The sequence below is a fragment of the Carettochelys insculpta genome, chromosome 15 (genome assembly GCF_033958435.1).
Source record: "Carettochelys insculpta isolate YL-2023 chromosome 15, ASM3395843v1, whole genome shotgun sequence".
Lineage (NCBI taxonomy): Eukaryota > Metazoa > Chordata > Testudines > Carettochelyidae > Carettochelys > Carettochelys insculpta.
Window position 1 is genome coordinate 13,372,237 of NC_134151.1, and position 129,557 is coordinate 13,501,793.

Here is a 129,557-nt window from a genome sequence, read left to right on the forward strand (position 1 = left end):
AGAAAAAAGTAACCATGAAGGAAAGTAAGAAACTGTAGGGTGCCAAATCTCACAATGAGAATAGCGCCACACTTTGCAAGCAGTGTGTATACAATTCCTTTTTCGCAAAGCCTTCCTGCACAAGGTTCCTAAACCACAAACATACCCTTTGTTAATTCATCTTGGCTGTGTCTACACCAGGAACTGACTTTGAAGTTAGGCACTCCTTTGAAGGAGCCAGCAGAGAGGCTACACACATTTTCCCTTACTTGGAATACCAGAGAGAGGTAGCCGAGTTTGCATCTTCAAAAACGACAAGAAGTCCTGTGGCACCTTATATAGACTAAAAGATAATTTGGAGCATAAGCTTTCGCGGGAAAAGACCCGCTTTGTCAGATACAAGTTAATGTCAAAGTACAGAGCCCAACTTCAAAGTCCTTACTTTGTTCCCAGGAGTGGAGTAGTACTCTACTTTGAAGTTAAACTTCGAAGTAGGGTGTGTGTAGACGCTCAGCTTCAAAGTTGCTTACTTTGAAATAAGCAACTTCAAAGTTATTTTTGTAGTGCAGGCATAGCTCGTTTCCACTTTTATCAAGAGTGATTGTCTGTTGTGCCCGAGGAAGCAGTCAACAGTTATAACATCTATGTAGATATTTGTCCAAGGGATTACTTTTTGCAAGGTGGGGACCACAGTTCACTGGTCATCCTAGGAGAAAAATACTGTGAGAACATAGACAGTATTAACAAACAAGCATGTCATATACAGGTCTTTTGTTTATTAGACAACCTTCATCAAGCTAGCAAGGGTCACTAAAGAGTGACTGCAGTCTGACAAACACGAGACTTCATGTGACCTGTTCTACCATGGTTACAAAAAAAACAAAACAAAAAAAAAAACACACTGCTACTAGAGTCAGTAGTGCAAGAGTACCGCAATATTCCCCATACATTAAAGGGGTACTTTATAATCTGCTGAATGACTAGAACTATCATTAAGAAACACCAAAATCCTGTGGAAACAAGTTTCATATAAATATACAAACAGGAGAATAAAAAAGTGAACTAAAATCTCTAAGTGGCTCAGCTAATTTCTGTACGACATTGCCTCTTCAGTTTTGCTAGGATTTGTCGTTTAAAACAACAACAATAAAATGAAGCAAACTTTAAACTCTTCAAGATTGTTCTGCTGAGGACAGTGTCACCTTCAAGTGTGACAAAATTATAATACGCAATATTTTTAAGGGGATGCTCACTGACAAAAAGAAGTTAGGTTATTTTTGAGAGATCTGCCCCCCTCCTCCAATACACCCCTTAAAAACTAAATTATCTAAAAATATAAATCTTCAACAGCATTGTCTAACATGCTATTTAAAAAACCACAGCATTTGCCACAAGTCAAAGCATATTGCACATTGTCTATAGTCTGTCCTGAGAACTTTAAAAACCAATAATACTATCTTCCAGCAACTACGAAATGGTGGTTGCATCTGAAGTGAGTGTTTTGCACCGAAGCAAAAGTCTTCATGTTACATGTAACTATCTACACTGTTACACAAATCCGACATAGAATTTTAGCCAAATAGGAAGTTCCAGCTCAAATCAATTTTAAATACATAACATTTTCATGTCAGTTAACCCTGTTTTGCTATATTGAGCCACGATGTTTTTTAAAGACCAAAGTTCTGTGCAGCCCAACACTGCTCTCCTAGAACCTAACCATTTCTAGTTTCACGGAAGAATTCACTGGTTTCCTCCCCAGCCCCGCCGCTCCACCCCATCCCAATTTGTACAAGTTCTTCAGTCCTAAACTTCACTTTGACCACTTGACATTAAGCCCAGAAATACCAAACTGAAGGCAGTGAACCCCTTCAGTGTATCTATAAGAATGATCTTCCAAGGTGTTTTCTTCAAGTAACGTTAAGTCCCTGATATAGGTTGTAAACAAATTTACTAAACAAATTATATCCAGTCACGTAAGGCAGCATCATCTTAACAATCCTAAGGTGATTTAAGATTGTTTTTTTGTGTGAAGGTAGAGAGAGGTTTTGTTCAGTGGCACAGCACCAAAATCCAAGAGGATTTTTAAGGCAGGTCAGGGAAAGGGAAAGCAGCACGCTACATGGAGATTTTGCACAAACTCGGACAGTTCATGCTGACACCATTAACATGGTTCTTTATCATCTTTTTTTAGTGATAGTTTCCCGTGGGATAAGCTGCCATCAGAGAAGCCTTTGGATAAAACCCACTTTGAACAATATCCTCCAAAAAGAATATTACTTGACCAGAAGTTCTTCCAAGAATCTTGCTTGAAATAACCTTATCACAAACTTTAGCATGATTAATTGAAGCTTGGTATATAGAAGCTAGTAAGCCCTCACAGGGTACAACTTCTTACACAAGAAGCTTTTCAAAGTGACAGTATAAAATGATGGATAGTACCGCTTTTGTTTCTCTTAGTCTCATTAAAAGCACAAGCCCAGTCCTTGCAGGATTGGTGTCCACATTAAAAAGGGCCTCTAGATCAATTGCCTTTGGAATCAACTCATTGCCAAGGTTCTGAGTATTTTTGCATGTGGTTCACATGCCAAGGGACCCTTTGTTTAGGCTTTATTCATCACCACTTTTCTAGATAGTCATCTGTCAAAACACCTGGCTGGGTAAGAGTGATGTCCACTGAAATAACTGCTGCCATAGGCCATGGAGATGCAGTGTCTAGGTTCTGCTGCTATAGCCACCTGCATCGTTATAGGTGTTTGGATGGGCAGAGTCTGCGCAGAAGGTTGAAGACTGGCCTGCAGAGCAGAATAAGAATGCAGTGAGGTGCTGGCACTTCCAGAAAGCAGGTCGCTGGGCTTATGGGCCTGCAAGGAGTCACGGTAAGCAGAACACAAATCCTGCACTGGTGACTGGAACTGGGACAGGGTAGTTGAGTGCTGGGGTAGTGGGTGATAACTGGATTGCTGAAACAGGACCTGAGTAGTGGTTTGTTGGTTCACACTTCCCACTACTTGCTGCTGCAGTGTTACTTGCTTTTTCATCTTGCTGGCTTCTTTTACATCATTCTCATAATATCTAAAAATTAAAAAAAGACACCTTTGTCACGCAAATGATTTTAATGGACATAGGATATGATCGCTTGCTAGCATGCATTTCATCAGAGATAAAAAACTTACTGTTATCAATAATATTCATTTCTCATCTGTCTTGGTGCGACCCACAGGCACTTAGTAGATAGAAATGGTAAATCTATTCTAACGGCCTCTCTGCACCATGACAACATTTAGTTGGCTGGATACCTTGATAAATTTGGTTTACAGCATGAAGGGATCTATTTTTTGGAACATACAGCTGTGTGTGCATAAATGAATACTACCTGTAAAGGGAATCCTTTCCCATCTCTGCTAGCAGGACTCGCCTGTGTCCACAAAGACTGGGCAGCCATCATGATCTATCACTACAGTAGACCCTCAAGTTACGGGAAGGCTATGTTCCTGGGCAACCCTGCATAACTCAAATTTCATGCAAGTCACTGGTGCCACTGTCAGTTTCCTGGCTCCCAGAATCTCTCTGGGTTGCCCGCTGCTCACAGGAGAAGGGAAACTGACCAGTGCTGCTCCTGTCAGATGCTGACTCTCAGCTATTCCCACTGACAGGAGTTGTGAAACTGACCAACACAACAGCTGGTCAGTTTCCCCACTCCTGAGTGCAGGGAGAGCTGCCACCAGCTCCCTGTCACTCAGTTGCGTTTTAACCCGAGATACGCACAAATCAAGTGTGTGTATCTCAGGGTTCTACTGTACACAGAGGCCACAAGACGAGAATATACTCTACAAGAGAGAGAATAGTTGTGGAATGTCTTGGCTATAAGGAGAATATTGCTATCATTTTACAGCAATACTTCATACACTCACTATATCTTATAACCTCACAAAGGATGGATAACTACTTACATGAAGCTAAAGAGAAAAGCAAGTTTTCTGGGGAATACCTACTTAACTGTGAATAAATCACCATTCTGGCTGATGTCACAGATTCATATGCCATCAGTGCATCAATAGCTAGAAAGATTTCCTTAATCCCCAGCTTTGCTGATATGGACTGAGAAGTACTAATCTCATGTGACCTTGATTACTGCTAAACTAAATAGAGTCTTGGAGACGGAGTCTTTTCAGCTCTACTTTTTTTGAGAACAGAAAGTCTACTAAGGTTTGAGGAATAGGTTACTTGGGTCCAGCAGTCTTACATTAGCATCATTTCAATACATTGAGCAAGATGCTCCCAGGAATAACATGTCAGGAGCTGGAGCTGTGTGGTCCAGAAGGGAGAAACCTGCATACAGATGCGGGAGGCACACACACAAGCAGCAGCAATCAGAGATGGTCGAAAGTTGAGGAAAGCATAATCTAAAGAAATTAAAAACAAACAAAAAAAATGCTTTGACCGAGTTCCACTCACTCCGCCCGCATGCAGGAAATTGAACCAAGTTAAATTATAGGCAAATGATTTCCTAAAATTTCTCCAGCAGCCAGCTGTCGTTTTCTCACACCTATCCAATCTCTGTGCCACACACTGTCTCCACTTGACATGCATACAATTACTGTACATACATACACACAGTGTCACATATACTTTCCCAGTCTGTGTCACACAGACAACGTGTCACAGAATCTGTGTCACATACAACCCCCCAAGCCACCAGCTTGAGTCCTTCTGCCTGAGGCTCTCCTCCTTCCAGGTGGCCCAAAAATCCTCCCCCTCCCCAAACTGTCCATTCCATGCTTCTTTTAAAAGCCTTTATCTGCTATGGACTTTTCCTATTAGCCAGCTGGAAAAATCACACCCGAGTAAAGCTCTGCACACCCCACCTCTGACAGTAGGACTGAGGGATTACCTTGCACTGAAAAATCAAGGAAGTAGTAAGCATATTTCTCCATAAAAGCTTTGACTTTGGTCAGGGATGTGATAGGCCAGCCATTGTGAAGGTCATTCTCGCCCACAGAGGCGAAGAGGTAGTAGTCGATGTAGTGTGCTGGAGTCGGCAGGCAGAGATTCCAGTTGAAGCTTTCTAAAAGCAGGAGTTCCATCCTAAGCAGGTCTTTTTTGGTTAGCACCACATTCACATTGCACATGTAAGCCAAGTTATTTAACTGCTCCAGTTTTGGGACGCGATCCTCCTTTTCTTCAAATTTGCCTATAAAAAAAAAGTTAAAGATGGATGGCAAAATTCACTCAAATCTCAAGCCCAAGGTCACCAAGATTCGAAGGATCCTGGCACCATTTGTACACTAGGAAGCATGTAGACTTCACAGCTCTGTCTTGCATCATGGGGAACCTGCTGCTCAGTGATTAGCACACAGTTTTGTGTACTTAAACTCCAAATACTAGAGGGGTAGCCACGTTACACTGTATCCCCAAAAACAATGGAGAAGTCCTGCCACACTTTATAGACTAACAGATCTGTTATTATTGACAAAGAGTCAGTGTAAACACTGCTGTTTGTTTTGTTGACAGAACTGGCCTCCCACTCTATCCCACAAGGCCCTGCCCTGATGACTCCACTCAGTGTTTTGATCTCTACTGCCCTGCAGGCATGCGTCCCTCCCCTTTCAAAGCCCTGGGAACCATTTGGGGAAGAGAGAACAAATCATTGCAATGCTCCTTAGCCCAGGCAGATGGCTGCTGCAGGGGGAGGGGGACAGATGGCTATGCTTTGGCATTCCTAAGCAGGGAGAGCCCACAGAGCTACTCATGATATGGCTCCCAGCAGCAGAGGATGCTGTGGAAAAATTCAGCGGGAATCCAAAGAAACTGCGGGATCAGTTCTGCCTTCCCACAAAGGGATACAGAGCCCCGTGCATTAATCACATCATTGATGATGGTGCATCCAATGTGGATATGATCGGCCAACAAAAGGGAGCAAATGTGAATGCCCTCTGGTGATTTTTGTCAACTTTTGGGTGTCGTCAAAAGTTTTGTCAAAAAACTGGGTAGTGCAGACATTACTTTATAGGCTTAAGGTATGTCTACACTACACAGCTTTTAGCAACCGTATACTGTAGACACAACCATGTCCCAAAAAGTGAGGCAGCAAAAATGAAGTTGGGAAGAACAAAACCTTCCAAGAGCAAGCAGACTGCCAACATAGCACTGGTTACACTAGTAATTGCAACCACAAAGCTTTTGTTGTTCAGGGTCAGGGAAGGGGGTTTAAGCACTTATGAACAACAAGAGTTCAATTGCTAGTTTAGACAAAGCACAAACTTACTCAGCCAAAAGTACAGGAAATCTGAACACATCTCCCAAAGGCTAAGTCCACCTCACAATGATACTTACATCACATTCAAGGTTTTGGAATGGAGTCAGACAAAAAAAAAACAACCCTATGAATTTCATTAACAACTGAATAATATTTCTCCTTGGAAGATCGCAGATGGAACTTGTTTTCATACCAGGGAACATTTAAGATTTTTGTCTATGGCAGTAACATAAATCCATAAAATAAATTTTACAGATTTGTAATTAGCACATCTCAGTAAAATGCTCAGCACAATGGGACCCAAATTTCTGAGTGGAGTGCTGTAGGTGTTACTTCAGTAGAGAAGACTGTTGCAGATAAATAATAAAAGGGCTTTGAAAAGCAGCAAGAACTTAAAAGGGAGAGAGAGAAAAAAAAAAGAGTAAATTCCTCTCCCCAAAAATCCATTCAAGCAAATTTTATGCATATTTTTAGCTAGCCTTACGTACATTTGCTGCTGTTAACCCCATTCAGCAGTTCCCAGTGCTGACTGAGTGACTAGTGAGACAAGAACTACCACACTCATTGCTCCAAATGGCAAAAAGGAGGGAGAGGTGGGCCAAGGAGATGAAAGAACAAAACAAAACCACTGAACCACTGCTGAAGCTGATAAATAGCTCAGCATCTCTGACTGATCTTCCAACTAAGATGCAGAGGAAACTGAACTGCCAAAGGCTTCCCAGCCAGCACCTTCATCAGAACGCTTCACCCATTAACCCTCCCTCTACAACCTTTTAGAACCATCTCCGACAGCACATTCAAGCAGCACACTTCACTACCCAACACAGACGTGACTACAACAGCTGGACATTGACCCAACTGCAATGCTTTTCCCATATCCTCATGCTCCCTTATCAGCACTGATTCTTCCCCTCTGCTGTGTGAGCATGATGAATAAAGGAAAAAACAATGCAGTGTTCAATGACTATTGTGTGTTAAAACATCCATACCAATCGCTCTGGCCCCAGAGGAAGCTGGTAACATCCAGAGTGTAATGGGATAGCCTTGCTCAGGAGGAGCAGTGGGATGATGCAGGGAAGCAACCTCAAAACAGACGTGTCAGCACTCCTCATTGTCAGTTCCTCAGAGCCTCCCTGACGTTCATTAGCCACCGGTGGCCTCCTCTGACAGCACACGTGTTAGGCTGTTCAAACTGTGTGCCCAGGCACACTGCCTCAGCACTCCTCCCCTTAGCCAACACTTCCTTCTTACTCTCCCATAAATTATGGAGGCAACAGTATGTGACCAAAACCAGGGGGCTATGATACAGTCACCCTCACCTCCCCTTCAATCTGCCAAAGGCACATTCAAATCAGCTTACCTTGTCATTCAACTACTCTTTAATGCTGTCCAGGTGCCCTGTGTAAGTCTTCATGAGCCAGGGCTGCAAGGGGTAAGAATGGTCACCGAGGATCATTATGGGCATTTCCACTTTCTCCACTGTAATTCCGTGGTCTGCAAAGAAAGTCTCCACCTGCAGCTTTCTGTAGAGGCCATTATTCCTGAAGATGCGTGTCCTGCATCTTTCCAGACCACTCTGTATCAATGTCTGTGAAATGCCCATGGTGAGCCACTAGCACCTGAAGCACCAAGGAAAAGTACCTCTTCTGACTGACGCACTCTGTGACAAGGTAGAGTGGCACTACAACTGGAATACATTTGCCATCAATTGCCCCTCCACAGCTAGGAAAGCCCATTTCTGCAAAGCCAGCCACTAGGTCAACCACGTGTCCCAGAGTCATGGTCCTATGCAGCAAAATGAGATTTACTGCCCTGCACACTTGCAGAAGTGCTGCCCCAGAAGTGGGCCTCCCCACTTAAAACTGGTTTGCAACCGAGGTCACCAGCTTCTGCACACAATCTCCACACGCTTTCTCTACTGAGACAGCAACCCTCATTCAGGCATCTTTGTGCTGCAGGCCAATACACAAATACAGACAGGTAGCTCCACACATCCTAAAGTTCTGTAGCCATTGTTCTTCATCCCACACCTGCACGACAATGCAATCCCACCACTCAGTGCTGGTTTCCCTAGCCCAAAAGTGATGGTTTATACTGCACAGGTGTTCTGCACCAGCCACACACAATGCACAGTCGCTGCTGTTCATGTTATTCACACTGTTATCAAGTCCTCATCCATGGACACCAACTTCACTGCTTGACAGAGAACCACTCTGGGTTCATTCAACCATCCAAATGACAATCCAGAGTACCCTGGCTTCCAGCACCCAGCTTGAGTGATATCCCAGGTACAGTAGTAGGACTTAGTCTGAGGTGCAATTCAGAATCAATGGCATTAATACAAGCCTATAGCTATATTGTTCATCTCATGCCAACATCTTAATTATTAGTTCCAATTTCATTTACGTCTGTAATAAAATTAAAAAAAAATCACGCCTCACTTGCTTTCATACACCTATCTTTTCCCCTTTAAATACCATCTTTAAAAGGTATCAGAGAGGAAGCCGTGCTAGTCTACACACTATCAAAACAAAAACAGTCAAGTGGCACTTTAAAGACTAGCAAAATGGTTTATTAAGTGAGCTTTCATGGGGCAGACCGACTTCTTCAGACCATAGCCAGACCTGAACAGACTCCATATTTAAGGCACAGAGAACCAAAAACAGTAAGCAAGGAGGACAAATCAGAGAAACATAATCAAGGTGAGCAAATCAGAGAGTGGAGGGGTGGGGGGAAGGTCAAGAATTAGATTGAGCCAAGTATGCAGACAAGCCCCTATGACGACTCAAAGTTCCCATCACGATTTAAACCATGTGTTAATGTGCCGAATTTGAATATAAAAGCCAGCTCGGCCGTTTCTCTTTCCAAAACGGTGCAATAATTCCTTTTCAGTAACGCACATACCTTTAGGTCATTACCATGGTCATGACATGGCCATTTTGAAGTTTGGGGCTAGTGTAGACATAGCCAGTGTGAAAATCCATCCCCCCAAAATGACAATTAAAACTGACCAACGACTTCTCTCTCCAACCCCAGGTGTAAATAGCATTGAGGTCAGGTCTATACTATGTCAAAAAGTCAATTTAAGATACACAACTCCAGCTACAACAATTGCACAGCTGTAGTCTGATGTATCAGATTGATTTTTCTGGCCACCCCACAGTGGGAGGTTGATGTGAGGAGCCCTCCTGTTGATCTCCCTTACTCTTTGTGACAGTGAGGAGTACCAGGGTCAATGGCAGAGGACTGATGGTTTGATTTAGTGTGTCCTCACTAGGTACGCTAAATCGAACCCCAGAAGACAGACCACGATCAAGTCGACCTTCTGGTAAGTACAGATGTACCTTAAATCAATGGGAGAATTCTCCTGACTCAGCTACGACATTTCAGAGAGCTGGATTACCTATGCTGACGAGAGAAGTCCTCACAGTAGCACAGGCACTATCTACACTGAAATGCTGCAGCATTTTAGCCAGACAAGTCCTTAAATGCCTTTGAAAACCCCACTCTGAGATGGCTAAATGTTTGCTTAGAAGCCTGATTTTCAGCTCTCTTTTTGACGACTTTGGCCTTTCTGTAAAGAGTTCCCATTCCTTTGTTAATATACTGAAAAACCTAGATGTCTCATTAATACTGAGGCAGTTTTAAATTGACGTCTCTACTGGGGGGGCGGGAGGGGGGAAGAGACACACAAAAAAACAACCCCCAGAAATATACTAGCCTCTGATGCTGTGAACACTTATACGTATACTTATCTTTAAGTGCCTGAGCAGTCCTATTGAATTCAATAGAAACTACTTGAGCGAATAAAGTTACAATAACTACTTAGTGTAGTAACAGAGAGGTATCTGTGCTAGTCTGTATTCTAACAAAACACAACAGCACTCATGTAGCACTTCAAAGACTAACAAAATGATTTATTAGGTGATGTGAAAGCTCATAACCTGATAAATCATTTTGTTAGTCTTTAAAGTGCTACATGAGTGCTGTTTTGTTTTGCTTAAGTGTACATAGCATTTGGGCTTTACATTTCAATAATTTTTTTCTTTGCCTATAGTACTTTTGTAAAATATAAATAAGAAGCTCTACCCATGGGTTCTTCTTAAGCAGCACCATGTTTAAGTATATTTTAATCTAAAGCTACAACAACAAAAAATTGTCAACTAGGTGTATAAAGCAGGGATCTCATTAAATCAGAGTTAAATCACTCCACTTTGATCACAATAAAGGAGTTTTCCCAGTATGAAAAACTTGCTCTCTTTAAAAAGACAGAAATACATTAATCGAGTTGGAGTGAAAGCCCGCGAGTGTTGCCAAGAGGAACAGATATAAGTCAAAGAGAAAAGAACATTTCATTAGTTCATCCGTCCACCAGAAAGCATTGAAACTGCCTACCCGTGCTGGCTTTTAACTAGAGAAAAAAAGGCAGAGGTTTCAAAGGGGCACCAGAGCTGTCAAAAGGTACCCAAAGAAGCAGCAGTTGCTTTGCAATCCTAACTAGAGGAAGCAGTTCAGAGTGTTTCCTGGGGGACTTGCAGGGGCAGAGGCGAAGGAAGATCTTCCTGGGGTCTTGTACAGTGACCAAAATAAAAGAGGATGTACAATTAGTTTTATTAGTTTCAGAGTCCATCAGAAGAGTGGGGCAGAAAAAGGAACATTGATTGTCACTCTAAAGAGTCATTCCAATGGATGTGCTTTTCATCTCACAAACACCCAATTCAATCAAAACCAGATGGGGGATACAAAGATCAAGCACATCCAGCCAGGCCGGAAGGAAACGACCATGCAATGCTACAAAGGGCACTGCACTTGACAGGCTATTTCTCTACTTCTGGACCTGCTACAAGACAGACAAGCACCAGCAGCTTACAGTGAGATCTCGTTATTGTAAGACAACTGGCATTTCTCTCACTGCCTCTAACTGCACCTTGCCACAACCTAGAGGGAGAGCTCTTTAGGCAATGGGTTCCCTGCCTCTCCTAGCCTACAGCATATGCCACCGGGGTGCCCACAGGTCAGGGGTGAGCAATAAGCAGCCTAATGACTGCTGCGCCAGCTCTTCTTCTGGGTTAATGGCAGCGAGCAGCAGTGCCACCATGTGGAGCTGCTTTCTGCCCACCCGCCCCCTAGCAGAGCCAGGATGTGGATGCATCCCCAGCTTGCCTGATCCAGCTTGGGGCCCTGCTTCAACCTTACCCTGATTCAGGCTAGATGTTGGGAAGGGGAGCCCTGAGCCTGGGGGTCTGGACCCAGGCATCTGTACTGCAGGTTGTGGTTCCCTCTCCCTAGGCCTCGAACTTTCTGAGCCTGTGGCCAGACAGAAATTGCATCTTCTCTGACTAAAGGTGTTTGGGGTGGTGGAAGATAGGTTGTTCCCCTCCCCCAGAGAGATAAACATGCTATAGTTATCTCACTGTAAAATCTGAAGTGGAGACAAAATACCAGAAGTTTATACAATAGGGGTAGCTAGACCAAATCAGTGCTATTACTTCGCCCACCTCCAGCTCACCTACTTTACCTCATGGCAAGTCTAGTAGTGCCTTGCCTCCGCTGTGTTTTTACAACAGGATAGACAACATTGGTTAGTTATCCTGTACTGAACACATAATTTTTGGGTCAGTGAAGTCTTAACCAGAACGGTAGAGTTTGGAGTTATTTATATGAGAAAAATATACCAATGTTGCCATATCTGTAATGGTCTTATCTTTCAGCATAAAAGAAAATGGTTTAAGCTAAATCAACTCCCTCCCTCTTCCAACCCTACACTAAGTGACAAAGGAAACCAAAAGCCAACCCCTCATAAAAGAACCACATCGACAGTTCACATGTGGAGCAAGGGAAAGAGTGGGAGAGGTTATATACTGATAACTAAACTGGTTTAAAGTCACACTTTCGGTTACACAAAAAGCAACCACCCTATTAATTTTTAAAAATTCATCCAAACAACATTTAAGGGGCAGGGTGGAGGGGCAAGGAAGAAATTAAATTCACAGTAAAGTCTTATGTGTCATCCTACCTTAGTTTCCAACACTGATGAGATTCAAAGGGCAAGAAACAGTTTAGGAAACAATGAGGGATGTTGCAAAAGCACAGAATGCCACATTTAGGAGTTCCAACCTGTACATATTGTGCTTATAAATTTTCTAGCCATATTCTCAATTAAGTCTATATTGATGCATCTACAAAGTCATCACTGTGAACAAAGGCTCTCCAATGTACAAGCGTATGTGGTTTATTTAGAACTATTGGCTAGGAGCGCTGAACTATTTTGCCATGGAAAATATCCCATTCTTTAGGATAGCTTTTTAAAAACTTCCCAAAATGCAAGAGTTTAATGATTCAACTTGTTCTTTAGTTTGGTTAGCAAACAAAGCTACTTTAAAACTTTTAGTACTTATTCAGAGTTACAATGGCACGGGCATATAATTGCTGCTGAGTGCTTTAGTGAGTGCAGACCTATTCTCCAATGTCCTGAGTGCTTCCAGCTCTGCTTGGTCTCAACAGAAGCCAGGCATCGCACAGTTTCAGGCCCAATCTGATGAATTTTAGAAGAAGGTATATCTTACATTAAAACTATCCCCTGCTGAAATGGAGAACAGCAGCTTGCATGTTACATAAACAAAGCAACCATTGGCTTGATCAGGAAAAAACAAACAAGCAGCAGCTAACTTACTTGCTAGAAGAAGGCAGGCAATTGAAATGACATACAGTTGCTTGAAGGTAATATCGTAGTGATCCATAAAGAGGTCCAGTAAGTAGACAGCAAGGTGTCGTGCCGTAGTGCAGAGATTGCAGTGGCTGCTGAGGACACCCAAGAGATCAGTAAAGTAGCGGCGCATCCCAATCTGCGGTGAATGGGCCTTATAGACAGGCAGTTTCAGTTCCTACAGGCACACAAAAGGAGGGGGAGAGAGGTATTAAATGAATATTTGTTTCAGCACCTGCGATGCCCAAACCAGCAACCACTATGGTAAGTGCTTAGCAACTACAGCAATAAACTATTGACACAGAAAGAAGAGCTGACTTGGTGCCATCATGTTTTGAAAGTCAGTGAACTTCTAATGTTTGAGTCATTCACTCACAAGGTTGTACACCACAAGTTCTGGTTTAGCCCAGATATAACCTTATATTGATTTCCACACAGAGCTCCAATGCTATCCACACTTGGAGAAAAGTGACAAAGAAGAATAACTGAAAAAGGACATTGTCAGGTCAAATTTTGCACAAAAATCATGTTCTGTACTATGTTTCTCAAGATGTAGGGAGCAGAGGGAGTCTCTTATTTTTATGCACATTTATGCCATATAGAGCACCTAAACTTTGCTAAGTCCTTTGTAGAACAATGAAAGTTGTGTTTTTTAATGAAAAAAGCATTCACTTGTGTTTAAACCCAAATATTGCAGAGTAGTGGCAACATAAGAACATAAGAAAGGCCATACTGGGTCAGACCAAAGGTCCATCCAGCCCAGTATCCTGTCTACCGACAGTGGCCAATGCCAGGTGCCCCAGAGCAGGAGAACAGAAGACAATGATCAAGTGATTTATCTCCTGCCATCCATCTCCTGCCCTTGTACTGAAGGCTAGGGCACCATACATTACCCCTGGCTAATAGCCATTTATGGACCTAACCTCCAAAAATTTATCGAGCTCTTTTTTAAACCCTAATAGAGTCCTGGCCTTCAGAGCCTCCTCCGGTAAGGAGTTCCACAGGTTGACTGTGCGCTGTGTGAAGAAAAATTTCCTTTTTTTAGTTTTGAACCTACTACCCTTCAAATTTCATTTGGTGTCCCCTAGTTCTTGTATTATGGGAAAAGGTAAATAATTTTTCTATATTCACTTTCTCCACACCATTCATGATTTTATATACCTCTATCATATCGCCCCTCAATCGCCTCTTTTCCAGACTGAAAAGTCCCAGTCTCTCTAGCCTCTCCCCATATGGGACCCATTCCAAACCCCTAATCATCTTAGTCGCCCTTTTCTGAACCTTTTCTAATGCCAATATATCTTTTTTGAGGTGAGGAGACCACATCTGCACGCAGTACTCAAGATGTGGGCGTACCATAGTTTTATATAGGGGAAGTATGATATCTTTTGTCATATTATCTATCCCTTTTTTAATAACTCCTAACATCCTATTTGCTTTACTAACTGCCGCAGCACACTGCGTAGATGTCTTCAGAGAACTATCCACTATAACTCCAAGATCCATTTCCTGATCTGTCGTAGCTAAATTTGACCCCATCACGTTGTACGTGTAATTTGGGTTATTTTTTCCAATGTGCATTACCTTACACTTACCCACATTAAATTTCATTTGCCATTTTGCTGCCCAATCACTCAGTTTGATGAGATCTTTTTGTAGTTCTTCACAATCCCTTTTGGTTTTGACTGTCCTGAACAACTTGGTGTCATCTGCAAACTTTGCCACCTCACTGCTTACCTCATCTTCTAGATCATTGATGAACAAGTTGAACAGGATCGGTCCCAGGACTGACCCCTGGGGAACACCACTAGTTACACCCCTCCGTTGTGAAAATTTACTGTTTATTCCAACCCTTTGTTTTCTGTGTTTTAACCAATTCCCAATCCATTAAAGGATCTTTCCTCCTATCTGATGACCACCTAATTTACATAAAAGCCTTTGGTGTGGGACCGTGTCAAAGGCTTTCTGGAAATCTAGGTATATTATGTCCACTGGGTGCCCCTTGTCCGCATGTTTATTAACCCCTTCAACAAATTCTAATAAATTAGTTAGACACGACTTCCCTCTGCAGAAACCATGCTGCCTTTTGCCCAACAATCTGCGCTCTTCTACGTGCCTTGCAATTTTATTCTTTACTATTGTTTCTACTAATTTGCCTGGTACTGATGTTAGACTTATCGGTCTATAATTGCCAGGGTCTCCTCTAGAACCTTTTTTAAATATTGGCGTTATATTAGCCGTCTTCCAGTCATTGGGTACCGAAGCGGATTTAAAGGATAGGTTACAAACCACTGTTAATAACTCCGCAATTTCACATTTGAGTTCTTTCAGAACCCTTGGGTGAATACCGTCTGGTCCCGGAGACTTGTTACTATTCAGCTTATCAATTAACTCCAAAACCTCCTCTAATGTCACTTCAATCTGGGAGAGTTCCTCAGATTTGTCACCTAAGAAGGCTGGCTCAGATTTAGGAACATCTGTAACATCCTCAGCCGTGAAGACTGAAGCAAAGAAATCATTTAATCGCTCCACAATGGCACTGTCTTCCTTGATCGCTCCTTTTATATCTTTATCTTCCAAGGGGCCCACTGCTTTTTTAGCGGGCTTCCTGCTTCTAATGTATTTAAAAAACATTTTACTATCATTTTTTGAATTTTTGGCTAGCTGTTCCTCAAAGTCTTTTTTGGTTTTTCTTACTACATTATGACACTTAATTTGGGAGTGTTTGTGTTCCTTTCCATTTTCTTCACTAGGATTTGACTTCCACTTTTTAAAAGCTGCCCTTTTCTCTCACTGCCTTTTTAACCTGGCTGTTAAGCCATGGTGGCTCTTTGTTAGGTCTCTTACTGTGTTTTTTTATTTGGGGTATACATTTAAGTTGAGCCTCTAGTATGGTGTCTTTAAAAAGGAGAATAGCGATTATAAAATTAGTAATTTATTTCCAGTGTCCTATGGGAGAAAAATGTAGAGACAAGTCGCATAATGATGAGTGGCTAGAATTTAAATCTCCACAGTTTAATCATTTGGAGTATTTTTGTACAAGAGAAGTTTAATATTGAATTTTATTTCACTAATTGTGTGTGTCACATCTCATGTGTTTTCATACTACTCAAAGACCAAGGCCTCACCTGTGGCTGTCATTAACTGTGGAAGGGAAGGCCATACCACAGAGCAAGGTCACGTGCTTAGTCTACACTAGTAAAGCAGATCAAGATTGAACTAATACAATTTTAAATAGGATTCTGCTCCCCGAGTAGATGGGAAATGGGGTGAACCCCAAGGTTATCTATGGCCAAGCAAACATTTTTATGCATGACCTCCTTCCTAGGTGAGAGGTGGCCACAAGGTTAGGAGTAAGTTGCTTTGCTCAAATCAGAATGGAATACGTGTTCTATGGATGGGAAACTGCCATTTCAATACCATACATCCTGTAGCCTTAGCTTGCTTACCCTGCTAGTGCCACTTCACATCTCGTTAGAAACAGGTGTATTACCCCTTAGTGCAGATACAGCTGTACTGGTATAAAAAGATGCTTATAATGAGATAGCTTATTGCCCTAAATTGAAGTGTGTAAACTAGGTTGTGGAGAAGCGTTTTCAAGAAATAATCATGAGTGCGTAACTACACTAAACCCTCAATTTAATGGGCCTTGATATAACGAACGTTGGAAATAACGGACGCTGTTTGCCAGCCTTCCGCTCCCGCGCACATTAGTGCTGGCAACTCACCAGAGCTGCAAGAGCTGGAGTCACTGGAGCTGCTGGGGCTGGAAGAGCTGCCAGAGCAGCTGGGGCCACCGGGGCTGCCGCAGCCTAACTCCTTCTCCTGCTGCGTTCCTCCCAGGTCTCGGACAGAGCTCTCACTAGTGTGCCTTGCACGGTGCCTCCAGTCCTGCAGATTTGGATATAATGGACACCCCTCTCTCCCATTAGTCCGTTAAATCAACGGTTTACTATATTAACATCTAGGATGGGTCTGCACTAGAAATACTGCAGCCTTGTCGCACACATACACTTACTAAGGTGACAGAAGGCCCTTTCTATCACCGTGGTAAAATCCATCTCTAGGCCAACAGAAGATTTCTTCTGTGGTCCCGGTGTTGGCTGCCCTAGGGCTTAGGACAATTTAACTACATTACACAGGACGTGAAGATTTTCATAATCCTGAGAAGGGACACAGACTGTAGGGGCGGGGAGTGGCAAAGGTGACAGATGCCCCAGGCCAAGCAATTTAGAAGGGCCTGGGGCTGTTGTCTGCTGCCCTTGCTTCCTCAACAGCATCCAGATCCTTGGGCTCCGTGCACACTTCCAGTGGTGCGGAAGGAGGCTAGGCCCATAGCCTCTCGATGACTCCTGCCAGCCCTGGTCCCCAGTAATGTAATTATATCAATGTAAATTTGCAGCATAGACCATGCCTTAGTCATTGTACAAGCTTTCCTCACTTAATACTTAGTTCAACATGGGCTTCTAGGAACTGGCAGTTTGCTGAAAATGTGTAATGGAATTCTTTGGTGCTTGATTAAGCCCTGACGCCTAACTGCCTGCCAACATACACGCTCACCTGCCATAGGTATCCTACCCCTCTGAAATTGTTTTATGATCTTTATTTGATAGCTCTAAGAGAGGGGCTAAGACATCAACCTCCAAACCCAAGGCAGTGACTGCCGGTGTTCCCTGTAAGTTGAACTCTTGGGCATCTGCCCAGTGGAGTTTCAGGTACCGCCTAGGTGCTATTTGGAGTGTAGTATTTTATTTCCGGTTTCCCTCATTGTACGAGGGGTAGTGGAAAGTTTGAAATAGCTGCTTATTTCTAATGTCAGTGCCATGTGGATGGCACCAAAGTTAATTCAAAACAAACTATGTAATTTGCATTGCTCAAATTGCGTACATTATTTTGAATTACGGCTTCAGTGTAGTCATAGCTGCCGTGAGGAGGAGGAGAAGGAAGATACAGCAAGGGGTTTCAAACATATCACAAACCAGGAGCGTCCAAGACTCCACCACAATTTAGCCAGTCCTGCCAGGTGAGCACAGATAAGCCTGATGAAGAGGAAAGAATGTGTTCATGAGACGCACTTACTTACACTTGACTTTTTATTGTTTTGCTCATGTGAGAGGACACCGTAGTATAACAAAGAGAGGTACAGTTAACACATACTTTTAATTCCTTGATTGGGTTAGGCAAAGCAGTTTATGTGGACAGGGATGCCCTTTTTACCCTCTTGAGAGAGCCACGTAAAAATCTCTTTCCTGGAGATACTCTGCAATCCTCTCTTGCAGGTTTCTAAGGAGGACAGTCATTTATTTTCTCCACCTTTGCACACTCATGGCACTCTTCAAGGAGTCTTATTGGCAGCCCACAGCAAACAAGGTAGTGGCATGTGGACATGGGTAACTTTGGAGCAGCAGTATGAGTTGGGCTCTTTGTGCTTTTGTGACCCTTAGAAGTGAGATATCAGCTAATATAACAACTCTGGTGCTGCCAGCATTCATTACTGTTGTCCTGTATTCGTAGCCACAGAATGGGGACAGAATTTTACATCTTCAGGCAACAGACAGTCTTTCCCAGCAGCCCGTACTCACCCGGGTTGGAACTCTAAGTGATGCTCTCCAAAGCTGAAGTGTTAATAAGCACCTCTAATTAAACACCCTATGGGAGTAAGGAAATGGAGTTTTGAAACATTTCCCTTCCCAATGTGACTGTAAATCCAACGATACGTCTGTTTTTATTAGCAACTTCTGGATGGTGATTTTAAGGGATGCAAACTTTACACCTGACTTGCTGAGGAGAGAGAAGACACCACCACAGGAATTTTCTGAGTGATCTTGCAAGCCAGTGCTGCATCAGACTATAGCCAAACGCCTTGTAGGGACAATGTGACACAGCATGGGGAGGGGGGGAAAAAAAACCCCCAAAGAATTGGCAAAAAGGCCAGGAATTTTGGCACACAAAAGGGAACGGAATGCACCGGCACACAGTTTGTTTTTTCAGGTAGAGAACCCAAACACCAAAGACCTTAGTCAACTAAACATTCCAGCTTCAGCTACCTCTGGAGAACTACTTGTTCCTTACATCAGAGAGATAGCCGTGTTAATCTGTACCTTCAAGAACAACAAGAAGTCTTGTGGCACCTAATAGACTAACAGATATTTTGGAGCATAAGCTTTTGTAGGCAAAGACCCGCTTCATCAGCGGCATGTCGGGGGAGGGTTCCAGAGGGGTATTTAAAGAGTGGGGTCCCAGTAAAAGGGAGGGCCAGAGCTGACAAGGTCTATTTGGCAAGGTCCATTATCAGTAGTATGTATCAAAAGAGGAAAAAGCTAGTCTGATCAGACAGAGTCTAATGGGGAGGTATTAACACCCAGGGCAGAGAAGCTGCTTTTGTAAGGGGCAAGCCACTCCCAGTCTCTGTTTAAACCTTGGTTGATGGAGTCAAATTTGCAAATAAATTGCAGTGCAGAGATTTCTCTCTCCATCTGATTTTTGATATTTCTTTGTTTAGGACTGCTACTTTTAAATTTGTTACTCAGGCTGTGTCTACACGTGCCCCAAACTTCGAAATGGCCATGCAAATGGCCATTTCGAAGTTTACTAATGAAGCGCTGAAATGCATATTCAGCACTTCATTAGCAGGCGGGCGGCAGCGGCGCTTCGAAATTGACGAGCCTTGCCGCCGCGCGGCGCGTCCAGACGGGGCTCCTTTTCGAAAGGGCCCCGCCTACTTCGAAGTCCCCTTATTCCCATGAGCTCATGGGAATAAGGGGACTTCGAAGAAGGTGGCGTCCTTTCGAAAAGGAGCCCCGTCTGGACGCGCCGCGCGGCGGCAAGGCTCGTCAATTTCGAAGCGCCGCTGCCGCCCGCATGCTAATGAAGCGCTGAATATGCATTTCAGCGCTTCATTAGTAAACTTCAAAATGGCCATTTGCATGGCCATTTCAAAGTTTGGGGCACGTGTAGACATAGCCTCAGTGTCCAGGGAGATTGAAGTGTTCTCCCACAGGTTTCTGTACATTACCATTCCTGATGTCTGATTTATGTCCATTTATTCTTTTACATAGAGACTGTCCAGTTTGGTCAATGTAAATTGTAGTGGGGCATTGCTGGCACATGATGGCGTATATTATATTAGTAGATGTGCAGGTAAAGGAGCCCCTGATGGTATGGTTGATGTTAGGCCCTGTGATGATATCACTGTTGTAGATATGTGAGCAGAGTTGGCAGCGAGGTTTGTTGCAGGGATTGGTTCCAGATTTAGAGAGTTAATGTGTTGTGATCTATAGTTGCTGGTGAGAATTTGTTTGAGGCTGGCAGGCCATCTGTAGGCAATGAGAGGCCTTCCTCCCAAGGTCTGAAAGGGTGAAGGATCATTGTCCAGGATGGGTTGCAGATTGCTGATGATGCATCGGAGAGGCCTTAGGTAGGGGCTGTATGTGATGGCCAGTGGTGTTCTCTTGTTATCCTTGCAAGGCCTGTCTTGTAGCAGGTGCCTTCTGGGTACCCATCTGACTCTGTCATTCTGTTTCCTCACTTCCTTAGGTGGGTATTCTAGTTTGAGGAAAGCTTGGTAAAGGTCTTGTCGATGTTCGTCTCTGTCTGATGGATCAGAGCAAATAAGGTTGTACCTTAGCACCTGGCAGTATACAACATATCATGTAGTATGCCCTAGATGGAAGTTGGAGGCATGTAGCTAAGCATAGCAGTCCATGAGTTTTCGGTATACGGTGCTATTTATGTTACCATCGCTTATCTGCACAGTAGTGTGCAGGAAGTGGATCTCTTGTGTGGACTGTACCAGGCTAAGGTTGATGGTGGGGTGGAAACTGTTGAAATCACTGTGGAATTCTTCAAGAGCCTCCTTCCCATGGGTCCAGATGATGGTGTCATCAAGGTAGCACAGGTAGAGGAGGGGTGGTAGGGGACAAGAACTGAGAAAGCTTTGTTCCAGGTCAGCCATAAAAATATTGGCATACTGTGAGGCCATGTGGGTGCCCACAGCAGTGCCAATGATTTGAAGGTATAATTTGTCCTCAAACCTGGAATAGTTGTGGGTGAGGACCAAGTCACAAAGCTCCACCACCATTTGTGCCTCCATCTCATCAGAATAATGTTCCTAACAGCTTGGAGTCCATCTTCCTGTGGGATATTGGTGTCAAGGGCCTCTACATCCATGGTGTTTTCAGGAAGGTCACCAATGGATTGTAGTTTCCTGAGGAAGTTGGTGGTAACTCAAAGAAAGCTGGGAGCGCTGGTAGCATAGGGTCTAAGTAGAGAGTCCACATAGCCAGACTATCCTGTGGTGAGTGTGCCAAAGCCCGAGATGATGGGGCATCTGGGATTACCAGGTTTATGGATCTTGGGTAGCAGATAGAATAAATCTGGTTTGGGTTCAAGGCATGTGTCTGTGTAAATCTCTTCCCGTGTTTTTATAGGAAGGGTCTTAAGTAAATGTTGTAGTTTCTTTGTGTATTCTTCAGTACGATCCTGGGGCAGAGGATGAGGTAAGGGTATCACCTTGCTGAGTAGACCCTTTCAGCTCTGGCCCTCCCTTTTACTGGGACCCCGCTCTTTCAATATCCCTCTGGAACTGCGCCCCCGCCATGCATCTGATGAAGCGGGTCTTTGTCCACAAAATCTTCTGCTCCAAAATATCTGTTAGTTTATAAGGTGCCACAGGCCTTCCTGTGCTTTTTCCTTGATCCCCAACCTATAAGGTGGCATTACAGATCACATCTTTACACCTGGGAGAAAGCAAGGAAAATCAAAGCTTCACACATACCAACCTACGGTTTTCTTAGCCTACATCTACACTACAGCCCAGATCGATGCATGGAAAGCAACTGCAGATCACTCTCCCATTGACCTTGTTTGCTCTATCCTGCATGAGAAGAGCCTGTGGTAACCCAACTTACAGTATGTCAACTCCAGCTATGTTATTCACGTAGTTTGCTTACTGTTTTAGTGTAGTTATAGCCTCAGCCACAACAGACAGCACCGACTAGAAAAAGGAATTGTTCGCTTCTGTTTCGACTCCTGTTAAATAACGCCATATACAATTCTAACAAAACAAAGTTCTGTTTTTGGAAATTCAAAATATCTCCATAGTTCTCAAATTACAGCATGCATACTAGAAATTAAAAAGAAGCAGTCCTTATAGATTAACCATTTTATTTATTAGGTAATGAGCTTTTGTGGATGAGACCAATCTGATGAAGTAGGTCTTACCCACAAAAGCTCCTTACCTAATAAATAAAATTGTTAGTCTAAGGTGCTACAGGATTGCTTGCTTTTTGTGAAGCCACAGACCAACACAGCTATCTCTGAGAGTATTTATTATCAGTCAAAAATGCACATCAAGTACCACACAGTTCATATTAGCAAGCAAAGCTGGTTTTTCATAACCTTGAGAGAAGTAGCTATATTGAGGTCCATTCCTAGTGGAGACCAGCCTTTAGGGAAGTAGGAGTCAGGTGGTCTTGCCTATCAGTTTTACAGATGGAGCTCAAATTGGTGCAGTCTAAGGCACTTCAGAGCTCATTGAAGAAATAAAGGCACTCGTGCCTGGGTTATTAACCAAATGAGAAACAGTGGGAATGGGAAGACTCTCCCCGGAGCTCTGCAACCACCATGTCAAATTTAGTAGTAAAAGGAGTAAAAATTGTCACACTTTGCACTAGTGTTAGCCACATGCATGTTAAGTATATTTCATTGTGAAGAACCCAACTATATAAGGGCATTGAAACTATTTCTGAGGTGAACTGGCAGTTTGGTGCCCTGTTAATAGGCTAAGAGCAGGAGCAAGCTACTTCTTCAAGAGAATGGCTACAAATCCAGATGCTATCTAAGAAACCAGATAAGTAATGAGGGATTTATTCCAGCTGAGGGATCAGCTTCTTAGGCTTTTCTGACACATCAAATACAAAGAGATTTCCAAAGATTAATTCCTTCCCATGTTCCCCTTGCACTCTTTCTCCCAATGCTACAGACATTCATGAAATATTCAGCAACTGACAAAATGAGCATAACATTTAATGAATTTCAGGCTATACACCCCTGTTCAAGAAGAGAAAAATGGAATTCGGATATCAGGAAAAACTGTTTCACCAGGAGGGTGGTGAAGCAGTGGAATGCATTATTGAAAGGGGTGGTGGAATCTCCATCCCTAGAGGTTTTTAAGTCCCGGCTTGACATACACATGGCTGAGATGGTTTAGTTGTGGTTGATCCTGCTTTGGGCAGGGGGCTGGACTGGATGACCTCCTGGGGTCCCTGCCAGGCCTGGAATTCTATGAATTTATCAGGCTGGCTTGTTTAAAAAAAGATTGACAAATGTTTGTGATACTTACTCTTGGCTATCGTTTCTCAGTAACAAATGTACCAATCACCTTAATGCTTGCCCTCATACCAAGATTTGTTTTTCTGTATAGTTACATTAAAGTAACTGTCAAAGCAGTTAGTTTAGATAGCAACAGGGCGCAGATCATCAACATATGATTTGCTATTTTGCATATAAAATGATTTTACTGAGGAGACAGTTTGGGATCCCTCTGTCATCTTGTGACCGGCCAAAGTAACCAAAGGATAGCATATATATGTCTGTCTCTCTCCCCCTCTCACACACACACACCAGATAAGGAAAAATGATGCTTTAAAGAAGACTGCTTCGGTACTATGTTTCTAAGACAGTTGTGAAAATAAAAACTACAAAACCATATTTGAAAGATGCTATCTAACCCAGTGGAAACTTGCCTACACCTACATACACATTGCCACAGCCAGGTCTGAAATACAGCGATAAAGATTCCCCCAGCTTAATTCAAATCATGGAACCAGCAACCACCAAAGTTCGTTCTCTCTTTTTTTTTTTTTTTTTAAATTTTCCTGTATAGTGACTTCTTCTTTCACGGTATGTCTCAATAAATAGCTTATTGCACTGGAGCCTCAGATTTCTTGTGTCATAAGAAATACTATAAGACTGCTGCCAATTAAAAGCCTATATTTTACATGTAAGGAAAAAATCTTGGATAAGTCCTACCTCCATAATAGTTCAACTTCTTCCCTTTAAAAAAAGATCTCATCCAACTGGGAAAGAGGTTCTCACTTTGCCTTTTCAAATTCAATTTCTGAAGAGCACTAGCACAAAAAGCCAGGGGTGAAAACTAATTAACACCTCTGCAACCCACACTATTTAAATAAGCCATCTTATCAGGAAGTGTTTGGAGAACAGAGCAAAAATCATCAGAGGTCAGGAATCTTATTTCTGTTCTTTTTCCTGGAGGAGGTGGCACATATTCATCAACTTTAATCTAAGCTACCTGTCTTCCAAACTTTCCTTTTTTGGTCAGTATTTCAATATTAAGTACAGTCTGAAAGCTTATTTACAAAAGGGCTATGCAGCATCCCATCTAACTCTAGAGGGGCACCCTGCAATTGATGAAATGCTATTTCCTACTGAAACTAAACTTCAGCTTCTGCACAAACTGCAGTGTTGTGCCTTTAAGTTACAAAAACATTTACAGAAGTGTTCTGGTACATGTTTATGATTAGATAGTTGGCAGTAGTTTAGTGCACAACTCAGTAAGTCTAAGAGTTAGATACTATCAAAACAAAAAAGCAATTTCTCTCTGCCTCTTCCGCTTCAGGGTACATGATGATAACTAAATCCAAAAGCATCAACTGTAACCAACTAACAAGCTTTTCATAAACATAGTATCTAACTGTGACAGAGAGATTGCCAGGTCAGTCTGTATTCTACCAAAACAAAAAAAAGCAGTCATGTAGCACTTTAAAGACTAACAAGATAATTTATTAGGTGATGAGCTTTCATGGGACAGACCCAGTTCTTCAGATCATAGCCTTACCAGAACAGACTCAATATATAAAGCACAGAGGTCCAAAAATTGTTATCAGGGTTGACAAATGAGAAAAACTGCTATCAAGGTTGGCAAATCAGAACCAACTGGGGGAGTAACTTTTACCTAGAGGAAATGTCTATACCACAGACACAGTAAACATGTAAAGGCACCGAACTGTTTGTCGTCAACAGAAGGCATCAGCTCTGTTGAACTATCCTATCCACCTGGCTGGAAAGCCCACAGACCACTTATTTGCAAAACAATTAAGCGTGCCTTTGAAGGATTAAGTTACAATACAAACTCTTTAAAAGCTTGCACTGCTCCATAAACTTTGTGAGATTTTGTCCTGCTCTTAGTCCCACTACTGCGAGAAGTCATGTAAGAGGTGAATGGAGGAGAAAATACAAGCAGATCTGCATATTTTTACATTGTAAGAAATGTGCATATCCTGGAAAGAAGAAAGCCAACATACCTCACAGAAACTAGGGGTTGGAGGACAACTCAGGACTCTGTTTCCAAAACAACCAGACTTTCCCTCATTCTTAGCACTTAAGTGTACAAGGAAAATGCTGACTTGTTATTTAACTTTCTTCTAGACTTACTGCCACTAAAGCGGAGCTATACATTTACATAAAACTCACGAACCAGAAGGCCAATTTCTATGACATTCTACCCATTTGGCAGGTCCCGAAAACCTCTTGCAAGTTGAAGGAACTAAAATGCAAGGCAGCCTGCTACCACAATGACCTTCTACCACTGACTACAACTGCACAGGCTACCTAAAGGTCAGACTGTGCCAGGTGGGTTCAGTGTGTTATTGATGAACCGGGTAGGAGAGACCACTGAAAACTACTGCTTTCCACTCCACCAATGCCTTTCCACCTCCTCAAGCAGTCCTTCACAGCATAATCCTGCAAGAGTTAGTGTTCTGATGCCAAACCAGAAAAGCCGTTAAACTGTACATTAACTTCATGCAGTAACACCAGCTCTCAGAGGCCCTGATTCTCTTGGATGTACAATAATTTGAGGTTTCGCACATTATGGTCAGTATGGTCACAAACACATTATGCCAGCATCCTCAGAAGTTTTTGTGGTTTCATACACTCCAGACAAAGGCTCAGTTAGTTTGAATTTTTACAGTTATCTGCACATCTTGTTTCAAAACAGGTTTAAAAATTTCAGAAGTTTTTAAGAAAGTCTTACGCTACTGAAACAGAAAATTTCTCACTGAATACAAACTTTAAATATATGCCTCTAAAGAGGGAATAATCTGCCAAGAGATTTGCACTGTAGTCCATGGGAAACCAAGTATATTCTTCTATGCTGCCAAATAAAACCTTCACTAAAATTAATTTGTTTTCTTCTCAGACTCACCTGCTCAGAGCAAGAATAGTCTGTTGGTGTGTGTTTCTTTCCCCTTACATCCCATCCATGACCAGATTGACATGCTTTTCAGACCACATTACAGAAAGAATTTAGAAAACCTCTCAGCAGAGAACAAGAAAAAAAAGTTGTTTTGTGGGCAACACCATCTGCTTTACAATTTTCTACAGCATCACACCATAATATTCCACTAGGACTCTCAGCAATCTTGGTAGTCATAGAAAAGTAAGACTATTCATGTTAGCTTTTCTCACTCTGTGCTGCCATTGCAGATTTCCCCACCTGAATGCTAATCTGGTCTTCCAGAACAAAATCAAATGCGCTTCATCTATTTGACTAGACATATACCACATCTAATTACTTCTATTTATTTATTTAAGGAAGGATTCCTGTCAAACTGGCAGCTCAAAAGCATGAGCAGGGAATATCACATCAGTACTGAAGGGCTTTTGACAATTGCACACAGACTTCTCTTTAAGGAAGATTTTCAATTTAAAATAGAAAAAAAAACCCCACACACCCTGGTTTTGCATCCTCTTTATTATAGATTAGGAAAGCCTGAAGGGAGTGGAGGTAAAGTAACATGGATATTTTTCCCCATCAAATCATCATGTATATCAACTCTTACTTTGCAGGTTATGCTGAAGGACAGTCTGTTTTACTGTAAGCTCTCATTACAAAGATTCAAAACAAAAAGCAGCCAAGTAGCACTTTAAAGACTAGCAAAATAGTTTATTAGGTGAGCTTTCGTGGGACAGATCCACTTCTTCAGACCATAGCCAGACCAGAACAGACTCAATATTTAAGGCACAGAGAACCAAAAACAGTAAGCAAGGAGGACAAATCAGAAAAAGATAATCAAGGTGAGCAAATCAGAGAGTGGAGGGAAAGGTCAAGAATTAGCTTTGATAGTGTATAGACTAGCATGGCTTCCTCTCTGTTACTATTCAACATACAAAGATTCAGTTTTCCAAAATGTTAAGGACAGGAAAAAAAACAAACAAACAAAAAAAAAAAACGACAACAAATGGGACACAGGTTTCCAAGAGGGTCTGAATAGGGACTGTGAAGGCCTCTCTCATTACAATACAGAATTTTCCACTTTAGGTATTCTCACCTTCTTATCCACATCCACCCTGATTGAATTAGCTCTGATATAATACTCCCATCTCTGTATGCCGCTGTGTTTCTTTTTCTTACACTTCATGCACCTGACAATGAGTGTCTCAACTCAAAACTGTTAGTCTGTACAGCTGCAGTGGGGAACCCATGGTCCACATCCAGACCAGGATTGTCCTGGATCTGGACCACATGGCTCACAACTCACCTCCCTAGCATCCAGTCCATGCAGGTTGAGGTGTGCAGAGACCCAAGCTCTGCTGGGGCGGGAGGGGAGGCAGGAAGTGTCTGTGTGATGCCACTGCTGTTCATTGCTGTTCCCCTGGGCAGAGAAAGGAGAGGAGTGGCAGCATTGTCTGGAAGCTTTAGTCCGGCACTCTGATCAGCCAGAATTCCAGCAAATTAGAGCAGCAGTGGGTGCAAAGCCAAGTACATCGTGGGGGTGTTGTACAGGTAAGCTGCACCCCCTTTACTCTTCAACTGCTCATGCCCCCTTTGCACCCAGACCACCACCTGCAACCTTCCTCCCACCCAGATGCCCCACCCCATACCTCACTCCTGCCCCCTCCTTCACAGAGCCCTATTCCCACTCTCACCCCTCCCTTCCAGACCCTCCACCTCAAACCCTGTGGAACCCTTTCTCCTACCCAGACCCTTTACCCTCAGCCCATTCCTGCACCCCCAGCTCCTGCCCAGACCCTGACCAATCTCCAGCCCCCTCCTGCTTCCCCCTCTTACCCAGACTCCTGGTAGCCCCCTCCCACACTGACCCCTCATTTTTGGCCCCACACCAGAGCAGCACACAAAATACACTAGCCCTGGCCTCGTTAGGCTCTGGGGCTGGTGCATGAGTGGAATGAGGGGCCTGTCTTTTTTCATTTTTTCAGTCAGGGACCACATCAGAGAGTCTGTGTGTCCCCCCCCCCCACCGCCACTTCTCACTTGTATAATCCAACTGATTTTTCTGTGGGTCAGTGGCCCGTAACTCAAAAAAGGTTCCCCATCCCTGCAGTATAAGGTGTTGCCAGACTCCAAATTGTATGCAGTGACGGCCCTTTTCTTTCTCAACATACTCCAAGCTCTTAAATTTCATTTTGGCTCCCTTTGACTTTACTTGTATCTGTGCGTGTTCAGTGCTTCTGCAAATCAGGTTAGGGTGTCCCAATATTGGGCACCCAAGAAGTGATGGGCACCCAGTTAGTGGCCACGTCTGAAAAGTTTGGTTTAAGTGACTTACCCAATATCATATAGGAACTGTGTCAGGAAGGCAGATGGAATCCAGTTCTTCAGGGTGGTTAACAAAAAAAAAAAAAAAAAAGCCACAAATCCCCTCCTTCCCAAACCCAAGTATTCCTGTAGCACCTTAAAGACTAACAGTTTTATTTATTAGGTAATGAGCTTTCATGCGTAAGACCTGCTGCCTTAACAGTGAGACTGTCCTTTTGATTTCCACAGTTTTCTTCCTCGTTGACTACAGGCCTTTAACTTCTTCAGCAAGTGAGGCTAACATCCTATAGATTACAGACTTATTTACCATACCTCCTTAATTCATTCCCTGAGTACCATCTACCATGTGCACAGAATGAGGCAGCATCTTGTGAAGGAAGAATGTATGTGATCGTGTAATTACTGTGCTATACTGCTCAAGGGGACCAAATTACAACTGTTGGAACAATTTTAATTCTGACAATTCCTAACATTTGAGTGCTTGGCTTTGCAACCTCAATTTTCCTCTAACATGGTTTTCATACGTAGTTTAGGTATTTTAAAATAGCAACCTGAAAAAACAAAATCCATCAGTTGGACCTGTATTAACCATCCTCATGTAGATAACTGGTAAGGTTGGTGTAATCTGTGGGATCTTAGCCTCACTTGCTGAAGAAGTTGAAGGTTTGTAGTTAGTGACCTACAGCACAGACTACCACCACTTGAGCTTAAAGAATAGTAGGTAGCAGCAGAAGACACACATACAGAATGGGGAGAGACTGTCTAGGAACGACTAAGCAGAAAGGGATCTAGGAATTATAGTGGACCACAAGCTAAATATGAGTCAACAGTGTGATGCTGTTGCAAAAAAAGCAAACATGATTCTGGGATGCATTAACAGGTGTGTTGTGAACAAGACATGGGAAGTCATTCTTCCACTCTACTCTGCGCTGGTTAGGCTTCAGCTGGAGTATTGCGTCCAGTTCTGGGCACCGCAGTTCAAAAAAGATGTGGAGAAACTTGAGAGGGTCCAGAAAAGAGCGACAAGAATGATTAAAGGTCTCGAGAATGTGACCTATGAAAAAAGGTTGAAAGAATTGGGCTTGTTTAGTTTGGAAAAGAAAAGATTGAGGGGAGACATGATAGCGGTTTTCAGGTATCTAAAAGGGAGTCATAAGGAGAAAGGAGAAAAACTTGTTCTCCTTGGCCTCTGAGGATAGAGCAAGAGGCAACGGCCTTAAACTGTAGCAAGGGAGGTTTAGGTTGAACATTAGGAAAAGTTCCTAACTGTCAGTGCGGTCAAACAGTGGAATAAATTGCCAAGGGAGATTGTGGAATCTCCATCGCTGGAGATATTTAAGAACAGGTTAGATAGATGTCTATCAGGGATGGTTTAGATAGTACTTGGTCCTGCCATTGGGACAGGTGGCTGGACTCGATGGCCTCTCAAGGCCCCTTCCAGTCCTAGTGTTCTATGATTCTATGATTTTTTTAAACCAGCATCTTCCAACATGGAGCCTAAACTACTAATGCAAACACACAAATACACACCATAGTTCACGACTTCCTTAGAAATAAAGTAGCAAAATCAAAGTACAAGCCCATTTCCCTGCTTTGCAGCTTCACCTGCAAATTAAAACAATAAAGCTTATTCCTATTATAGCAACTGGTATCTGTGTACAAAGAAACACAAAAGAAAAAAATATTGGCATTCTATGACACTGCCATGTAACTATGTGCCACAAGTAGGCTCATATAAAGACAAAGCAGAAGCCATATATACAAGAGGTGAACAAGGCAAAAAAACGATGCAGGTCACAGAAGAAAGTGACAAATCAGGTAGGTTTCAGTATGAAGCTTTCAGACCAAATAGAATTTTCAGTGGACACTAAAGTCCTTTTGACCTGAAAGCTTGTGTGGCAAAACTCATTTTTCTAATCTGAGCCTTTATCAATTTCATAAGTGACAAGGAGTCTAATATAGGAAAGTTAGTTTTCAGTAACTTCTAAACAAGTTCAGTATTTTCTTTTACAAGAAGAGACATTGCTGCCAATCTACATTTACCTGCATCAGCTATACCCCTACCCCAATAAAGAATCAGAAGGACCTGTCCCATAACAGCATGAGAACAACTTACGTGCCAAGACCTGACAATGATTAAGTCACCTGATGTAATTTATCATTTAATACCGATTAACAAGACAAAAGCAGCAGAAATATCCAAAGTCTAGATTGTTAAGGGTAACATGAAAGGGAATATATTGCAGATAGTTCATCTTTGCTGTGATCTCTACTTCATGTTACTCAGCTAAATGAATTTAGTGATTCTGTAATGTCTGAAACATATTTAAGGAAATGCTACGTGTGAATGGACAATAATACTATCTCTACCTGCTCAGAGCACGTGCTTTTTTAAAACTTAAGAGGACAAGACACAGTGCAGCACAATCTCATCTAACACCCAAACACTGCTCTTTAAGTATTTTAATAACAAAGATTTTTTTTTCTTTCTTAGGAGAACACATGAAGATGCATAACAAAGCCAACAATTTATACTGTTATCTCCCAACCCCTCCACAGGCTGCCAAGAAACAAGCATCTGTATTAAATTTGCCTCTCCATCCGTATGTTTGAAAACAAGTAGAGCTACTTCTTCAGACCTTAAGATCTTTTGATTACAAGCCACACAGCAACAGTATCACCTTTTTATTTAACACATTGTTACCACCAGCTTGCCTAAATTAAAACTACTGCACAAAAGCAGGCAGAAATGTTTAGCCTGTAAATAAGTTTTGTTCCAGACTCTAAGTTATGATTAAAGTATTTGTATAGATCAGCGTGTTCAGAGTAGCTTGATTAACTGACCGGTGAAGACAGTTACTTCCCAATTTAGAGACTTAGCATTTGTTTTCCTTGTAATGCTTTATAGGGCTACCAAAGCATTTTTGATGAATTGAAAACAAATGGGAAGGCGAGAGAGGGGAATTAAAATCCAACCTTCATTCTCAGAGTCTGATGAATGTCTGCTGCAAGGTCCCCTTTCCACCATTGTTCTTCCATCCTCATTCTTCCCATCCAAAGGTGTGGAAGAGAGGAATTTAGTAACTCTGCTGGAAAGGAAACGAACCAAGTAAATAAAATCAAGCAGCTTATACAAACCATTCGAGCGCCATGAGTTTCTCGTAGCTATTTTAGGGTTATACTTACTTGACAATAGACTGACAACACTCTTCAGAGAGCTAAATAAAGCACTTAAGAACAATCACCAACCAGTTTGTTTCAACGAAACAAAAATACAAGTTATTCGGGGTCATCATAAGGTCACAAAACTTCTGATTCGGCTGTGACCTAGGTTCTGCCACACTGCCAAATCCTTCCAAGGAGTTTTGTTCAGCTCCAAAAACCACCTTGGAACAACACTATTCCAGGGGAGGAGGGAGTCACTTAAAATTCAGAAAGCTTCTCCAATTTACTCAATAGCCGAAGTGTTTTATACACTGTTATTGCTTCCTTTTCATAAAGCAGATCTTTGGTGCCTCTAGCCTCAGGCACCATTATTCTCCAATTTTTTTAGGCTACTGCCTTTTCCGGGCAAGGGTTTCCTTTTTATTTTTTTTTTGGGGGGGGGGGGGAAATAGAGTGTGGGAAGAATGCGTCCCAGTTAGGGAAAATCTGGGAGATTTCTTCCCACCTGATTAAATGAGGGCAAGAAGTGCCCTACACTGACTTCACCCCTCTGGGCTCTCTAGCCCTTCTCCCAGCTGTCTGTGTAACGCAGCCACACAGGGGTCTTTAGCATTCTCCCAATGCACTAACCCCCTCTGCGGGTTGTTTTCTTTCTCCTTTCAATTAACAGCGATACACAACGTCAGGACCCTGAGAAATGCAACTTCTGTTACCTTCGCTGGCTGCCTCCTCGCTGCCTCCCACACTGATCAGCAGCAGCCTTTGTCCTACTCCAACATCCTGCTGGTGTTGCAGCAGTGGAAACACCGCAGCCAAGAGGGAAAAAACCCAGCCCCCGGCAGCCCCGGCGCTAAAAGTAGGAGGGAAGCATCGAGGCAGCTGCACCTCCCCTCCTCCAAGGGTGCACCAACAAGAGAAACAAACCCGCAGCCCACCCGCCGCTGCCACCTCCCCCCAGCTCCGTTCGCTGCAGCAGGCGGCTGCCGCCACGCTATGGGACCGCGGCCCCGCTCGCGGGGCATAACACCACCGGCCGCGCACCACGCAGGCGCAAAGCCTCCGCCCCGAAGGACTCTGGAGGCTGTAGTTCCCCACACGCGCGCGCGGTGAGGCGGTTGGAGAGCGACAGGTGAGGCGTGGCTTGGTGCCTCAGGCAGGGAGTGTCCCGTGCGGGGTTGGCACTCCGGGACGCGGTGTCCTCATACTTCCAGCAGTTCCCGCCACAGCAGGGCCACCACGCCCCCTGTCTGGGCAAGTTATGCAAATCATCCGATGAGCTCATGGACATGTTCGCACCTGATTGGCAGCCGCTCAGATACGTTCGTGCCGGGTGGGGCGTTGGCGTAGCAGTAGGGGAGCTTGGCGGTCACTCGATAGCGGGTATGTGAGTGAAGTCGACAGCAGGGCGCGCGTCTGTGGGGGCTCTTTTGCCAGAGTTCAGAGCTTATGGTGTGGTGCTTTTCTGGGGAGCCAGGAGAGCTAGAACCTCTCCTCCCCATGGAAACTCGGTCTGCAGGCAGGCAGTCAGGCATCCCCTGTGAGATACACAGTGCCCAGTGTACAGAAAACCCTCGAGTTACGCGGGAGTTGCTTTCTTGCAACCTTCCCGTACCTCACATTTGTGCGCAAGTCAAGTGGGGACGGGAACCAGGCTACCACGTGGTTCCTGGGTCCCTGCCACTTGCGGGACCTGGGAAACTGAGCAGGTCAGCAGCCTTGGTCAGTTTCCTGGCTCCAGCCAGTGGAGGGGAGCTGGGAACCAGGGGCAGCCTGTCGCCAGGGGCAGCTGGTGTCTGGCCTCCCCTCCAACTCCTTGGAGCCAGGAAACTGACCAAGGCTGCTGACCTGCTCGGTTTACCAGCTCTACAAGCCTAAGAGAGGTGGGACCCAGGCAGGCGCCTGGGTCTCAGCTCCCTGCCACTCTGGGAACCGGGAAATTGTTCCTGTCAGAGGCGCAGCACTCAGTCAGGCTGCTGCCCGACAGGAGCAGGAGATCGCTTGTCAGGGTTCGCAAGAGTCAGATTGCTGTCCATGACAGGACTGGTTTCCCCACTCCTGACAGTGACTGCAGTGTGACTTGCAGCTGCTGCTCCTGACAGGAGCGATTTCTTGCTCTTGTAAGGGCCGGAAGTCACATGAACCTGTGACACATGCAACTTGGTTGGTATCTCAAGGGTTTACTGTACACACATGGCTAGACAGAGAGAGAAGCAGCTGTTATCCCCTGCATGACAGGAACCTAGGACATTCATCTCCTGATTACCTGCCTTAAGTACGTATTTTTTAGTGTAGCTACACAACTCCTTAGGTATTAACCATCCATAAATTTCAGTCATTATGATGAGCAGTAGTCTAAACTGTTCATTGGTAGAAACTTCCCTTGTCACCATATAATAAGGGTTATGAATTATATTAAAATCAACAGAATTTATAATTTTTTGTATGCTATGATTCCCAACTTGGGGCAGTTTTCTATAGACTGCAGGTCAAAGTAAGCAACCTGGTAAGGGAAAGTCTGTCTCTCTCTCTCCAGGGTGAATTAGTCTGTTCCTCCATCTGTAAAATAGGAATAGTTTATTATTGGCTCCATTATAAAGTGCTTTGACATCTCCTGATGAAAATTGTTATATAATCAGGTGGACACTGTTATGTAGTTTCTTATACGGTGAGAAACACATCTAGGCACCTTCCATGCTAATAAAATCATATATAGCAGTGGTTCCCAGCCTGGGGTCCACAGCCTCCTGTTGGTCTGTGAAGGCATTGCAAGAGGTCTGTGAAAAAAATAGAAGATGAATAAAAATGATCATAGAAAATAAATTAAATAAATTGCAAAGTTACAATCAATAATTTTTAAATTAAATGTCTTCCAATAATGTTATTAATTGCTATCCAAATACCTATGCTTTGGTTTCCTTTTTCATTTAGTGTACATAGCAGCTAGAGTTGGCTTTGATGGGGGACCATGAACAGTGTAGAGGGGTGATTGGAGGTTGGTGAATAGTTTTCCAAGGGGTGGGGTAATTTGGGGTTTGCAGTAGTTAAAGGGATGGGAACCACTGATATAGATCTTTTGGCTTTCTGAGGTCAAAGGAGTGGGACTGCTCCACATTTCAGAAACACAGTGGGTGAGGTAATTTGTTACTGGTCCAGCTTCTGGTGGTGAGGGACACAAACTTTTGAATAGTCTGAAAAGGGTAGGAGTAGCCATGTTAGTCTGTGGCTTCACAATAAACAAGCAGTCCTGTAGCACTTTAAACACTAAAAAAATTAATAGGCATGAGCTTTCATGGGTAAGACAAACTTATTCAGATTATTATTCAGATATTTGTGAAGACTATTCTGTTTGTGAAGCTTTTGAATATAAACAGAGCTCTTCCTCAAGTTAGTTCTTTGTCACTCTTGCCAACTGAAGTTCGCTCTATAACCTTGTGACCAATATATTTACAGCAACACTACATACCATGCAGGTGAACACTAAGGCTGGGGCTTCTAGTCTTAGTGCAGAGTCCCACATCCTGGAAAATGGGGTTCTATCCCATTGCTGGAGTTTTACATTCAGGAAGTTGGGATTTATGCATCAGCCCCCGACTTCTAGGGAGCTGTGATTTGATGTACACCCTAGCAGAAATTGCAATTCACTGTATTATAATCCTTCAACTTTCTGCAAAGAAGACTAGTAGTTCTTGCAACCAATAAACAAATGCAACCATTGGTTTATTTCCAAACCTAGCTCCCAATAAAAAAAATACAAAAATATCATTTCCAAATAGAAATTCTACTAGGGAAGGGTGTGAATTCTAACACCTGGGGAAATGGGGTTCCATTCTTGCAGCTATAGCTGGTTAGGAAAACTCCATTTTTTATAGGAAATATAAAAGCCCTTAATTTCCTATCAATGTTTTGGCTTTTCTATTGGAAAAATGGGGGAGGGTGGTTTAAAGTTAAAAACAGATGAACAATTTTTGAAAACAGAACACCTTACTGAAAAATTTTCAGTTCCCACTCTGACATGCAGAAATGTTCAACCAGAATGAACACTCTTGTAAATATTCACATTGGTTGAAAAGTATTTATTTTTTACAAGATGTTTCAGAGGAAAGGTTTTGACCAGTTCTGTTTAAGACAATAGTCCCCAGCTGTTTTTATGCTAAAAGTTGAGCACACTGACTGATTGATTAATTAACTCTGCAAAACAAAAGGGATCTTACTATTGTTCAGCTGAGAGTTGGCTGCTACCATCCATCAGAAATTCTTTTCAGTATTACTCTATGTAGTCTGCTGAATGGGTACAAAAATAACACAACACTTGCCTAAATTGAAGCATGGGAGTAGATCTATTTTCATTTTCAGTGTCTTTATTAATGACTTGGATGAGGGGATGGATTGCACTCCTGGCAGATTTGCTCATGACACTAAGCTAGGGGGAGAGGTAGATACATTGGAGGGTAGAGATAGGGTCCAAAGTGACATAGACAAACTGGAGGATTGGGCCAAAATAAATCTGACGAGGTTCAGCAAGGACATGTGCAGAGTCCTGAACCTGGGACAGAAGAGTCCCAAGCCTTGTTACAAGCTGGGGACCAAATGGTGAAGTAGAAATGCAGTAGAGAAGGAACTGGGGGTTACAGTGGATTTGATGCTGGATATGAGTCAGCAGTGTGTCCTTTTAGCCAAGAAGGCTAATGAAATATTGGGATGCATTAGGAGGAGCATTTACAGCAGATCTAAAAAAGTTATTATTCTACTTTATTCAGCACTGTGAGATCATATCTGGAGTATGGCATCCAGTTCTGGGTGCACCCCCTCCCCGCCCATCCCAATATAGAAAGTATGCGGATGCATTGAAAAGGGTCCAGTGGAGATCAATGAAAATGATTAGGGGGCGGGAGCACATGACGTATGAGGAGAGGCTCAGGGATTTGGGCTTATTTAGTTGGCAGAAGAGAAGAGTGAGGGATGATTTGATAGCAGCCTTCAACTTTAACTTCCTGAAGGGAAGTGGAGAGGGGCTGTTCTCAGTAGTAAGATGGGAAAGCAAGGAGTGATGGTCTCAAGTTACAGTGTGGGATAGGAAAACTGTTTCGTTAGAAGGGTGGTGAAGCGCTGGAATGTGTTACCTACAGAGGTGGTGGAAACTCCATCCCTAGAGATTTTTAAGTCCCGTCTTGACAAAGTCCTGGCTGGGATGATTTAGTTAGGGTTGATCCTGCTTTGGGCAGAGCGCTAGACTCAATGATCTCCTGAGGGCTCTTCCAGCCCTAGGATTCTATGATTCTATGAAACAAAGTGTTTTTCTGATCTCAAAAGAGTAGCCATGCTCTCAGGTCAATATGTCACTCAGATCCAATAATCATGCTCATGCCAATCCTTTAGAATCTAAAAGTTTATTTATTTCTGTAGACATCTTGACACACTTTGTATAAATTTGTTGCAATTATATAACAGTGGTAGCAACAATGATCTTCATGGTCATATATTAATTCAATAACATCACACTGCTATTTGGGAAAAAAACATCCCAGTTTGGATCTTTGTGAAGAGTCTTGTTTTCCTAAAGATGTGGACATCAAGTGCCATCCCTAATCAATTCACATTGATATCTGTGAAGCATTCCTAGTGATCCACCAACACTTGCATAACCACAGTGTTGCCTGTGCTTAGCTTATAGTATTAGAACTAGGGCAGATATAAGGAAGCCGTGATAGTTTGGCTAATTGAGGCCTAGAAGAATCTATGCTTACCTTCTTTCCTGTCAGCAGAAACGCAAGGGGCCTGCCCAGTAAGTAGGGCATGAGGGGGGAAAGCTTGGGCAAATTATCTTTTTATAAGTAGGTTTAAGGTCAGGTCAGTAATGGTGCGTCATTTCAGTCTGGGCCATCTAAAAATACCTCTCAAATAGCAAAATACGCCCAAACCTTCTCTCACTTACGGGAAAGAATAAAAGGTCACCCGATATATTCAGGTAAAAGGGCTAAGATGGGAATTTCCCTTTTAAACTCTGTTTTGAGAAAAACAGGATGAATAGAAAAGGTCATCATACATACAGGGGTCTCCGTAGGTATTCAAGATTCAATTATGTCAGACCCTAATTTAGTCAACACGAGGGAAAAAGGGTGCAAAACAATCCTTTGGGAGAACAGAAGGGCACGTAACGCACGCCCAACGCAACGCGTGTGAAGCTGTGCCAGATGGATCCGCACCAACGGGGGTGCCTATCACCCCAACTCTCTCTCTCTTCTTGTTATGTCCTACTCTTGTTATTTCTTAGAACTCTTAGCTAACTTCTTCCTTTTCTGAACCACTGCAATAACTCCCTTTTGACAGGTGGAAGTGAGCTGGTCCCTGCTTCTAAAGAGTTCAAAAGAAGTCAGTGAGTATTGCATCCTGTTTGCTAGACATAGGATAAAACCGTAAGATTAATCAGTAAAACAATAGGTATTGCTTAGTAATATTGTTAAGTAAGATCTTTGATTGTAATCTGAGTACTAACCGCGATATATTTTTATTGTAGTGTCTTGGCTAAGTGCTGCATATGTATTATTATACTATTAAATAAAGCATAGGTATTGTTAAGATCATTGTCTGTGTTGTGACTGGGAATCCCGAAAACTCACCTCTGGCTTTGGCCTCAGATCTCACTGTTAACTCGGGGGAGGTGCGAACCTATAATCTTTAACTTTAAGTCAGATTGGCGAGCTTTCCCAAATTTATATACCTACATATCTTGCTACCTTTCGCCCGGGTCAACAACAGGAAAGCAATCCCTGTTGATGTTCTCTGTGGCTAGATAGTCTGGTACAGTCCTTCACTCGAAGTTAAAAGTACCCTTCTCTACTAGGTCTGAGTGCAGGAAATCTGGTAGTATTTACCAAGCAATCTATATGGTAGACTACAAATGCTTCAGAAGAAAAAGGGTTTCTAATATTTTATTGCAGGATTGAGTATTTAGGTGAAAAATGAGTGTGCATTTTCTTAGGTCTTGTTTCATAATACACATGCAATATGTGCTAGACATCTTATAAGCCTTATACTTTTTCAGCCTGAGTTTAAATAACATTAGAGAAATAAGAAATGAAATGATTCTTCTTTAATGTGGAAGGGGTGAAGCTCATTTCCTCTCAGGGGATCCTATTAATTATGGTCCATGAATCTGGTTTCTGGGTCAGTGTCTGGAGTTGCATACCAGTCTAAAAATTCTTTCTAACTGGGAAACTTTACTATAACACCAAGATCATTCCAGCAGTGTTTGAATTCAGTTTTACTTTTTAAGCAGGCAGTTACGGTAGTTAACTGTCATGCAAATATTTTGTCTTGTAAAAGTAGCAAAAACCTTACAAACCTTGTGGGATTTCCTTTCAACACATGAGAATTAAAACAACTGGAATGTCATATGAATTTTCGTCTAGAGTGACGAAATAAAGGAGACCAAAGAAATGACTGGGGAGACATGAACACACGTGAGAAAAGAATTTGGCCCGGAGACAGGGCTCAGAGACATATTGCAGCAACTTTATACCAGGATTGCTTTGGACTCTGCTACAGTACTTCTAGTATAAAAGAGCAATACCAGCTGATGTGCTTACAGGTAAAGGAAGAGTGCTCAAAGAACTTCTGTTATAACTCTTGACCTTTTTATCACCAATACAAAGCTGAATGTAGTTGATTCTGGAGCATCAGTAATATTTCATCTTGGCACAGATTAGAATCTCACTGGGCCATTTGGCCCTTGTAGCCTTGAGATGTGACACTTGGATCCAGCTCCAAATACCAACTTGACAAATACTTGGGTGGAATCCGATCCAGAATTGTAATTCAGGTCTGTTTTAAAATCTGATTTTGTGCCTATTGGATGCATTCTGAAAGATACGGAGTGCCATTAATACCCATTAAATGGGAGCTGAGAGGAGCCAGCTTCTTACAGAAAACTGTACCATTGTTTGTGAAGGGGCTAAGAGGAGGTCTTTGTATCAGTTCTGTTTTGGCTAGATTGCTTTGCCTATTAATAATGGGTGTATGAAGCTGCTGTTTGAATCTTAACTGAGAACTGCCCTGATTACAACTTTGACCTTGCATTAATGAAAACCTTTTCTGCAGAGGAGTATCTGTTGGTTCTAATAGCAACAATGTTTCCAATTCAAGACTGCAGAAAATAAACCTTGGCTTATTTTTTGTAAGTGAAAAATAAAATTACAAATTCTGCTTTGGTGTTAAAGTTATACAGGTTGAACCTCCCTAGTCCGGCACCTTGGGACATGACTGATGCTGAGTGAGAGAATTTGCTGGACCACGGGAGGTCAATGTCGTCTAGCAGCATTACCAATACTTCCACTGCTTCCTAGGCTCTTAGCAGAGGTTTTGGGGGTAAATTACAGCTAAACAACAGCACAGAAAACAGAGCTAGGACTGTTGGCCATAAACAAACTTTATGGGACCACTGAAAACTTGGCCGTGTCTCAGAGAAGTGGCTGTCCAGCTAACTAAAATCATGTTGGATTCCGGATACTGCCAGATGAGAGAATGTGGGACTAAAGAGGTTCAATCTGTGGTAATACAATTATAGCATATTTGTTTGGTAGAGTAAAATATAACAGACAACTCCAAGGCCTGCTAAAAAAGTCATTAAGGGTATTTAAAGTGGTCCCACTGATCCTATGACTTTTTGTTTTACTGTAGCACCTCAGAGACCATTATGCTAGCTAGGGCTGTACAATCATGGTGGGAAACACCCAAAACCAAGTTATAATTGGTCCCCAACTCCAAGTAAATTGTATGCTGAGTATCTTCCCTTTATTGCTAGGTAAAGTTTATAGGAAAGCACAGCAACTAAAGAGCTTGTGCTAAAAATTAAATGACACTGAAATACACTGCTTCAGTGGTATGGGAGACTTCTAACTAACCAATGCAGTCTTACAACTTTAAGAATGCAGAGACCTCTGATTATCTCCCCCACCCTCAAACACACACACACGCACACACATGTACAGCTGTACTTTTCTCTTATATGTTTTCAAAGTTAGTTCCTATTTTTTGACAGTCTCCTCCTATATTTCATTGAGATAATCCTGGTCAGCATAGATCAGAAAACCAGTAAATAAGCTGTCTGTCCAGTAAGGATCATAAAAGAGCCCGTTTTGTTCCGAATAGAAGATCTGCAACCACACCTCATCGTCCTGCTTCAGGGAAATAATAGTTGATCCAGACGCTACATCATGGTTACCAGTGTTGGCATCAAAAGTCTTTATTCGGTATTGCCCATTGTGGACCAACCCAATGGCCAAGTGTTTATTGGCTAAAGTGATATCATAAGTGAAGTAGTAAATACCAGGAATGCTGCATATAAATTTCCCACTGGAAGCATTGTAGTGTCCTCCTTCATTCATGAGGATCTTGTCAAATTTGATGGGCAGCCTCTCTCTTGGGTAGCTTTTGGTGACTGCAACTGAAAAGGCAGATTTGGCTTTTTTGACATCACAGCTGCATGGTCCTGGCATTCCAGTATCACCCTTTTTCCCTTTGGGTCCTTTCTTTCCTTGTGCTCCACTTTTTCCATGATTCCCCTTAATGCCCTTTGGACCTCGTGGACCTGCTTTGCCAATGGCACCTGCTTTCCCCTTTGGTCCTAGTTTGCCTGGGTTTCCTGTTCTGCCCTGGGGACCTAGAAGACAAATTGTCATTAGTGAGATTTTTAGTGAAACATGATCAGGTGTGAATGTGGTAGTGTCATTATGACACTAAATTATCATATGGGTAGAAACCACCAAGGAACCCTGTCTACACGGGGTCCTAATGAAATAACGCACAGATTTGGATGAGTGCTGTGATCGATCAATCATATTGCCTTTTCCAACACGAACATTCATAACCCTGTCTCATTTGCGTTTTGCAACAAATTTAAATTAATACTGCTGGAAAGGTGCAATGTGAGACTGCAGTGTTAGAAAGTAACTTCCAACATTAATTCAAGGACAATCGTGATAGTAATAGTGCAAGATGCCCACACACCACCCTATCTTGATGTCCCAATCCTCAGTTGCAGGAATCACCTGAAAGAGTAGGAAAAGAGTTCATTTCCCTTTGACATTTCTACTGAAACTTCCAGTCAATACTGATTTTTGTGGGTGTTTCTGAGAGACCTAGATGTTTGTTTAAGGAAATGGGATATAAACCTCCAAACACCTTTTGGGGATGTTTACATGTACTGGGTCCTTCAGCAGAGCAGGCCTAGAGAACACCTATCTGGTGTTAGGAAGAAGGGCTTTCAAAAACTGGGGGGATCCTTTTGGAAGGTCCAGTCTCCACGGGCGGCGCGCGATTCGAAAAGCCACACTTTCGAATCGCTGCGGCCGCCATTATTTAATGAGGAGCTGCATACTCATTGCAGCGCCTCATTAGCATCTTTCGAAACCGCTCATTAACATGCCCCTTTTGAAAGGAAGGGGCATGTGTAGACACAGGGTAGAGGTTTTTAAGAAAGGTTGGACAAATCATGGGTGGTCCTACTGCAGTATAGGGTCCTAGGACTTGATGACTTTTTGAAGTCCCTCTCAGCTCCCTCTCAGCCCTATGTTTCTATAAGAAGAGTCCTGCTGTGCCTAATTTAAGACAGAAGTCAACATGTGGGTGTGAGGTTAGGAAGAAAGTTAGGAAAGAAGGAAAGGGACAGTGGGGGAGAAGAATCTGGCCTTTATTACCACAGTACTGAATATCTTGCAATCTAATGTACTGATCCTCACTGCATACCTCTGAGGTCAGGTACTGCTATTGTCCCCATTTTACAGATGGGGAACTGAGGCAAATAGAGTCTAGGAGTCTTGCCCAAGATCACAGAGGAAGAGACCAATGAGAGCTGTGATTGCCTGGCACGTGCAGAGGCACAGGTAAATATAGAAGTGGGGGCCCACCAGGGACTAACCCTGGTGGACCAGATTCAGCCTGCAGGCAATTATCTGCCTACTCCTGTTCTAGACAGGTGGGAAACTTTAGGTGAAACTCAGACCTGGGACAGAGGCCCAAGTGAGGTTTTTGAGAGCAGTGGTTCTGGATCTCCCTGTTTTCTGAACCTATGCTCTTTACCAGGATAATCTGAGGTGTTAGAAAAGTTCTAAGAGGCAGTATTCTCTTACCTTCCTCTCCATGCTCTCCTTTCTCCCCGTCCTCTCCATCTTTTCCATCTTTCCCTGGAAATCCCATTCTCCCAATTGTCCCTGGAGGTCCTGGTGCTCCAGGGGGGCCAGGAGGGCCTTGTGGACCTGGCATGCTGCATATGAGTTCATGGGAGCCTTTCTGAAATTCTCCTTTCACAAAGCCACTGAGAAGGTGATTAGCCATACAGGGCATGGTCCAGATGAGCAGAACCACAGTGATCATAATGAAACCTGTTATAATGAAACAGAGCAGTTTACTGACATGGCAGGCTAGCATATGCACAAAATTTTTCTTATCCACCTTGGGGTCAGGACAGAAGAGTCAGTGTTTCACATTCCTCCTTAACTTTTGGGGCTAGCTGTGTTGTTTTAATGATTGACGGAGTAAACTGAACCACTCCATTTGAATCTGGGATCCTCTGTATTGATGTTCACATTTCACCCCATATCTACACATCTACTTTCCTCTTCCTCACAGTGAGAATGCTCCTAGTTTGACACCTCTCTCTTCTCTTATGACCTCTGCATTGAAATGTACCAGACACTTGAACTTTATCTTCTCCAAATTGTGCTTTGCCAATCTGGTTACCAGAAATAAAGGGGAGAGAAGCAAACAGGTGGGAAAGCTGGGTTTAAGGATAACAAAAAGGGCCTTTGCTTTCTTATATCTCTTTCTTTCTCCCTTTTTTCTCCCTGTTTGTCACTGTTTTCCCAACTCCTATCATTTTTATCTTCCTCTTTCTTTGCTGTTTCTTCATTTTATTCTTGGTCCCTGACGGCTGTGAAATGCAAAGTAGCAGTGATGCAGAAGACTATAGGTAGTGATTTGCTGTGTATTAACAGAGCTAGTATTCTTATTATTCAGGGATGTAAAGATGTAACTCGTGAATACTCCAAGCAATTCCTGAATTATCAGCAACTCATATCAAGAGTGGTTGAGAACTCTACCTACTTTCACTAGAACAGGGATGAGCAAACTTTTTACATTGGGCCCCACTTTTCATCCCTGCAATTATCAGCCCCCCAGCCACCTGTCTATTGTAATCCAAACCAATGGAAATTTTGGTTTTGTTCATATGAAGAAAAAAAACCTTTCAGCACATTTAAGAAAATAAGTATGTAGAATATAAAAACTTTATTAATTGGTATATAAATCTGAATACATACCCATAAAAGCAGTAACATATTTCAACATTTTAATGAGATGAATGAGCCTGAGATGTAGCAGCCAATCATGTTGTGCCCCCTTTCAAAATTTCATGCCCCCTGTTTGCTCACCCCTGCCCTAGAAAGCTGGCTTTTGAGATCCACTTACTTCCATATCTGCCAAAATCTCAGCTAAGATTTTTTACTTGCTTTTCCTCAAAGATTACAAATTCAACATCAACCTGTCTTGAGACTTGTTGAGCAAAGATGTCCATCTGCTCTTCTGGTTCCTAATCTTGTCTCCATCAATTCCAGTCCATAGCAAACAGCACACTCTGCAGCTTAAATAACACACATAAGAATCTCTCTAACTCTGAATATGGGCTGCAGCTGTCATCTCGCAGCTGTCAGAGCTGGCAGGAGATCATTGACATTCTTCAATACTTTATCCTCTGCCTCTTCATTTCCCCCTCCAGGACCCTCCTCTCACTTTGCCTCCTTTATGTTCTCATCCCCTGATGTTTTCCTAACCTCACACCAAGTCAGCTAATTTTCCTCGGCTCATTTTCCCTCCCACTGGTTTTTGTGCTGCTGTGGTGTTTGGTTAAGAATTCTAAGCCAAACCTCACTGAAACTGAAAATGTGTACAGCTAACTAAAATCCAAATTTTGTGTCTGTTTCCTCCTTCCCTCTCCTGGACTGCTCCACTGAAGCCAGGTCTATATTAGACTAAAAAGTCAATCTAAGATATGCAATTCCAACTGCAATTGCATAGCTGAAGTCGATGTATCCTAGATTGATTTTTCTGGCTGTCCACACAGAGGGAGGTTTTTGGGAGAGTTTCTCCCATCAACCTCCCTTACTCCTCATGACAGTGAGGAATATCAAGGACAACTGGGGAGCCCTGATGGTTCAACTGAGCGCATCCCCAAAAGGCACACTAAACCAAAGCCCAGAAGATTGACCCTGAAGGAGTTGATCTTCCAGTAAATGTAAATGTAGCTTAAGACTGCTCTTAGTTTATCCCCAGTAATCCCATTCACTTCCATGGTGTTTCATGGAATTTATCCCATTAGCATTTAAAATAAACTGATTTAAATATCAAAAAAATAAAAATATTTACTGATATACAAATGGTTTCAGAGTATTCCAGGTTCTGATAGGCTTTAAACCTATCCCGTGATACCACTCACAGAGTGAGCAGCAAAGTATGAATGAGGGTGACAGAAGAGGGATCTAATGATATAAATTAGAAACAAAATTACAACAATATTTGAATTGGGGTATCCTCTGATCTTGTGAGGTGCAGAATGAAGGTACTGAGCACCTTATAGGCCTGACTCCTTCATAGTGCTTATATTGCCCTCAGTAAAATTCGGTGTGCATGAAAAAAGATGGAATCTGAATTTCAGAAGTGGAAGAAAACAAACTTTTATAAAACATAACAGCTTATCTGCTTGGAGAAATCTAACTGTATAGCCATTGCAAATAAGCTCCCCAGAATTCTATTCTAGAATAAAAGAGATTTTTCTGGGATAATTACTCTGTGCACAAAGAACTTAGAACACTGATGGATACATATTTAATTTTAGGTATGTGTATGCCCCCGACTGCCAGAACACCTGAGTGTCTCACAATCTTTAAGGTATTTTCCTCAAAACACCCCTGTTAGCTCCATTTTCCAAATGGGGGACTGAGGCTCTAAGAGGCTAGAGCAGATCCTTAAAGGCATGTAGGTGCCTAGTTCCTGCTGAAGTAAAAGGGCCCAGGGCTCCCCACCATTGCTACCATAGCAGAGGTGACAGCCAGAGCCCTGGGCCCTTTAAATTGCCATTGGAGCACCGCTCCAGTATACTCTGGGTGTCTGTGAGGGCTGCCTGGAGGGTGGGAGGGGGACATGGTGCACCCTGGGGAGCACTGAGGACTGGTTGTTCACACTCCTGCCCCTCCCCCACATCTTGCTGAGAGGCCTGGCAAACTGTCAGCTCCCCTGACTGCCTTTGAGGAGCTGGGTGCAAACAACTTGTCCAAGGTCACACAGGAAGTCTGGTGGAGAAGAGATTCCAACCAAGGGTCCCAAATCTTAGGCTAGTGTCTTAATTGCTTGACATCCTTCTGATATGTTCTGCAAAGTATTTAAGCTGTGCAACTGTTGTGCTTCAGTGTCAGGCCTGACAATGGTAGGAGTCAAGGTGGACATTTGTATGGGGCCCCTTTGAACTGCCGTGGCAGTGCTGCTCCGTCACTTCATGCAGCTGTGAGAAAGTTGGGGGGACCAGTGCTGTAGTCTGGGTGGGAAACGCTGACTACCTTAGGCCCCATCCCTTCTGCCTCTGGTCCTGCTCCTTCTGGGACATAGAGCTGGGCCCCCCTCCCACCTTGCCATGGAGCTCATGGTGACTGTTGGCCCCACTATTCAGTGCAGACACTAATTACATGAACAGGAGTGGTTCTTCTGTCATAGTTAACCCACCTCCTTGAGCGGCAATAGCTAGGTGGACAGAAGAATTATTCTATCAACCTTTTGCTGTCTTTTCCTGGGTAGATTTAACCGTGTCACTTGGGTGTGCATTTTTCATACCCTGAGCAATGTAGCCAGGCTGACTGAACTTTTAAGTGTAGACCTGCCTGCATTTAAATAATGCCAGTTGAAGGTGAACATCCCATGGGAGATTCTAAATCAAAAAAACAGAGAGCCATCCCATCCAGGGAGGCTGCCCCAGACCCTGTGGTTTGGGAGGCTCCACAGGGTATGGACAGCAGTAACAGGGGGCTGCCTCACCTTACACCCGTCGCCTTGTCCCAACCAGGCTCACCACGTGGCATGAGCGACAGCCTGCTCAGCTACACCCTGGCCTTCTCTGTGGCAGCAGGAGGCCGTCTCTGCACCCAGCTGCCCATGAAGAAGCAGGGTTAGGTAGGCCAGAAGGGCACTGCAGAGCGGAGTAGGCTGCCACTCACACCACATGGTGAGTGCAGGGGAGGGAGGTGACCCCCTTCTTCTGCTGCTGCTGTTTGCTGCCTGTGCCCTATCCAAGGTAATCCCCGTATAGGCGGGGACTCAGGGGGCAGTCTGGGGGCAGAGTGGGGGGTTTCTCAGGGTCCTGCACCTGGGGCACAGATGGGGGTGTTTGCCCCATGGCCTGCTCCCTCACCCCAAGACAGCCCTGGATAAACACCATCATAATCTAAAACCAGAACATATGGTTTCATATGTTAATTTTAAACAAAGGCTCCACTTTTGAATAAATAAAACCTGCTAGAGGCTCCTGAACCAACCCACCAGATCACCCACTTATATCCTTCTTAAACCTGTGATGGAACTGATTTTGGACTGCATTTTGAGCAGTCACAGATCAAAACATTACAGTTTAGTCAGGACCTTTTTTTTGTGGAGATCGAATGAGTACTACAGGCTCTGGAGCCAAGAGTCTGACTTGCTAAAAGCAGAACTGCTACTCTGTTCTGATTACTAACTACAGGCTGATAAAATACTAGACAAGTTAGAATTCTTTACCCATTTGTATTTCTGTGAAAACAGTTTTTAAGAAGTCCTGGGGTTTCCTTTCCTATTTTTATCATGAGTTTCTAAGAGCTCATGTGGTTCACTGAAACACAGGACCTACCCCCTTGTGCTTACCTCAGTCATCTCTATTTCTCTTGTGGGTTCTCTATGAATCTGACAGTATCATGTTGTAAGCATACTCCTATGGACATCAGAAATGAATGTGTATGTACAGGGACAATTTGCAAAAGTATGTAAACGTCTGTAAGATTTCCAGCAGAATCACTTGTTTAAATCTATATAGGGGAGAAGAGTTTGACCATCCTATAGTCACTTCCTACACTTTACTACATGCTTCTTGTCTCCTTCTGAGAGTACGTTGAATGTTACCAGCATGAAACTGGGAATGACCTACTTTCAGCATGGTGTTTACAAGGTGCAATCTCTGGTAATTGGGAGCTACATCACAGGCCTTCAGAATCCAGGATACCTCATTTTGATGCTGTTGCGAGGTGAGTCCCGCTCTTGGGCCCCAGACCTCCATCTGGGTACTGTGTTATGGGTTTGCCTGCCCTCACCAGTGTTCAGGCTTCTGTCCCTCAACTAGAAGGGCATTGAATAGGCACTCCCTGGTCTTCCTGGGCTGAATAAACAGTCTTTCCCAGACACTAGCAGATCTCTGAGGTTACCTAGGAAAGGGAGCCCAAGCACTTCTCGTACAAGCTCCTCACCTCCCCTGCTATCCCTGGTAACACAGATGTTCTCCTTATCAACTCTCTGTCTATGTCTACATTGCAGGGCTTTTTTTTTTGTTTGTTTGATTATTTGTTTGTTTTGATGTTACTTATTTCAACATTCTAATGTCGAAATAAGTAATGTTGGAAAATCACATTCCCCCAGTCACAGCATTACAAAACCAAGTGTTCTCATTTACAGCCATAGTTCACAGCCACAGCATTGTGACATGAGCCTTCCTGCGAGCCAGTAGCTGTGTTTTGTTCCTTTTCAATCTTGAAAGTCGGGGAGGCCACAAAAGTTGTTTGCAGAGTTGGAGTAGATATTTCAAGGGAATTAGCTTTGTTGGCTGTGTGAACGCTCTGGGGTATTTTAGAAAATAAAAGGGGGGGTTCAGGAAAGAAGAAGAAAATACCAAGTCCTCTGATTCTCTCCTTGGCTACGTCTACACGTGCCCCAAACTTCGAAATGGCCATGCAAATGGCTATTTCGAAGTTTACTAATGAAGCGCTGAAATGCATATTCAGCGCTTCATTAGCATGCGGGCGGCAGCAGCGCTTCGAAATTGACGCACCTTGCCGCCGCGCGGCGCGTCCAGACGGGGCTCCCATGAGCTCATGGGAATAAGGGGACTTCGAAATAGGCGGGGCCCTTTCGAAAAGGAGCCCCGTCTGGACGCGCCGCACGGCGGCAAGGCGCGTCAATTTCGAAGCGCTGCTGCCGCCCGCATGCTAATGAAGCGCTGAATATGCATTTCAGCGCTTCATTAGTAAACTTTGAAATGGCCATTTGCATGGCCATTTCGAAGTTTGGGGCACGTGTAGACATGGCCCTTATCTGTTATAATCTCCTCCCTGCTATCCAACCTCCTCTTTTTCCCTCCCCTCCATCTTGTGGTGGTGGTGGTGGGTGAGAGGCAGGGAAGGGGCATTTTAAAGATTCCAGGGCAGCCTGAAGTGTGAATCCTAATTGATTCATAGCTGCTTTAACAGGTCATCTGCTCCTTGCTGCCCTGAAGTAGTCCTGTCCTAATTAGCCAGGCCATTTCTACTTTGAAGCCACTTTTCTCCCCTTGTAATTTAGCCCTCTGGCCTGACCCCCATCATAGATGCCAATTTACCTCTGCTCCTTCCAAATCTCTAGTTATCTCACCTTTACCATTACAGATTATTAGCAGCAGAGAAGACAAGGGTGTTATCTAAGTCCTGTTGAAATTAGTGGTGGTTAGGTGCCTAAATATCTTTTGTTATTCGTACCTAATGAAGATTTTAAAAAATCTCACTTTAATATTCCTGAATTATGGTATTTCTTGCATTTAGAAGGTTAAATGGTTCATGATGCTTCAAGGACAATGAGAGAGGTGTACGTAAGAATATGCGGTACACATAAGAACATAATAACATTCTATCACTGGCCATCACCTACAGCCCTCAGCTAAAACCTCTCCCATGCATCATCAGTGATCTACAACCCATTCTGGACAGTGATCCCTTACTCTCACAGGCCTTGGGAGGCAGGCCAGCCCTCGCCTATAGACAGCCTGGCAATATGAAGCAAATTCAAGTCACGGGTGCTCTAATTAGGATCTATATGAAAAATTGAGATTATTATTAGAAGAATTGTGCAAAACACACATTTAATAGCCTTTCCTGCTTATGCTCTTTGAATGGGTGGGATTATGTATTATTATGTCCTCCAAGAGGCATGTAATTTCTTAGCTCAAATCCACTGGAAAAATATGCTACAAATTAACATTGAGTGTCCCATATTTTTTCAGTATATATAATTGAGAACATGTGCAAGAGTGAGAAACATAAAGCAGATCTCTGGAAAGAACTGAGTTCTTCAGCTAGTTTGATTATCTCATCGCTGCATTCTCTCTTGCTTTATATAGATCTAAGTTAATTTATGTCTGAATTAAAGGTGTTGGTTTAATAGTAATGGTGATTAAAACCACAAAACAGATATCACAGTGGGCAGATGAATAAAGAGACTGTGGCCTTCATTTGCCACTTGCAGAAAATGAGACTGGGGGAGGAGATGCATCCGTTATGTAAGGCATCTGCTGGTAGAATCTATCAGGAAAGAGATGGAAGAGCTATAGGGGAAGGTTGCCAAGCTGAGGAGCATTCATGACCATGGGGAATCCCTTGAGAGTATTCATGTGGAAACAGCTGAGGCTGAGGTAGCTATCCAGCTACAAAGCACTGCTTCTGTAGTGGTGTGCCAGGAGGAGATAGCTCTGTCACAGGGAGGACACTAGCAGCAGTTATTTGTGAAAGCAGGCAGTGCTCCACTGCCAATGCACCCACCATGGTGCTGGAGAACCATGACGCTGCCCTGGCAATGAGAGATGAGGCAGAGCAGGAGAAGCCATGTACCTCCAATGCAAGGAGGTCTGAAGCCATCACTCCCAGGAGGAAACATAGGGTAGTGATGTTGGAGACTCTCTTCTTAAGGGGATGGAGGCACCTATCTGTCACCCTCACATGGAGCTATGATGAGTGTGGGGAGTCCATATCCCAGACATTATGGAGGGATTGTCAAAGATCATCTGGCTCGCTGATTACTACCCCTGACTACACATCCATTTGAGCACCAATGATACTGGAAAGTATGAGCCTGAGCAGCTCAGAAGTGACTACTAGACTCTGGGAGTATGGATGAGGGAATTTGGAGCACAGGCAGTGGTCTCTTTGGTCCTCCCATTCAAAGTAGGGGCCCAGGCAGAGTCAGATGCATCCTGAAGGTAAATGCATAGCTTCAAAAATGATGTTGTCAGGCTTCGTTGATCATGGGATGCTGTTCCAGTAAGAAGGACTATTAAACAGAGATGTGGTCTTTCCATCGAGGAAGAGACAGAGAGTATTTGGACACAGACTGGTTAACCTAGTGAGGAGGGCTTTTAGACTGGATTCGATTGTCAGGGGAATCAAAGCCCACAGGTAATTAAAAAACATGGAGACCTGGCCAATAGGCCAGAAATAGGAAGGTGGGCATGGGCTGTAATAGCAGGGATAAAGGAGAGATGAGACAGAATGGGATGGGGGAGGGGAGGACAAAATCAAATCAGTGCCTTAGTTGTTTGTATACTAATCTTAGAAATATGGAGAATAAGTAGGAAGAACTCAAAATCCTAGTAAATAAACACAGCTACATAGTTGGCATCACAGACACTTGGCTGGATAATACACATGACTGGAACAGTGGTATGGAAGGCTACAGTTTGTTCAAGAAGGACAGGCGGGGAGAAAAGGGGAAGAGGTGTTGCCTTGTATGTTAAAAATGTATACACTCAGACTGAGGTCGAGATGGAAATAGGACAAAGATTTGTGGAGAATCTGATGGTAGGGATAAAAGGGGTAGAAAACAAGAGTGATGTCATGGTAGGCTTCTGATGCAAGACACCTAACCAAGAAGAAGTGGATGAGGCATTTTTTAAACAACTAATGAAATATTCTAAAGCACAGAAACTGATGGTGATAGGAGATGTGAAGTTTAGGAAGAAAGGTTTCTGTGGAAAAAGAATAGATGCCTATGGAATAGTAACAGAGAGATAGCTGTGCTAGTATATATACAATCAAAACAGAAAAGCGGTCCAGTAGCACTTTAAAGACTAACAAAACAATTTATTGGGTGATGAATTTTCGTGGGACAGACCCACTTCTTCAGATCTGAATAAGTGGGTCTCTCCCACGAAAGCTCGTCACCCAATAAATTATTTTGTTAGTGTTTAAAGTGCTACTGAACCGCTTTTTTGTTCAGATGCCTATGGAAGGATTCTTGAATGTACTTATGAAGTATCTGGTACTGGCAATTTTTGAAGAAGAGCTCCTGTACTAGGTGGACAATGGGCCTGATGCAGTTCTTGTGTCGCTATTGATTAGAATCTTAGGACTCCAGAACTCTACATTACATCTCAGTGGCACAAAAGGGAAAAAATCAAAATCACAAGAGTAGAAGTGACAAATGTGTTCAATGGAAAACTTTAAAAAATCTTAAAGTATGCCTCTTTAAGATTAGGATTACTTACCAGTTCTCTCTCTCTCAACTTCAAAAAGCATATTGGAGCCAGACCAACACATGTCCCTGGCCTCTCCAAACTACAGGCAATGGTCCCAGTAACAAAGGTCAGAAAGAAAAATTTTGGCATATCATAAGGTTTCAGTTATGATCTTACAGTTTGAACAACATTCCAAGGAGAATGTTTTCTATATTCAGAGTTTTGTTGAACATTTGATCAAAAATGTATCCCTTGCCTTGTGTGATAAAACTCAACAGTTCTATAGTGTTTGACAAACATGAAAAATGATCATTGCAAACTCTTTGAGGCAGGGTCTCTCTTTGTTCTGCGTTTGTATAATGGGATCCTGGTCTGTGATGATGACTACCAATTCTTCCTACAATATAGGTAATTAATTATAATGCTACTCTCATTACCTCTTTAATTTAGTAATGTCATTTTAATAGGCTGATATTTTTCGTGGAGAAAATGAAAAATGACTTGCCTAAGACTATGGAATGGGTCAGTGTCATAGCTCAAGTATTCCTGTTTTTAGTTGTGTGAGCAGACTGTCTTCTCTTAGCTTTAACATATATGTCATTTACAAGACCCCTGTTCATCAGAGAACCCTTTCAGCCCCAAATTTCCAGAAAATAAGTAATGCATTAACTGACTTATTTTGAAATTATGTATATATTCTTGTCTGCACGTATTTGTTATTGACAAGACTTTTCAGCTCACTTATTCAAAAAGAAAGGGAAAAACCCCCTCATATTCCCAGTGAAAATGGGAGCTAGAAATACAGCCTCTGCCTGTGCTCCTGACAGCTAGAGCACCTCCATTGTAACTGTTCACCCAACCCCTCTGACTCTAAAGCTAAGTCTACTCTAGAGGGTTTTGTAGACAAAATTGGGGTTTTGTTGACAAAATCTGGAGAGCATCCAGATTCCCAGGGTGTTCTGTTGTCCGTAAATAGGCAGCATGCAGCACTTTCATCAACAGTCTTATCTTGCTCCCCATGAGGCATAACACCTCTGTTGACAGAAAGCCAGTCTGGACGTTCTGTTGTCCCTCTGTTGGCAGAGGCTTTGTCTACATTAGAGAGTTTTGTTGACAGAAGGGGCCTTCTGTCGACATAACTCAGGGAGCGTCTACACACATATAAACCCTTATGTCAACAGAGTCTCGACAGAACTCTGCGTATGTCTCGACAGTGTTGTCCCTCAAAAATTTGAGGCATACCACTCTGTTGACAGAAGTACAGTGTAGACACTTCTGTGAACAGAGAGGGCTTCCACTTCACTGGGCAGCCCTGTTTGCAGAGTTTCCGGTCAGCTGTTCTCTCAACAGAGGGCAGGCAGTCTGGCTGCTCTCTGTCAACAGAGCAGATTGCTCTGTTGATCTGCTTTTGTGTATAGGTGCGCTCCGTCAACAGAGGTTTTGGCAACAGATGCTTCTAGTGTAGAAGTAGGCAGACAGAGCTTCCGGGACACTGGGCAGGCCTGTCTGCTGTGCTTCTGGTTGGCCATTTTGTCAAGAGAGCAGCCTGGCAATCCAGCTGCTCTCTGTCAACAGAGCAGATGCAAAGAACCCTCTGCTTTGCACTCTGGATGCAATCTGTCAACAGAAGTTTTGTTGGAAACAAAACTTCCGTCAATGGACCACTTTAGTCTTGACATAGCCTAAGGGGTTTTTTTGTGAACTACACATGGAGTGAGGATGGGTCAGGGCTCCCTCTCCCCTTACCCTATTAGTACATAGCTGGATCTCTGGGAGTCACTGAAGCCAGGAGGCCAGTGCAGCAGTGGGAACACATGGTCCCTGTATGTCCCCTATTATCTGACAGATTTTGGAGGGTGGAGAAGAACCTCAGTTCCCTGTCCGCCAAGGGATGATACAGGGGAATCTCCATGAGGAAACAAACCATGGGGGAGATTTCTTTGCAGAAAGTCCCTCTCAAAGGCAAACATGCAGCAGTTTGCATTGTCTGATATGGCTCTGTATGTAACATGCTTGTTGCTTGAGAACTATTGAATTCTGCCTTCCTACCTTACTGAAGTCCATCAACACAACCCTTCCTGGAAAAGTGTCTATGTTATAATGAAATGCAACTTTTATGACACTAGAGTGACCCCATGGCTCTGAAAACTGGGCAATCCCCTAATCATAGTTACTTCTCCCTATCTGCCATCTAACCACCATTTGCAGGCCTCATGTGTCCTCCCCCTTGTGTCATTGCTTTCAGTGCAACCTCACGGCTGCTTGCCCCTGCAACTAGGTTCAAATCTACAGGGGACAGGGTAAAGCTAAGTAGGGTATTGCTTTCCTTAGGGTAGGGAGAGATGGCAGTGGAGGCTCTTTCTCCCCCCATCCCTCCCTTCCTAAATAGCTTAAATGCTCCTGTTTGTAACTAACCCAGTCAGTGGGATTTGAACCTTAAACCTGCCGCACTAAAAATGCATTTTTATCATGTCAGCTAAAAGAGAAATTCCTCATGTAGATTCTGTGGAAGACTCATAAACCCTCTAATGTGGACCAACCCTTTGAAGGAGACCTAAACCGATACTGTCTTGGCATGATTTCATAGAATCCTTGGGCTGGAGGAGATCTCAGGAGATCCTAGAGTTCAGTCCCATGACCAAAGCATGATCAACCCTAACTAAATCACCCGAGTCAGGACTTTGACAAGCCCAGACTTACAAACCTCTAGGGATGTAGATTCCACCACCTAGGTAACACATTCCAGTGCTTCACCACAATCCTAGTTTCATACGTACCCACATCTCTGTACCCTAATGCAAGCATTTTCTGTATGCCTATCATAACAATTGTCCTGGATTAATCACTTTTAAACTCTAGCCATCCTCCTTGGTCTATATCTACAGTCTTAAAAAAGGCAAAAGCCGTCCTCCTAGCCCAAAATCTTATTCACAATGAGATTCCAAAATAATTTCACAGTTAGGATGTCAGATAGTGCAAATATAAGTTAAATTTAAAAAGAGGAAGGGAAAGCTGGATCTGGACAAGGAAAAGTTTTGGGAAGGACCCCAAGAATGAACTATGGAAGAATGGCTGGAAGAAGATTCTTTTTGTTGTAATGTATTGTAGGATGCATTCTCTATGGCAATTCAGCTGCCTTGGAAATGTAAAATCAGAATGAAATCCTAGAGAGTTTTATCTGAGTAGGACGGTAGCTTTGTGGTAACAATGGTTATTTTCCTTCACGGAGGCTAATAAGGACAAGTTGGAGGTGGGACTCTTTGATGGGAGTGGATGTGAGTAACTGACAAGTTACAAATGAGGCTAAAAATATTGGGTGTTTTGTATTGCCTGAGTATTGATTATAAACTTTGACCATGCATTTATAAACTGATGTTTGTTTAAATTATATTTCCTCCCTGGGGCCTTATAACCTTATAGTGTTTTCTAACAGATTTGTCAGTCAAAAGGTTACCTCTATCATTGCACTCCAATGTTGCCCATAAATATTTGAACATCTGTTAAATAAAACAGAAACTTCCCCATCCCAGATTTTTGCAATATAATTCAAAAGGTCCTAATTTTCATAATCATTTTAAGAAAATTAGGATCCTTTGAATTACACTGCAAGATTAATCAATTATATTTTATTATCATTCTTATTACGGGCCATTCTAATAAAGTATCACCCTAATGATAGCAGCAAGGCACTTATGCACACAAAACTAAACAAAGGTGCACTATTAGTAACTAACATGGTATGTTTAAAATGGATGCATTTAATCACTTGTGTAACTCTGTGAAAGTCAACAGAGTTACATCAGGTGTGCATCTGGCCCATCATCTCTTGCTAGGCAAAGTGCTGATAATGTCACATTTCATAAAAAGAACAGCATCTCTTACCCTTCAGGTCGCATTACTTTCTCTGCCATTAAACAATCAGCTGATGCCTATGGCAATTCCTCAGTAGCTTTGTGTAGAAAACTTTGCTATACAAGCAATGAAGGGTCCTGTGGCACCTTATAGACTAACAGAAAAGTTTTGAGCATGAGCTTTCATGAGCACAGACTCAAGCTCATGCTCAAAACTTTTCTGTTAGTCTATAAGGTGCCACAGGACCCTTCGTTGCTGTTACAGATCCAGACTAACACGGCTACCCCTCCGATATTTGCTATACAAGTAACCAGTTAAAGAATGGAGAAAAAGATTGCAGTTAAAACTACCAAGGCATGGTGAGCCCAGAAACTCTGATAAGCATTTTCCTACTGGACTATTTCTTTTAATTCAAGACTGGTGCCATTAAGGATTCCTTGTGTGCCTGGGAAATCTGAGTGCTCAGTAATTTAGACTTTACATATGAAGTATTTCAAAGTTAAAGTTAAAAAAGCCAGGGAAAGGAAATCTACTTACCAGGACTAAACTCGTCAGTAATATCTTGACCTGCACTGGAAAACCTACTGAATCTTGAGCAGATGTTTAACTGCAGATTGTCACACAGTTTAGCATGAATCCCAGTTATTTCTGCAGACAACTTCTTTTCTTAGGGCAGCTTGAAATTTCAAGTCCTCAAACTGCGTTTTAAAAAGTTTATTCCTTTTTCTTCTATTCCCAGCTTCCTGCAGCAGCTCCAGGTTTTGTCTCAGTGTTTCCAAAGGCATATTTTTATTATTGTGTAATGGGTTTGAGCCTCTTCCTTGTGTCACGTGATATGGGAAGAAAAATGTGCACACATATGGCTGTAAAGCTCTTAATGTTTAGGATTCTCCTCATCTCCCACTCATTCTTCTCTCTGTTTCTCCTTTACAGACTGGTGGAAAAGGTTCAGACCTTGACTGATTCATGGATAAATGGTTGAGAGTTTGCCTGCAGCAGTCTGTTTGTGCAAAGAATGTTTGTAGGGAGACAGATTAGTTTAGATTAATCCAAGGGGGAAAAAATGGTGATTGATTCTTAACTGAGCACATTGGCAAGAGAGGAAGATCTTATCTTAGGGACTGAAAGTCTGTTATCAGTTTTGAAGGACTTAAGCAAATAGATGGAAGGAGATAAGTCCCAATCCTGTAAGTGAAATAAATTCCATTGCCATCATTAATTACTGATACCATTGTTAACCAGCTTGTGCAACTCAACAGCTTTACAAACCTTATTTAGTTGTGTAGCCTCATTTTCTTCTACTCCTCTGTGCAGCACATACATACATGCTGCAAGAACAATGACACTTTTTTATTTATTACTATATGGTATTTTAATATTTTGAAGTTGATATGTTGATGATAGCATTGGAATTTTCCTGTCAGGTCTCTATCTTTGAAAATTATAAAGCAAAAATAAACTATTTAAAGTAGTCACATGGAAAAGCAAATACAGAAACTATTTGGTGGATAAGGAAGAAAACCGTAACTGCAGTGTAGCAACCATAATTTATAGATCTCAAAATGCATTACAGAGGCTGAGCAAGTGCTGAATGGTAGTAGAATGTGCATTTGGCCATTTATAGGTCAAGTCCGGGAGGCTTCTGACTTGATTATCCCTCAGTGGAGGCAACATTCCCCTCGTGGTGGAGTCTGCTGTGCGCTCCATAACTTACATGAGAGTAAGGGGGAAAATTTCATGCCAGGCTGGAGGGACAAGGCAGATAACCTGGATGCTAATTAGGAGCAGCCATACACAAGGCCAATAAGGATAGCACAGTGAGTGTCACTGGTAATCAGAGAGGCTCTGAAAACAGCTTTATCAAGAACCAGACGGTGACATGACAGTCGTGTCTGTTGCTGTTAATGACAGGCCCTCTGTATGATGTGTGCTGGCCTGTAAACCCTATTAACACTCCCTTCCTCACCCCCCGGCACAACACAAGCAATAAAGACACTGTTTTTGAGAGGTTATGCATTTTTATTTAGGGAACAAAATGAAGGACAGATTGGAGTTATGGCAGGAGCTTTGGAAGCAGGTGAACAAGAGCAAAAGGCATTTTGCAATCAGTATGTCAGTCTTCTGTTCTGGGACCCATTCTTGTGGTTAAGGGGAAGGCTGCCCTTGACTCCCCACTCCCAACAATCTGGGGTACTGTGGAGCAGGGTGAGTATGGAATATGGTGAGGAGGGCATGTGGTTCAACATAGGCTGCAGTGGGGTTCTGTGTCCTCCACCAAAAACCTTAGAAGCTGTATTTGCTGCACCATGAACTTCACCATCTCCTCTTGAATCTGGACTTCATGCTTAGTGGAGGCGCTCTCCACTTCTCCCCATCAATCCCCTATCTTCCAATGTGGTTCTCTTGCATGTATTTCAGTGTACTGTGTCCATGGGGGTGGATTGCATGTGCTCAAGGAATATGCCTTCCTGCATTCGTTTTCACCTTCTGATCTGTTCTGGTCTAACAGCTGGAGGAGAGGGAGTAGTTTGTTGCAGACACTGCGACAAAAAATACTTTTTATAACACACAAAGTAATCTCATGAAAGAGGATCTGTGGAAAACAATAGGGGTGCATTATGTACAAGGACAAGCTTTTGCTTTTTAGCATCGTCTGTGCAGCAGGTACAACACAGAGGTCTTAAGGGGCCTGCTTGACTTGGTTCACCTCCAGATATGGTAAGACACGCATTGTCGCCTGCTCTCTAGCTGTGTGCAGGACAATGGATTTAAAAAGCAGGTTCTGCAGTTGTGCATGCTGGGGATGGGGAGGATGGTGGTCATCAGGGCTGTGACTGTCACAGCCACCACAGTCTTCCTCCTCCCCAACAACCCCTCCCTTCCCAGCCGGGGCAGTGAAAGTTTCCCTTCCCCCAGGAGCCTGGGGAAGGAAAGGGTCGGGGTAGGCCACACATGGTGATGCAGCTTGTGCTATCATGGTTTAATGCTCTTAAGTTACACATCTATTCCCCTTGGAGAAAAGGCTGGGAGTTATGCTGAACTAGTCTGTGCTGCAATGATACTAGATTACTTGTGGCTGGCTTGGCGTGGAAAGGTGTCCTACTGTGGAGGTAGGAATAAGTCAGGCCTTCCCAGAAACCTCATGATGGTTATGTCTACATTAGACCCCCCCCCTTTCAAAAGGGAGACTCTAATGAGACACTTTGGGATATGCTAATGAGGCACTTCAGTGAATATGCAGTGCTCCATTAGCACAACGGCGGTTGTGACACTTCAAAAGTGCCATTTTTGATCATGCGTGGCTTGTCTACATGGGGTCCTTTTCAAAAGGCCCCTGCGTACTTCAAAATCCCCTTATTCCTATTTGGTTATAGGAAGTGCTACAGCCGCCATATGTTAACGAGGTGCTGGATGTTCACTGCAGTGCCTCATTAGCATATCCCAAAGTGTCTCATTAGCATCCCCCTTTCAAAGGGGGGGGGCTAGTGTAGACATAGCTGATAAGGATTAAAGAGAATCTGTCTGAGAGCATTATAGAGACGTGCAGGGAAGATTGGTGCTCCATCCCCAGAAATGTTAACAAGATCCCACCCAATTCCCTTAACCCACATGTAGCATTATTAAAGATGAGAACTCAACAGAGATGCCCTCCCCCCAGCATCAGGGTCCAGCAACAAAAAGATCTTGGGAGTACAGGAGGAGGTCCAAAGTTAAAAAAATGTTCTGGCTGTCAGTGAGATCAACTGCTGTTCGCCTGCTCACCATTGTCCTCCTCTTCCCTGGCCTCTTCCATTCTGTCTTTCCTGATGTTGCCACAGGTTGCCTGAGGAATCTCTTAGGAGGTATGCATGGCCTGTTTGGAAACAGTGGCTGGGTACTCCCTAGAGTCCCATGCAGCTGCTCATAGAAGCAGAAAGTTTGAGGTGATGACCCAGCATGTCCATTTGTTTCCTTTGTCTTCTGGCACACATGCCTGAGCACCTTTTTTTCACACAACACTGCTGGACTTCCTTAGTGTATCCTTTTTCCACCACGCCCCATGAGATATTGGCATATATGTCTGCATTTCTTTTGCTGCTTTGTAGTTCTGCCAGTATAACTTCATTCCCCATGATCCGTCTCTCCCCCGGATTGCCTACACAGATCAGGTTGGAGCTTGTCCGCCACAGTGGGAATTCATGGCCAGATGTGCTGCTCAGGTGTGCTGTCTGTTCTGCTCACCACTCTGGCCAAACAGGAAAGTGCTGAGTTGAAAGTGCTTGCCAAAGTAGTCAAATTGGGGCACTGTCGGACACCTTCAGAAGGCCAAGAGCATTGAATTTCACAATACTACCCCAAGGTTGACCATGCAAGATAGAATTTGGTGTTACTCCTTGTGAAAAGCAGGAGAACCAAAATCCATCTTGGGAGCTCTTAATGTTGATGGAATGGAATGTGTAGAAAATCAATATGTCAGCTAAGTTTGGCCTAATGTGCAAGTGTAGACCAGACTTAGACATGAGTCAGGCACTAAAATACCACCGTGTTGTTTGTGGAATGGATGTCTGCACAGATAGCACCTCCTGAACAGATCAAGACAGTGAAATAAAACTGAGAGGGTAAAGGGATAAGGTTAAAGACATCTTCACCAAATCTAATGAGACAGAGAATTTCAATCTGCCTCGTTGTTTAGGAGTAAAACACTGGATTTCTGTGTATACTTAAGGTGATTTTAAACTACTTACTCCCCACTTTCATTGACTGCTGTAGCTCAGGGGCCCTTCTCAGAAAAAAACTCTATACTAAGATGGTACCTAGATTGTAAGCTCTTAGGGGCAAGGATAAACCATTTTTTCTATTCTGTGTCTGTATAGCACCTACGGGTTGAACCCTCTAGTCTGGCACTCTCTCGTCTGGCAACATCCATAATTAGTCATATGACCACTTATCAGGGGGCTGGCCAAGCTTCCCTTGGGCCCATGAAATTTATTTACAACCACCAGTCCTGGCTCTCAGTGTTCTGTGGTGTTATTTAGCTGTAATTTACCCCCAATTGTCTTCTAAGAGCCCTGTAAGCAGTGGAAGTGTTGGTAATACTGCTAGACAATATTGACCTCCCGTGATCCAGCAAATTCTCTTGTTCAGCATCAGTCATAGCCCGAGGGTGCCAGACTAGAGAGGTTCAACCTATAGTAAACTGGGCACTTTACCATGCCTGAGGCTATTAGGTGCTACCACAATACAAATAAATTATAATAGAATGTTAAGGCACTAAAAAAACCATTAAAATGACAGAATTTTTGTGGAGATAATTTTTTCTCCTGAAATCCAAATTATAACCTGTAAACTACTTTGAGAGTCCTTACTCTTCTCAGCCTTCTTTCAGACATTGGATCAGCACAGAGGGTATCAAAATGTTGTAAACTATTTATTGCTAAAACCAGCCTTAGCCACCTTCCCCACCCCCCATCCCAATGATGAGCTCATACCAGATGTGAGCTAAACATTGAAGCATCAGAGTATATTCAGCTTTTCAGCCTGGATAGTTACAGCCAAAGCCTTCCATTTTGTTTCAAGCAGGAAGCAGGCCAAGAGCACAGTGTACAAGAGAGGTAACAAAAATGCACTCAAAGAATATAAAAGTAATATTGGCTAATTGAAAATGATCAAAAGCACTTGAGAAAAAAGTAAAGTTCAGTGTGCTGATGCTGTAAGGTTTGATCCAGAATATTGTTAACTATCAGTAGTTGATTAGTTCACACCCAGATCTGCTGCACATCCAATGCAGACAGAAAGTTGAATTTTGCCCTACGTAGACTATGTGCTCAGAGAGAAAACAGTTTTGAGTAGTTGTGCCTTTCTCTAGCACTGTTATCTGCAGATGGAAAAATATGCCTGTACTGTAATGATGTGCCTGGGTTCACTGTGTTCTGACTTACAGGATTTCAGAAAGTTCTGCTGGAGCACATATTTGCCAATGTACTTCCATTAAATAAATAAACCAGTCTTTCATGATATGAAACACAACAAACATGAGAATTAGTTTTATGACTATGTAGCCCAAATCACTGCTTAATAGTAATGAGGAGGAGATCAAGGCTTTGTCTACACTAGCACATTTTAGAAAAAAATCCCACCATTGCAAATAGTGCTTCAGTTGGTGGGCTTTGGCTGCTGACGCAGCTTTCAATACTATGTCATTGCAGCCCAGTCTAATCCATACAGGTTACGTGTACACTTAGGAAAAAATTTGAAATGGCCATGCTAATGGCCAAATCGAAGAATACTAATGAGGCGCTGAAATGAATATCTAGCACCTCATTAGCATGCTGCTGGCCGCAGCACTTCAAAAGTGTCGCATTTCACTCGCGAGGGACTCTCCTACATGGGGAACTTTTTTGAAAGGACCCAGCAAACATCAAAATCCCCTTATTCCTATCACTTTCGAAGTGCCATGGCTGGCAGCATGCTAATGAGGCGCTGAATGTTCATTTCAGCACCTCATTAGTACTCTTCGATTTGGCCATTAGCATGGCCATTTTGAAGTTTTTGCTAAGTATAGACACAGCCACAGAGTTGAAAATAGTATTGTCAATTAAAACCCCATCTAGGGTTGCCAAAATGGTTAATTTTGCTACATTGTTGAAAATGAGTTAGAAAGGCTAGTAAATATCTCTACTATACACAGTGCTCTACAGAACTGTAACTTTGAATTTGTAACTTTTTATTGAGAATACAACTTTTAATGAGTATATAAACAAATTTATGACAAGAGGCAGGGACATAACCTGTGGCAGGATTAACTTCAGTTCAGGTCCCTCTTCCATTTTAAACACACACAGGGGAAGAGCTAGAAGTGTCTGTGGCAGGTTGCATCACAGAAATCCCCTTGGAGTTGTCCCCTGGTGTGCTGATCAACCACTGATGTCCTCTTTTCTGCTCTCTGTGGCTCCCCACTACCCCATCCTGCTGGGTCAGAAACTCTGGTCTCCCCCCAGCCAAGGCACAGAGTTGAGGTTACTGCCCCATTGCAGCCCAATTCAGATGCTGAACCAGTTCAGCTGTGGGAAATCTCAGTGAAAAGGTTGTTAGCATCATGGAACCCAACCCCCAAAAGGGACCAAAACTCTAAATAAATCCATCTAAAACTGTGTGTTTTACATAGACACGGCTCATAAAGATGTCTGCCCTGACAGATCAAAGTAAGTTCCTAACTTAAAATAAACAAAAGAATACCTGCTAATTCTAATATACTAAGAAACTTGTTACATGCAAGTTCTTACTCCTAAATGGTTGTTCTTATCTCAGGTAAAATGCCAAGCCATAGCTGATCTTTACTCTGTCTTGGGTCTACAGCTTTTTTTCAGAGTTCTTTAGAGTCCTTTGTTTTCAGGTTTCTTGATGCGTGTTCTCTTATGGCGGCCAAGGCAGTTTCAAAGGCCAATAGATGACAAAGACCTGATTGCTTTTCATTCCTTAAATAGCCTTTCTCCAAGGACAGGAACCCTTTATTCAGTCTCCCCATCCCCATGGAAAAATACAAGATTCAAGATGGATTCCAATCCCATATGGCATGGTCACGTGTCTTTCTAGGACTGACCACAGTTTGGGCTTACAGGACAAACAAGGCTATTCAAAAGTTGTTAGTTTGAGTATTGAGCCATTAAATTCCTAAGGTAGCCTTAATAGCCTTCATTAGCACATTTATAAGTAAAACCAGATTCACACGTCATATGTTTTTCTTCATGTACAAGAATGATACATACACAAAAATAAGTTGTACAGCTTCAGCGGATTGTTAACATTAAAATTGATATGTTACATGACTGGTTTTGCATAAAGCATCTTCATATTCATAAGCCAATTTTCCTAAAGCATGGTGGGGGTGGGAGAGGGATGACAGTGGCTGCCTGGGAGACAGATGTGAGAGAATGCTGGGCTGCTTGCACAGAGATAAGACGGGACTGAGGCAGGGAGTTCTTTGTTTTGTTTTTTCCCTATTACTCTACAGTTGTTAATACATTTTTACTGTCTTGTTAGAAACACTGGCCTCGTGGAAAAGATCTTTTTGACTGCAGTTCTTTTTTCCTCTACTGAGTAATTTCACTATCTTACAGATGGATTGCAGCTAGCCTAAAATACAGATGTATGGCATTGAATGGGAAACAGAAAAGGAAGTGCGGAAGTATATTTGTTTTCAAAGATAAATGGTGGAATGTGGAAGACTGACTTTATCTGCAGATGTTAATGTGCCAAAGCATTTTCTGCTTGCAGGACTTACTGTTGAATCATTTTTACTACCCTAGCTAAAAGGAGTCTCGAGGTCCCTGAGCAGTCTTTAGTGACTGATTATTTCTGTCCAAAATCCCCTGCAAAGTGAGTTGAATTTCTGCTTTAACCTAAAAGATGTCATTCAAAATACGGCACTGCTATCTAAGAACAGCAACCTTAACTCCTACAGATCATGTCTACACCACGAGCTAGGGGAGTGTGCGTCCTAGCTCAAGTAAACAAACTGCCTTGGCATGCTGAAAATGGCAGTATAGCCATGGTAGCAAGGACAGCACCAGTGGCAGCATAGGCTTGCCAACTCAGGCTTTTCTTGCCAACCTAGCTACTGCCTCTTGGTTTCATCATGCTGACAAGAAAGCTCTCTCCACAGCAAAGAGCATCATCCCCAGATGCACTAGAGCTGAGGGGAGCAGGGATATCAACAGACCTGCAGGGAGAGTGGGAGGCTGGCTACGAATTCTTGAAAGGGGCATGGCCTGGTTTGTAAGGGGAGGGGCTGAAGGCCAGCCAGCCCTCTGTGATACCTGATCCTCATCACACTGCAGCTCCTTCACCCAGGGCCCAGCAATTCAAAAGGGTGCAGGACTTGTGGTGCTCTGATGGGGATTTAAAGTGCCTGGGGCACCTGCCGTTGTGAGCCCCAGGCCCTTTTGAATTTCCAGGCACTGTAGCAGTTGCCTTTATTGTCACCCATTGCCAGGCCTGGACAAAGCAGTACAGTTGCATCAGCAGAGAAATAACATTAAGGGAGAAATTGCAGTGAAAACCAGACTAACAAAGGGGATCCTGAAGAAAATAAGTATGAGGTGTGTATTTCTTAAATTGTCCTCTTTTCTCAATGCTTTTTCTCTAAACATCAAGGTGAATACATTGATTTATTGTCACCTGCCAAGCTGAGACACATACTAGAGGCCTAATCAAACAACTAAAACCAAGGCTTTAAGTAAATGCCCTTTTTCTTTGGCCTCAATAATTTAAGGTCTGGAAAATGTGCTTTACAGTGAGAAAGTAAAGAAGTTCAGTCATTCAGTTTATCCAAGAAAGAGTTAAAATCTGACTTGATAACGATTTGCAATTATGTATACGGGAATAGCTCTGATAGCTCTTTAACATGACAGAAAAGGATAAATGGATCCAACAGAAAGAAACCGAAGCTAGACGTATTCTGACTAGAAATATGGTGTGAGTTTTTAGGAGTGAGAATAATTGCCTATAGGAATACCTTTAGTTAAGGGTAATAATAATAATAAAAATAAATGGAGATACACCTGTTTCATAGAGCTGGAAGTGCAGATGCCTGCACTCACAGCAAGACCTATCAGCCTCCTTGACAGATTTTTTTTTTTTTAAATCTATCTGGCTCAGATCCCTAAATGGCCCCTTTAAGGACTGAATTCATGACCCTGGGAGTTTTGCAACCAGTGAGCTAGCCCTCCGTATGGCTGTGGTAAGTAGCTTCTCAAGCACCCAACATTCTTAACTCAAGACTGGCTGTCCTCCCAAAGATATTCTGTAGCTCAAACTGAATGTATGGGCTTGATGCAGAAATTACCGAGTGAGGTTCTTCATCTTGTTTTATGCAGGAAGTCATATTAGATGATCATAATAGTTCCTTCTGGCTGTAAAATCTATGAAGATGAAATTTGTTTGGAAGGTATTAGGAATGTTTTGCCCGTCTTGTCACCATTACAGTTTTTATGGAGAGATGGTGATGGTTCATATAAAGCTAGTTGCAGAACTCAATGTAGAAATTAGTTCTAGAGGGGTCACACCTCATAATTGCTGCTGTGCAGAGGCAAAATATTATTAGTTTTTGTACCATATTCCATATTATCCCCTAATGCCAGGAGGAGGGATGACCTCAGATTGCCTGCTAATATAAATTCAGTCATCAAATGCTGATGTAAATTGGAAAAGAATCAGTTTTTCCTCATAGTACTCCAAAGCCTCGTCTCCACTTACCCCCCTCCTTCAAAGGGAGCATGTAAATGAGCCCGATCGGAGTATACCAATGAGGTGCTGCGCTGCACAGGCAGTGCCTCATTAGCTTAATTCCCACTGCGCGAATGCCAAAATTGCTAACTTCAAAGCAGCGGCAAGCAGTCTGGCTGCGGGAACTTTGAAGTACCCCTCCCTGCCCCCCGCTGCTTCAAAGTGCCCATGGCTAGGCGGCTTGCCACTGCTTCGAAGTTAGCAACTTCAATGTTCATGCTGCGGGAATTATGCTAATGAGGTGCTACATGTGCAGTGCAGCACCTCATTGCTATACTCCAGTCAGGCTCATTTACATGCCCCCTTCGAAGGAGAGGGCTAGTATAAACAAGCCCAAGGAGTTTTATAAACAGCTGCCACTATTAATAGAAAGTTATACTCTCCAGTGGGAAACCATGTCTTATAATGGAGTGGTGCCAAAGTCAAGAAACATATAAATATATTAAGTAGAAAATTTGACTTGAGTGGTGAAAATTCAGAATCAGTTATAGGCAAATGGAGAATTCCTCAATAACACTGTGTGGGTGAAGTGTATGTAGTGCCACAGGCCAGTAAACACATTTAACTCCTGATTAGTCCTGTGTTACATAGAATCTCTCTGTTGTTCAGGCAACAGTCTCCAGATTTCAGGAAGACATTTGTAAAATCCCAGTTAAACAGACTAGAGGGGTAGCCATGTTAGTCTGTGGCACCTGAAAGATTAACAGATTTATTTGGGGCATAAGCTGTCATGGGCAAACCCCACTTTGTCAGAGGCAATATTGCATCTGATGAAGTGGGCTTTTGCCCACAAAAGCTTGTGCCCAAATAAATGTTAAGGTACCGTTGGATTCCTCATTTTTCCAGTTGCAGGGAAGCCCTGACAGATAATATTAGTCACAAGTGGCAGATCTTTCTCCAGTTGTATCTCTGTCTGTGGAACTCAGCACTGCCCTCAAATTCATCACAACCCTGCTTTCAGTTGGGGCACTCAGCTGTTTGTCCTGACACAGAGGCTAAAAGGCCTGAACTCTACATTTGTATGTGCATTGCGGGGGGGTGGATTTTCAAAGGCCTTTGACTCTGGTGCTCGTTTTTCTCCAACAGACCTCAGCAACAGCACAATGGCTTTGAGGAAGGAGTGATTGCAGGTTATATCTCTATTACTTTTTGGAGTCAAATCACTGGATTCATTTTAAATGGGGTAGTTCTGTGTTTGTTAAATATAAATGTTCATACTTGTTATACTGACACAGACAAAACAGTGTAATTAGGAGTAAGGCATGCTGTGGTTACAGAGCTGTAAGCCAATCCTTGTGTTCAGATCTTAAAAGCACAATATAAATAAGAATCTGGGTGGCTGTGTTTTGTGGGCTGCTGAGAGCTACCAAAGGGTCCACTTGGTGTCTTGTGGCTAGATGTGTTTGGTCTCATTAATCCACCCACAGACTTTAGTCAGCTATCGTTTGGCAGAGTGAGGTTTTCACAGTTCCACTGAGGTTTAAACTGTGGTAAGAATTCTGCACAAGCAAGAAAACATCTGTGCCTAATATTGCTAGTGGGATTTCTGGTTGGACCACGTAAGTGAAATGTGGAAAAAAAAATACAGCTGTTTCCCCCAATTTCTCTACATTACGCTTAGTGAAACTAATCCAAACAGAAGTGCTAATGCAGCAAAACAGCAATTCTGGCTTCACAGACCAGCTTGCCCCCAACCTAATGATATATATAATTAAAGGGGTAGTAAGAGGGGTATGGAGAATTGGAGAAATTGCTTTAGGCTAGAACAATCTTGTTTTACAAGGCAGAGGAAGAAATGTTTTTATAGGCCTTGTGTACCTTTCCTTTCTCCTTTCTTAGAGGGCTAACCCTCTTTCATCATTAATTATCCTTTCCTGGTACCAATGCTTCCATGGCTTATGATGAACCAGTTTCAATCAGCCATCCAACTCAGAATGACTGGATATCATGTGAGAAGGTCACCACACCTGATACTTTAATTTGAAGGCCATCTGGGAAATTTCTATTCAGTGTGCCATGCTGAAGGCTTTGAAGAGGTACCCTATTGTACTGTTTTGTTTTGGCTTCAGAAAAACAAACCAACCAACCAAGCAGTATTTTCACTAGGGTGTTCCTAGCATTCCCCTTCAAATGAACCAGCAAGCTTCCTGTCTTCTGCATTCAATCTGTAGGAACAAGAAGAGGCAAATTGGCAGAAATGATCTGTGACATTGGTAGACCAAGTGCCAGCTCTTGCCAAGATGGAAGACATTAGCTAAGAAGAACAAACTTATAGCTGGAGATGAAACCAGTTCATTTGGATGTTTATTTTGCTCAAAATAGGTATTATTCTTGTAAGAACATAGTCAGTGTTTAGATTATTAAATGCTTGTAAACTGATGTGTGTTATTTGTAATGTCTGTATTGTAGGTTATAAGGAAATATGTAAGCTTTTATTTATAACTTTAAATATGTTTGCTCTAAGCTTCTGAAACCACATGGGCAGAGGGTTTTCCTCAACCCCTTCGGCTCAGTCTCTAAAGCAGATGGGCCTCAAGGAACATTGCAATACAAAGGATTGGTCAGTGGCCTTAACACAATCACGGTGAAGTGCACAAGGCCTTGTTCTATTGCTCTGAATGCTGGCAGAGGAAAATGAAAATAGTTGGCGTGAGGATTGTTTATCTCTTGGGTGTCCGAATTCTAACATGGCCAGAGAAACCAAGCTAAAGCCAGAGGTCTACGTGTGTTACCCCCTTTAGGGACACTGCAAAAGACATTTTGAATTGAGAGCTCCCAAGTCTTTTGCTTGCAGGATTTAGATGGTAACTCATTTATATGTTTGCTTGCTTTAGCCTGAAAAGAACTTTCATTTCTCTTTCCTCCCTAACAAGCCTTTAGATAGTTTATTGCAAGATTGGCTACAGGCAAAGTTTTTGGTATAAGATGTAGGGAATTTAATTGATCCATGTTAAGTAACTGGTGTCCTGGGACTAAAAGTAGCCTGAATACAATTACTGGTGAGTCTATTTTGGTGTGACTATTTATCACTCTGGCTTTTGTCTACTCTAGCAATTAAATGACAAAGCCTTCACTCTGAAAGACAAAAGTTTTGAGAAGACGAGCACCTCGGGTGAACAGCACATTGTCAACAGGAGGGCTCTCTTGCTACCCATGAACACCACTTGTTGGGGGTGGAAGTGATTTGTCGGCAAGAGCTGACAAACAGCAGCTATACTACCTGACTTTCAGCAACACATACCTGTGCTGTTGAAAGCTGTGAAATGTAGACAAGGACTAAATGCAGCCTGCCTAAGTGGCAAGATAGACTGGTGAGTCTGTCTGTGACCATGGCAAGTCTGTTACAGTGAGCCAGGAGTTCACATATGTTACTGACAGTGAAATCTAGAACATATCAGCAGTGCAGGGTGTAGAGTGGTAAGTACCACCGCTAACTCTGGATTCGAACAATGCCTGTACTATCCTCTTTGGAAGGGTTGTGCTTCATAATCTGACTTGAGAAGCGTATGGCCAGAGTCCCAGATTCAGATTCACAAAGTAGAGTTGTGGCAGAGTCTGCACTCTACCTCAAAGTGAAACTTCTATGAGCAGCTTAATGGGGGGTTTACACAATATTTAAAGACAGAACTGCAATGCTAATCACAGAGTGGAATTTTGCCAGCAGTGTTCTTGTTTTTAAAAGAAAGATGCAACCTATCACCTACAAAACAATGAGAATAACAAGAAGTCTTGTGGCACCTTATAGACTAACAGATATTTGGAGCGTAAGCTTTCGTGGGCCAAGACCCGCTTCATCAGATGCATGAGTGGGGGGGTGGTTTCACAGGGGTATTTAAAAAGTGGGGTCCCAGTAAAAGGGAGGGCCAGAGCTGTCAGCACAAGAGCTGTCAGCTCTGGCCCTCCCTTTTACTGGGACCCCACTCTTTAAATACCCCTGTGAAACGACTCCCCCACTCATGCATCTGATGAAGCGGGTCTTGGCCCACGAAAGTTTACGCTCCAAATATCTGTTAGTCTATAAGGTGCCACAAGACTTCTTCTTGTTCTTGAAGCTACAGACTAACATGGCTACCTCTCTAAAGCAAAGCAATGTGTGTATAAAGCATACTTATGGAAAACATATTGTCTTAAAATATTATGTGTACTGGTTTCCAATGGAGTCCAATAGTCACATTTCAGCATGTGCTGGTGGCTGAAGTGCAATAGTTTGGGTTCTTGTTGAGAAATCTAGACATAAAAACTGTATTGAGTCATTGATGAAGTCTGGTTTGGGGGACACTAATGACAAAGAGGAAGATGATGATCTTTCTATGCTACGGGCAGTCTGACTGGCTAACTTGGTGTGTTTTTTTTTAAAAACCCTTTGTCCCCCAAGATCAGAATTCTTCATCTTTAGGGCTTTTCTTTTCTCTTGCTGGCATTACTGGTTAATGTTCACCTCCCCTCCCATTTTATATTTAAACCCCTGGCAGTGGTGGTACCACCAGCCCTCCCTGGCACTGCTCCTGGACTGCTTCCAGTGTCTGGGGGTCACACTGTCACTGGGTACTTTCCAAAGGGTCCCCTGAAGAGATCCAGGGATGCTCTGTTGGATGTGGCCTGACTCAAGGAGCCCAAGGCCATGCCAATCACAAGGGTCCCGTCCCTGGACTCTGGGTCTGAGGGCGGGTGCAGCTCTGTCCCCATCTTCAGCAGGGGCCCAGGCTGATCATTCTGCAGCCCTGGATCCTGCTTGGTCAGGGACAGTGGGGCCACTGCAGCCATATCCAGAAAGTTGATGGTGGAGAGATGTCATCACCCCGGAGGAGGTTATGCAGTTCATAGTAGTAGGTGCAGATGGAGGGTCCTGTCCCTTGACCTCCTTGCTGCATCCCAGGCCTGGATGTACCCGTCACAGTTCCTTGACTTTTGCCTGGACCTGCTCCATTGTCCAGGAGGGGTGGCCCCATGCTGCCAGGGAGGGGGTGAGCAGGGGTAGATGGGGCACATTCTGCCCTTTGGCAGTGGGGTCCACCAGCAGGGACTCCTCTCCCTAAAAGCCCAGGTGGCAGTACAGCTTGGGCCTCATCCAGGACAGGGCCCTGCATTGGTTGGTGGAGGGGGTATGGAGGGGCTCCTGGGACCTCTCAGATGGCTGTCACAGGGCTGCTGGCTGTCAGCCATTGATGTACTATTGCTGTGCTGGGTGGGTCCAAGTGCATGGGTGGCAGCAGCCTGTGTGCCTGCTGCTTTCACATACTCAGCTTCCTGCCCCAGGGTTTCAGGGGCTCCCCGCACCTTTAAAAGTGGCCAAAGGCAGAGAGCATAGAGTTATGTTTATGGTGGACGATGGATTGGGCTGGTGACATGGAGGACCTCTCTGCCAACAAAAGGGTTCCCCCAGACTGTCCACATGGCTTTTTTGTCAACAGAATCTGTCAACAAGAGTTCTGAATTTTGTGCGTGGATGCTCCGTGAGATTTGTTGACAAAATTCTCTAGTGTGGACGTATGCACTGTAATGGGGCTTCTAGTTATAAAAGATGAAAAAATAAACATATAGTAATTATATGGTATAAAAGATTTTATTAGCATGGGAGTACAACTCTCACACATATGGATTGGCTGTTCAGGGATGGCCTGCATATCTCAAAGAGTGCTAATAAAACTTCCTATTATCACACCACTCCAGAAATCAATATATATATTTAAGAGGGGAGAAAAGACATATGTTTTAAAAATTCCATGGGAACTCCTTTCTCAGGTCTTACACCTGTAAAGTTACGATCTGTTAACATTATTAATTCAATCATATTATTGGAGGGATAGAGCTTATGTTTTTCATAAATGTCTAGAAGTTACTATGGAACCATCACATGCAGTATGCTTCCCAAAACTGCATCTCTGTATCTTCGAAACTCTGTAAATCACAGCTTCCCATTAGTGTAGATGTCTGAGTTGACACCACACTATTATAAGATATTGGACCTTGAACTTAATAGTGCACATTGCAAGCTGGACTTTTGGTAAGAGCAAAGGGTTAAAGAAATGTGTATTTTAAAATGTAAACATGTCCACCATCATAATGGCTGCTTGAACCTCTCAAATGTTTGGAAAGGGAGATTGAGAACTTCACCTGCTCTGTCCATACTCATCTGTGTCCAGCAGAATTCAAAGTTTCACAGTAATGCAATTTGTCTTATGTGACATCAATAATGGAGATAGAGGCATATACACATACAGCACTGGCCAAAACAACAGAAGAATTTCAAACCTCTGTGCATATTACCAGCTTCTTGTAATTTGTTCAGGACGAGAGTCAGATATTTCTAGTTAATGGACAACATTAACATTTACATTATAGTCAAGGCTGTACATCTAAATCACACCAGGTTTTTTTTTTTAAAACACTTTTGTAAGAATGATTATTTTTTCTTCCTATTGTGCCACATGTAAGAAGAGTCAAGAGACATGACAACCATCCAAACCCAGAACTTTTAAGGCTTTGCCTACACTAGTACTTTTGTCAATAGAGCTTTTCTTGGTCCAGAGTGTGAAAAATATACCCCCCTACCCCTGACATAAGTTTCACTAAGAAAAGTGCCTATGCACACTGTGCTATGCTGGTGAGAAAAGCACCTCAAATAGACACAATTATGGTTGCTTGCTAGGTGTGGTTTAATTATGCCAGCTATAGCACTCTCTCCTTCCAGCAGAGAGCCGCTATACGGAACATTTTACAGCAGCACAGCTGAAGCAGAACATGTCTGCTGCTGTGAAGTCTGTAGTGCAGGCATAGCCTAAGTGTTACACAATAACAGTGACATCTGCTGGCCAACAGGTTTAGATGCAGTTTCTTTCCCTGAATTTAGAGGGTCCTGTCTTCTGTTACAATGAATTAACCCTTCAGTAGTATAAGTCTGTACCAAGTATACTTTCTTTTCAAAAAAGCACTAGTATGCATATAGCAGGAACAGTTAACTTCATTCACAGACTCCTTTTCCCTGGTAAAGCCCAGGCCATTTCTGCAAAGCAGACTTTGCAACTTTTTTTTAAATTGGAAAAAAAAAACCCACATACATGTGAAAAGTTCCAGTTATTTTAACTGTCATATACAATAGATAAACGTGTGCCAGAATGTTTTTCACACAATTACTGTCCAAGAAAGGAGGCCATAGGATCATCAGGTCTTTGGCGTTTCATTCGATAAGCCTCCATTTCCTCTTCTGTAGGCTCTTGTGTTTCATACATGCTGTTATATGGCCTCTTTCTCTCATCTAACTGCATCATTTCTTTAACCTGGAGAAGACGAGCCTCTTCTGCATTTAATGCCTGAAATAAAAGAAGAAATGAGAAACATCATGAGAGTCTAGTACCTTAAAACACCAGCAGCAGACAGAATGGCGAGAATCTATAATCCACACAAAAACAGCTAATGCCAGTTCTTATTTATATGTACCAACCTTAAGTGTTTAACCTCTGATTACAGTATCAAATTAGTGGTTTTCAAACTTAATATTCTAATTTTGCTATCCGTTCTCTCTGTTCATGGTATTATTTAACAATTTTAAAATTTGTGTAAGTGTACAATGCAAGTGCGTAATAATTTTAAACATTCCTGAACTTTCAGCTAATTTCATGTATAGCGTGAAATTCTCAAAAGCGTTTTAGTGACCTGAGAACTTATGAGAATTTCATCCATACTGAACAAAGATACTTTTTATCCCTTTTCTTTTTGAAAGGCATTAACCATGCTTTCTCTAGTGCTGTGCTACAGTCTCCTATTCAGCAGAGGCTGGGGCTTATTCAAAAGATGACTAAGTACAAGCACATCAGTGTGAGACAGTACACGGGCAGACTGATGCAATTCTGTGGCACTCCATTCAACATTTTCTTTGGGACTTTGTACAGTTGCAGGAATCTACTCATGCACAAAATTAATTGCTGAACAGAGTCTAATTTTCCGCTTAGGATAGAAATCGCTTTAAAAAGAGAGGGATTTTGTTGGTTTGCTCCTCTCCCCACAAGTAAATTAGGTCAGATGTTTCACTATTCTATCATTACCCACTGTTCTAACCATTTAGTTCAAGCAGCTAAAGAACTTTGTCAAAGTCACTTCTCTAGTCAGAGAAAAACTCTATACACAGCACCACTAGAGCCATGATTTTGGGGATCCTCATACTAATGATTAGATATTTCTCAATAAGAACAAGAATGCTGTTTGAAAATGACAGTGCACCTTCTTCAGTTTTTCATGTTTCTTTTTCTCTTCTCCCTCACTATCTGAATTTGGACTCTTCTTAAGCTTCTTCTTTTTCTTCTTCTTCTCATCTTTCTGTTTCTCTTGATGTATCTGGAAGAAGAAAAGCAGACGTTTTAGACTGAAATGCTAACAGTTATGCACATACTTATTCAAGGAACTTCTCTAGACTCTACCAACTCTCAATGAAGACTTTGATACTTCACAAATCTCCTAGTCAAGCTCACGCTAGTCCACCAACTTTCTGCTATAGTCACTACACAGCATGCAAACTTTTAAAACCCCAGATAAAAATCAATTTAAAAAATTTCCTTTCCATAAAGCTTTTAAGATGGCTATCCTTTTCTAAAGGGTAGACTGGTAGGAAGAGAAAGTAGCCTACCTCCATCAATGTTTTGGATTTTGTCATATACTCTTCCTCTGTAGGTTCTTCCTCTGGTAGGTTTGACGCAGTATTCTGTACAATGAAGAAGAAAGACACAGCATGAAAGTTCACTATGCATTTTCCAAAATGGAAAGAAGAAATGAACGCTCATCTTATTTTATTGCAGCATCCTATTGTTCAAATGTCTAAAAAAAGTGATACTCACAGCAATTTCTTTCCCAGCTTCTCCTGTACAATAGGAATACTTGACAAATGAATGGCAACACTTATATCCCCATTTGCCTTCCTTCCAATATGAACCCCATATGCACTGAAAAACAAGACACATTACTGAAGAAATCACATAATAGGAATGCTGCAAGTCATACAATATTTTTCTTTAACAAGTCTCAGTAAAGCTGTAGTTCATCCAAAAAAAAAAAAAAAAAAAAAAAAAAATGGAAAAACTGATTAATTTGAAGATCTACAAAAATCAGCACATAGGGCAAATTTTCAAAGGAAGGCTAGGTGTGCAACTCCCATTACAGCTCCAGGGGAGCTGGAAGCCAGACTTCAAATTTTTGCCTTTGAAAGTTCCTGCATACTTGATTCACACACACAGCTCCCATTTCAGGAAATTAAATTCTTCTGCTTGGAAGGAGAGACTTAAGCAAGCTACTTGTGCAAAAAGATAAGCTCACTACTTCAGTGACATTGCATCAGTCCACATGGCCCTTGGTCATATTTTCCCTGCTTTACCAAGACATTTAGCTCTTGGTATTGTTTTTCAATCTAGGTGCTTACTGTGTGGTTGTTAATGGTTACGTCCTCTTCATATTTAGAACGGACAACAGCTTTCTCTTGTCCTTTGATGACTGTCCCATGCCTAGAATATTCCACATAGTCTTCTGTCTGGGCTAACAGCAATTCAGCTGGTGGAGCATCTAGATGTTCTTGACCTCCATACTAGAACAATACAAAGAGTTTTGAAGATCTATTGCAAAAAAAATTTGTATTTGCAACTGTGTCTGCATTTCAAACTCAATTCCCGCACTACCTTTCCTGTTCTTCTGGTGCTATGAAAGCACTTAAAACATTAAAATGTAATTATATTTTTGTGCTTCTGACTTGCCAAAAAGTTCCTGTTTTCTTCTAAAAATGGTACAACTTAACATCTTTTCATGTTTGCAGAATATTGCCAGCTCCCCAGATATACCCAATTTATGCACTGAAAATTTCATTTAAACCACTGGAAGAAGTTTTCAAAACAAAATGAAGTTAGAAAAACAATCCAAGTATAGAACAATTGGACAATGTATTGTTTGTTGTCAATTTCTGCTTTCTGAATGTTAGCACCTACAGGATTTGTTTTTACCAGGTTGCTTAAGTAAAACTGATAATAATATAGGAAAAATATTTTCTATACAAAGCTATGCTCATTAGCCTCACCATGAGCTCTGAAAATTAAAATTTTGAAAACAACTTATTTTGTATGAGTTGAGAAATACTTGCAAATATTGAGTCTAAATGATCCCAAGATACCTTCATACCAAAAATATTAATTTTAACACCCCAAAGGCTATTTTCTACCACTTGTACCTATTTTAAAATGTAATTCAGGAAAGAAAGAGAAAGAAAAAGAAAAAAAAAAAATCAAACTTAAGCTGGACCTGTTCTGTACAAAATTCATGTTTAATGGGCGTTTTTTACCTTCTCTAGGATGCTTTCTTTCTGCTGTTCCTTAAAATCTTCTTTTTTCACCTTGAAAGATTTGTAAAGAAGCTCCAGTTTTGTAGGGTCTGCTTGAAGGTGAACTTCAGAACCTTTGTCATAAGCTTCCCAAGCAAACACTGCATATAAAACAAAAAAACATTGCTTAATTAAAACAACTATTCTGAATCCTACACATGGTTTTCAAATAGCATTTTTAACCTACAGTAGACCCACCAACGTTAGCGTAGGTTGCGTTCCTGGGCAACCACACGACTCAAATTCCACACAAGTCAGGACCGGGTGGGGGAGGGGCCCTGCCACATTCAGGTCCCCCAGTCCTGGCTGTGCCTGGCTCCTGCTCCCAAGAGCAGCAGGGAGTGAGGAATCCAGCAGCAGCCTGGCTCCCAGCTCCCCTCTGCTTGTGGGAGCCAGGAAACTGACCAGCGCAGTAGGGCTGGTCAGTTTCAAGTAGTGAGAAGCTTGGAACCAGGCGGCAGCCACTAATGATTTCAACCCCCGTTATTACAAGAAACACACAAGTTGAAATTGTGTAAGTTGGAGGTCTACTGTACTCTTAGACTTGACTCCATGATGACTTAAAATATAATCCAAAACAAGATATGTTTCTCCCTTGGTACAAAAATATGACCTTCAAGCCAAGACTTTTTGTAGAGAGATAGCTCAGTGGTTAGCACATGATACTTACACTGAGTTTGTGCCATTGAAATGGTATCTCCAGTGTACCGAACAAAATTGTCACCTGCATAACTGACTCTATTAAAAAAAAAAAAAAAAAAAATTACATAAGTAGTGCAAACACCCTTGCTCTCCGGTAAGCACATACCTTCTTTCAACCATTTTTGGCATCTTCTAATTGGCACAACTGTAAATATTTCTTCCTTGAAAAGGATATGTCATCAACTCTCCCCAAATGGCAAGACCTTCCTGCAACACTGTTTCTGTCTTTCATGGGCCACAGAAAAACATATGAAGTCACTTACATCAGAGTCTTCTGCTTTTCCTTGAAGGTTAACACATTAGCTATTCAGTGTTCTGAATACTCGCTAGTTTGGGGAGCAACAGGCCAGCCTATGAATTCTAACAAGTGTTCGATAATGTAGCATGAAGGTCAATTTCTTGTGACAGCAACGAAGGGTCCTGTGGCACCTTACAGACTAACAGAAAAGTTTTGAGCATGAGCTTTTGTGAGCACAGACTCACTTCATCAGATGCTTGTGTGTGTGCGCTATCTGAATCTGGAAGGTTTTTTTTGCTGTGATAACTGCAGGTGAAAAGGAAAATAGCTGTGAACATCCATCTATTGAATTATATTTACATATACAGCTCTAGAGTTCCAATCTATAATATACAGGGGTTCTGCTATAACCAGCAATTTGCTGTTCTACCCACTTGACAATCTGTACTCAAAAATTAGCATCAATCCCATGGTAATTAAACTGGTAAGATCACTTTGAGTATCAACACTTTAAAAAATGATCCTCACCAGCATTGTGTCAACTTGTAAGGTAGACCAAAAGCAGAAGAACATAATCAAAGAAGCATTAGAAGGTTCCCTCCTCCGTAACTAGCAATTTATTAGTAGCAGGATATGCAGGACAGCAAAGAGATACAAGGTTAATATTAAAACACAATTTTCTCTTTATCTAGTTTTCTTATACATGTGTAGCCAAAAATCTTAAATTTTAAACTTACTCGTCTGGATTCTTGCCTGCATTGGCATATGGGTTCTCCCTCATTGCTCTTGTTTTGGGATCATAGTAGGCAGAATTTGGGTCTAGATTCCTCAAGTACTAAAATAAGGAAACAAAAATGTTGACATCTGGGATTCTAACAGGACTGAAAATATCCATAATCCTTTCATATACATTCCAGCTGTTATTACAGCAACTTCCTTTAAATTGGAATGACCAAGACAATAGGTTGCCTGCCTTTGTAAAGCACTGATGCTCTGTAGGTGAAAAGTACTAAGAGGTAGAAAATACACTGAAAGAAGGGGAAAGGTGTAAAGAGAAGTCATGATTTACTCAAGGTGACACAGGAAAATCAGTAGCAAGCCTGGGAATAAAAACTAAATCCACAAGCTCCAAGCTCTATACTGAGTCCACCTGTAGTAGTTCTTGGTTAAGAGGACACAAGAAAGAAGGAAAGACAGATAGACAAGATAGTCATAATTTAATCCAGTGGATTATATAATCTGCTGTGACTTACTTTGGCAATGTCTTCCCGAATACGTAAGTTTCGGACTGTAATTCGTCTTTTGGAGTCAAAGTTCTGTCCAGGCATGTCAATATCATCTGCGTATTTATCTTCATCCTCATCTTCGCTGTTATGATCTCTTTCCTGAAAACAGTGTCAGAAAACTACTAAGGATGATGATGGATATTCAGTCTGGAATAAATTACAGCCACCTGATTTTTTTTTAAACTAATCAGTTGGAACTCACAATCTTTCAAGAAACCCTCAACCCATCCCCTAATTACTCTAGATAAGAGTTCACACTGCAAACTCCTAAGTATTTGACTACGTTCTACAGTTACTCTGAAAAAAAGTTATTGGATTTCCATTTCTACTTATGAGGCCAACTGTCAAAAACAAACAAAATAATACTGTAATAGAAATTATAGCCATTATGGCCTGGATTTTCTTTCCAAGTTATTTATTCTCTTGCCTGACAACTTGTCTGTAAGAGTTAGCATCACAGTAACAAAGACAAAGAGCCAGATACTGGAACCAAACTCCAGCTGCTTTGCACAACTCCAGGCCCTGCCACTGCTGAGCTACCATTGCTTAGAGAATCCATAGATGGCATGAAGCCATCAGTGCAAGTTCAACGCCAAACTGTTCCAGCATTTAGCAGAAAGAAAAAAATCTAGTCATTCTTCCTTTGAGTGAAGTAAATATCTTACTGTCTGTGAATTTGATTCCTCTTCTCCCCATTGGTGTCTTGGGGAGTTCTGCAGCAAATGAAAAGCACATGAGCAAAGAATACAAAACGTTAGGGTGAGAAGATATTTGGGAGGGGGAAGTAGAGAGCAAACTGCTGGGGGAAGCAGGGCTTACACAAAGGCAGTGGAAGACAAATATGATAACCAAGGAACAAACTGTGTAACAGATATTGCAATATTAAGTTTTTGCTTAAAAGTTTAGAAGCATCTTAACAGCACAGAAGCCTTTGAGAAATATTTTCATTTTAACTACTACATCTCTCTCAAAAGCAATGAGTCCCTGAACTGGGAGAGCGTTGCATAAAGTCAGTTCTAGTCTCTATCAACAATGTTGGTTCCAAATGAATGGGTCATCACACTTTTACATTTCTCAAGTTTTTATTTTAAAAAAAAAAAAAAAGTGTTTTCAAATTGATGATTAAACTGAGTTATAAAGTACGTTACTAATTTTTGTTTGGCGATCACAATCCATAGTTTTACCCAGAAGAAGCAAGCTGATGTATTTTAAGAGGAACCAATTAATTTCCAGGTTGAGACTATGTCTAGTGTAGGGGGAAGGAAGGAAGATCCATGGACATTAGAGAAGGGATAGGCAATAACTTTCACAGATGGGCCACTCCATGAATTTTGGTACTGATCAAAGCTGGCTCTGAGATGTCCAGATGGGGTGGGGCTCTAGAAAGAAGCACTGGGCTTGGGGGCTACAAAGAGTGTGTGTGTATGAAACACTGTGTGTCAGAATAGTAACAGAAAGGAAGCTGTGCTAGTCTATACACTATCAAAACAAAAAGCAGTCAAGTAGCACTTTAAAGACTAGCAAAATAGTTTATTAGGTGAGCTTTCGTGGGACAGACCCACTTCTTCAGACCATAGCCAAACCAGAACAGACTCAATATTTAAGACACAGAGAACCAAGACTTCGACACAGACTGAGTGTGCGCTGCAGTGTATATGCAACAAGTATCGGGGGTAGCCGTGTTAGTCTGGATGTGCAAAAGCAATGAGGGGTCCTGTGGCACCTTATAGGTCACCTACATCTGACTAAGTGGGTCTTTGCCCACGAAAGCTTATGCTCATACATTTCTGTTAGTCTATAAGTTGCCACAGGACCCCTCATTGCTTTTGTATATGCAACGGTGACTGTGTGTGTGAAACAGACTGGATATGTATTACAGTGACAAGAGTATGTGTGCTGGCTATGTTTGTGAGAGAAGCCACCCCTGTCTCTTTCAGGGAAATCTGTCCGGCTCTGCACTCCTGAGTCACTCACCATCTATGCTTCAGACTGGAGCAGCTCCGCTTTGTGTCTACCCTTCCCTGATCCCTGCTCTGCAGAGGTGGTGGACGGGGCAGGGGAACACCCTGACTTCACCACTATTCTCTCTGTCTGTCTCTCTGTCTCTCTCTCTGCACAGCAAGCAAGAGAATCCTAGGAGCACCTCGCATGCAGACAGAACAAGGTGGTGGGGAGGGGCAGCTGAAAACACACTACTGAGTGTTAAGTATGTATGTTCTGCTGTGGGGGCCAGAGAGAAATGCTTGAAGGGCCAAACCCCTCCCCCAAGGCTGATTTTTGCCAACCTCTACACTAGAGGAAGGACCACGACTACTGAGAAAAACACATCTAGTCCCACTCTACATTCCCTCTCCCAGAACTCTTTCCCTGAATCCTTCACATTCTCCACTTCTGTCACCTCCCGTATGCTAGGAGTCAGCAGGGGAGGTTAAATGAAATCCAGCATTGGGATGAAACTCAGGGAAGTGTCTGACAACTCAGAGAAGAGAAACAAAGAGCACGAAGCTCTTCACCCTCAAAGACTCTCCTATTCTGGGGTGTGAAAGGGCATTCTTTTGGCTCTGGGAGGAAAATGGAGGCTATGTTTAACTAGCTCTGGCTGTTCTGTTTAATCCTTAGGCAGAAGAGTATACCCTGTGTCAGGATCATTCAAATTTTACTCTGCCATCTAGGAACAAAAAGTTTCATTCCCTATAAAATGGAGAACAAATGGCGTAAAATTCTTGGGTTTGTTGTTGATCAGTAAGAATAAACACACTAAGCTATAAATGAGAGGTAGTTCTCAGAATATAGTAATCTCTTTATGTTTAATTTTTTGAAGACTCATAATATTACCATTAAATCCTCTTACAAGAATAAATGAATTACTAATTGTGACCCAAGAGGCATAGCAAGAGCAAGATGAAAACTAATGCCATAGCAAAGAGATCTGCAAACTAAGAGGAGTGGGTGTTAATATTTCCCAACCTCAAAAAGCTTAACCAAAATACTGCAAATACTGGCAAAAACTTAACAAGATGTAAAGTGTGGGTTACAAATAGTGTCTTGAGTTCATACTAACCTCTGATAAAGTCTAAATATTTCACCCCCTGAATAAAAATTAACAGACAGCAAGGACTGGAATATGGAAGCTTCACTATGAAGCCAAGATTAACCCATTTTCAGAGTATTAAGTAATATTTTAAAATACAAGTCCATTTTCCTCGACAGTATACTTACTTTATAAAAAGGATCTGAATCTTGGATAGACTAGGATAAACATACTTGATAAAAATGCCCCAAAATTACCACTCTACTGTTTGCCCCAGTGCTACTTCTCATAATGGCACATGCTGAAAAGCAAGCAGATAAGAAACAGAAGCTTCAGATCTGCACACAAAAATAAGATAACACATATTTGTTGAAACATCCTCTATTAGCTGTTTGGGCTACCAGCATCTGAAGGCAGAGAGGACTTAAAAAAAAGGCCCTTTTTTGGTTCAGTTTTAAGTAAAATACACCAGGCATTAGCTTACTTACCACCTGCTCCATCAGTTTTCCTGAAGCCAACTCTTCCTGCAACTTCTGGGCTTTCAGAGTACGTTTAGCCTTTGCATAGAAAGACAGGAGTTTTACTGTGTTTTGTTAAATAAATTATTTTTAATCAAAAACACTCAGCATGAACACCTCTGGGTGCATTTAGAACTTTAAAGAACCCAGATCTGTTGCTACCAGCCCCCTGGTAGAGAACATCTCCAGCTCTTGACAGCCACTCCAAGTATGTCCACACTGCAATGAAATACAAGCTAGCTCAGGCTTTCAGAGATTAAAAAAAATGTGATGCAGATGTTCAGATGCAGTCTGCAGGTATCAGACTCCAGGCTGAGCCCAAATATCTCCACTATAGTTTTATAGCCCCAAAAGCCTGAGTCAATTGACTTTGGCCAGCCTCAAGTGTTTTCCTGCAGCATAGACTGAGTCAAAGAACCCAATGCCCTTAAGTCTGTCTCTATACTGCCCTTTCTAATCCCTAGCTGCTGGTTACACCACTCAAAAGTCTCGACCACTGGAAGCAAAGGAGTGCATCTAAAGTAAGTTTAGAGAACCATATTTTCTAAAATACTCATCCACTGGACTGACAATTAAGGCATGTCAATTTCATGGAGGTAAAACTAATACTGCTTTCAGAATTAGCCTTCCTATTTGGGGCAGAAAACATTAAAATACCAGCTAAGTTTAAATATTTTACTTTCACTGTAAAGTTTTATTATTACCTATCCCACATCAAATGCTTACTGTTCTTGATTACGCATACAGAAAAACTAAGTCCACTCGCAGTAGTGTATATTCAACACTAATCTGCAGTTCATTTACAGAGTGGATTCCCTGCAATTCCATCATTATTTTTGAGCTTTTAGTTCAAGGTGATAAAATCTAGGTAATCAAAGAGAGAATCCACATTCAAAATGCAAAAGATATAAAGCATATGCTGAAAAATGTTTAATAAGCCTGTTTGCAAGAGGGCTGCTAAAGGAATACAGGAACAAAACAAGCCTAAATACTTACATACCAAATCAACTTTGGAATATTCTTCTACTATCTTCATGTGCTCTTCTGGGTTATAACCATTCCAACGATCTCTCTTCCCATCATAATCAAACATCAGTGTAGGCTGTGAATATTCATCTGGAGCAATGTTAAGGCCTGTGAATTTTGCTCCAACCTTCCTAGGTCTCTGAAAAAAGGAATCCACCATTACCTATATATTATTTTAGTTGGAAGGAAACCTCATTACTCACCTCTAGACATCTCTTTAAAAAAAATTTCCTCAGATAAATTTAATGGTTCACAATTTGCAATCTACAGCTCCACATATACCCATTATTATTTCTAGCTTATATACAGTAAAATCAATTTAACAACATTGCTTTAAAAACAACTGTAAAAAAGTGCAGCTGCTTCTATTTTATCTGTTTCTGCAATAACACTGAGAACAACCCCACCTGGAAGATTAGTTTTCCATTTCTTCTGTGTGAATTTCCCTGTTTAAATATTGGAGGGGTAGCCGTGTTAGTTTGGATCTGTAACAGCAACGAAGGGTCCTGTGGCACCTTATAGACTAACAGAAAAGTTTTGAGCATGAGCTTTCGTGAGCACAGACTCACTTCATCAGATGCTGTGAGTCTATGCTCACCAAAGCTCATGCTCAAAACTTTTCTGTTAACCTATAAGGTGCCACAGGACCCTTTGTTCCTGTTTAAATAGTTAGCTTGCATCTAAAAGTAGTGAGAGAATTCCCCAAAACTATCTACACAGGCACAAATCTTTGAAATAGCCATGCTAATGGCCATTTCCAAGATTACTAATGAGGCGCTGAATTGAATATTCAGCACCTTGTTACCATTAGGACGCTTCCAACCACGGCACTTCAAAAACCCCGCTTTCAAAAGCGTGCGGCTTGGCACGGCTACATGGGGGTCCTTTTCGAAAGGACCCTGCACCTTTCAAAATTTCCTTACCCTGATCACTGATTGGAATAAGGCGATTTCGAAAGGGGTGGGTCCTTTAGAAAAGGACCGCCATGTAGCCACGCGCTTTCGAAAGTGGAGCTTTCGAAGTGCCTTGGCTGGAAGCGTCCTAATGCTAATGAGGCGCTGAATATTCAATTCAGCGCCTCATTAGTAATCTTCAAAATATGGCTATTTCGAAGATTTGTGCCCGTGTAGACACAGCCTTCTAGAGATGGCAAAAATGCTAGTGTGTATAACAATAGTGATTTTGATAAGTAAACAATTAGTGTAAAACAATTTTGATCTGCACTAGAATTAGTGGAACTGTGCAAGTGATACAACACAGAGAGGACTGCAAAAAAGTCATACATGTGAGCAAAGTCTGGTGTCAGTTTCCCGTTTTTGTGGGTTATTCAATCAACAAAGAGAGAAAAGAAGTTTTTTTTTGTTTTTTAAGTAGTATGATTGTAAAAAGCACAAAAGTTGACAAGATGACTCAGACAAGTGTACTGCAGAAGATACTTTTTAAACTGAACAGATATGAAGACACCTGAAATATACAAATACATTCAGGAAATCCAAGATTTCAGATTTGAATCTGAAAAAGGCATTCTGCTCTCTGTTCGAGCCAAAGCAGCATAAGAAATATTATAATAAATTATGAGCAGAAAATGGGTGAGATGTGGTATTTTAAAGTGCCTATTTTCTTATTCATACTGGCAAATATTTTGCATATATGGTTGTCCCATAATGATAAGTCTTTCGATACAGTTTGAGTTTTTTTTCCCCTATTTATTCCTCCTACACAAAAACTGGTTTGGTTTAACAGCCTTCAAACATTTCAAGCTGTATTTAAGAGACTAATTAAGATCACTTTGAAGAACCAGTTTAGACATGTTAAATTACATATTTTCTACCAATGTACAATACACAATAATATTTTCCAAGAAACACAGTCAGTCAGACACGAAAAGATGTCAGGCTTACCTCCAAACAGTCTTTCTTTTTATGTGTCATTGATCCACAATTCTCACAGGCTCCTTTGCGGTACCTAGTTGCAACAGCATTCTAAATAAGGGAACAAAACACTGTTTGTTTTTTTTTTAAAAAAACCAAACAGTCACTGAAACACACAATCCCCAAAACCAGCTCTGGCTGATATGTTTTTCATTAACCTGATTAAGTGAAGGTGAATCTGTGTACACAGAATCATATCTACAAAGCCCAAACACAAATTTCAGTTGTTTTCCAAATGTTCTGGAAAGCCTGCAGCAAATATTTCCCATTTCTACTTCCCTGTTTCACAATCAGCATAGAAACTAGAGGGAATAGCTATTGCAGAAGAATTGATAATCTCCTATTGATTTCAATACTGCTGAATTGAACTCTCATATTTTCTCCTTTAGACTAGATTATTCAATGAGACACATTCAGCTTTGAATGTGAATTAAACTAAATTACCAACTGATTGTTATTTAATAACCTATTTTAATGATCTCATTTCAGGTCCTAGTAGCAGTTTCTACATTAAGAAAAGTGACAGAAATTCCACTTTCATTGGCTCTTCATACAGATACAGAGAAGCAAAACAGTGATAAAGATGGAACTATATTCACAGAAACCGTCTCTCTAGAAACCCATTAGTGAAACAATTGTTTCTAAATACACTAACAAATTAAATGTCTGGATTACCAATCCAACACTGCTTTAGGGTTTGTAAGAGATAACAGAAAGTCTCTCTCTCTTCGATATAATTAAAAAGACCACTGGCTATCAAAGGAGAACCATGATCAAACCTGCTGGGAACCCTTCTTGGCAATTCTTGCACTAAAATACAGTACACATCACTAATTTTTCCTCTATGGAGAAACAAACTAACATTCTGATTTAATTTTTTTTCTTAACAGTCAGCTAAGGTCACAACAGCAAAAACGGACTAGATATACTGTTACTGCTTTTCAGTCTATGGGGACAGCTCTTCCAGCAAGTAAAAAAGAAAGAACAAATGCTTCTATGGGATAAGTGGGGACAAAAGAGAACACTGAAGTCACCAAAACTTAGCAAAACACTTTTTACATAAAATCATCACAAGGATAAGTCAATTTCATTCAAAGAAGATCTACAATAGATTTACAATTCTTCCTTCTGAAAACAACATTCCACAAATCTCATCTTTGCTACATACCTCTTGAACCCCTCGTTTGTACCATTCTGAAGAGGAGCTAAACTCTTTCTGCTTCTCTGGCTGAGGTCTCTGGTGCTTTAATGTAGGTCTTTTTGAAGGATCTATGTACCATGGCACTGAAGATATGTACTGAGGAATATGAGGGTTGATATCTCTGTAAAACAATACAAAAATATTTAGAAATATGCTATGTTGTTTATATAATCTGTATAAGTGAAAAACAGTAATTTCTTTTAAAGAAAATATCTTACATTCAGTATTAGTTTTTTTTGCCACAGAGAGGAAGCAGTAAATATTAATTATCTTAATGAATTTAAACTTAAGTAGAATTGTCAAAATAAGCAAGCAACGATTTTCTACCTTCTGTTGCAGTCAGTTCACACAGGCTCACATACCACCTCCAAATGAAGTAACTTGTCTTGGTACATCAGTATATTGGGGGATATAAACACAGAACTGTCCAAAATGTGAAACTGACTACTACACCATAACTATAGGTACGACTCCAACCAAAAGGTAATGAAAAAGTCTGTGACACAGACTAGAAGTATAGAAAAAGAAATGGAGATTCTGCATAACCACAGACTCCAGACTCTGTCTAAACATCTCATGCTAGTGTATGCAACCAGAAAAGACCCTATCTAGAGTTGCTAGCATCTCCATTAACTATACACTAGATTAGTGCTAGTTGTTTGCTTGTTTAAGGAAATTACACAACTGAAGAAAAAAGGGAATGATTAAAAAATTAGTTCACAGAATTAGGCTTTTACATCTCCCCAATGTTACTGGAATTCAGCATTTTCCCCTCAACATTTTCTTTAGTAATGAACAGAAAAATCAAGAAACTTACTTTCCTTCCTCATCCACTTCAGCTGGTGCATTACCCAACTTTCTCTGTTCTTCTAATTCTTTCTTCTTCCTCCAGTCTTCTCTTGTCATCTTCTTTGGCTCTTCTAAGCTTACATCACTTGACCCTCCCACAGGTGCAGAGTTCATTTTTTCAACAGTCCCAGATGCCATTGCCTTTTTCCTTCAGACATGAATAAGTTGAAAGTACATTAAAAAGGGCAAAAGATTTAGTATTGTATAGCTCTGTTAAAATGAAAAATATCCAAATTTAATGTATTATAGTCACTGTCATTTCTTCCTTCCAGTTTTTCAATTAAGTCAATATACTTAAAGTCACTGGCATGTATAGTTTATAAACATGTTACATAGTCAAATAAATATAGAACACTACTATTAAAAGCACACACAATACACTATGCTGTTTTATCTCTTTCGAATTAAATAAAAAATTGTAGAAAATATTTTAAAAGCTCCCTGTAAACAGTTTCAAGACTCTCACTAATATGTTCTGGGATGCAAGTTGAAAACTTTCCTTTATCCAGTAGTTTTGCAGCGACTCCACAGCATTTTACAAATGTACATAAAATAAGCTTCCTGAAAGTCTGATGAAGTTGAGAAATACTATGTCAATCTTACAATACAAAGGAAAAAAAAACATGCCGATGCACAGCAAAGTCGGACGTGGTCTACACTGGGGGGTAGGAGAGAAAAATTAATTTAAGATATACAGCTCCAACTATTAATTTTTCCTGCTGTCCCCAGCATGGACCTCCCTTGCTCCTAGCAAAAGTGAGGAGTGCCAGGGTTGACAGTGGAGCCCTTATGGTTGCATTCAGTGCAGCCCCATGATGTGTGCTATATCAAACCCAAGAAAATCAACTGCCACCATATCAATCTGCCTGCAAGTATCAGAGGGGTAGCCATGTTGGTCTGTATCTGCAAAAAAGAATGAGAAGTCCTGTGGCACCACATATAGACTAACAGATATTTTGGAGTATGACCAACATGCACCTGATGAGGCAGGTCTTTGCCCACGAAAGCTTATGCTCCAAAATATCTGTTAGTCTATAAGGTGCCACAGGACTTCTTGTTCTTCCTACAAGTGGTGCTGCACCCTTAGCCACTTTGTCCCAAACACAAGACGGGGCAGTGCTATCTGCAAAACTCAGGAACTGCCTCCCACCATACAAACCTTCCACGAAAAAAATCACGGGACAGTCACCTAGCCTCATTACCAACTCGTCCCTGGCCACTAGGCTGAGCAGGCTCAGGAGCCTTCAGAGGCCAAGTACGGCCCCTGACGCCAGCCTCAGCCGCCACGCCCACGCCCCCGCCCCCTACGCAGAGCACCAGGCCAGACTCTGATAAGCCGCGGAGCAGAGACCCAAAGCCGGTTCCCGCTCGGCCCGCGCAGGAATTCGGGGACAGGGGAATCGCACGCAGCCGGAGACGCCCCTTGGAGCCCCTGCAAGTGCCCCAATCAGGGCAGTCCGGGTGCGGAGAGGGAGTTCGCTGGGCCTAGCCCCTAACAAGCCAACAGAACCCCCCTCCCCCCGCGTAGCGTCCCGGGCTGGCAAGCGGGCACGAGCCAGGCCAGGGGACGGGCACAATCAGACTCACCCCGACAGCGCAGACGGCGACAGACAAGGCCTGGCCCGGACAGTGTTTACCGATTAGCCTTCCGCTCGTTCCCCCCACTCCTAGCCCACAATGCACCGCTCCTCCGTCTCTGGCTCCGCCTCTTAAAGGAACCCGTTCCCGTGGATGAGGGGCGGCAGCAGGGCTTCGCCGCCCTTCGCGGCGGGGGTGTGCGGGATGTGCCGGGGGACCCGCGGACGCCGCAGAGCCGTGCCCGACACGCAGCCCCCTCTGGCTCCCTTAAACGGACACGGGGGCGGCCCTTCGCGGAGGCTTTGGCGGCATTTATGTAACTTCTGCCACCATCAGACTTCGGAGGGACACCGAATTAAAGGCGTCCACGCGGTCTTCGTGCGCGTCTGACCCCAACCGGCTTGGATCCAGACACTCCCCGCCGCGTCAATGATGCTGTGGCCTGGGTCGTGCTTTGATGCGTGTTGTTATAAATAAATGAATACACACGTCCCAACGAGGTCTTTCTTTGCGGGCCTGATTTTAGTGCCTGGCACTGAGCCGCTCCCTGGAGGTGGGATATCCCCCGGGGGAGGAGTTTGTTCATTGCCTCTCAGGAACTGCTCTGGACTTTGCAGGATGAGGCCTTTCCCTGTAAGCCGCTGAGACAGCGCCACGCATAGGGTGCCCGGTATAATAAGCAACCCCTTTAACTAGCATCATCATTCATTAGCCAGGACTACACAGCAGGGGAGGACCAAGAAGCCGAAGGATTTTAACCACCCAGCTCGCTCCGTGGAATGCACAACCATAAACAGCATCCCCGGCTCACGCCAGGAAACACACTCTGGGGAGCCCCACCAGCTGGGGGCTACGAGCAACCGTGACCCTCAATACCGTGGGTCTGACTCGACTCCAGACGGCCGGCGGCTCTTCCTTTCCCCTATTGGTGGAGAGCGACAAGCAGCTAGTCAGCCATTGGCTCTGAAAAAGTAGCCAATCAGTTAGCCCGCGTGTCAGGCAGCCAATGGGAGGAGAGGTTGATGTTTGAATAAAGTCTCGCGGCGAGTAACGCGCGGAGGGCTGAGGTGTGGGTCTTTGGGTGTTAAGGTCGTGCAGGATCGGCGGTAGCGGGTCCGGTGCTTTCTGGCAAGCGGTGGCTGTAGCTCCTCTGGGGGTTTCAGAGCTCTGCTGTGCTCGCTTTCCGCAGGTAGGAGCGTTGTTGCTCCCCAAAGAGCCCGTTGTCTAGTTTCTCCCAGCGCCTGCCGGGGGCTCTAGCCTGGTGAGTGCAGACCCCCACCCCGCCAGGGATGGGAAGAGGGGTTTTCTCTCCCTGCTTGGTGGGCGCCCCTGCCTGGGTAATGCTCCTCGGTGCACATCTCCCGAGGGCTCAGCCTTCTCTCTCCTCCGCTGTAGTGAAGGGTGCAGGCAGTGCGGGTGTGGCCCGCTGCACACTGGTGCTTCGAGACACGCCTCTTGCTCTCCCTGCTCGTGCTTCCCAAGCTGTACAATGCTCTTATCAGGGCTGGTCTGGGAGTGGTGAGGGGGGAGGGACCCCGTGCTCAGGGGCACGTGGGTGGTGGGTGGTGAGTGGGAGTGGGGCCATGCTGGGCTGGGGTGAGGCAGTGTGGCTTGGGCTGCAGAGTGGTTGCACTTAACCGGGCACTCAGAAGCTGAGGCTGTTGTGGGAAGAGGAAGTTCAAGGGATGGGACTGGAGCTAGTCTTACTGGATCACTGTCTTCCCCTTTGCTTGCCGTGATGTCTGGAAGTTGTGCTGGTTCTTTCTGGCAAGGTTGTCTTGACCCTGGTCCTTGGTGGGATTTCAAGGCTGGACTGAAGGGGCTGGCTGTGGCCTCCAGGCCTTTATTTGAGCTCTCCCTGACATTGCAATATGGCAATTCTTATGTCTGGTTAGTTCATGGAATAAGCAGTTTTGGTGCTGAATGTTGAAGCTAACCTATCTTGCACAGTTTTGTTCCCTTCATTAGACTTCCACAGAGCACTAGATAACCCGAGGTTGAAGAAATAGACTAGTCTTCTCTCTGCTACTAAAACAACAGTAAGATTGTTAATCACTAGCACAAATTCATGCTGGCATGGAACGTTTTCAAGTTGATACTCCTAAGAGATTCTATTGCCTATGTATGTTGAACCTCTCTAGTCTGGCAACATCTGTAACACTGCATGATTTCGGGTTATTGGGATGACCACTTGTGTGTGGCCAAGTTTTCTGTAGTCCCATAAAACTTGTTTAATCTCCAGTCCTGGCTCTTGGTGTTCTGTGCTGTAATTTAGCTGTGGAAATGTTGGTAATGCTGATGATCTTGGTGTCCTGTAGTTTTAGCAAATACTGTTGTCTGGTGCTGCTCAGGACTTGAGGGTGCCAGATTATTGAACCTCTCTAAATAGCTTGCAAGTACTAAATTATTTAAAAACTGCCTCTTTTTGACTTTTTTTAGCTTAATCAGGAGCTGACAGGGCTACTGAAGTATGAGAAATCATGTTACTTGATTTCCATATTGGCAGTTTGTCAATTTTGGTATTATGGGGAATATCAATTTGTACTTGTAAGTAGTCTTCTTAATAACTATAAAGAGCATGCATTAAGAGGTACTGAAGTACAGCATGGTTAATGATTGATAAACAAGAGGAAACCTAGATAATCTATAAAAGCAATCTAGATCAGGCAGTGGGGCTTCCTACAGCATGTCAGGTTGACAAGCACATGGTGTGTCTGTGTATGCCTGTCTAACCTTTATCTGGCTGGCACCTAACTGAACATCTTGTAGTTAGATCTGTATACAGCTTTTAAGTACTGCTATACAAAATGCACACAAGCCTCACCTAAACGCTAGTCTGACTATCCCTTCAAGTTGATGTTGACCAAGTGCTTTTTCTTAAAGATGCTCTCTTGTTGCGAGATTTATATAAGGAGAGGCACCAAAGTCATGACTGTCCTTAAGGCTTCTATTTCCAAATGATTTGACATAACTTCATGAACAAGTGACTTTTCCTTTTGCAGTGATTGCATCACACTGAAGATGACAACTCCTCTTGTCTTTATAGACAAAGAGAATGAAGGAGATGTTACTACTGCTACTAAGGATCGGTTAAGGGCATCCTCAGTGTCTTGTGAGTATGTTACTCTAGAAACTAAATGTTGAGTTTTGAACCACAGCAAGGTATCTAGTGAATTAAAGCAGGAATGTATTTGGTTTGCTCTTTCTCCAGACCTGAAGAAGAGCATGAAAGTTTTGGCATGATTCTGTATTAAGCACACATCCTTAGAAGCCCATTAGAGCTACTTTTGCCTATCCCAGTGGTGTCCAATAGGAATTCAAAGATGGCCACATTTGGGTTTTTTCCATATTTGCCACATTTTCCCTCCACCCCGATCTAAATAGATGCCTTCTTCCCACATAGCCAGGCACCCGCAGCATCTTCCACTGAGCAGGCGCACAGAAGGGGTGGATGGCACTTGCTGCATGCAGCTCCTCTTCCTGAATTTGCCACAATGCAGTGTCCTATTCACCTCATAAGGTGAACATATTGGACACCCCAGCCTATTCGGTCCCTCTTTTTAAGGGGTCTATAGAGGCCTCTGACCTGTCAGTTATAGGTTACTTTTTTCTGTATGTACCCTGGATGAATGTGAGTAGTGCTATATTGGCATGTCCCTGATACAAGTTATACTAAGATTTTTTTTCCTGGTGTTACAGGAATAGTAAGTACCTCCCTGAACAAACTTTTCTATGAGCAGAAGTCCTTGGGGTAACATAGCTGTATAAACATGGGTTGTCAGCATTGCTAGGTAAAGAGTTTTTCCACACCACAGGCCAGTGTAGCTATACTAATCCAAGTTTAAGTTTAGATCAAGCCTCTGATTCCTGTCTAATGACTGCATCTTGCTATGTAAGCATATATTAGGCAGAAAGTTTGAAATAGCTTTGCAAGTACTTGAGAGAGGCTACATTTAGCCATGTACTGATTCATTGTAAATTTGTTCCTGCAGCAAAAGTTTTATCTGAAAGATCACGGACCCAGACTCCCATTGTTGGAAAAACTGTTAACGCAAATTCAGCCACATCCAAGTCTTTCAGAAAAGCTCTGGGAAATGTAAACAGGACTCCAGGAATTCCAAACAAGAAGGAAATGCTAAAAGAGAAATGGGCTTTGCCTCCTGAGAGAGTATGTATACAAAAAGGTTCAGCAGGAACAGAACATGCATTCTTGTTCTCTACCCAGCTAGTTCCTAGAAATAAGGGAAGAGGCTGGCTATTCCTCTACAGGAAATGGGGTCTGAGCACTGCATGATTCCATGTTTATGGAAGTTTAAAAAAAATCCTACTAATAATCCAAGTAACTTCCCAAGATTGGAGGGGAGCAGCTGTTTCCTTCATGTGTAATACTTCCTTTCTGATCAAAAAGCAGTTGAGAAGGGACTGATGCTAAAACTAGACCCAGGTGATAGGATACAACATACTGCTTAGGTTGATGATCTACCTAATCAGATGGACACCCCCACCCCCCCAACCAACAAACAAACAAAAAAAAAAAAACCTGGCCCATCTAAGTGATCTGGTCTTGCTCAGTATCTAGTATGCATTTGGCAGAGAGTCAGTGGCCTTTAGATCATGTACCGTAAACCCTTGCTTTAATGAACTAATGCGGGGGGGGAAGAGGGGTGTCTAATGCTAAAAGCCTGGTAAAAGCAAGGGTTTGCTTGTATATGCATAGCACCCCTGCCCCCAAAACACTGCAAAATAGGCTTCTTACCAGAGCTGCTGGAGACTTGTTGCATCCTGGGCTGCTGCCATGACTGGAGGAGCCACCAGCACCTCTGGAGTCTCTACCACAGCCAGGGCTGCCATATGCTCTTTTCACAGGGTGTGGGGCACATAGGCAAATGCCTTGTGCCCACATGTGCACCCATCCCTGATGGGAGGAGCACACGGTGGCTCTTGCAGCCACTGTGGGAACAGCAGCCATGGTAGCAGCTCCTCCAGCTGCAGCATGGGGTCTGCTGTTGTATGGCTCGTGCAGCTGCAGCCAGAGCCCCAGCTGTGGCAGCTCCTGCAGCTGTGGCAATGTTTAGGTATTTTCTTTGTGGGATGGTGTGGGCTGGTGGATGAGGTGGACTTCGGAAACAACATGGGCCTGGTGGATGTCCCAAAGTCTCCTGAATCAGGATATGCTAAATTGGAGGCTTACTGTATGGCCTTGCAGTAATTTCCAAATCATCATGCTGAAATACTGTCTTGTTAAAAGCAAACTTGTCTAAAGTCTTGCTCATGTACACAAATTCTAGGACTCCATCCTTTTCCAGAGACTGCTTGTGACATTGGTAGAAGATCTCTGCTATACAGAAGAGTATTTGTCATAGTTCAGTACTCTAACTTTTAAACTCTTTCTTAGACTACTGGAAAGACAACTAGAGTGGAAAGCTGCAATGTAGTCACTGAAGAAGCATATCCAGAAATTGAAAACTTCTTTCCCTACAACCCACTGGGTGAGAACAGATACCAATGACACTTGTCTTAACCTCATGAGTAGCCTTAAAGATAGGGCTTGACTTTCAAGTTAACCTTGTTGCCCATAGCAGGGTTTTAGCCTGGCTGTTGTAGAGCCTTGGCTATTAAGGCTTATTAGAACAAGGGAGCCTTAGCAGAGATAGGAACTAGCTTGGAAGTGGTGATGCCCTTCAAGCAAGAGAATGAGATGTGGAAAACCCTGATGTTCTGATTCTATATCTTGTCACGAAAGATGTGATAAGAGCTCTACAGTGCCTATTCAATCTCTCAACCTTCAGTTGCTCGCTGAGGGTGGGGAGACAGGGGATTTTGAGTACTTGTACTAAAGTTTCTTTCAGGCTGAGCACTGAGTGGTGGGTCATGGCTCTTTCTAGAAAAACTAATGACATTTAAATATGAGAAATCTCCCAGGGATGCAGCATAACCAACCAATGTGCAAGGAGTGGGGATGGGGGGCATAACAGCTCCCTTAATTTTAAAATAACATTGTGGGTTTAAATTGTTGTTGTAGGTGCTTGATTATTAAAACTCTTCCCAAATAACTCTAGGATTGAGAAACTTTAGTGCTTCCGTGAAGAAACCTTCAGTGTAACACGACCTTGGAAGAATATGCTCTTGTCTCAGGGTCTGTTTGCCCCCAAAAGCTTATGCTCATACATTTGTTAGTCTATAAGGTGCCACAGGACCCCTCATTGCTTTTGCAGATCCAGACTAACACTGCTACCCCTCTGGTACTTGTCATCCTGGAGTGTTTGTCAAATGCCAAGCAGCCTAATAGGAAGGAATATGAACTTCTGACAGCTTTGTGTAATCGGGAGGCAAATGGATTTCAAAGACTCTGCCTGCATAATTCCATACGCTATTAAGTTTTTAGTACTTCCTATATTGAATTGGATAAATATACTTGGAGCACCTAGCTGCCTATGAACTTAATCTTTAAACACATTCCTAAGGGGACAGGCTTGACATGAACGGCAGTCTAGCAGGAAATCATGCAGCTCTATCAAACTTAAAATAAACTAATCTCTTTGAACAGACTTTGAGAGTTTTGACGTTCCTGAAGAACACAGACTAAGCCACATATCTCTTACTGGGGTTCCCCTATTAATACTTGACAAAAATATACCCAGCAGCTCTATAGACCTGGTCCCTTCACCTGTGAAGTTGTCACCAATTTCACTGGAATGTGGTAAGTAAAGCTTTGGCTGGATTGCAGTGTGACTATCTTGCTGATTTCTGGGCTGGTGATGGGAAGACACTCAGCCTATGAGTAATAATCCTTAAGTTACTGGGAGTTTAACTTTCTGAACCTAGTACTTTAGCACTGATAAAACTATTTCTGGGATACATGACCAGGCCAAGCCCTCTTGCAAATGAAAATGGCCAGATATTGTAACCCCTTAAAAACTGACTTAATTGCAGAGACTTCATTTAGTAAATGTTTAATAAAAAAAATCTCTGCCTCTGCATGTTATACCTGTACCAGTGTAATCCTCTGACACAGCTAGATTAAGAATGCTACATTGATTCAAAGAGATGACTGGGTAGATGGGGAACAGCCATTTTGGTTGCTGTCAACTGTATTATCTGCTGGGCTATGCAAGCATAACAATGCTTTATATGCCACTAGAATCTTGCTGTATATATGCTACCTTATGGTAACCGAGCAATCTAACTTTCCTCAAATGAGGCATCTAGTTTTAAGTTTGCAGCTGTAGTCAAGCAGACTAGATTAATTTTGTGAATAGTTCTATTGCTAATTGAATGTTTTTAAGATCTAAATCCTTTAGCTGGTATTTAATTCTCTGGAATTAGCAACTTCTTAAAATAACTAAACTCTGTAGTGTAAGGTGACTTCACAATATGAGGCTTCATGAAATTGACTTGTTCCCTTAACTCTTCCAGACCTGCTACAATCAGCTACCAACTTTCTCTCTACCTTGGATGAAATCATTGACCTGCCACCTTTGTATTGTGATTTTTAAAAATGAACTTTGAAGCTTTTATTCTTAAGCATTAACTTTGAAGCTTTTGTATCTCAATAAAGAACTGGAATAACTTGCATTACCTAAGACTTGTATTTGATCTATGCAGAAACAATCCAGCCTACAGCAGAAGGATAGTCACCAGAAGCTAGGCGGTGGCAAAGTTAAACAAAGGACTGCAGCAAAACGACAATCTTGCTTGTTCAATAGAACAGTACCTGAAGTCTCATGAAACTAGGATTGTGTCTTGGCAAATGAGCTCCTTAGATAAAATCTCCACTGGAATTAACTTAAGCTTAATTCTTGGGTTGTGTTTTAGACTGCTTCTACTGCTTACACTGCCTAACCCAAAAAAGATAGATAGATATATAGGCATTGAGATTGGAAGGCTAACTTCCTGTAGTGTTGGTCTTGAGCATCACAAAGCAATAGATGAGAGCTAGGAAACAGCAACTGAATTGCTTATAAATTCCAAGGGCGGATCAGGCCATGATCCGTCTAGTTCAGTAGCCTGCCTGAATAGTGATAAGCACTCTACTTTCTAGAAACATTGCAGTGAACAGATGCTGGATAACCTGTTACAGATCTGGTGTCAGCCTCAGGGTAGGTACCTGCTTAAGTTAATAGATAATTCTCATACTAAAGAACACTTCAGCTATAAATGTCCAATTACTTATCAAGTCCAGCTGAATGCTTGGCCTCTACTCTTACAAAACATTTCCTACTATCTTGTCACATCTTTTTTTTCTCCTTACTGCTGCTTTAAGGAGCAGCTAGATTTTAATATAGCTTCCTTACCTATCTTTCAATCTTCTCCTACTTGCCTCATCAGTCTTATTACCCTTCTCTGAACCTAATTCTGCAGTTTTTGAGATGCTGTTGTCAGTAATCTTCCAGCAGATAGTAAACAGTTACTTCTCCCTCTTTATATAGAAAACTAACTTGTAAACCAAGCACATTAAAATCAAATGAAAGATGGACTCTGAGCTTTAAGCAAAGGCTGTGAGTACTACTAATCAGTATAGACTACACTAGCCAGTGAGGAGTTGGGGGAGAACTTTGATTTACAATAGTTATTTCCTCTAACTATAACTTGGGCATGGGGGACATAGCAGCAATTAGTAGGAAGCCTGAGCTGGGTTTCAGTTATAGCTAACCTTTGATATTGCACTAACAGGCATTAGTAAAATGGTAATGATTGATACCTCTTCTCAGAGCATGAGGAATTTATAAAGAGTGGGCTGGCTGCCCACCCACGTTTTTTTCATGTGGAGCTGCCTTACAGAGGAGGGCTGCAGAAAGCAGAGTTGGCTCAAACAAGACTGACTTGTCTGAGGAGCTCCTTGTGGCTCCTTGCTTTGGGGGTGGAGCAGGGGGATGGTCTAGTATAGGTTCCCTTGTTAAGTTGTAAGGGGTGAAATTGTTGCTTTAACTCTTCTGATTGCCAGTAAATGCCAGCTTAATAGTAGCAGAGATTGTATAGCTCTTACCAGAAACTGAGCAGTAGGGTAATGTATTTAGTACAACCATCACTGTGCTTTAAAGAAGAGCATGTAATTTGGAGATTCAAGGTCCTGTTTCATCTGAGACATGCCAGAGGCTTGGAGTTGATGTGAAGTAAGTGATTTTTACGCTTTGATGGCTCCATCTAAAAAAGCTCAGAATGCAAAGGCAAAGTGAGACCTAACTTTATATAAGCAATCTATAAAGTGGAATTCACTTATATTGAGGGTGGGGGGTAGGGGGAAAGCTAATCACTGCCAAACAGTAAAGGCTATGCTTTTCCTTGTAGCCCCCCAAGTATTAAAATTAGTTAAGTAACTTCCTGGGAAGTTCAGACCAGGAATGGTTCCTATAGCCCAGCAAATGTAATCATATGCTCCTGTTGTGCAGGCTGCTACCTTTTCAATGCTGTAGTATGTTAATAAAACAGTCTTGTCATTGATGTGACTTTGTTCTTTAAAACATCTAGCTACACTAGTGTTAATTTTAACAACCTTGCCTTGCTGTTTTTGACTAATTTTAAATCTAATAGTCCCTAGAAATTAGTCTATATTTTATCTGACAAATACTCTGTTAGAGTGGTCTCCAAGTGTGCCTGTGAACTCTTCCTAACAGCCAATTTCATAAAGTACAGAATTACCTTTTGTCTTCACAGCTTACAGGAGACAGTATCTTCCATGGGGGTAGAACAGGGCCTGCAGATCCTGTTACAACACAAACAGGATCAGTTTGCCCCTCTGTGCACAAAAGACAACAATAGTCCCTGTACTGCTAGCTAGCTTGTTTCACTGAGTGGCCAAACAATGCAGGGGAGGAAAGTTAGGGGAATGACCAAAGTCAATATTTAATAGGACCAGTTATTTTTGTTCAGTTGCTGCCTGACAATTGTATTTCTGTGAATTTTGCTATTGCTGACCATGCAGTCTGTATGCATCAATCATTTCCTCCCCAACACATGTTGGGGCAGAAGTGGTCACTGAGTGAAGATGAAGGCTGGCATTTTGAAAAGATAACTGAGTTAGGTGAGCTGAGCGCCAAACTCCCGCTGACTCAACTCTCTTGGTTTCCTCTTTGGAAAATTCCAGCCTAGGCAACACCACAGTAATTGTGGGAGAACATGATGGATGAGCAGGGATGCTGATGAATTGGCAAAGTGAGGGAGAGGGGTTAGGTGTAGGTGGTGTGACTAAGATGTAAAGCCTTAAAAGCAAAGATGAGAAAATATGTTGTGGAATGGCAGGAAACTGGGTAGGTTTTTGAAGCAGGACTAATTGGGTCTGAGGGAGAAGATACATTTTTTTTTTTTTCTTTTTGAATGCATCAGCTGGGATGGTGCCTGTGTTAGAGAAGCTAGAAAGGAGAATGTATAGAGGAGAACTCCAATTATAACATTGGGTGGATGGAAAGAAAAGCTTATACTTTGGAAATCTTACAGATTGGATGTGCCCCTTAAGAGAACAGTCAAAGCTGATCCCCAGCTCACAGGCCTGAGTGGGAGAGTATTGTTACAGGTTAGAGGAAGCAGCCTTTTTGTTTTTCAGTGCTTTGTTTATCAGTTGTGATGCAGGCCATAAGATTACCAATTCAGACTCTGTGCATGTAGCCCAAGGTAAAACCCATATAGATCATAGCATTTGAGGCTACCCTTTCCCAAACAAGCACAAACCTTAAAATTCTGTATTACAAAGCTTATTGCCTGGTGTACAGTAAATGCTTGTGATGCAAGCGTGCCTAGCCTCTGAAGCAGTAGTTAACCATCTCCTAGCACTTGCTCAGTCAAAAGCTTTAACCACTCAGTATCATCAACCTCAAACTAGTTTTTAACTCTGGGAGGTTTAGACACTGACTATTCTGCATATGTCCCCAAAACATACAACTTTATTATAATTAGCCACATTTTTTAGTCTCTGAAAAGGATTTAGGTAATTCTTGGAGGTGGTATAAGCATATGCTTTTATTTAATCTAACAACTTTCCATTTACTGTTACCAGAATTTAAAGCACACAAAGCCCGAGTAATCAGGTGAACATAGCTGTTCTGTATCACTCCTTCCCCACCAGCTGCTGCCAGAGAATAGAGCTGGAGCAGAGATGCTGGTCCAGCGTATGGGTTGAAGTACGGGGTTCAGCCTTTTGTAGGGTTTTGAGCCCACAAAGTCTGTAATGTCAAATACTGATCACTGCAATTTTCCTTGCCTCATTACAAAACGCAGGACAAATCTAGTTGGAGCAGTGCCTTTTGGGTGTTAGCGATAGGATTTGATCTAGACTCTGCAGACTGAAATGATGGTGAAACCATGCACACTGGCCCTGGAGGGGGTGGTAGAGCTAAAAAATGTTTCATCTCTGCAAGATGTTTACTGAATGCATCTTCAATCTGTTAGCTAAAGGCCTCAAAGCTATTCTGAAAAATGTCTTCCCCTGTCCAGTCTCAGAAGTGGTGGTCAGTTTTTCTTGGAGACCATAAGAGCGTGCAAAACTTTGTGGCATATCCAATGCTTCTCGTTTGAAAGATACTGAATTTGGACTGTTTTTATACCTGCTTTACACTTTTGAAAACATGAGAAACCACAGATAATCTTTAGAGTTGCAAATGAATGTAGACAGGAGAAATGATGCTGATCATGGCAAAGGCTCTACCTATGCAAGAACATCAAACTTTACTTCCCCCTTAATTTTTTAATAGTTGTTGACAGTGAAATAAACTGGCTGAAGTTGATGTTACCGTTTGCTTCAGGTGACAAAGCCTGTAATTAATTTTAACCACATGCAAGGAAATGAGTCAGAAAACACAGTAACTTTCCAGTTAGGTTTTGAACTTTAACAAGGGAAGGAATGCAGAGGCTAGAGTTCACTTAGTAACCCAGCAAAGCAGTGTAAAACTTTTTTTGAAAGTTCCTTCAAAAGGTTGGTTGTTTATGGGGAAATATTTAAAAAAACAAAACAAAAAAAACTTTCACACTAAGCTTTGGCCCATGGCCCATGTGTAAATTAGAGACTTCCTGTATATGGGAAGGCTCATGATTTTTGGCTTTAGGGCAACCATGTTACAAATAGTAGTTAGCTTCCAAGGCTAGCGTGCAAAAGCTTATTTAACCCATAGGGTGCACCTACACTAGCCGGCTACTTCAAAGTAGCTGGAACAACATCAAAATACTACGTGTCACATCTACACATGCTGTGAGATATTTTGATTGAAATCGATGTTAGGCAGCAAGACAGCGAAATCCCTGTTCCTAGCTGAAGATGGGAATAGCGCTCTACTTTGACATTGAACGTCAAAGTAGGGCATGTGTAGACGATCAGCGTCCTGCTATGTCGAAATAGCAGGGTCCTCCATGGCGGCCATCAGCTGAGGGGTTGAGAGACACTCTGTCCAGCCCCTGGGGGCTCTATGGTCATCCCATGCAACAGCCCTTAGCCCAGGGCTTCTGGCTGCTGCTGCTGGGGCCCATGCTGCATGCATGGGGTCTGCAACCGGTTGTCAGCTCTGTGGATCTCATGCTGTGCAGGCCGAGCGTATCTGGGAGGGGACCTTCAAGGGAGCGGATTGGGGCTTTGCTGGCCCCTTATTTCAACGGGGAGTAAGTGTGTGTGTGTGTGTGGACACTCTGCATTTACTTCCCGGGCGGCTCCTTTCGGCATTCTTCGTTGGTACTTCAATGTTGAACGTCGATGGCACCAGCCCTGGAGGACGTGTAGACGATACATGTCGAAGTAGCCTATTTTGATATTCTTACATCGAAATAGGCTACTTCGACGTAGTGTGCTAGTGTAGACGTAGCCATAATGTCATTGCACATATATGGTATTTCAATGAAAAATAGTGGATTTTTTTAACCTTTTGAATGCTGGTGCTCGAGAAAATGTGGGCTGACTTTGAGGAGAATGAGGAGGTAGGTAGAGATTCTGAGGAGGACTGTTTAGGGCTGTGGTGTCCAATACTGTGGCCACATGTGAATGGGACACTAGTAGGGTGACTTTTGGTTGTGGAATTGCAGGCAGCTCTTGGAGCCTTTAAATGCAACTCCTCCTAGAGCTGCAGTTTGCCCCCACCATGCTGGGAGAAGCATGGGGTGGATCCCCTGGCTGCAAGCAGCCCTAGTGCATTGCTGGCATTTACAATGGTGGAGGGGGCTGTATATTTGGGGCAGAGGAGTTGGGGGAACCTGATTTGGGTTGAGGGGGTGGGTAGGCTGTGGCAAATATGGAAAGATCACAACCACAAGTGGGGCAATCTTTCTTTCAATGTCTATTGGATACCACTCTTTGGCTGTGTCTACACTGGCACAAATCTTCAAACTAGCCATGCTAATGGCCATTTCAAAGATTACTAATGAGGCACTGAATTGAATATTCAGCGCCTCATTAGCATTAGGATGCTTCCAGTCGCAGCTTGGTGCAGCTACACAGGACTCCTTTTCAAAAGGACCCTGCACATTTCAAAGCCCCCTTATTCCGTTCAAAAAGGACCCCTGTGGAGCCGAGCCAAGCCACGGGCATTCAAAACTGGCACTTTCAAAGCACCGCAGCCAGAAGCACCTTAATGCTAATGAGGTGCTGAATATTAAGTTCAGCACCTCATTAGTAATCTTCAAAATGGCCGTTAGCATGGCTGTTTTGAAGATTTGTGCCAGTGTAGGCACAGCCTTTTAGGGCATCCCTGGCTGCTGTTCCCAGCAGGCTCTGCATGGGCTCCTGCAGCAAGCCACATCCCCTAGCTGCACCTCCTGGGCTCAGCACTATCTCTGGCAGACCCTAGCCCTGGATTGGCTCTCCAGACTTCACCTTAGGGTACTGAGTGGTGGGAAGTGAACTTATCGGAATAAGGGGATTTTGATGTTTGGTGGGATCCTTTAGAAAAGGACCCCACTGCAGATGAACCACGAGGGAGCAAACCATGGCACTTTGGAAGTGCTGTGGCTGGTGGCATGCTAATAAGGTACTGAATATGCATTTCAGTGCCTCATTAGTATTTTTCAATTGGGCCATTAGCAAGGCCATTTTGAATGTTTTTAGTAGGTGTAGACATAGCCCAATGAACCTGTAGTTCTTTCTACCTTTTACCCTAGCCATGCACTTCCCATATCAAAGCCAAACTGCATGTGCTGTGTGGTAAAAGGGCTGTATCTTTCTATATAGACAGGATAAAGTCATTTAGAAAACTGTAAAGATTATTTTTATCAATATCCAAAAGATCACAGATTGCGTCCGTCATCCCAACATATACAGAGACATATCTGCATGGACAGTGCAGTGCTGTTCTATTCAAAATAAACCCCTTCTAGTGATTCCAAGAATGCTTTCCAGGAGATCGCTAGCGATATCTCCAGCCTTCCTAAAGGGAGTGCTGTTACAGGACACATGGTGTGCAGGCATGTGGTCCTCTGACTATATGTGTGTGACACATTATGCAACACAGTGGCCGTGTCTACACTAGCCAAAAACTTGGAAATGGCCATTTCAAAGTTTACTAATGAAGCGCTGAAATGCATATTCAGCGCCTCATTAGCAGGCGGGCGGCCGCGGCACTTTGAAATTGACGCGGCTCGCTGCCACGCGGCTCATCCAGACGGGGCTCCTTTTCGAAAGGACCCCGGCTACTTCGAAGTATTCCTATGGGAATAAGGGGACTTCGAAGTAGCCGGGGTCCTTTCGAAAAGGAGCCCCGTCTGGATGAGCCGCGTGGCGGCGAGCCGCGTCAATTTCAAAGTGCCGCGGCCGCCCGCCTGCTAATGAGGCGCTGAATATGCATTTCAGCGCTTCATTAGTAAACTTTGAAATGGCCATTTCCAAGTTTTTGGCTAGTGTAGACATAGCCAGTCTCATACAGACAAAGATACGGCAGTAGCTAAAGCAGTAGTTGCATCAAATCAAAACCCACCATCCAAGTAGGGGGTACTGCTCTACTGTCATCTACCATGGAGTACCCATGGGACACCACTCGAAGAAGAAAGTGAAGTTACTCACTTCATGCACTACTGATGGTTCTTCGAGATATGTCCCCCCATGGGTGCTCTATCTGCTGCCCTCCTCCTGTCCACTCAGTGCAATATACGTAGTTAGGCAATCAATGAAGTAACTGAGGAGAAAACGGGGCTGCACATGCTGGGATCGCACATGTGCAGCTCCATTGAGTGCTGGTTGGAAAACTTCTGAGCTATGGCACTGGGTGAGCACAACATCTACTGTGGGACAACCAGAGGGACACACATCTCAAAGAACTATCATTACTGCATGAAGTGAGTAACTTCCCTTTTTGGGGTTGACTTTTATTCCTGCTGTTTCCTGATTCTGAAATCCAAAGGGGATGTGAGACCCATCATAGACCTGTGAGGCCTGAACAAGATTGTAAAAAAAAGATCAGGTTTTGCAGGGTCTGCCTGTGGCTCGTCATTCCATTGCTGGATCAAGGGGACTGGTTCACTGCCCTTGACTTACGGGATGCATACTTTCACATTGCGATTTATCCTCCTCACAGGAGATTTCTAAGGTTTGTAGTGAACAGAGGACATTATCAGTACCCTGTCTTTCCGTTCAGCCTGTTGACAGCTCTAAGGGTCTTCACCAAGTGCACAGCGGTAGTGGCAGCCTTCCTCTGCAAGCACAGGTCCAGTTGTTCCTGTATCTGAGTGCGTGGCAGGTCAAAGGGAGCTCATAGACCCAGGTTCATCAGCACATTCAGTTCACCTATCGAACTTTCAACAGCCTCGGTCTCTTGGTGAATGAAGCAAAGTCGACAGTGGTTCCCACACACGAAGAAGTTTGTGGGGGTCCTCCTAGACTCAGTGCCTGGTCATAAATGACCTGATGATGTTTCCGACCACAATGGCCAGGTGCTGTATGAGGCTCCTTGGACACATGGTGGCACGTACACTTGTGTTGCAGCATGCCAGGCTTTGGCTTCACCCTCTCCAGTTGTGGCTTGCTTTGGCATACTGCCCTGTGAGGGACGACAGACATGCTATTGATATTGCCACAACAGGTACTGCAGACCCTGCTTCAGTGGCTGGATGCTTGAACAATGTGTGTAGGGGTTCCCTTCAAACCTCCCCAACCTTCCGTGTCCCTGGTAACTTATGTGTCAGACTTGGGGTGGGGGGTGCATCTGGGAAAGTGCCAGACACATGCTGTCAGGGGCATGTCAGACCTCAATCTCCACATCAATGTGAGGGAGCTCAGGGCCACCAGGCTAGCGTGCTAGATATTTCGGGACAACCTAGCAGGACATTGCATGTCTGTGAGTATGGACAACATGACAGCAATGTATTGTATCAGCAGATTGAGGGAGCATACTGCTCTCCCATGTCACAAGGCCCTCAGGCTTTGGGAGTTTTGCATTCAACACCAAATTCTCCTCCAAGCTCACTACTTACCAGGGGTCCACAACACCATAGTGGACCACCTCAGCAGGTGCTTCATGAACCATGAACAGTCCATTCACCTGGATGTGCTGTAATCAATTTTCTAAATTTGGGGCTATCCCCAGGTGGACCTGTTTGTCACACTCCTCAATGCGCGCTGCTGGATGTTTTGTTCTTACCGGAACCACACTCAGGGATTTTGGGTGGATGCATTCAGCATTTCCTGGATAGGCCCGCTCCTGTAAGTATTCCCTCTGGTTCCCTTTGTCCACAAGGTCCTCCTCAAAATTCGGTCATATCAGGTCTCAGTAATTCTGGTGGCTCCAGCATAGGTCAGGCAGCATTGGTGCTCGGTTCTCGTGGACCTGTTGGTGAGCAACCCACTAACACTCCTGTTATGCCCAGACCTGTTGACTCCTGTCTCTGCACTTGGCAGCCATTTCCGCTTTTCATCCTGGCCCAATCTTTTCATTGGTGTTGTTGGACCTGGTGGTCAAGAGATTCATGAACGGCTAGAGAGGATTCGGCCACAAGTGCAGGACCTCTTACCCTCATGGGACCTTAATCTGGTGTTGTCTAAATTTGTGGGGCCCCCTTTGAACCTCTTGCTTCCTGTTCCCCGTTGTTTATGTTACAAAACAGCCTTTCTGTGGCCATCACATTGGCTAGAAGGGTGTCTGAACTTAGAGTCCTGACTGTAGACCCACTCTACACGGTATTCCACAAGGACAAGGTTAGATTGAGAGCCCATCCAGCCATCCTGTCGAAGGTGATCTCTTTTCATATCAATCAGGCTATCTCTCTACCTGAGTTTTATTCCAAACCTCATGCCACCCTGAGGGAGCAGAGTTTGCACGCTTTAGATGTGCGTAGAATGTTAGCTTTTTATATAGACAGTACCAAACCTTTCAGAAAGTCACAGCAGCTCTTTGTTGCAGTGGCAGACAGGGTGAAGGGCCATCCAGTTTCCTCCCAGAGGATCTCCTCCTGATACAAGCTGGCAGGGGTGCCCTCTCCTCTGATTAGGGCTCATTCTGTGGGGGGGTTCAGGCATGCTCAGCAGCATTCCTGGCCCATGTGCTGATTCAGGAGATCTGCTGCCTGGACCACCATGCACACGTTTGTGGCCCATTATGCAATTACGTACCATACTAGGGAGGACACTGCAATGGGCAAGGCCATACTGCAGTTGTTCTGGGACTCTGACTTCACTTCCTAATATCAGCTTGTGTTCACCTACATTGGACTGCACATGAGCAATCACTTGAAGAAGTCTGTTTCCCTAACTGGTTCTTTGAGATGTGTTGCTCATGTCCATTCCAATACCCTTCCACCTTTCCCCACTATTGGAGTAGCTGGCAAGAAGGAACTGGCTGAGGCAGGCGATATACATATTGGCACCACTCCAGGGGGTGCCGCACTGACCCAACAGCTACTAGCTAGGGGAAAAAGACTTCCTGCATCTGGGCATGCGCATGCGTGCACACCTGCATGGGAATGCACGTGAGGAACACATCTCGAAGAACACCAGTTACAGACGCAGGTAAGTGTCTGTTCTCTGACAGGTCATTTTTTGGAAAAGCTTGAAACTCAGGCAATATTCATTGAGGAAAAAGAATGAAAAATAAGTATTTATGCTAGGAAGATTTGCAAAAATTTATAGTTTACAAATAGCTTGTAAGCTAGCAGCTAACAGTAATTTCTTTTCTGTTCTTCATTTGCCTGCATTGCCTCAGTCTTGTCTTTTTTTGCTTTTTACACAATGAAAATAGTATGAGGTATTCACATAGACACAGATGGATCTCACTTAACTCTGTTGACTGGCATACACACATATGTCAGGGCTAGTTACCTACATAGTGCTGCTCTGACAGGTTTCTGATTGCTCCTAAAAGAGAAGACCACGGTAAACACCACTAGAGGGCTTACAGACTGAAGAGATAGTACCATGGGTAGTATCTATACTACACATACTAATACTCAGGGTTTTCTTGGTTAAAAAAAACCAAAAGGTGCCGGTACTCAGTGAACTCCCCATCCCTCGTGCTCAGTGAGTCCCATGAGTGGAGCTGCCGAGGTGATGGTATTAAGCACCGGCAAGTACCAGCGCCCAAGAAAAGCACTGCTAATACTATACCTAGGGTCAGGGGTCTGCCACCTTCGGCTCTGAAGCTACATGCAGCTCCTTACAGAGTTCTTTGTGGCTCCTGATGCTATAATTGCAAAGTAAAAAAACAAACAAACAAAAACCCTCCTGATTGTTTTCCATAAATAGTGAACATCTAAAAGCCCAGCAATGAGGAGCTCATATCTAAATAGCAAACAATAATCGACTTTGAAAAAAAGAGCCTCCTCTTGCGATTTTCGTTGCTGACCCCGTTCATGGTTTTCAAACTCTTTTTCATTTGCAGACCCCTACTGAATTTTGAAAGAAGGTGGAGGCCCCTTTGGAGATCTTTGTCATAGTCTATGGCCACTCAGGAATCTGCAGATCACAGATTGAAAAACCACTGCTAAATACAATCATTTATGGAGGACTATGGCTTTGCAGATCTGAATTTAGGGGTCGAGAGCTGTGTTCCAGTGTCTGCATGTTGAATTAGATCACAGAGGATGGCACAAGGGGTCCAGCCTGTATATATGTGTATGGGGACTATATTCTAAGCAGAGCTATCCCGAGGTGGTGGGGCAAGACATGGGGCACTCTACCCCAGGCCCCAGGCATGGAGCCCTGACAACCCACCCCACTCCATGCTGCAGGCCCTGCTCTGTCCCCACTCTGCCCCTTACTCCTGTCCCTCCCACTCACCAACCAACCAGGCCAGGGATTAGCTGGGACAAGAGGAAAGTGGGTGGTTGCAGCAGCAGGGATCACCTCCCCCTCGGCCCAGCTCCCCCACTCACCATGCGGCTGGAGCTGCAGCCTTGTTTGCTCCATTCCACCACACCTTCCTGGTCTGCTGAACCCCACTTCTCTGTGGGCAGCTAGGAGTGGAGGCTGCTTCCCGCTGCCACAGAGTAATGGGGCTCAGCAGTCCAGGAAGGTGTTGCAAAGTGAAGTGGAGCAGGTTGCCGCTGGCTCTTCATAGTGAGTGCATGTGGAAGCAACTCCCTTCTGCTGTCGCTGCTGCCGCCCTCTACCCCAGGTAATCCTTCCCCATCCCATCCGTAGGGTGGCAGGGGCAGCCGTCATGGGTCCCCAAAAGCACAGGGTCTGGGGCAACCACCCCACCTTGTCCTATGGACAGGACAGTTCTGATTTTAAGAGAGTTGGGCAGTCCACTCGAGATCCCGATAGGCTGGATCTGTTCTCACGTGGTTGGGAAAACTGGTTATAAAATGGATGTTTCTGAGCAAACAGTGAAGTAGATTGTCGTTCCTCCTTTTTACAGAAGTCGTGAGAAGGGCAAAACTTCTTTATAATTTTATTTTAAAAGCCAAACCTTAAGATACTTGCTTGGAAACTGGGTACACAGTACCATCATGTGGTCATGTTTATGTACTACTGCTTCCTGGTTTTCACATAGTATCAGGTGTGACATGTAACTTTGACAGGATGTGAATATTAAGACCAGGCCAATAGTTTCTATTTATTTAAAAAAGTAGTGTCAAACAGGCCATCCAGTCCTACAAGATTTGTGTCTTTGCAAAAGGCATTGGGACACCCTAAAGAAACTTCCCCCAATAAAAACAGTGCTCTTAAAATAATTGAAAAACTCATGTGGCCTGAGTTTCAGTTACTGAACACCTACAAATCAAATTGACTTCAGTGGAGGAGGGGAATCTCAGCACCTCTAAAACTCAACTATGTTATGCTCAGACACAAGTGTACTGAAGTTGGTTTTGTGTGTGCTTTGTAGCATTTGGACTAAACTTGCTTTCAGCAGGACTCAATACTGATTTAGTAGGAAGTAGTGCAGCTTGAATCTGCATAGTACTCACATAGATGATTCTGATAGGCCTTTTGCTACTGTCCCGCAGTGCACATTTGAAATCTTACAGAAGCCACTGCTCCTGAGAATGATTGTTTACCAGAGAGAAATACAAATGCAATGTTAGATTCATTTCTAATGTGGATGTCCGGGGCAAAACTGCAGCATTTCTGAATATGAGTCAGCAAATCTGGAGTGGGTAGGTAGGAGGAGCTTAATTACCTAGCAGCCCAGGAGAGACTGAAACCAGAATCCATTTTGTAAATTCTAGTTATTCTTTCCATTTTTCTAAGGGAAAGAATTCCTGAAACTTTCTCAGAAGGCACAGTAAGTCTGGAACTACTGCAAAGAAACTTTTCCTCTGGGATTCCTTTATAGATTCTGTTTTTCTGGAAATGATGTCAGCCCACAGCTGTCTGCTGGAGATCGAAACTTGTCAGAATTTTGCCAGAGTAATGACTGAAGTAAGACGCAACCAAGGATTTTGGGATTTTAGCCATAGGTGTTAAAAATGAAAAAGACCAGAGATGGAGTTTAAAAGAGCATTGAACAACACACCTAATGCAAAATGAGACTTCTTAATAATGTTTGGCAATTCCTAATCATTAACTTTTTAATCTTAGTTGAGGCTATTTTGGGCCAAATTACAAGATATCCTCCACCATCCATCCTTAACGAGGCAACGTTCTACAGCAGTGGGGGCTGACCATGGTCTATGGGCTGCATGTGGCCCACTGGGATTGTACATGCCAGCTGTGCACCCCCCATACGCACTCTTTATACCTTTCACATATTGGAGGCCCTGTGCTTACCTACTTCTTCCCCTCCCACCCAGAGCACTGGGAATCAGCTGATTCATGGTGTTCAAGCTCTGGGATGGGGAGGAGGGAGCTGGGGCATGAATCACCCCATTCATGGTGTTCCAGAAATGTTGAGGGGGTAGGGGAGGAGAAGGGACAGGGTGTGCTTAGGGGAGAAAGCAGGGAATAGGCCTGGTGGGGGCAGGACAGGCAACTGAGAGGAGGGTTGAGCAGCCCATGGCAAAATGAAAGAGACACACATTGAAAGCAAGGGCACATGTGAGATACAATATTATGGGAGCTGGGGACTCTGTCTGTTTATTTATGTTAGCTTTTGCTGGCAATTTAATTTGCCTCTAATAATGTGTGTTGAAAAGGCAGGAGAAAGAAGGAAAGTCAAGTGCGATGAGGGCTGGGCTGCATGACCTCCTGAGGTCCCTTCCAGCCCTATGATTCTATGAGTCAATGTGTTGAATTCTTGGGGTCACAGTTAGTGCACATGCACAAATTCAGTATTGCAGCCCACAGAGATGAAGGAGGGCCACTCATGTGACCCATTCACTAGCCTAGGTTGCCCATCGCTGTTCTACAGCAAATGCATAAGGATGTTCTTTTCTACTTAGATGTCATCAGCTGATTATTTTCTATTTGTCACTGAAGGGTCTGCTAGAGCTGAATTTTATCTAACTTTCAGTTGGGTTGGCTGAGGTAAAAAGGGATCAGTTGTTTGCCCAGTCTCAGTAGCTAGATCTGCTTATGATAATAATTTGATGTGGGCCCCCTTCTGGTGACTTGGTTGGATGGTGCTTTCCCAAAGTTTGCTCCTTTGTGCTCCAGAATCAAATTTGTCACTTGAAAACTACAAACTTAAACCCTGAGCATGTCAGAACCATTATTGTATCAGAAAGATCTAGCTAGTCTACATGAGTAGTGCCTTGATTGCGTGTTGCTTGGGCTTCAAAGGTGGCTATTCTCCACCTACCACAATCCGATCCCAGCTCACAGGTCAGCAGTCTCTTGGTTTCTCTTTTTTATTCTGATCGATCACTTTTTAAACATTTTCCTTTAGAAAAAAATGACCTAAATCCTTTAAAATTATAGCTGCTGGCTATTAAACATTTAAAAACATGAATCTGTTGGTTGAACATTTTCTCTTTCTGCTCACATTTCTCTAGTAATGGCCTCTGATAAAGTTTGGTGAAGCTAGGAAGCCCCTTGATGCTTGATTGTCACATAAGCACACATGCCACATACCTTCTTAGTTATCTTACATGTAAAATGTCTAATCTGACAGTATGTTTGACAGTTAGGATCACTTTAAGCAATTACCAGGATTTCTCTATCAAGAATCCACAACTGCATATAAAAACAATCACTCTTGAGGACTCAATAACCCCATTGTTAATCACATAACTCCTCTTACTTGTAATGTTCTGGATAGTGGGAGGAAAAGCACCATGGCAACAGCGTGTGCTATAATTTCTCACTCCCCCAGTCCAACTACTGTGGTGTGATCATGTTTGCCTTTGTATGTCACGCTTATTACAGACATCTGTAATGGGTTTCAGTGCTTCATTAGTGTGGGATGATGGATGATGACAACTGTCAGCACTTAGGAATGCATTCTGCTTTCACCCACTAGCTACAGTGAACAGTGTACCAGCCAAAGGCATTTATATCTCTTTATGGTGAAACAGTGGAGCACAAATGGAAAATTGCTAGAGGCAATAAATGTCTTTAGGGTTAATGAGGCACTGAATCTTGCAGGCTTTAGTTTCACTGTAGAATCATTAGCACTAATATATAGGAATATGGTAGTATTTCTTTGAATAGTTTGAGAGTCCTCTTGTGGTGTTCACTGTTCTAGCGGCACTGGGAGCCAGTCAGAGCAATAGTATGAGTGTAGCTAAGCTTGGTACCTTTGTGCCTGTTCAGTAAATGTACTTATTTGGAAACCAGACTTGCCATATGTCCCTTTTTTGTTGTGTAAAGAGCAAATGAGACAAGCACTATTATTTCTAATTTGCATTTGCGTAGTGGCAGCAATTGAGGATCAGGGAATTATTATTCAGTGTGCTGCACACAAATGGTGGGAAAAGCTGTATGAATGAACAGAAAATGGTGATTTATATTTTCTTACAGTTAAACTGTAAAGAATATAATAAAAACCAAACACATCTGTGCTGAGCCATAGGAAGAACTCCGTAAGAAACAGAACCTCACCATGCTGGGAAAGAAGGGTGCTGCTGGGAAAGAGTAAGAGATCTTGCTTAGTTCAAATATTTCTCAGCATCAGTGTTACTGTAGTAGTAGAGCTGAATGGTGCAGAGCATTGGGGAAGTTAAGGTCAACCCCAGCCTGGAATTTTGACTCAGGTCATCCCAAAAGAAACAGGAGTATCTTTGGGAATGACCTGAATCAAAATATGAACAACTTGTACTGCTGGTACTGGAAGTTTAAATTGGGATCTGGACCTGAATTTTGCAGTTTGGCCTTACTGCTGCTAATAACAAAGACTGTTTAGTGACGACTGTCAGTTTGTGCGGTTTGTCCAGTTCTGTGAGGTGCTAAGCAACTCTGCGTGGTTCCTGAGTGCATAGTATTGAAGTAGCACAGATAATAGAGATGATGTAAGAACAAATATATCCCGAGCATCTGCAGTCATGAATCAACCCTGCTAAAATAGTGAGACTTTCTTAAAATATTGAGATTTGTATAAAATAGTAAATGTTGGGACTTTTTTCTTTGTGTTCTGGAGTCTGAGCCCTTAGGCTAGTGGGGTCATTTGTTCAAGCTTTTCTCTGCAGCTATTAGGACAGTACATTTGCATTTTTTCACCCTGTCAGGCAAACTTGTTTCAGACAGCTGGAACTTTAAGAAAAACACCAAACTGTGAGATATGTGCAAGCTGGTAGCAGTGCCGTCCATCCGCCCCCAAGGCAATACGAGCACTGGCTTGTGCAGAACTTCCAGGAAGACACTCCTCTGCCACGGCTCTTCCCCTTTCCCTCCATTTTTCTCTCCTGACAATTCACTTCACGATGCCTCTTTGATTTAATCTCTAGCTAGTCACCTCACTAGCCCACTTGTTCCACTTCTGGGCTCTTCTGTCTCTTCCCACTTGCCTGTATGCAACTGTAGGGGCTGCAGTTATCTGCTCCCCCCCCCGGGTCTAGAACTGCTTTCCTCTGAGTCACTTCCTGTCTTTGCTTTTCAACCTCCTGGTTTATTTGGTGTTTTTAGCTTATGACGGTAAAGCATTCAGTGATGCCATATTTGAAGGATGTTATATGAATTGCATTTTGCTAACTGATATGTGCTGCCCATAAAAACCCTGTTTGTTTCATTCCTGCTGGCTCAGAAAGGAGGTAGGTGAATTCATAGATCTGTTTTGTGCACCATTTGACCTCCTGTATTAGTCTCTTTTGCAAAAAGACATTTGTCCATGCCACAAACCAATGCACAGTAGCAGCCTCTGGAAAGTGAAACAGAAAGGGGGTAAGTCAGGATGGAGGTTTGGGGGGAGGTCTCTCTGGGCATGGTAGCATGCCCAGAGCCTGACTGCATTGCACCTGGCTCATTCCAGTGCTGTTAGCACCATTGCTTTCATAGATATTGAATCCATCCATGTATTTTTCACCATAGAAAAATGGAGGTAGGTTTGTAAACCTAAGGAGAGTGCCATTGGCTTGGCTTTTAGTTTATAAAGGCAGATTGTCTCTCCTTCAATGGAAAGGGCAGAACCTGGCTGGAAAATCCACAGAGCGCAATTATATGGGGCCTTGGCAACTGTAGATGAGGTCAGATCCTCTGTGTTAACTGCAGCCCTCCCAGCAACCTTCCCCTTCCCATGGCAACATGCCTTCCCTGGTAGGACTGGCCACAGAAACACCAATGCCTTGGAAAGTAGAAGCTCTGGAGGAGGGTTAAGGCTGTTTCTGCTTTAATCCTGTAGTAATTTCCTATGAAAACATTTCTCATTTTAGTGGGAGAAGATGCCACAGAGTACAACTACTGTCCAGCTGCTTCTGTCATGTCTTGGCATAGTGACATGATCCCCCTCCACTTTATGGATCCATATATGTGTGCTGTGAAGTGGGGCTTTTGTAGGCTAAAAGGGAGATGGGAGGATGTGACAACATTAATTTCCCCTCCACGTCTCTGCTCTGCTTCCCAGACTTGCCAGTCTGCTGTTCTAAGAGAGGAGATAAGTTATAAATGCAGGAAAAGTGCAAAGTAACAAATGGGCAAATCAAATCTTAATTCATTTATGTTTTGACTGTAGGTTTTGTAAATACGTAGCAGGATCTCTAAGAGGCACATGATTTGCAAATAATTTCCCAGGCTTTCAAATCAACAGCATGTCTTTTGAATCAGCTGGTTAATTTTACTGTTAAAGCAATGGCCTATGAATTAGCAAGAGAGGCTCTTATGATTTGTAAATCAAAAGGGAGATTTATAAATTCAGTGCTAAAATAAATTGACAAATAAATATCTAAATAAAGATACAATGTCACATATCTTAGGAGGGAATGATATAGGAAGCCTTAAAGCTCAAGTGCTATGCAAAAAAAGCAAGAAAATCTTTATTAACAATGTGCTTAGGAGCAATTCCAGTTGCACTGAAGATAATGGGAGTTTTGTCATTCACTTCAAAGGGATCGGGCTTTGGCATTAGTACTATTCATTACTCTGTTTGATGGTGTTCTCTCTCAGTATGTCTCAGCAGAAGACTGTAGGCAGCAATAGGAGATTTATGAAACTACTAGAGAACTGCCAGCATGTTCGCTGTTTATTGAAGATATATGTATTTTTGGGAAAGATACTTGAGCTGTTGGGTCTGATTTACCTTTTGCTTGTACACATTTTACCCTGTGTAACTCCATTGGCTTTTACAGCATTAATCTTGAGAGATATTGTTAAAAGTCAGAGGAGAATCTGATTCATGATGCTTAGACAGAATGAAGTAAGTAACAATAAATAAGCTGGAGGAACTAGCACTAGCTGACGATGACATAACTATTATCAATTGGACTGTGATGTGTTGCCTTTGCAAAGCGTTGGCTGGCCATCGGTTGTCTTTCTGGTAGCGTTTCAGACAGGGTTTAATGTTATCTTGCTTGGTGTAGCATAACATAGCGTAGCCTCCAAATAAGGTTAAATCTAGACTTCCTGTTAAAAAATAAGCCCAAGTCAAAACTTTCCAAATGAGATGGCAAGATGATAATAGCCATCCTGAGTGATGTAAGCAATCGAGAACAGTGTTTATCTTTTGTTTTCCCACTCAGGCATTGTGTGCAGGTGATCCTTCTTTCCCTTTTGTGATTGCCAGAAGTAAATTAACACTCATGCTCTCACCCTTATTTTCTCAGAGCTTGCCAAAGTGCTTAGGTTTACTGGGCACTTTCCAGCTCATCAGCCATGCCAACAGCCAGCATGAGCCCTTGGGCAAGGTGGGAGAGGGGCACAGCTCCATGCCCCATAAGTGGTGGGGCCAAGAACAGAAGGGGTGAGGGCAAGGGCAATTAGCTCTCAGTGCCGCCAGACCGTGGTGCACCCGTCCCCCCTTTGCAACTTCCTCACAGCCTCATGCAGCCAGAGCAGCACTGTCATGGCACTTCACAGGGGCTCAGGCCTTTGTCCACCACCACTGCCAAAGTAGCAGAGACAGCAGCTCTAGGTCCCTTTGAAACACCAGGCCCAGGGGCCACTGCCCCTTTGGTTCCCCCGCGCCCTGTTGACGGGCCTGTAGCTCATGTATAGTTCATGCCAGGAGGACTGACAGCCTTGCCAGGCCCTTGGACAAGGTGGGGAGGAAGGAGGCTTTATGGTCCCAGAAGAGGCTGGACCTTTGGTGGAAGGAGTGAGGCTGGGGGCAGCTAATCCTTCATGCACCATACTGAGCCCTCTCCCCACCAGCCAGCCACTAGCGCTGTCTGGAGCACCCCATGCTGCACGCTGGAAGCGATTTAAAGGGCCCAGGGCTCTGGTCACCAAGTCTGCCACAGTCATGGTGGCAGTTGGGAGCCCTGGGTCCTTTGAATCACCAGGCTTCAGGACAACTGCCTCTTTCCATGAACCGTCCCCCCGCCCTCTTCAGCGGGACTGTTCTTAACCTAGATCCTTTTATCTTGTGGAGTGTGAGAACCAGTATTGTTTCCTTGTCAAAATGATCTGTGTAAGCCAGAGCAGTCTGAGAGCTGCACTAATACTCTGTGGGTCATGGGCAGCTCACAACAGCTGCTAGGCATGTGTCTCCCTCCCCTAATTTACACCCAGCATGTACCCTACACCAGGGACTTCCCTTAGAGCGCTGCTGGTAGCTCTGTGCTCCCCAGGGAAGTATGTTAGGCTGCAGGCTTAGCAAATGTTTTTTGTTGGAGATAAACACTACATCCGCACCGTGTCTCCATCTACAATGTTCTGACTCTTTGCAAAGTTTGGGACATCTCAGATCTGGATTTGAATTTTGTGGCATTGGGCCCATCTCTGATTAATATTAATTGAGATATTTATTTATGTATTTATTCATTTTAAAACAGACCACGTTAAGCATCTGACTTTGGGCTGCTGGTTTGTCAGCACTCTGTGTTTTCTCTCAGCAATGTGCATCTAAGATGTATGGATCTGGCCTGTACTCAGGACTTTCTCGGGGTGGCGGGTGGTGCTTTTTTGCAAATGTGGACTCCCCCCGTGCACACACATTGGGATCTGCACTTCTCCCCCTCATCCTTGGCTCTGGCCCCTTCCCCCCACTTTCCATCCAGCTATCCTGGCCCTGCCCCTCTCCCCCAGCCTCCCAGCAGCAACACTTGTACATACCAGGACCCCTGCTGCCCCAAACTCCTTCCCCTCTCCTACCAGCCCTGTGTGCTGGGGTCCTGACTGCTGCGAACCTGGGGCTCTTCTAGTTGGCTCCAGCCCCGTGCATGCACCAGGGCTATCCTGATGGTGCGCAGGGCAGGGGAGCAGTGTTCCTTAAGATTTTCCATCTCTGAATGGGTTGAATTTTCTTTTGGGCAGGTTAAAATTTATGATTTGCCATACCAACACTGAGGTAGTGTGTGGAAGTGCACCATCAGTACCAACAAAAAAACCTAGATAGAAATACATATTGGAAACAGCCCATAGGTGTGGAAAAATATATTAAAATAAGAGATAACTAATGAGGAGTGGTGCTTATGACGTTTATTTAATATGAAATTAAATAAAAAGAAAATAAGCACTACTTTTGGAGTACGTGTATTATCATCCTTTCTAACAACTCAAGCTAGTGAACACAGCAACATGCACATTATCCTCACATAGCTCAGATTTAAGATGCTAAACAAGCCTACAAGCCAGTTAGAAGTACTCCAAAATTCTGGGATGGGGTATGGGAGGCTCAGGGCAGGGGGCTGGGGATGTAGAGGTGCAGGAGTCAGAGTTGGGGTTTATGAGGTGCTCAGGGTGTGGGACTGGAGTGTGTAGAAAGTGCAGAAGTGACAGCTGGGGTGCTAAGGAAGCGGAGGTACCAGAATCAGGGTTGGAGGTGTATGTATGGGGTTGCAGAAGTTAGGGTAGGGTGCTGGGGATGTCAGGGGTTCAGGAGTAAGGGACGTGGTGTGTGAGGGGCCCAGAGCAAGGCTTCAGGGTTCATGCGGGGCTAAGGATAAGGAGTTGACATGGGGGGTGGATACAGGAGGTAGGGCAGGGGGCTGGGAGTGGAGGGTAGGGTACAGTATGTACAGGGAGTGGGGGGATGACCCTGGAGCTGGGTTATCTTACCTGGCTGCTGGAGCCCAGACCGCTGGGGCTGGGCCTAGATTGGAGCAGGGCTGCTGCCACAGCTGGGACCACTGTGGCTGCTGGAGCTGCAGTGGCAGGGCCACTCCCGGTTTGGCCCCCCAACCCCAGCCCTGCTGGGTCCAAAGATCCCCCCAGCTTGGCCCAAACACCCCAGTCAGTGTTGGCTAAAGGGCTCTCCCCAGCACACTCAGACTGAATCCTGCCCTCCAGGATGGTTCACACTGAATCCTGCCCTCCTACCTTGGTCTCAACATTCTACCCGCACTGGGCACCAAGATCCACTCCCTCTCGCTTGGCTCGGGTGCGGGAGGATTATCTGTGGCAGGGGGCAGGCAGGAACAGTATTTGCCACCAGGGATCACCTCCCCTTGACCTCCTACCCCCCACCCCCACTCAGTGTGTGGTGCTCCACTGTGCCTCCTGGCCTGCTGAGCCCTGCTTGGGTGGGTGGGTAGGAACAGGTGAGCTCCTGAGACTTCTGCTGCTTCCACCACCCACACCCTACCCCCAGGTAATCCCCAGACAGGCTGATGGGGGCCAGGGGTCAGGGTGACAGGAGCAGGGAGGGTAGGAACTGCTCAACCCTAACCCCCTGCATATGGTCCTGTGGATGATCCTAGTTAGAGATGTGTAAACCAACTACGGCAAAGCAAGAGACATTACAAGCCTTTGTCCAAAATATAAACCAAACCGTACTGAATTTGGTCAACTTTAGGAAAAAAAAACCATTCTCTTAATTTGCCCTTTTTGCTGAATTACCTGAATCAACTCAGGACCAAATATGTGTTTTAAAATATTGTGCATAAGTTTGTTCTTGTGGTAAACCTAGACCCAACCAAAGTAGGAAAGAGCAGAGTTCTGGTATGAGAGAGAGAGCTGATGCTGATTTTTTTTTATATGGCCTGGGAGGTTCAGGGGCTCAGCACCTTCAAAAATGAAGCATGGTGTTGCAGGTTGGAGGGTTTTGAATGGTTCAAAAAATGTTCCCCAGTGCATCCAAACTTTTAGGTGCTTCTCTGAACTTTCTCTGAGGTTCTCTATTATTTTTGCTAACAAGCGAATGAGCTGTGAAACATGGATGAAAACATCCTTGACCTAGTGGCTATGGATTAAGAGAAATGTCCAGTGCATTAGCAATTATTTGGTCCTGTATTTGATATAAGCAGTGCTGGTGCGGGACTAGATATCTTTTGGGATCAATACCAGGGAGATCAGTAGTAACAGCGGTGTGTGAAACAGATTTGATGATCTTTGTCCAGTATGTAAGTGTCCACATCACTCAAACCAGCACAACCACAATTGTGATTAGGACAGTCACAGAGGCTCAAGTTACCTCTATTTTTTTTTGGTGGTGGTGGTGGTGGGGAAATGATCTCTCCCAAGTCAGTGCTTTCAGAATGCTGAAAGGAGGGCGCGCTATTATTTTATCATATACCTCGTTTATAAAGGCTTTTAGTTAAGCAGAGTTGTAACTTCAGCATCTTTTGCAAGCATTAAATTCATACACATGCACACAGAGCAACTAATACTGGTATGGAAAATATTTGTTTGTCAATTTTAAATAACAAGTGAATTGTTTTGATGGCCAACTGTTTTGAATCTAAAAGTCTAATCTTCTCCTGATCTGAGTTTCTTTTTATTTATTTGTTTAAACTTATTCAAATGAAATCTTGGCTGAAACTGAATTATCAGGTACTTGAAAGTTAAGGAGCTTATCAGGCATCTGATGTTTTCAGGATTTCCCCAGATGAGACCGCGGAGTGTACAGACAGGAAGCTGAAGTATTGAGCTCCTGACCAGACCTTCCTCCTGTGCAAAAGTGGGGTTTTCTCTAACTTGAATTTTTAGCTCCAAATGCATAGTCTGAACCCTGATATCTGTAGGAAAAAAGCACTCCCAACCTCTCCATTGGGTTTGGGATGGAAGGAGAAGGAAGCGGTTTAGTTTAGACCCATTTGCAAAGTTAGCAGAATGTTTCTCACCTCTCCCCCTTGTTTGTGTTACCTTCCTGGCTCTTTATCAACCAAGGAATCAAAAAGGGACTTTCCAGAGCTATATACATATGAGGTGAATAAATGGAATGAACCCTTATGCAAATGAGTTTTGATTCTCTTCCCTTTATAAAGTTAAAATGTGTTTGAGAGTGAATTAGATCCTTCAGAATGTGGATATTTGAAATTTTTTTACCTGGGACATTTTTTCTCTCTGTTTCTTTCTGTTGTGTTGTGTTGTAGAGCACAAAGTGGAGTGGTGTCAAATAGAAAATAAGAAATGCACTGAAGAGGAGGAAAGAAAATGAAAGTGAAAAAGCTGAAGAGTGGGGAAAAGATAAAGTAATATGAATATTTGGCATTGCACTGTGAGTAAGATCTGGAAAAAAATTCTAAGCTGATGTATTATATGCTTATCTTCTATCTGAGAGTCAGGAAGCTTTGTGTATAAGATATTGGAAGAGAAAACTGCACATTAAACATCGAATCAAGAAGCCTGATTGTCCTCTCAATCCCACCAGTTTAAACTGGCGTAAATTTATTGGCTTCACTGGATTCAAACTATTTAAACGGGAGGTAATTCAATCCCAAGAGGTTCAAGATGCATTGAATTGTATCTGAGCTAAAGCCGATGAAACTTTTAGACTGTATTATAAATATAAATAAGTCAGAGAAGCTGCATATTCTCTAGTGCCTTTGTCAACATACATTTTGGCTGCATAGTCGCAGTGGTGCTAGGATTTATTTTTGCATACACTTACAAGTAGGGTGAACTGATAAGTTATTTACTTGAGTATATGTCTTGAGATGTGATTTATGTGCATTCATTTAGCTATTAAAATGATATCTGCATTAGCAATTCAAGTCTATATATAAGTATTTAAATGAATTATTTAAATATTTCTTTATTCATGTGAGGGAAACATTTATTAACGTAACAAACATTTTTGCCTTTCATTTCTTTTTCTTATGACCTCTAATTGGGGCTAGTGAAGTGACATTAGTTAATAATTGCTAGTTTTGACCTATGAAATTTTAATTTCGCCACTCCAGCTAATGATGTTGGTTTTGAAAGGGCACAAACCCTGTCGCTGGATTTACAGGGTTTTCTTTGTCATCAGACCTACTATTGTCTGGAGCTGGTTCATTTGTTTGTTCTTCCTCCTGGTTGTAAGGTGGTTGAAAAATGGTCTTACGTTACGAAACGAGCAACAATGCTAGCAAGAGAGGAGCAGGGAAGCTAGAGAAATTCCACAAAGTTCACCTGATACTGATAACATATCTCTAGTAGGCCAAGAAGGAGATGAAGGATACATGTTCTGGGGGGTCTGTGGCATCATGAAGGTTGTCCTGAAGGGTGCTGATCCACTGCAGCTGTCCAGGCAGTGCCAGTCTTCTTCAGTCATACAGATACATTTGAAGATGAACTGCCACTGGATCTTGTGCCCAAACCTGCTTATTAATCTTCTTCTTTTTAGTATGGAGGCAGCCCCTTCTACACGCTCCTCTGTTATTGCTAACATGGAATGGAATACTGGGATTATGGCAGTCAATGGCAAAGCTTCTACTGAATTCAATGAAATCACGTTTTTGTCCAGGGTGTGGAAGTTAATATTGCTCGGGGTAGCTTTGAATTCTGCACAGATGTCTACAGGAACTGAAGGGAGGCATAAAGTGTAAGGTGGCTCCTATCTGGCCATTAACAAATCTCATGCAGTGCAGAATTTAACAGAGAAGCGATCCCTGGGAGAGCTGGTAAAAACTCATTTTCTGCATAAAATTTTGACACAAATGAAAATTATTTTCATTCTTGGATTTTTAAAATATTTTGTTGAAACAAATGCCAATGCTTTCTTAAATTTTTGTTGTTAGACACCTGAGTGTTTTCCTCCTTTAACAACACCTCCTCAGATTTTTGAGGAAAATGAAAAGGCCATTTATTATCAAAAGGAAAGTTTTTTAAAAATTATTTTTCACCCATTCTACTTTTTTGGTGCTGAATTGCCTCTGCTCTTCTACTGCCACCTGTTAAGTCTTCCCCACGTTGACTGTGTCTGAGTTGCCTTTCTGTGCTTCAAAATGGGAAGAAGTAACGGGGCTAGAGTTGTGAACTTGGAGCTTCTACTGGAGTGTCAGGGCTTTCAGAAGCATGGGACTGGTCCCTGGGACTGCAACATGAAACCTTCATGTAAAGATTAGGATGATGACAATGGCTTTCTGTGCCCTGTGTGAAGGGCCTAATTTAGGATGTGGAGAAAATTTTGGATGGTTGACTTGGTGAAGGGCAGTTTGTTGACTCTGCCAATTTATGCTAAATGGACATTAATAGAACAGGCAAGATTCATACAAACTGGAACAGGGATAGGCACTCTAGCAGTATGTATGCAGAACAGCAATACCTCCTGTGTTAGCCTGATCAAGGACATTAAATCTAGATGTACAATCCCTGTTAAACTAGCATGAGAAGGCCCACAATATTTGTGTGAGTCTATATAGCATAAGGATGGATTTTCAAGGCTTTGAAAATCTCATTTAAAATGTCCATCTTTATATGTGATCTGTCAGATAGGTGAGAGCATCAATGAACAAATTTTCTGTTTGTTAAAAAAGAAAGCTAATTTTTCTCTAAATTGATAAGCTTCAACACTAAATCTCCAAAAGGAGAAAGCTGCTCATTGAAATTATATTTTCTAGTGACAGGAAAGTCTGCCTGAGTGGAAGGCTGTTGCAGTCTCCCCTTCAGTTTACCTGCATAATTTGCTAGCTGTCTCCTGCATATGAGGCACAACTTATCATTTTAACTCCCGCTCACTGACAGCAGTTTAACTGTATCTGAATTCACTACAGTTTCCCCAGTATTTTACCTAAAAGGTACTGATTAAACAAGCTCTGTGTATGTGTGTATATCATATATGCATTGTGTAAGATAGGCACGTGCATGCAGATTTATATATGAAGCACATTTTGAACGTTTTAAAAGAAAAATATTTCTCTCTCCTATAATGAATTCTACAGTTAGAATTCTAATTCTAAAGTTATTTATTACATGGTGCTAATTAAAATAAAATATTTCTTGTGTTACCAGCAAGCTGAGTTTTAAATGAGAGGACTGGAATCAATTATACAACTATGGTTTGTTTGTCTGTTTAAATTAAGTATAGTGAACTCAATAATTTTAATAGCGCTAATGAGATAGAATGCAGTAAAACTGTAATTGTTTTGTAACTTGCAGAAAATTAAAAACACAGCAATTCTGTTGAATTATAAAAAAAATATTGGAAGCTAGAAAGGAAGCAGAAAAGGACAACATCTCGTTTGACTTGGTGGGCATTCTAACATATTTAGATCAGTTCTAATAGATAGTCATCAAATAATGATTTTGAGCACTTTTGATTCCATTTGTATCAGAAGTTAGTTCAAATTGTGGTTAATCGTACAATTCTGTATTGTTACATAATGGTAGACAGTTCATATAACATATTTAATGTATACACACGTTGTGATCAGAGGCTTGAGGAGTGAGAAAGTGTGATTAGAACTGGAAACAATTACATCTTCTACCGAGTAAATGTTTTCCTTGTATATTTTTACAATCAGTTGACATGAGACTTTTGGTTTAGTTAGATTGGAAGCTTATTGCTGAAAACATAAGAAAAACAGAAAGGTGCATAACATAGACGTATACCATATAAATTGACAGTGTTTAGATACCCTAATGTGTGCAAAAGAAATCCCTTCCTAAAGTTGTCTCTCCAGATTTTCTGCGGACTTAATATAATATTGTGATTTAATGTGAATGAATGAGTTTACACACAATACGCTAGAAATGAGGCCATTGAGACTAGACCTGCTATGTGAATCACGTAAATTACAACTGCTCAGAACGTTATGATGAATATTAAATGCCGATGAAAAATAAAAACTTAATTTTTAAAGGTTTTTTTTTTTGGGCAACTTCATTCTCCCACTTCCACCTGCAACCAACTGTAATGTATAGGCATACATATCTCTGTACAAATATCTTTGTGTGCTACCTATTAATTCAGAGTCAGCCTGTATTTCTCTGTGGCTGTGTCTATGCTACAAAAATAATGTTTAAGTTGCACGTCTACACACACCCTACTTCGTAGTTAAGCTTTGAAGTAGGGTGCACTACTGCATTCCCAGGAGTGGAGTAAGGACTTCAAAATTAACTTGAAAGTAAGGGAAAATGGGTGTCGACTCTCTGCTGGCTACTTTGAAGTAGTGCCTAACTTCGAAGTTAACTTTGAAGTTAGTTCCTAGTGTAGCCACACCCTGTGTGATTTTATTCATAATATGCAATACTAATGTAAAACAAATGAACAAAACAAAACACCCATCAGTAAGTCTTTGATGGCATAAAAATCAATCGTGATTTGTAATTTTTAAATCTCTACTGAAGGAAAATGATCTATTGCATGGACTACCATGTTATTACAAAAATGTGATTAAAAATGGGATTGTAAGGATTTTGAGCCTCTGGTAAACAGAGTAGAAAATACTGCACAGGAGGAAATTGAACCTTCACTGAGGGTGTCATTGTCAGTAAAAATAGAACTGCTCATTGGAAATAAATGGCCAGGGTGCTTGAAGGCTTTGATTTTGCATATACTGTAAGTTAGTGGGAATAAACAGTCATCTATGCCACATCCAAAATTAGTTTGTGAACCAACTGTGACTGGTCATGGGGCATGATGGTTTTTTAAGATGCAAATAATATATTTCTGTCTTTTTTTCCCCGCTCCCCAAGACTGTTGCTAGGTTTTGCGTAGTTCCTGGGCTAGGAGTATTATGGAAGTGACATGTTAAGCTTGCAGAAAAGTTGGGGAGGTGGGGAACCTGAAGGCTGTTTCTACACTGGCCAAAGGTGGCAAGTAATCCAGAGATGTAACGAAGGTTGGGGCTGAGGCAGTTTTATTGGGTTACCTAACCCTGGGCTGAGCCACAGGAAACATTGCAAGTGGGTGGAGTTTAGGAGCACCATTTCATCCCAGTGCAAACCTGGATCTCACTTTGTTTGCCATGTGTGTTTGAAACATGGCGTTGCCTCCTTTGTTGGTTATGAAAAAAGCATTTTTTGTTTAAATAGGAAAAGAGCTTAATAGATGTCCAAGCTGTTCTCTGCAAGCACACACCTTTGGCCACAACATGGGATTATCACTGGTTTACGTAAATAAGTGAGAACTCTACATTGCACATTAAAATATTGGCAGCACTTAATGGTCACTGGGCAGCCATATCAGCCCGATAATGAGATCTATTCTATGGTGTCACCTTGTAGTAGTAGCCCATCTCACAATTTAATGAGGTACACCCAGCTAGCAAAACACTGTAAAACATACAGTTCAAAATCGTATCAGTTCTAAAAACCCATTCCAAGCAGTGGTCCTGCTTTAAATCCACAAACTTTAAGCTGGTTCAAAGGTCCAGCTGCCTCTTCTGATCCTTTTCATGGTATGTTCCTGTCTGAAGCCAACTTTCCTTTGCTAAAAATCAAGAGATGTAGAGTGATTTAGTTTCTTTTTGTCCTCCAGCCTCCACTCACCAGATGTCATTATAGTTGTAAAGTAATTTTTCCCCACCTACTGTGAGAACAACACATATTTAAATAGAAATGTGTGAGGAAGTTACATTATGTTCTTACTGGGACGTAACCACATTTTATGGCAAGTGCCTGATCACTGCTAATTAATTACCAGCCATGATGAGCTCATTTGGATACCATCTGAATCTTACATGAAGTTGTGGTAGAACAATAAACACAGGTTAGTTGGGTGAGGAAGGATTTAATTTATCACCTCACTCCTCGCTGTAACTTCAGTAGCAGATGAGCCTAAGAATTACATCCAAAAGCAAGGTAGTAATGATGACAGCACAGTGGATAAAATATGGGATGACAAGGAAAATGCTGAACATTTACATGTGTCGTTAACTGGATGGCTGTGGGATCATTAAGTTTATTTACTATTAAAACATATAATCATATTTTAATTCAAAATGAGCTTTATGGAAGAATAGTCTTCAGGCACTTCATGTTACGTAGTCACTCTAAAAAGATTTGCCTTTTGATGAAGCAGTCAATAAAAACTATTAAATTTTATAGGATGATTGGGGGAGGGATAGCTCAGTGGTTTGAGCACTGGCCTGCTGAACCCAGAGTTGTGAGCTCCATCCTTGAGGAGGCCATTTAGGGACTGGGCCAAATAGATGCCATAGATGGTACTTGGCCTAGCCAAGGGGACTAGACTAGATGACCTTCCAACTCTAGGAGATGTGTATCTCCAATTATTATTTTTAAGTATCTGTCCTGTACAGATAGCTATTACTAAGCAGTCCTGATGAAATATACAGAGAATAGATTTATGGTTTCACAGCCTGTTGAAGACTGCAAAGAAAGCTTTACCTCCTTGTGACTCTTGAAAAAGCAGGACAATATAACATTAGTGTTTTTTTTTTCTTGTTTGCAAATGCATAAGTCTGAGCCTTTAGCTCTATAAGAAAAGAGGACCCTGAGAATGCATTTTCTTGGGCAGTGCATAAGGAAGCGATAATGCGTGGTCACTACTTAACACATCTTTAAGACAGAAGAGAACTAAGCCGGCACCAGCAAACTGAAGGAACAATTTTGGCCTTCCCTGGCACTTCATTTAAAAGCCTCCAGCGTGAAAGTAAGTGTGGGGCTGCAAAGACACACCTGGTAGTATTTGCCCTTGAGGAGTTTCACATTTCAGGCAATAGCTGTACTTATTAGAAACCCATCAGTGCACTCTTCCCCAGAAAAGTCTGTGTCTATGTCGTCGTACCATGCCTGTGTTGAAAAGAATTTGTTTTCTCTTTTCTGCAAAAACCATGAGTGGGGACCAGACAGAGGGGCGGGGAGGAGAGCAAACACTTAGAAGGGACATGTCCCTGACAGCTGGATCCCTTGCACTTCTGCGAAGGCTACGTTTACACTTTCATTCCCCTTTCGAAATAGACACGCAAATGAGTGAAATCTAAAATGCAAATGAGGTGCAGATTTACTTATCTGGTGCCTCATTTGTGTATTCTTTCAAAAAGATTCTTTCGAAAGAAGAAAAGCAGTGTAGATGTGGCTTTTTTGAAAGTAAACCCCATCTTTGAAAGAACCTTTCTTCCCGTAAAAAGGGAAGCTCTTTCAAGAGAATATGCAAATGAGGCACCGGATATGTAAATCTGCACCTCATTTGCATTTTGATTTTCCTCATTTGCATGCCTCTTTCGAAAGATGAATGCAAGTATGGACAGTCTAAGAGATCTAACTGATCTTGTTTGTGACCAATACTCTGCTGCATAATCAGCGTACGTGGATGTATTTTAGGAGGTAGTTCTTTTCAAGAATGAGTCTCTTCCTTTGAAAAATAGAGTTCTTAGTAAACTAGCTTATTGGTTGAAAGAAACTGCATTTTTGGAAGGGTATTAGCTTAGGAGACTCAGCATCAAAAGTTGCCTTTGACGCTTACAAACTAAGAAGAGAGGTTGTTAAAAGGAGTTTTTTAGGCTCCTGTTTTTTATTTTCCTTGAACACAAGTCTTACAGAATCAGCTGTCAGATCAGCCATGCTGCGTTAGTGCCACAGGGCTATTATCTGGTAAGGCTGTGTGTTCTGAAGTCTGTGTTGCAGCAAGAAAGATTGTTAAAGAAGCATATTTTTAAATTCTGTTGTTTGGCTGAGTGATTCAACAGCCTAAAAAACCATTTACCACAGTGAAGACACAAATACATTATTGGATGCTACAGCAGTCGAGTTGTTGGACAGAGTGCCAAACAATGTTTTCTGTGATGCATATTTCACTGATTAGGCTGCATGCTTGGCTAAGCTGCAAAATACAGTGGCTATTCTTTAATAGAGTATATTTTACTCTTCATGTAGCATGTGTTTATTTGAAGTTCAGGTGTTAGAAACCAACTTTAAGTGATGCCTCCAGCTAAATCAAATTAATTAGAAAAACATCCCAGAACTGCTACTGCTAAAGAAGAGGATATATAATGGGCTCCCTCCCCTATATCCACTCCATCCCCCCAGTAGCTCTGTGGGTGCTTAAATGGAGTTCCCTTCATAGTGTTCCCTGATACATCTGCCTTCAGTTTTACCCATCAGGGCTTACAGCCTCATGAGGGAGTCTTAGACACTGACAGATGGGGAGATTATTATGTGCCATGTCACTGAAAGTTGAATCACAGTGGCACCTAGAGACACCAGCCTATAGAAAGGCCTTCTTGCATGAATTTCGGTCCACACACAGCACCTAATCCCCTGAGTCTGAATAAGTGTTTATGTCATTTCCTTTCCCTGTACAAAGAGAATGCTGTCAAAGAGACCAGGCTTCTGGGTATGAACCCTAAGGGACATTGTGCCGTCTATGTCTGTGGCCTAGCTCTTCAAAAATATTTATCTACCCAATTCCCACTGATTTCAATAGGAGTTAGGCAGCCAAATACTCTGACGATTATAGCCATTTTCTAATTAATTTGATTTAGCAGGAGACATCACTTAAAATTGGTTTCCAGCAGCTGAACGTCAAAATAAATACATCCTATATGAAGAGTAAAATATGCTGTATTTAATAGCAGTCACTGTATTTTGCAGCTTAATTAGCCAAGCATGCAGCCTAATCAGTGAAATATGTCTAGGTGTCCTTGTCTAAAAACAGGAATAGTAATATCTGTCCAGGTCTTTGAAATCCTCAGGTGAAAGATATCATGCAAGTGCAGAGTACAGTATTGTAATGACTGTATTACTTTTTATTACTGTGAATAATAGTGTGAATTGAGGCATTGTGAATGGATGGGGCCAGCTCCTGTAAACTAGCCAATTTCTCAGTACTTATGTCCCACAGCCAGAATTGCATCTGTGACCTATGGCCAGGATGGAGTTGCTTTGGCTGCAGTGAAGATTTCACTCTTATATTTTACAGGCTTTGGAAGAATGCCAGACAGCAGAGGGAGAAAACAGGAGTGGGAAATAAGGCTGTGCACCAGAGCATCCTTAAAATGAACATCATGTATTCTCAGCTTTGAGAACTGAATTCCATGGGTTGTAATTGAATCTCTGTCAGACCCGTGGGGCTTAGTTCTTCAGCTTGGATATCTCTGTCTTCACATACACAAGAAATCAAAGAACGACTTGATCATTCACTGACTTTTCTGGATGGCAGTCGCAGAAAATGGGGAAGAATAAATGCTGTGATACTTTTTGTCAGAGAGGTTTCATTTCAAAGGCCAGTTTCTTTTATGTTAAATAATTATGTAAAGGGAGAATCTTCCAAAACAAACCTCTACCTGATTGACTTTTGATTGCTGTTCACCATTTCATACCACTCTGTCTTATGCAGAGATCTATATTTATCTTTTCTGATTGATTCTATTACAGCCCTTTATTCCTGTCTTAAGCTATGGAGTTGGAATGTTGTGCTGTTTAAAACAGCCGCCATGTTCTGCACCAGAAGTGGCTGAATTTTGGTGGTGAAGTCATTGGATTTATAGCATCTACAGCAATGGTCATCCACCAGGTGATCCTGACTGGTTTTGGCCAGGAGGCTATAAAGTGCTAGCGTTTCAGTTGCCCCTCCCCGCATTGCTGTTCTGCTACTGCCA

At 42.7% G+C, this 129,557-nt stretch overlaps 4 protein-coding genes across 10 annotated transcripts; 1 reads left to right on the forward strand and 3 right to left on the reverse strand.

Moving 5' to 3' along the window:
- Window positions 1-790: 790 nt before the first annotated feature.
- On the reverse strand, window positions 791-32,555 carry CCNJL (cyclin J like). 3 transcript variants are annotated; one of them, XM_075009651.1, is made up of 6 exons: window positions 32,400-32,555; window positions 31,498-31,610; window positions 12,909-13,119; window positions 4,871-5,170; window positions 4,223-4,382; window positions 791-3,051 (listed from the first exon to the last, which is right to left on the reverse strand). In XM_075009651.1, exons 2-6 carry the CDS (start codon window positions 31,573-31,575, stop codon window positions 2,613-2,615), a joined length of 1,188 nt encoding a protein of 395 aa, XP_074865752.1. In that variant the 5' UTR covers window positions 31,576-31,610; window positions 32,400-32,555; the 3' UTR covers window positions 791-2,612. The 3 variants fall into 3 exon arrangements, with proteins under 3 accessions (XP_074865752.1, XP_074865754.1, XP_074865755.1); XM_075009653.1 differs by lacking the exon at window positions 31,498-31,610; XM_075009654.1 differs by lacking the exons at window positions 31,498-31,610; window positions 32,400-32,555 and adding an exon at window positions 17,829-17,958.
- A 4,530-nt stretch (window positions 32,556-37,085) lies between these two features.
- C1QTNF2 (C1q and TNF related 2) lies at window positions 37,086-56,833 on the reverse strand. The gene is made up of 3 exons (XM_075009534.1): window positions 56,612-56,833; window positions 42,813-43,064; window positions 37,086-41,344 (listed from the first exon to the last, which is right to left on the reverse strand). The coding sequence occupies exons 2-3, from the start codon at window positions 43,054-43,056 to the stop codon at window positions 40,731-40,733; spliced, it is 858 nt and encodes a 285-aa protein (XP_074865635.1). The 5' UTR covers window positions 43,057-43,064; window positions 56,612-56,833; the 3' UTR covers window positions 37,086-40,730.
- Window positions 56,834-71,887: 15,054 nt separating this feature from the next.
- SLU7 (SLU7 homolog, splicing factor) lies at window positions 71,888-89,485 on the reverse strand. The gene is made up of 16 exons (XM_075009704.1): window positions 89,058-89,485; window positions 87,439-87,618; window positions 86,589-86,742; window positions 85,391-85,471; window positions 83,464-83,628; window positions 82,434-82,502; window positions 79,580-79,627; window positions 78,882-79,013; window positions 78,366-78,463; window positions 77,359-77,426; window positions 76,650-76,789; window positions 75,744-75,905; window positions 75,166-75,270; window positions 74,958-75,032; window positions 74,555-74,668; window positions 71,888-73,647 (listed from the first exon to the last, which is right to left on the reverse strand). The coding sequence occupies exons 2-16, from the start codon at window positions 87,606-87,608 to the stop codon at window positions 73,468-73,470; spliced, it is 1,761 nt and encodes a 586-aa protein (XP_074865805.1). The 5' UTR covers window positions 87,609-87,618; window positions 89,058-89,485; the 3' UTR covers window positions 71,888-73,467.
- Window positions 89,486-89,588: 103 nt separating this feature from the next.
- Window positions 89,589-96,607, forward strand: PTTG1 (PTTG1 regulator of sister chromatid separation, securin). Of its 5 annotated transcripts, none has more exons than XM_075009707.1 (7): window positions 89,589-90,309; window positions 90,999-91,087; window positions 92,051-92,160; window positions 93,041-93,216; window positions 94,444-94,537; window positions 95,596-95,748; window positions 96,465-96,607. In XM_075009707.1, the coding sequence occupies exons 3-7, from the start codon at window positions 92,070-92,072 to the stop codon at window positions 96,542-96,544; spliced, it is 594 nt and encodes a 197-aa protein (XP_074865808.1). In that variant the 5' UTR covers window positions 89,589-90,309; window positions 90,999-91,087; window positions 92,051-92,069; the 3' UTR covers window positions 96,545-96,607. The 5 variants fall into 5 exon arrangements, with proteins under 5 accessions (XP_074865808.1, XP_074865809.1, XP_074865811.1 ...); XM_075009708.1 differs by having other exon boundaries at window positions 89,589-90,237; XM_075009710.1 differs by lacking the exon at window positions 90,999-91,087.
- The last annotated feature ends 32,950 nt before the right edge of the window (window positions 96,608-129,557 follow it).

What these genes read in the sequence shown, in the direction of transcription:
- C1QTNF2 (XM_075009534.1), bottom strand. Translation starts at nt 43,056, where the DNA reads ATGATCACTGTGGTTCTGCTCATCTGGACCATGCCCTGTATGGCTAAT. An exon ending in AGGAGAGCATGGAGAGGAAG is followed by an intron (nt 41,345 to 42,812) that starts GTAAGAGAATAC and finishes TTTGTCTTCTAG; the next exon opens with GTCCCCAGGGCAGAACAGGA.
- CCNJL (XM_075009651.1), bottom strand. Translation starts at nt 31,575, where the DNA reads ATGGGAAGAATGAGGATGGAAGAACAATGGTGGAAAGGGGACCTTGCA. An exon ending in ATCAGACTCTGAGAATGAAG is followed by an intron (nt 13,120 to 31,497) that starts GTTGGATTTTAA and finishes GTGTGCCTGTAG; the next exon opens with GAACTGAAACTGCCTGTCTA. An exon ending in CCTTGATTTTTCAGTGCAAG is followed by an intron (nt 4,383 to 4,870) that starts GTAATCCCTCAG and finishes TAATTTCTTTAG; the next exon opens with ATTATGCTTTCCTCAACTTT.
- PTTG1 (XM_075009707.1), top strand. Translation starts at nt 92,070, where the DNA reads ATGACAACTCCTCTTGTCTTTATAGACAAAGAGAATGAAGGAGATGTT. An exon ending in CTTTCCCTACAACCCACTGG is followed by an intron (nt 94,538 to 95,595) that starts GTGAGAACAGAT and finishes CTCTTTGAACAG; the next exon opens with ACTTTGAGAGTTTTGACGTT. An exon ending in ACCAATTTCACTGGAATGTG is followed by an intron (nt 95,749 to 96,464) that starts GTAAGTAAAGCT and finishes TAACTCTTCCAG; the next exon opens with ACCTGCTACAATCAGCTACC.
- SLU7 (XM_075009704.1), bottom strand. Translation starts at nt 87,608, where the DNA reads ATGGCATCTGGGACTGTTGAAAAAATGAACTCTGCACCTGTGGGAGGG. An exon ending in AATATTCCAAAGTTGATTTG is followed by an intron (nt 82,503 to 83,463) that starts GTATGTAAGTAT and finishes TTCTATGCAAAG; the next exon opens with GCTAAACGTACTCTGAAAGC. An exon ending in GAAAACTGATGGAGCAGGTG is followed by an intron (nt 79,628 to 82,433) that starts GTAAGTAAGCTA and finishes CATTTGCTGCAG; the next exon opens with AACTCCCCAAGACACCAATG.